At 40.7% G+C, this 144,179-nt stretch overlaps 1 protein-coding gene and 1 long non-coding RNA gene across 3 annotated transcripts; one reads left to right on the top strand and one right to left on the bottom strand.

Annotated features, from left to right (window-relative positions):
* Positions 1-41,894: 41,894 nt before the first annotated feature.
* On the bottom strand, positions 41,895-46,742 carry LOC144579801 (uncharacterized). Its single transcript, XR_013528213.1, has 3 exons — positions 46,502-46,742; positions 42,497-42,604; positions 41,895-42,078 (listed from the first exon to the last, which is right to left on the bottom strand). It is a non-coding gene; the product is annotated as an uncharacterized LOC144579801 (long non-coding RNA).
* Positions 46,743-53,054: 6,312 nt separating this feature from the next.
* Positions 53,055-100,841, top strand: LOC128929904 (uncharacterized). Of its 2 annotated transcripts, XM_078353138.1 has the most exons (3): positions 53,055-53,480; positions 55,303-55,348; positions 56,643-100,841. In XM_078353138.1, the coding sequence occupies exons 1-2, from the start codon at positions 53,056-53,058 to the stop codon at positions 55,310-55,312; spliced, it is 435 nt and encodes a 144-aa protein (XP_078209264.1). In that variant the 5' UTR covers position 53,055; the 3' UTR covers positions 55,313-55,348; positions 56,643-100,841. The 2 variants fall into 2 exon arrangements, with proteins under 2 accessions (XP_078209264.1, XP_078209263.1); XM_078353137.1 differs by having other exon boundaries at positions 55,303-100,841.
* Positions 100,842-144,179: the final 43,338 nt, after the last annotated feature.

A 144,179-nucleotide genomic window follows, 5' to 3' on the forward strand; every position in this document is an offset into this window, starting at 1 on the left:
AGGGGTATTAACCCAGACTGCCTGGTATCCTCAGTGCTAGCCAGCAAAGTACCTGGCACGTGATCAATGCCCCAACACTGTTTGCTGGTTAAAGAACAAGAGAATGAATGGAATCGCCATTCTGATCTCTGACCAGGGCTCTAGCTGTCAGATCTCACTCTCTTGCCATGAGGTTTACACCTGCTGGAATACCTAGCACCAAAATCAAGGGGCTGATGTCCATGGAACAGCAGCATCCCAGCAGACCATGTCCCTACTCTGCCTTCCAGCATCCATGGCTTCTTAATACACCTGGAATAAAACTCTGACTCCGCCTCATGATCTACAGGGCCCTACATGATTATTCAGCCTCCTCTTTTATTTCCTTTCCTACTGCCCTTCCCACCCCCATGCTCCCAACTGCACAGCCTCTGTCTTCAAACACACCCTTCCCATCCTGCTCCTACCTGGGCCTTGGCACATGCAGGTTCCTCTCCCTGGAACACCCTTCCTTCCTATGATCCCTGGGCTGACTCTGCTTCACTATCCAGATCTCAGCTTCATCACTTCTGTGTGAGGCTTTACCTGGTCATTCAACCCAAAATACACACCCATCATCCATGCTCACAGCATCCAATGTTTGTGCTCTGCATAGCATCCACCTGGGTTTTTGTGTGTTGGTTTGCTTATCGTCTGGTGCCCCAGCAAGACGGTAAGATCCAAAAGAGCAGGGATCCAAGAGAACAGGGACCCCTCACTGGCACATCCCCAGTACCCAACACAGAGCCTGGTCTGGAGCGGGCCCAGATTTGCCAAACAAATGCTCCTGGGATGAAGACTTCAGTTTCCTCTCGAACAATGTCTCTGGCTCCCTACCCCATACCCTGCTGCCTCCAGACCTTGCCATTCGACCACAACAAGACAAACCACACAGAAGGGGGGCAAAGTTTCCAAGAAGAAGTGAGGTAGAGGGAAAGAGTGCTGGGCTGATTGAACGGGGATCCGGGATTAAGAGCCAGCAAATGCACCTCTTGGAGCTTTCAGATGTCTCTGCATTTCCAGAGGTCCGCAAGAGACCAACACAACGGCAAAGAGCAGGGGCAAGGAAAGTGTAGGGCCTGCATTTGAATCCCAGCTCCTCTACTTACTAGGGAAGACCTGAGACAAGTTATTTTACTTCCCCATGCCTCAGTATCCTTGTCTGTAAAATGGAGATGGTAATTATAATATCTACTTTGGAAAGTTTTGGTGAATGTAAATTACTTGATGCTTTTACAGATTATGAACAAATTTTGGCTGTTATTATTAACACTTGCCCTATTAGATCAAGAGAGCCATTTGTGCATGTGTGTCCCAAGTAGGACTGTGATTTCTGGTAGGACACGAATGGTGACTGTGCCCTGTTCTTCCCGAGTGCCCAGCACCTTCCACCATGTGTGACACATCCTTTGATTAATGGGTCTCCCTTATCTCAGTTGAAAAACCAAGAGTTCTAGGATGCAGGGGCTGTGAGTCCTCTCGCACCTGGCAGGAGCTCTGTTCTACTTGGACATGCTTCTGTTTCCTCACCTTTTAATTTATCTACCATTAACAAGCCATGGACAAGTTCTCTTTTTCTAAAAGGAGCCACTTTGCAAGAGTGGGCTGGACCCATACTCCGGGAGATGCAGCTCTGCCAAACATTTAAACAGATGCCTTTTCTTTCAGGTGACTTCAACTTCTGCCACTCCCTCTTGAACAGCTCACTCCCTCTCAAGGCCCCACAGAAAATCTCTCTCTGAAAGTAGTATAATGTATGTCCCATGGAGCTGCCAATATTGCAGCCGATTTCCAAGGAAAATTGCCTCTATCCATCAAAGCAGCCCTGAGCCAATGGACATTAGTGAGGAAGACCTGAGCCAGACTCTCCAGAGGGCTGTCTCAAAGGCAGTGGGAAGAAAGCCCATCACTTGAATGAAATAAAATGAGACAAAAAAGAAAGAAAAAGAAGAACCATCCCAAATCAATAAAAGTCTCCCCAGGTAGTCCCTTTGCCACTCAGGACAAAATCAGGGCCAGATAGTGCCCTGCAGTCTAGCCAAGGGGATTTTTCAGCCACTTCCTCCCAAGTGGGAGTCGGGAGTAGGAAGACAGGTCAGATATTTAGGAGGCCGCAGGACCACCGCTGCATGGGTAGCTGCCCCCAAGCAAATAGATTCTGGGTCAGGCTCTTGCAGGGAGACTATCCAGGCTGTTCTTCCCTCCCCTCTCATCCATCAATTCCAAGCCTGCCAGAGAGGGGCAATGCAGACATCCCTCCAGGGAGATCAGTAATGAAGTACACAACCAATAAACATATTCCTCCAGAATCTATTCAGGCGTTTCCTCAGGGATGATAGGATAACCCACTGCTACTCTCGAAACTGAGAGACTCAGCTAAGAGGGGCGCCTGAGCTTCTGTCGCTCACAGGACTCTCTCAGCTATGAGAGCAGTGACTCTGTCCAGCACCAAGCTAACCCCTTGAACACCTGCACTTTCCCATGGAACCTCATAACCACTTACTTACATTTACAAATGACTCAACAGAGGTTCAGAGAGGCTGAGAAAACTGTCCAGACTCTCAGGATTTGTGGCTAAGATTCGAGCCCAGGTCTCCCAGAACCTTTTTACTCCAGTGCTCTGGCTCCTCTCTCTGGGCCTCAGTTTCTTTGTCTGTACAATGGGAAGAACACTGCCCTGTCACAGGGTTTGCTGATGATGATTCAGATCATAAATCATCTGGCAGCCTGCATGAGGCTTCACACAGTGTGAATTCAAAAAAGAAGTGTCTTTCATGCGCATGTTGGGCCACGTAGCCACAGCCTAACACAGACAGCTCTGCTGTGGGCTAACTCTTCCTCTGTTGGGCCAAATATTGTGCCTTCCCTGAGAGAAGATGGCCCCACATTCATTTCCATATCCCTACTCCTGACACAGCACTTGGATACAATGGTGCACGATTACTGTTTCTGGAACTGAACTGCATTCGCTGGCCTTAGTCTGAATGGGGAAGATGACAAGACTGAAATATTCTCTGGTGAAGCTTATAACAAGCAATATATGCTGAGTCTCCTTAAGTCCAGCAGCAAAATGAAAAGATGAAGCCAAAAAAGATCCTGCCCCTCAAAGCAATCAGTGCATTCCAGCACTTGATCTGTTCAGGTAGCCCAGCCACAGTGGAGGACACATTTTCTTTCTTTTCTTTGAGAAAGGGAGCGGCAAGTTGGGGCTTAGGTGGAATCAGGAGGCTCTACATCTACATGGCTGTTTGGATGGAAAACTTGGATCAAAGCTGCAAGGCCCTTGCAGGCTGCCTCCTGAGCAAGTAAGTGATCAAATGATGTCCAGGGGTGGATATCCCCAGTTGGCCAATGATGAAAGCCAACTGCTTCCTGCAATCACCCAGTAAAACTGCCAGAAAACAAAAAGTTGTATTCACTATTGTCATGTGCACAACCTCAGCTTCATTCAGGAAGCACTTACAGAGCTGACTCTTAATACACCCAAGGAACTGAGCTTAGCACTTAAGGGAAACAAGAGGCTGGGATAGTACAGGAGAAAGGGTGTACACTTGGAGCCTCAAGTCTGGGTTTAAATTCTAGCCCTGCCACCTTGCCATAGAATGACCTTAGGAAAGTCACTCCAACCCTGCAGATGTAGTTCCCTCTTCGGCAACGTGAGTCTGGAGGATTCGGGCAGTCAGAGTCCGATATTACGTGTCATATGATTCCACTGGAACAGACCATAGATAAATGATATCTGCTCTCAACTCTGCTCTGCAGATCAATCACAATCTTGGAGGCAGCAGGTGAAACCAAGCAGGTTTGCTGCTGCCAATTTTATGTATTCTCATTTCATCAAGAGTTGCATGTCTGATAAAGAAGAACCTTCACTATATAGGATGTTTGTTTCCTAGTTGGCTTTCTCTGACCATTCGTCAGCTGCCTTCTCTTTGTTCAGGTTAACCAGACCTGGTTCAGGTTAAAAGGCGGCTCTTTTATTCAGAAATATTTAAGAAAATAAGGAAATCATTGAGAATGACAGAAACCAGGCTAGAATAAAGCATATACAATTTGTAAAACAGTTAAAAATACAGCTTGCAGAAGTATATTGGCAACATTTTGCAAACAGTTGAGAATGTTCATGGGATTCACTTCAGTGCCTTCTCCCTAGGAATGGTGAAAGCCTCAACTCTGCAGGAAGATGGGAGATTTTTCTTTTTTTCTTTCTTTTTTTTAATTTGTAGAAAAAGAAGTTTCATTGACTCACTTCCACATGGGAAGGCCTCAGGAAACTTACAATCATGGAAGAAGCAAAGGGGAAGCAAGGCAGGCACATCTTACATGATGGTAGGAGAGAGAGACAGCATGAAGAGGAAGTGCTACACCTTTAAACCATCAGATCTCGTGAGAATTCCCTCACGATCATGAGAATAGCATGAGAGAAACTTCCCCCATGATCCAGTCACCTCCCACCAGGTCTCTCCCTCGAACACATAGGGATTACAATTCAAGATGAGATTTGGGTGGGGACACGGAGACAAACCATATCAACATAACAAACTATAAGTCAGAAAAACTGATGTCAATAAAGCTACCAAGCTACCTTGCATGATGAACGTACTTTCAATCTGTTCCTGAACATTTAAGTTACGATGTCATGCCATGTACTTTAAACAATATAATCAGCCAAGTACACTGGTTTAACATTTTGTCTAAAATTTCTGCACTCCTTGACTTGAACAAATGCTATGTTAAGGCTGAAAAACAGGTTCATTCAGGAAGCATTTACATTAAAAAGTATTTAAAGTTTATCAGAGAAGCTTCATATTCATATTTTGTTGAATATTTAAAAAACCACAAATGTTATTTAAAGTTCTACTCTGGAGAAAAAGCTACCCCCATAATCTTTCAATGACTGTAATTGGGCAAGTTTTCTTTATTCTAACTTGGGTTTTTTCTTCTTGATAATCTTCTGCATGAATGAAAGTTAAAATCAGTGTTTTTGTATTTTTTTAAATCAAAAGAAGACATCAAGTATTCCTTGTGCAGTGTTTTTATTTATCCATATAAATAACCAAATATCATAATTTGAAGGACACTTTTTAGTTATTAATTAGACTATAAGAAAAACTGTACAGAAAGTTTATACTATAAAATCATGTCCATAAGTGATTGGGGTCCTCAGTAACAGAGAAAAATGAAATTCAAAAGAGTCATTGCTCAGCAATCCACATAACTACAGAGTAGAGTGCAAGCTACTGGTCATGATCAGAAAGAGACTTCATAAAACATCTTCAATATTCCCTAGCATTATGTCCTATCACTAAAAGGAAGGCCTAGGACAATGCCATTGTTTATTTCATACAACGCAGCCCTTCTATTCCCCTCAAAAGTTCTTTTCCTGCTATAAGATAAAGAAAAGGTGGTATTCCTAAGGTATATACTTAATGAAGATGATCTCAACAGAAGCTCCAATGTTTTCTATTTTTCACTGTCCTTCCTGAAGTTCACCTGGATGTTCCAGAGCAATTTTCTAACCCTTACATTATTGATCAGCCTTCTAAAAGTAGAATTCTTCAGCAATACACAATACAAAAGACACGGGCTAAAATAATCCTCACAAATACACTTTGAAATAGGTATATTTGGATGTAAATATAACTTCCCAGTCCGTTACTTTTTTCTGATGACTAAACTCTACATTTTTAAAAATGGAGGTTTTCAAACCAATGATGTGTTAAGCCCATTTTCATGACACGTTCGTTTAAACTTCTCATTCAGTATGAGAAAACTTTATTTCTTACCTTTGTCTTGCAGAACAATTTAGGTTTCCACCCTGGGCACGAGTCACCAAATGGAGTAAGACCACAGAAAAAAGGAGATTTTTCTGTCCCACTCCTGCCTGGCTGCTTTTCTTCATGCATCATGCCATGAACGAGGCTAATGGTTCTCCAAGAGACAGAGTCTTCTCAGAGACAGCATGGCAGTGAGGCAGCTAGGGTATTCAAAAGAACGTGAGTGGAGAACCCAGACCAGGGTTTAAATCCACATCACATCACTGTGGTTGTGTGGCTCAACTTGAACCACAATTTCACATTTATAAAATGGGCAAAACCATACCTAATTCATAGGGCTATAAAGAGAATTCTAGGCAACATACTGGTAAAGCACTCAACACATAGATGTTCCCAATATGTGACGGTGATTCTTACAGTCTCCTTGTGGAGAGTATGCTAGACATATGTTAGTCTGTTCAGGATTCTTCTCAGCTCACATCACATCCTCCAACCTCACTCTTCTTCTGCCTCCTTCCTCCTTCTTCCACTTTTAAAGATGCTGTGATTACTTTGAGCCCACCCAGATAATTCAGAATAACCTCCCTAATTTAAAGTTAGCTGACTAGAAACCATAATCCCATTTGCAACCTTAATTTGCCTTTGCCATGTAACACAGAAGATTCAGTTCCCAGGGATGAAGATGTAGGCATCTTTCATTCCACCCACCACACATAAGAACAAGAATACTTGAGTCCATATCACCACTCCATGATTTCCCCATAGGAAGGCTTACCCACAGGCTTGGTGAGCATGCAACTGGAGCCTAGGTGGTGCCAGGCTTACATAGTCAATGGTGACTACCTCCATCATGGACATGACTTGACCAATGGACCCAGAAACCAGTTATGACTCCCACCTTGATGAAAGCTAGGTGAGATCCTGGCAATATCTGTCATCTGTGACTCCCTTTGCCATCCTGCCAAGTCCAACAAACCACCACTAACACCACCAGCACCATCTTCTGAAGGTCCCACTTTCTCTTTAAAGGTTAATCCTAAGTAAGGTGTTAAGTGGCTGTGTGCTAAATGTGTCCCCTGCCCCCCAACAACAAAAATTGATATTTTGAAACCATAATCCCCAATGTGGTGGTATTTCGAGACGGGGTCTTTGGACGGTAATCAGGTCATGATGGTGGAACGGCCATGATGGAATTAGTGTCCTCATAGGAAGAGAGAGGAGTTTGCTTCCCCTCTCTCTGCTCTCCACCATGTGAAGACAGAGCAAGATGGCAGCCATCAGAAAACCACAAAAAGAGCCCCCAACAGAACTCAATCATGCTGACACCCTAATGTAGAACTTCCTAGGCTCCAAAACTGCGAGGAATATTCTCCTTTGTTTAAGCCGGCCAGTCTGTGATAATGTGTTACAGCAGCCCAGGCCAACCAAGACAGGTGACCTGAGTCTTCATGCTAAAATCGCTACATTTCGCACCTCTCTTTTCTAATCCATTACGTGTAGAATTTAAAGTTCAACTCTTCATGTGTAAATGTCCATTTCCCAATTCTTAGGAAACCTCTAAACATGTCCCCCTACGTCCTCACAACACGATTGATTCCATCCTGTGCATACTCACAGGAGCCTTCTTTGTGTCAAGCACAATGATATCCTAGGGGGTGAACCAGATGTGGTCCCATACCTCAAAAAGCTCACCCTGCTTTGAGCCACATAGGCCTGCACAACACTGATGATGCAACACATCCCATACCAAAATCTTCAAGAGGGGAGAGACAACTGTCAGCTAGAGTGAGCAGGGAAGAGCCACTAATGCCATGACGTGACCATTTCAACACTAATTGAGTCATTTGACTGTGGAAGGCTTTGTACTGTGACCCATTTTTATAATGCCCAGACATTGAAAGTGGGCAATTTTCCCTTAATTTTGAATACTAACTAAAGGGAAAAGAACAAGCGGTTTGTTCCTAGGATCACACAATAGGTATGAAACTGTATGCTATATTTTTTCAGTTGCCAAGTTCTTAATTACGTTCTTTATGTTCTGCATAATGATGAGTATCTATTGTGTTTTTTTAGGATCACTAGGCACGTATTATCTTTTATCAGGTACCAACAACAGCTGACACTTACTGAGTGATCACTTCTTGCTGGGCACTGTGCCTAGCATTTTACATGTCTCTCATCACTCAACCTTCACAACAATGCTATGAGATTGGTACTGTTAGATTGACTTTGCATATGAGAAAACCAATGCTTACAGAGATGAAGTAAATTTCCCAAGACCGCATAGCTGATCAAGGACAGAATCCATATTTGAACACAGGGAGTCCAACATCAGAGGCTCTGAACTTATAGACTTTGCAAACTCTATGCATCACTTACCCTTAAATATTGGGTCTTACTAACAAAAGATAAACTGGAATATTAAAAAGAAAAAAAAAAAGGACGTCAGCAAGGAAGGTTACTGAGAGCAAGTAGTTTAAAGAACAGTAAGGCTGGGCACAGTGGCTCACACCTGTAATCCTAGCACTTTGGGAGGCCTAGGTGAGTGGATCACCTGAGGTCAAGAGTTCGAGACCAGCCTGGCCAACATGGTGAAATCCCATCTCTGCTAAAAATACAAAAATCAGCCAGGTGTGGTGGCACATGCCTGTAAATCCAGCTACTCAGGATGCTGAGGCAGGATAATCATTTGAACCTGGGAGGCAGAGGTTGCAGTGAGCTGAGATCACGCCACTGTACTCCAGCTTGGGCAACAAGAGCAAAACCCTCTCTCAAAAAAAATAAAAAGAGGTATGAATAATTGGGGCTACTAATATAATGAATCCATCATACTCTCTAGGCGCCGGGGGTGGGGCCATCCTTTGTTAAGGTAGCACTGCACCATCATGTTTATATCCTCTACTTGGCTTCGCCATTCTCGTTCTTATTTTCCAGCACTCATAAATAACCTGACTATGATAATTGCAGATTCAAAAAAGAAGTGATCTTGGAGTCAGTATACTGCATAGGAGCAAGAACTCTGGAGCCAGATACTATGGTTCAATTCCCAGCTCTCACACTTGTCAGCTGTATGACCCTGGACAAGTTTCTTATTCTCCCAGTGCCTTAATGGTATCAATGAAAAAAAAATGGTATCACTGGTTAAAAAGATTATAACACTATCCACTCTCAGGGTTTTCACGGAAATTACAAAGGTTAATTTAATATATGTAAAGCACTTAGAACAGTGCATGGCACACTGTAAATACCACATTTGCCACACTTTTCTAATTATTTTCAAATGATTAACGAATATAACAATTACAGTCACTTCAACAGAATATTCAAGTAAAGAGAAACCCTATTCCTTGATGCTATGGATGAACATACATATTATTTAGGCACTTCAAAACTCTTATAAATACAAGACATACAGAAAAATACACAACTAAATTACTTGCCCCTAAAGTATACAACCAATAAAATGTCTTATAGAGAAGAACAAAAAATAAACAAGAACCTACATCATTTTCACAGTAAATTTTTTTAGTACTGCAAGCCTCATAGAACATCCTATTTTATTGAGATCTTGGAACTTATCATGAAGACATATTAACAAATTCTATTTCTTATCTTTTCATTTCCAAGGAATATATGATTCGAAGCATAATTTTTTTTTTTTTTAAGACGGAGTTTCTCTCTTGTTACCCAGGCTGGAGTGCAATGGCGCGATCTCAGCTCACCGTAACCTCCGCCTCCTGGGTTCAGGCAATTCTGCCTCAGCCTCCTGAGTAGCTGGGATTACAGGCACGCGCCACCAGGCCCAGCTAATTTTTTGTATTTTTAGTAGAGACGGGGTTTCACCATGTTGACCAGGATAGTCTCGATCTCTTGACCTCGTGATCCACCTGCCTCAGCCTCCCAAAGTTCTGGGATTACAGGCATGAGCCACCACGCCTGGCCCTCAAAGCATAATTTTTATAATGCTTGTAATAACACACACAATAGCCTCGTTTTTTAAGTCAAGGTGGGAGTCCTACATTTTTCCCTTGTAATTAGGACAAGCAGTCAGGCTTTGGAAGGACGGGCAGTGTCCTTGGGGTCAAAGAACCTGGGGTCCTTTAGGCTCCACCACTTGCAACTTGAAGGAACTTCGAAACATGGCCAAAGCTGCCTGAGCCTCAGTTTCCCTGATAACATTAAGATGCCCTGCTTCACAAGATGAGAATAAAGACCAGAGGAGGGAAAAGGATGTTTCCTTGGGCTGGGAAACAGAAGAAATGACTGGCATTATTAGAATTTAGAATCTCTGAGGAGGGAGGCCTGCTGGAGCTTGAACACAGATGCCTAAAGAAGGGGCTCCAGTTGGTAGGTACTGGGGGTGCAATGAGGCTGATCCCAGGAGTGTGGAACACCTGCCACCTGAAACCAAGGAGACTCCAGAGTCCACTATTCCTGCTGGGGTCATTCTTGGACAGAGGATGCAGAAATATCCAAGGTTTTCTTCCTTTCACACCCCATCCAAGAACCTAAACTCAGAGTCAGTGGACAGGGTAGAAACATGGTTTGCAGAGTCCCAGCCCCAGCTTCATAAAGCAGAGAAGCAAAGAGTGGGTTTGGAGCTGACAGTCAGGAACTCAATGCCTAATACAAAACGATCAAGTGTTAAACCTGTAGTCAGAGGCAGGCATGGCGGTGTGCACCTGTATTTCCAACTCCTTGGGAGACTGAGGCACGAGGATTGCTTAACACAATAACCTTATTTTTGCAAGTCAAGGTGGGAATCCTGCATTTTTCCCTTGTAATTAGGACAGGCAGTCAGGCTTTGGAAGGACAGGCAGTACCCTTGGAGTCAGAGAAACTGAGGTCATTCAGGCTCCACCACTTGTAACTTGAGGAAACTTTGAAACACGGCCGAAGAAAGCCCAGGAGTTGGGGATATGATGCGTTATGAGTCCACCTGTAAATAGCCACTGCATGCCAGCCTGGGCAACATGGTGAGACTCCATCTCTAAAAAAAATTTAAAAACATGGTCAGCAATCTCCTGGCTACAGTGGCAAGCCCCTGCTCTCTGGGCCACAATTTTATCTGTAAAATTGGAACTCTGGACTTAGGCACTAGAGGATTCATCTCTAACACTGGAGTTTCAGAAAGTGTGACCCTTATAAAAACTTCAACAGGTGTTCAGTTTCCTCTTCTGGAAGGAAGCCTTTCCCTGGGTTATTTCCCTTTAAAAGAGAAAGAGAATGAGAAAAAGAAAGACACACAGATGGGTTTCCTGGAGACTGAGCTTGGATTGGAAGAGTCCACAGGTTCCTTGGATCTCAAGAATCAAAGACAGATCCCATGGTTTCCAGGTGCGGGGTCACAGGAAGGGACCTGGCCAGCCTGGTTATAATATCTGAGTCCTGTGTGAACTGCCAGGCTTTCTCAGAGGCTGACCTCTGAAGTCCTCACCTGGACCACTGGTGCCCATCTGCTGTGCTCGTCCACACTAGCCTCTGACTCTGCCCCCCACCAAAATCTAGCCATGTGGACCTCCTGCCTCTTCCTCACACTCATGGAGCTCCCACCCACCTCAGCGCCTTTGCACAAACCTCCTTCCTTCTGTCTGAAATCCCCTGTGACAGATCTTTGCAAGCCTGTCTTGTAATTCAGGTCTCAGTTCAAATCACCCTTTCTCTGAGAGATACCTCCCCACCCCCCGCCTCCCACCTCTCTCCCACTCTCTGACATTTGACCTTTCTTCCTCTCCTTCCTAGTAAATCACCGTTTTAAATTTATGTCATTGTTCACTTGTTCATCTATTTTTCCCACGTAGGATTAAGACACTGAGAGTGGCAACCTTATCTGTCTTGTTCACAGTTCAGCATGTATCTTGTTTACCACATCCAGCACTGTGTCTGAGCCATGATAGGTGCTCAAGAAATATTTATGGAATGAATGGATGAACAAGTAACATACTTTAAACTGCTTGAAGGTGGGCTCTCTGAGACCTAACTTTCGAATTCCTGAGAGCACTGAGTATACACGTGGCACTTAATAAATTCCTGATTGAAGTATTCCATCCAGCAGCTCTCTCAGTTCCTTTGGAACAATGTTGATGCCTTCACAACCTCAGACCAGCCACTGCTTTGGCAAGGCGGGAGGAACCATGTGACCGAATCTCCAGGTTAGAGAAGACACCTAACCTGCATCCAGTGGTTCTTACACAGAGTTCACATAGAGTCACCTGATGGGTTGGTTCAAACAGAAATTGCTGGGTCCCACCCTCAGGGTTTCTGATTCAGTAGGTCTGAGGTGGGGCTCAAGAATTTGCATTGTAAACTAGTCCCCAGGGATGCTGACGTTGCTAGTTTAGGGACCACACTTGGAAAATCACTGTTTTACTGCTCACCAGGTAATTACGGGGGCAGCCAGAGTTGAGAAACACTGCTGCAATTTGCACCTCACAAAACTGTTGTAAAGATCAAACGTAATTATTAGACAAAGAAGTAGCACTGTGCCTGGTACCCGTTAGTGTCAAAGGGTGTTCTCGCACTCCCTTACCTCTTGCCTGGAAAATCAAACAGCCTCCTAGCTGTCTCTTTGCCTCTGCTTTCTTTTTTATTTTATTTATTTATTTTATTTTATTTTATTTTTTCCTTTTTTATTTTTATTTTTATTTTTATTTTTGAGACAGAGTCTCGCTCTGTCCCCTAGGCTGGAGTGCAGTGGTGTGATCATGGCTCACCGCAACCTCCACCTGCCAGATTTGAGCAATTCTCATGACTCAGCCTCCCAAGTAGCTGGGATTACAGGCATGTGCCACCATGCTCAGCTAATTTTTGTATTTTTAGTTGAGACAAGGTTTTGCCATGTTGGCCAGGCTGGTCTCGAACTCCTGGATTCAAGTGATCTGCCCACCTCGGCCTCCCAAAGTGCTTGGATTACAGGTGTGAGCCACCGTGCATGCCCACTGCCTCTAATTTCCTCTGTGCAATCAACTCCCTGGCAACACTTCCAGAAACTAGTCCTTAAATGCAAATCTGATATAACTGCTCTCTTTTAAACACTGCAATGCTTCCCTATGCCTATAGATTGAATCCAAATGGAATCCATGGAATAGAAGGCTTTTCACAATTTACACCCACCCATTTATTCTCCTTCTCAATAACTCTTCCCCAACCAACCCTGATTTGTTGGGAGAAACTTGCTGTGGTATTATCTATCAGGTATTCAGACTGCTATAGGGGGAACGAATGGAGGCTGTGTGGTTAGGAGACTGTGATTCATAGTCTGCCTCTGCCCCTGCTTGCTGTGTGACCTGGAGCAGGTTAGTTCACCTCTCAGTTTTCTGTCCTCAGTTTCTTCAGCCATGAAGGAAACAGAAGAGCAATCCTTTCCTAGTGGGTTAAGTGCAATAGTCTATGAAAAGCACTTAGCACAGGACCTGCCATGAGCTAAGTATTCAGTAAAGTGTTACTATCAGAGAGTGCTAGAAATGGAAAAGACAAAAATGATCACTGATCTTGTCGGCAAAGTACAGGAGAACACTAGAGGTGGTGAGGAAAGGGTGGAAAGATACATGCCTCAGGCTGGATTATGGGCCTTCGTCTTTCTTCGCTTGTCTGTTACTTATACCTAATCCCAGGACAGAGTGCGCTTCTACTCTAGACTATGACCTCCTTGTGGCCAGGGACCATGCCTTACTCACCCCGTGAAAGGAAATTTCCCTTAATGAGAACTCTCCTGAATGAGAGAGACCACACTCGTTCTTTATCTCCAGGGATGAAAACAAACAAGATGGTTGTCATGGTCGGGGGAAAGGAGGGTGTAAGAAGAGTCACCCCCCAGAAAGCCTACTCTCCCATCCCACAACTTGGGTGGTTTTCTCCCTATTGGCCGTGCCTCCACGAGACCCCTGAAGATGAGTGCCCGGTGTGGAACCTGAGAAAGTTTTGCCTCTACCCTCAGCCAAAATTTTCCCTCCTCCCTTCCCCTCTCAATCTCTCCATTGCGTTTATTTTTAATTTCAGACAGGGTCTTGCTCTGTTGCCCAAGCTGGCGCGTAGTGGCGCAATTATGGTTCACTGCAGCCTTGACCTCCTGGGCATACACAATCCTCCTTCCTCAGCCTCCCAAGTAGCTGGAACCACAGGTACATGCCGCCAGGCCTGGCTACCTTTTGTATTTGTTGTAGAGATGGGGACTCACTATGCTGCCCAGGCTGGTTTCGGACTCCTGGACTCAAGCAATCCTCCCGCCTTGGCCTCCCGAAGTACTGGAAATACAGGTGTGAGTACCATGCCTGGCCTACATTGCATTTCTAATTCACACATCTCCCTTCCTGGAGTTTAGACTCTCTCTATTAAGTGCTATTAAGATAAGATTACCCATCCCAATCACTAGACATAAACAGAAATAAAACAAAAAGCAGTACAAGGAAACACGAGGAGTGTTCGTATATAATTCAAAATAAGGACGAGCTTGCAAACTGCTAGAGCTGTCAACAGAAACAGGGCTGTGGTGGAGGCACTGAGCCCCCACACTGTGGATCTGCAAGTAGAAGCTGCAGCCGCCGATTCAGAAAGCTCTGCAGTGTTTTCGGCAGCCAAAGTCAGTATGAAGTTGGGCTAAGCACTGGATGGCTTCTCTGGGCTTTTCCCAGCAAAATATTCTGTGTACCAGAACAAAGAGTTCCCTCTCTGAATTTCCAGTTCTTTTGTCTACACAGAAGTGGGGAGAGAAACCTGGGAAGCAGCCATTTCAAGTCAGAGGATCTCCAGCCTGGCCTGCTCCATTGTCCTTGGACATTGCACATCGGTGGGCTCCTTGGGCCTGACTGACCCACACTTAGGACATGTTCCTAAGCTGGCTCCATAGAAATGCCAGGTATGACATCTCTTAATTGGAAACTTGGCAGAGAATAAGGGCAATTCATTGGCTTCACTGCCTACACCTACAGGTAGGCAGACAAAGGGGAAAAGAGTATCTGGCCAGAGCAAGGAATGCCAATGTCTACTTGGCAAGGGGGCAGAAATTTCAGAGAGGACCATGGGACAATTCTAACCAACCGTCACAAAGGCCAGGTATTGTTCTAACCCCTTGCCCCCATGTGAACCCTCTTGTCTAGCCAGGCCAGTCTGACCTGTCCCCTGAACATGATGTGCTTACCTCTGCCTCCGCCCATGCACACGCCGTTCCCTCACCTGCAGTGCTAACAACCCAACCACATCCTACCCATCCTCCAAGGCCCAGCTAAACCCCAGCTCCTTTCCAAAACCTCCTACACTCATCCGACCACAGGGGTCTCTGCAACTCCAGGACCACCTACTGGCTATGGTAATAAGAACAACCACAGCTGTCATTTGTTAAGCTCTTAGTGTGTGACAGGTGACAACAAGGTGGTGGACACTTTACACACATTATGCCCACTTTCAAAACAAACACGCAAGGAACGGAGGGTCAGTGTCCCCACTTTAGAGACTTTGTACTATTTGCTAAGCTAGTACATGGCAAAGCCAGGGCTTCCTGGCCCGAAATCCCATATTCTTTCTATGCCAAAATCAAACGTAATTTTGCTTTTCTTAGGCTCCCTTTGCCCATGGGAAAGAGCACAAGCTTCTTGAGATCTAGGACTGTCCCACAAACCACTTAAAGTCAGTTATGGATAAAACTCTACCTATAAAATTTCCCTTGCACCTGATCTATTTCCGATTAGATTTCTTGCCACCAACATAGTTGTAGAAAGCACAATTTGGAGATTTCTTTCTTACTGTACAGCCATAGAGTCTTGAGCAAGAGTGGGCCTCAAAAGGTCAACTAGAGCACGTAACAGGGCTACAGCCTGGGCACTCTCATAGGAGGGAACAGCTGTGCCCATATCTGTGCAAATGTCCAGCCCAGACGTTTGAAGGACTCAGGGAAATAAATGAAATTTTCTCAAACTCTTTTGGGAAAGGTTTAGGGATGTATATTTAGAAAGCATGTTATTCAAGAACTCTTGGGGCAGCTGGACCGTAAGAGAACATCGTTTCAGGGCTGTTCGGACTGCAAGTCATGCAATTAGCCAGACGATGTTGTTCCTCTCGCTGCTCCGTCCCACTCTGTGCCAGCTCCACCCTGTGATTGCTCCATACCAAGCCTGGCAGCATTTTAATTAAGAATCTTGGAATGTTTTGCCTCTGAGATGCACATAAACTGCCTAGCATTACGCCTGACACGTTAGGGCCCAGTTGGAGGAACATATCGGCATCTGTGTGGAAAGAGACCTAGAGACCTTGGAGAGCATCCAGAACAAGCTGTATAAGCTCCAACATCTCCGGGGGCCTGGTGGGGTTACAAAGATGAGTGAAACCCACCACGTGAGTTCAGTGATGACTGGGAGGGAACTGCAACCTCAGCCTTGGTGAGGTCACACAGAGTAATGCAAGCCTCATGGTGGACGGGATAAGGGCTTTCCCCAACTAAGGACACAGTGGCTCCTCTGCCTGCCTGGTAGCTACCAGATAAAGTCAGGCCCTGAGCTGTTGGCCTGACTTCAGGGAAATTTTCAGGGAAAATCCTCATTTTTTGTGTGAAATCTGCCCATTGTTTTATACAATTTTTTTGTTTGTTTGTTTGTTTGAGACAGGGTCTGACTCTTTCACCCAGGCCAGAGTGCAGTGGCAAGATCTCAGCTCACTGCAACATCTGCCTCCCAGGCTCGAATGATCATTTCACCTCAGCCTCCCAAGTAGCTGGGACTACAGGCATGTACCATCACAGCTGGCTAATTTGTATAATTTTGTAGAGACCATGTTGCCCAGGCTGGTCTCGAACTTGTGAGCTCAAGTGATTCGTCTACCTCTGCCTCCCAAAGTACTAGGATTACAAGCGTGAGCCACTGCCAAAATCTGCCAACTTTTTTTAACATTGGCAATTATTTAAACCATTTTGTAAGTGTTGCCAGGGTCAAACATATCTGATTGTGGGTCGGATCCTGCCTGAAGATGGCCAGTTCATGACCCTTCCACAGAGGCAGGACCTGAGTCCAGAGAGGTGAGAAGCTGCCTCATTTATTTGCCAGGCACACAGTGCATGAGCACCAGAGACAGCACAGGGACTGGAGCTCCTGCTGCCAGGCCAGGACTCTTTCCACTCCAGCCCTTGCTCTGCAGCGTCTCAGCAGGCACAGAGCCCCCACCAGGGTTGCTCCACTAAGACACACATGCAAGGTCACTGGAAACCCACACCTCTGCCAAAGTCTCTGAATGTCACCTCTCTAAGCCACAACTCTTTGCTTCCCAATTACTTCTTGGAATCACATCTAATCTTCTGGGCTGAGCATAGCCTTCTGTCCCTTCCATCATGTTTCCTCCAAGGTCATTCTGGGAGCTTTGGAATTTGACTCATTTATTTGCCAACATGTCAGGAGCAGCCACTCTCTGCCAGGGCACTTGGCTTTGGAGACACAGAACGAATCAGACCCAGGCTCTGCTTTGCAGAGCTGTGATGGTTATTTGTATGGGTCAACTTTGTTAGACTATGGCTCCCAGATGTTTGGTCAAATATTTGTTTAGACATCACTGTGAAGGTAAGGTATTCTTAAGATTAGGTTAATATTCCAATATGCAGACTTTGAAGAAAGCAGCTTATCATTTGTAATTTGGGTGGGCCACATCCAATCAGTTGACAGCCTTAAGAAAAAAAGACTGAGGTCCCTAAGGAAGAGAAAATTCTGCCTTTACACTGTCTTTGAGCTCTAGCTACAATATCACCTCCTCCCTGAGTCTCCAACCTGCTGGTCTGTCCTGCAGATTTCAGACTTGCCACTCCCAAGAACTGCATGAACTAATTGCTGAAAATAAATCTGCACACATACATTTGATTGGTCCTATTCCTCTGGAGAATCCTGACTATTAATAATATAGAAACTCATAATCTAGTGAGCTTCTTTTTACTACTTCTTTTCATCATATTAAATCAGGTTGGATATGAAGGCACAGGAAAATGAAGGGAAGGGTGATTTTTCCCCCAGACTTGTAAACAAGATTTTGTGTATCTGTGCTGTGTGGATTTTTCTAAGAAAAGTGTCAAAGCATTTTGAAACTCCACAAAATTCAAGGAATACAAAATTTCCTAGTCTTGAACAGCCTTTCTATCTCTGGTATTCTGTAATTCTGTGGTACATACAGTATTTCTGTGGTTTGTTTCACTCTTCTTGGCTAAGGACCTAGAAAGTGGTGGTGTTCATTCCAAATAAAACCATTGAGGACGAAGAGAATGAGTCCCACATCCAGAAAGTGCCGTCTGTGGGTCTAAATTCTATCTTGCCCATTTGCCAGCTCAATGATCCAGGGCATGTCACTTAACCTTTCTGAGCTTCAATTTTCTCATCTGTAGAATGGAAATCGTAATACTACTCCAGAGTTGCTGTGAACCTTAAATGAGATGGCAAATGTGACTTTGGAAGGCACAGGGCCTGATCAACAAAGGTGCCAGTAAATGTTAATTTATTCATTTATACGTTCAGATACTTGTGAGTCATAGGGAGCTACCACCCTCAGCTTGCAAGACTTCCGCACAAGTCCTCCAGGGTCCTCTCAGTCATAGGCACCTTTGCACCCTGACTGGGTTTGATCCCAAAACCATAAAGAAAAAGAGTAACCCATCTGTTCTTTTAAATGTAAAACAAATGCTTTCTTCTTGCAGAGGTAGCTTCACTTTTCTTGCCTGTCAATTGGAGATCATCACAGCTCCCCTAAAGAATTGTCACAATGCCAGGATGCCAGGTTCTTACAAACGCCCGTGTCTGCCCTTCCTCAAATCCAGAAGGCAGAAGAGAGAGGCAGCTTGGAGTCTGATGCATAAAGAGATTGGCCTTTGGGTTGTGCCTGACAGCATTCTGGTTCCCAGGGCCTGGTTTGTCCCAATACAGGACAAGGTTGATAAAACTAGCCACTTCAGTAGCTGAGCTCAATGGCTCATGACTGTAACCCCAGCATTTGGGAGACTAAAGCAAAAGGACTGCTTGAGCCCAGGAGTACCCTGGGCAACATAAAAAGATCCTGTCTCTAAAAAAAAAAAATTCGAATAAAAAATGAATTAGATGAATGAGGTGTTGCACATCTGAAGTTCCAGCTACTTGGGAGACTGAGACAGGAGGATCCATTGAGCCCAGGAGTTAAAGGCTGCCGTGAGCTATGGCCGCACTACTGTACTCCGCCCTGGGCAACAGAGTAAGACCCTGTCTCTAAAAATCAAACAAACAAACAAACCTAGGCATCTCAGAGCTTGCAAGGATTTAATGAGAAAAATCTTTCAAGGCTCAGGCCCACCACCTAATGGGGTTATAAGCAGGGATTATCATTATGATGATTTCACTATGTGTTGCAGGGAAAGATGAGTTCTTGCTAGGAATTTCCCTTTTGCCTAATCTCTTATGGATTGACATTCTATCACCTGCCACCAAGAAAGTCCTGGCAAATGCCTTTTGAAAACACAAGTCTCACTTAACACCTTATGTTTTGTGGGGTTTATTTTTGGATTTGTTTTTTGTGGGGGTTTGTTTTGTGTTGAGACAAGGTCTAACTCTGTCACCCAGGCTGGAGTGTAGTGGTGTGATTATAGCTCACTGTAACCTCGAATGCCTGGGCTCAAGAGATCCTCCTACCCCAGCCTCCCAAGTAGGCTGAAACTACAGGTGCATACCAGCACACCCCCACCACCATTCTTTTGTTTTTGTCTTGACATAGAGTCTCGCTCTGTCACCCAGGCTGGAGTACAGTGGTATAATCTTGGCTCACTCACTACAACCTCCCTCTCCCGAGTTCAAGCAATTCTCCTGCCTCAGCCTCCTGAGTATCTGGGATTACAGCCATGTGATACCATGCCTCATTTTTAGTAGAGATGAGATTTCACTATGTTGGCCAGGCTGGTCTTGAAGTCCTGACCTCAAGTGATCCACCCACCTCAACCTCTCAAAGTGCTGGAATTACAGGCTTGAGCCACCACACTCAACATACCCCCTTTAAAACATTTTTTTTCTATAGAGACAGGGTCTCCCTATGTTGCCCAGGCTGGTCTCAAATTCCTAGGCTCAAATGATCTTCCCATCTTGGCCTCTCAAAGTGCTGAGATTACAGGCATGAGCCACTATTCCTGGCTTTCACTTTACACCTTGGATTACGGAGCTGGGCAGGCAATGAGGTCTCATCTCCAATTCCAGATGGAACATTTGTGATCCAAGAGGTGAAGCCTCTGCCAGGTGGGGCATGTCTAGGAGGCAGTGGAAGAGTCAACCCCGCCCAGTTGTTTCTGCTTCCTCTTGCTGACAGCATAAAAGTGAGAAGGTTTATACAGCAGCATAGAAACTTGGCAAGAGCCACTTGGTCAGGGGGTCACAGAGCAGGGAAGGCATGGGAATTCTACCCTTAATAGTACCCTGTTTTACTTGGCTCTCCCTGTAGTGGGCAAAGCCAAACTGCCAGCAGAGCTCATGCCCCTTGGTGGACAGAAGGATATCTGACTAATTCTGACTGCTTACTTTGGATAAGTTGCCCAGCCTTTCTATTCCCATCTTCCCATTAATAAGTCTGGGATAATAATAGCTTCCTCTCTTGGGGGACATTTCAACTGATTTTTTAAAAACAAGGTTACATCATTTGTTCTCCTTAATTTGCTGTGTTTGGATAGGCAAGGAATGGTCTGCAGCCAGCAGCCAATCACTATTAACACCAACAATTTGTAAAAAATGAACAGTTAAATGCATTTCAAGACTAGATCTCTATTTCCTATGGAAACAGTCCCCTGGGAGTGGGTTTAGCCCGTGTTCAGTTAGGATATGGCTGTAGCAGAAGTTCTTGAATAGAAAGAGCCTCTTGGAATGAGAGTTAGAAACCCCCAGGTGAGGCTGGGAGACCTCGGTGAGGTCATTTTACCAATCTGAGTCTCCATTTCTTCAATTATAAATCAAGAAAGTTGTACTGATAGACTTCAGGGTCTTGTCTAGTGATACTGCTCAGACTTTCCTGAAATAATCACTTAACGAAAGGAATTCTCAGTAGCTCTGGCCCCTCTGAACCCACACTCTTTCCAGTTGCCCTCCAGACAGCTACCAGCACAGATCTCATCATGTCACATCCTGGTTGAACTTCTTCTGACAGCAGAGAAAGAGACACGGGGATCATGGTGTATCCATGCAAAGGCATAATATGCAGCTATTTAAAATGATATATGAAATAGAGCTTTCAACAATATGAAATTAAAGAGTTTGTATTTGAATACAAAATCATGCACTATTATCTCAATGGTTAAAAATGCTAAAGAAGAAGGCTAGGAGATATCACAAGACGCTAATAGCGGTTCATTGACTCGACCTACTAAGTGCAAGAGCTGGGACTTGAACCTAGGTCCCCATTTAGAGAGAATGTGGGTGAGTTGTTCGAGAAATTGCATGTGATAATAAATGCCCAAATATTCAGAAAAGTTCAAAGGCAAAGGAGTATTAGAATCTGACATGGGCCTAGGGAACCTATTTAGAGAAATCATCTCTACTTTGTGTCCATGGACTTTACCACGGACTTTCATAAAAGAAAGCATGTTTTGTTCTTCCTTCAGACTCATTTTCCAAGTATCTGTGGAAGTTGAGCAATAAATTTTTGGTAACTTAAGCAGTCAATCTTTTTCCATTAGATCACTAATAGACATCCTAGGTTAAAAAGCTAAATTCTTTGAGAGTTCAGACAAAAATTATGTCTATTTCCTTTGCGCTAGACCACTGCTTTTAAAATTACACTCTATTTAAAATGATAAGCTATGTATTCTGGTCTTAGCATTTCAGAACACCTGAGGTGCTCCAGGGCACCAAACCTAACAGCCTCTCTTCCCCTAATCACCTATGGTTTTCTGGACACAGGAATAATTGTCACACACATCGGTTGCAGTCATGTCTCTCGGGCTGAGATTCACATGCTAGACAACAGAGGCTAATATGATCTAGATACATATAGTCTAGGCAAGAGGTAGGCAAAAATCTGTAAGAGGTAGGCAAAAATCACTGGGTGTATTATTTTCTTAAAATAAAAAGGTCAACTTTAAACAGACAAAACTACCTGTTTCATCAGATGGTGGTTACAAGGCCTTGGCACTAGGAAATCACTTTCACCTAAATGATCAAGGAAGAACCATTCATTCAAGTTAAACAGTACTCTATGGGGTGAATCTCTCAAAACAGAAAAAAAGCAGGACAGGACACCAGGCAGTATTTTCTGGGAAGCAGCACTGTGTGTGGATTAGGAGGCCTATATTTGAATCTCAGCTCTTATGCTTCGTCACTGTGGGGTTTTTGAAAATTTCCAGGCCCCCCTAAGCTTCATTACTGCCATCAAAACAAATGGAGTTAACAGATCTAGCAGATAATTGGCATTCCAGAAATGAGTGGAATATAAAATTAAACATAGAAGGAAAATCAATAGCCCTTCTTACATATAAATTCTAAAATATTAAATATCATATATATTATATATAATGTTGATATATATTATATATACATCCAAAAGCTTTCAAAAATAAGAACACCAGGCTTATCTATCATTGTACATTACTTGCTCTGTCTTATGGTAACAATGGCTTAGTTTTCTCCTGGGAAACCACCTCCATTCTTCTCTCTACTAAGATCAAGTGGAGCCCACCACTCCATGTAATAGTGATAGGCATGGGGCCAGCCAAGCATCCATCCCCCTATTCACAGGGGTGTGTCAGGGCTGAGCCAGACATTTACCAGGACCATCAAAAAAGGTTTTGCTCTTTCTATAGGGGTTGCTAGGCGGGTAGAATACCAGCCTGTGCTGCTGATGGACATATTTGCCATCACCGGGAGAGGCCCTTCATAAAAACAAAGCCAAAAACTCAGCAGAGTCAAGATATAGAGCTAAGTTCCTCTTGGCATCTTTGAGCTCCTGGTTCCAGCATGCCTAGGCCACTTCTGCTCCAGGATTTATGGGGACCATGAACTATTACATTGCTTTTTGGTAGGTGCCAATTTGAGCTGGGTCTCTCACTTGTGAAGAAAAGAATCCTATATAGGAAACTTCATCAATTCCTTGAAATGTATACGAATTTTGCATAAGTATGCTTATTTTCCTGGAGAGAAGGAAAACCCATTCTTAATGGGCTTCTGAACTAGAAAAAGTAAAATTGCCTGTTCTAATCCAAGGCCCTCATTTTATAGATGAAAAAGCCAAGACTCAGAGACAGAGTCATTGCCCCAGGTCACATAACAAGTGTGTGACAAGGACTGGAATCCAGTTCTACTGACCCTCGTCCTCACCAATGGATCCGAACATTGGACCACCCAGTGGAATCACCGAGGTGCTACTGATCATCACCTGCTCAGGCCCTCCCCCAGACCAGGTAAGTCAGAATGTCTGCAGAGCAGATTTGAGCACAAGTATTCTTAAAGGCTCCCTGGAGGACTCACGTGTGAGTTAGGGTGAGAACCCTTTCTTAGGATATAAAAACAAAGATGAAGAAACACAATCCAACTGATCCAATACTCACTAATTAAAATTAAATGAATACCTTACTAACATAATATTAAATATCTTATACCACTTGAACGCTGAGCTGGGGTGGGGTGCAAGACTGAAAAAGACACAATACCTGCCCTGAAAATAACTTCCTCTCTTGTGTAAAAGAAAGTAAAAACCATCCATCAAAGAAAGCGCTGCATTTCATCGGCCGCACAATGGAATTCTTGGCTGCCCTGCCTTCAAATCTTAGCCACCTGCCTTTCTCTTCATCTCTTGAATTAAGTAAACAAGTCCTTTAGAAGACACAGTCAAGTATTTGAGTCTGTTTGAAATAGTCTCCTTTAGGGAATGTAAGGCATTTAAGTATATTTACAAAAATTCCTTTTGAGGAATGCGCTATATAGATAAGTTCATTCCTATATTTTTCTAAGGAGATGCTACTGTCACGAGGCCTTTTTACATCATCTTCCCCGAACTGTCTCATTCTATTTCCCCTCCACTTTCCACCTATTATCAGAACTGTCATGTGTTAAGGCTTCAACCCAGTAAGTATTTACAAATCCCCTCCATGTCGCAAGCTCTTTGCTGAGTGCTTGGGGATAGAAAGGATAAACAAGGATACTAAAACGGAAAAAACAAAGTTACTGCTTTCAAAGAGCTAACAGTCAAATGAGGGTCGACTGGCTAGTAAGCTCGTATTCATTTCTAATCAAAGCAAGCTGTGATTAATGTTTAATTATTGTTATAACTCCACTTATTAAGTATCGGCCATGTGCCAGTCACCTTGCTAAGTACTGTACATACCTGATGGCATTCCGTTCTTATGACCCCACTGTTGAGAGCTGTCATTTATCTGCATTCCACAGGTAAGAAAACAGACTTGGAGCCACGTACTCATCTACCCAGTCTCTGCTAGTTAGCAGCAGCGCCATGTTTGGCAGTTGGGTCTGCTTAATTCCAAGCAGGTCCTGAGTGCCCCCAGCTGAGTGCAGACTACATAAGGCTCCAAGAAAACCAGGTTCGTGATGGAGCCTCACTGCACATTTCTCCACAGGGGAATCCAGACGTGAAGATAAGAAACAAGATTCCTGGCCTTAAGGACCTCACATCTAGAAGGGAGACTCAAACAACAATTTTAGTGAGGGTTAATCACTTTTTTCACTTTTTAAATAAAAGAATTCATGTCATAGAAAGTAACTGGTACTGGGGAAAGCATAAGAAATAGTATCTGGGGAAATTTTTGAAGCCAAGATTGGCAGAAATGGATGAAAGAAATAAGATGAGGGATCTAGAAATGGGGAGGTTGTAGCTAACAATGCTGATGGCTCCCACCTACAGCCCTCTCCAGAGGATGGCCCTTGGACAAATTGGACTCATCTCACCTGGAGATGCACTTTAGTGCACAGACAAAAGACACCCCACCCCTCCACTCATAATAAATACACAACTGAGTCCTATCAAAGTAAAGTAACACAATCAATAGGTGGTGCACCTGGAATTCAAACTCCCAAGCTGGGCCAGCCTGGGACACGTTTTTTCCTCGGCCTGCTTTGTCCCATTGCATGTGATAAAGCTGCACTTGAGAGAGAGTGATATCATCTAAGGCATGGTAGTATTTCTGGAGCCTGTGGGAATGCCCGAATCCTGCCCCACCAACTACCCTTCCTGAGTAAAGAAATCCTGAAAGATAGATCTGGAAAAAAACAAACAAATAAACGAAAAGCCTTTTCGTTACTAGCTGGGCCAGCAGCTGGCACAGGGATTCAATGTTCCCTGGTATAGATGAATGGAAACACACAGATTAGACCAGAGGCCAAGTGCAGCTTCTCCCACGGGCCCCCCTACCCCGCCCCAAAAAATCAAAATTTGACTCTTCCCACTCTCTCCTCCACATTTAAGGAGCAAAAATGTGGGCTGGCACTCTGTTAGAAGCAGCTTACCTAATACTGCTCCCCTAAATGGAAACAATGAAGTGTGAATGAAGTTGCCTGCCAGCCTTTTCTATCTGGCGCAGCTGTGCTGTCCAATACCGGCGCTGTTAGCTACATGAAGTTATTTAATTAATTAGGCTTAAATTAATCAGAATTAGATAAAATTGAAAACTCAAGTCTTCAGTCACATTAGTGACATTTCAAGCCCTCAAAAGCCACATACAACTAGTGACTTCCATAGCAGACAGGGCAGATGTAGGCAATTTCCACCACTGCAGCGAGAGGACATGAGAGCAAGAAAGAGGCAGGAAAAGGGTCTCAGACCCTCTGTCTCAGAGGGCCAGGCAAAGCTCAGTTGACCCACCCAGCTCTAGTTGCAAAAGGGAAGTGGGAGGAGGGACCCGAGAACCAGTCTCTACCTTTTTACACATCAATGAACCCAACCAGTGGCACTCACGAGTGCATCCTCATCTGTACTTCAGGCTCTGACCAAATAAATGCATATTTCCCTCAAGGAGGAACAGACAGAGGTAAGATGGGCAGCAAAGGATCCTCTCTGTTTTCAAGGTGTATATGACACTCCTATTAATGAAAAGTTCAAATTTAAGGAAAAAGAATGATCTGTAGCCTGGAGTAAGTCCATTTGCCATCCAGAATAAATATGAAATTCTGGAGAAGACTGAACTGATTGGCCTCATTAGGGTCAGGTGCCCAGCTTTGGATCAGTCAGGACTGTAGGGTTATAAGAACCTGGCATCCAAGCACGTGGCCATGTGATTGAATTATGGCTCCTACTCACAGATGTCCCTCTACAACAGGCAGACAAAAAGGCAGGGGCTACCACACTGAGACCCTCACTTCTCTTCTTATGTTTATAAGTCAGCCCTGGCTTGTTTGTCCCTGACCTTTGAGATTTTTGAGGACAAAAAGATTTTCTGTTTCCTTCACTGTGCCCAGAATGGCACCTGACTCATGACCCTTCTTGCTTCTCAATAAATGCTTAACTGTATGCCAGGAGATGGCATTTACTCAGCCTACCTTGGGCCAGGGACAATGGCATGTGCTCCTGGTATGGTTTTGTTCCCACCATTCAGTGTTCCCACCTGAATCTCATCTTGAATTATAGTTCCCATAATTCCCAGGTGTTGTGGGAGGGACCCAGTGGGAGATCATTAAATCATGGGTGTGGTTCCCCCATACTATTCTCGTGGTAGTAAATAAGTCCCAGGAAATCCCCTGGTTTTTTTTTAAGGGTTTCTCCTTTGGCTTGGCCCTCATTTTCTCCTGTCTGCCACCATGTAAGATGTGCTTTTCGCTTGCTGCCATGGTTGTGAGGCTTCCCAGCCATGTGAAACTGTGAGTCCATTAAACCGCTTTTTCTTTATAAGTTACCCAGTCTGGGGTATTTCTTTATCAGCATTGTGAAAATGGACTAATACATCTCCATGCACATTGATTAACTTAATGATTATAGCAACCTTATAGGGTGGATCTTATTTACCCTCTTTTCCAGATGAAGAAAGTCTTATCAAGGTAAAATAACTGGTTTAAGGGCACATGACCGGCGAGTGATGAACTTGGAATTCAAACTTGCATCTATATGATTTCTCATGATGCTAAATATTTAAAAATGAATGAATGTACCACAATTGATTAGATGAAATACCAAAAACTACTCACAAAACAATTGTCTAAAATGTTATTAAACTGGGCACAATGACTCAGACCTGTAGCCCCAGCATTTTGAGACTATGAGATGGAGGATTGCTTGAGCCCAGGGGTTCAAGACAAGCCTGGGCAACATGTGAGACCCCACCTATATTTAAAAAAATGTTGGCTGAATCTATAAACCATCATTCTCAGCAAACTGACACAGAACAGAAAACCAAACACTGCATGTTTTCACTCATAGGCAGGTGATGAACAATGAGAACACTTGGGTACAGGGAAGGGAACAATGCTCCCTGGGGTAGATCGGGGAGTGGATGGGAAGGGAGGGACAGTGGGGGGCGAGGAGGATGGGGAGGGATAACACTGAGAGAAAAGCCTGATGTAGATGATGGGGGGATGGAGACAGCAAACCACCATGGCATGTATATATCTATGCAACAATCCTATAGGATGCAGGATGTGAACATGTACCCCAGAGCCCAAAGTACAACTTTTTTTTTAAGTTTTTTAATTAGGCACGGTGGCACATACCTATAGTTGAAGCTACTTGTGAGGCTGAGGTGGGAGGATTGCTTGAGTCTGGGAAGTGAAGGCTGCAGTGAGCCATGATTGCCCACTACACTCCAACCTAGGTGACAAAGAAAGACCCTGTCTAAAAAAAATATGCTATTAAAAAGTGGATACATATGAGGCTACAGTCAGAATAACTTTTCAGTACTGCAATTGATGTCTGTTTTCTGTGAAGACAAAGCCAGAGTCATACAATATTTAAGCAGCAAAAATATGGGCTGGTAGTGCATTAAATACAGCTTAATTAATAATGACATTCTAAATGGAAACAATACAAGTATAAATGAAGCAGCCCACCAGCCTGTGCTATTTGGCACAGCCAGCCCATTCTTAGGCTCTTACCTGTTTTCATTTTGTAGTTGGTCTCGGAATGTCGATGACTTACAGTACAACTGACACATAATTGGCATCCTCGTGGTTTATATTTCTTGCTGGAACCAGTAGCTAAAGAATAAAGCCTATCTCTAACTTCTTCAAATTCTTTATTTCATAACTCAAACCTTATCTCCTACAATATTCTTTGACATGTAACCTATATTTTAGTCTGCTCACTCGTCCTAAAACAGTTGCACAGTCCTTCTTCTATACCTTTCCTCCTGCTGTGCAGTAGTGTTCCTTTCCCACCTCACTTAGGACTCATTTAGCCCTATACTTTCTTCAAGTGTCAATTAAACCCACACAAAGTTGAATGTCAATAAGTTCAAATATTCCTCTGCTACTACTGCCCTAGGGAATATTCAATATTTAACATAGAAAGGGCCAAGTTCTGCAAAATGGGAGCTCTAGTTTCCTTTTGGGCTTTGTATCAGTCAGCTTTCACTGTGTAACAAATAAGAATAAAAATCTTAGTGTCATATGACAAGACATTTACACATCTACATGACAGCTGGAGTTCATCTGATCTAACTGATTTAGATAAATAAACCATATTATTCTCATGGCAGAAAACAAGGGCACGAGAGCAAGCCCAACAATACTAGCATATTTGAATCCTCCGCTCATATCACACCTGCAAACATCCTACTGGCCAAAACTAATCACAAGGCTAAGGCCAAAGTCCGGGGAGTATAGAAAGTACTTTCCTGGCATAGGGTCAGGGGAAGAAAGTGAATATTTACTAAACAATAATCTAATCTTTACAGATACTACCATATATTTTAAATGTCCCCCCCTTTTTTTTGCCACAGCAGGCTAGAGAATGCAACTTAAATGAGAAAAGAAAACCATCCAAAGCACTTGGATCTCAGAGAAATAGAGCAGAGCTGCTGCACACACAGCCACTCATTGGGTAATGAGTAAAGTAGATGAAGCACCTAGAGAGCGAGTTGAAAGGCAGCAAAGGCTTATCAGCAATAATGTGTTATTAGCAGAGACTTAGAGGGAACCCCAAGCTGGTAGTGCCACACACAGATTATGGGAGCATAAATTGATAGAAACATTTTATAGGGGAAGTTGACAACACATATCACAATTTGTAAATGCACGTGCTCTTTGACCCAGCAATCCCACTGCCAAGAATACGCTCTATGGGTAAAATCAAGTAAGAATACACAGATTATACTCATTTGTGTGCTATAGCAAAAAAGTTTGAAAATGGAAATAAGTAAAAGCAGAAAAGAAAAATTCAGTATCCATCTCTAAAGCTCTGTCAAATGAGTGATGGTATATCCATGCAACATATTATAAAGTCATTAAAATAAGTTAAATCTATACATGCCGATTTGTTCATTCAAAAAAATATTTACTACTGGCTCACCATAGGCTAAGTCCTGTTCTTGGCATTGACAATGTAACAGAAAATGAGATATTCAGGATCTTTCTTCTCAAGGAGAGAGAGTAGTGGGAGATGATTAGTAGTCAATACATAAATGTGATAGTCTCAGGAAGTGATAAACATAGCAAAAATATAACAAGATGGTATGCAAAAGGGAGCCTAGGAGAGAGACTGCCTTGAATGGAGGTCTGTAGAAGGTCTCTGAGAGGGAGAGATGTTTGCACTGAATCCTGCATATCAAGAACGGAAGGCCAATCCCTTCTCGAAATACATGAAGACATAGGGGAAGAACATTCTAGAAAGAGGAAACAGCAATGGCCCTGAGGTGAAAATTAGCTTCTTTTATTCAAGGGAAGAATAAAAAGTTAATGTGGTTGGAGCAGAGCAAGTGGGGAAAACAGTGGTACAAGATGAGGTAGGAGAAGAACCATGAGATCCACGTCTCTGTTCCACCGCCAAATTGCCTCCGGTTTCTTCACCTGTAAAATGGAGTCACTAATCATTGACAGCTTTTATCTCTGGGATTTCCACAGGAAGATCTGTGCAATAGGCAGGGCAGGCATTATCATTCCTACTTTACAGATGAGAAAACTGAGATTCCAGAAGTTTTGTAACTTTGCCCCCAGTCACATTTTTGTAGTCGGCAGAATCAAGACTCAAATCTAGATTCCTGATGGCTATCACAGCACTCCTTCTGCTACAGCACAATCTCTCCCACTTTGTTTGTGTATTTCAACACATAAAAGCCCTAAATCCGGCTGTGAACCTTTATCATCTTCAATTCTTTTTTCTCTTTAAGATAGTGACTCACTCTGTTGCCCAGGCTGGAATGCAATGGCTCGATCACAGTTCCCTGCAGCCTCAGCCTCCTGGGCTCAAGCTATCCTCCCACCTCAGCCCCCAAGTAGCTGGGACTCTAGGCACATGCCACCATACCTGTCTAGTGTGTGTGTGTGTGTGTGTGTGTGTGTGTGTGTGTGTTTCATTTTGTTTGTTTGTTTTTGTAGAGATGGAGTTTGACTATGTTACCCAAGCTGGCCTCTAAATCCTGAGCTCAAGTGATCCACCTGCCTCAGCCTCCCAAAGTGGTGGGAGGCCAAGCATGAGCCACCATGCCTGGCCTCCAATTCTTTGTAGGAATGATTTAACCCCAATGTTGTGGCTAAATTGAGTCTCCCAGTCTGCAGTTTAGAGTCACCCATGGGTTTTATTGCCAATATAATTTGTTGTCTATATATTTATCTCTGCTACCAAAATATGAAAAAGCAGCATGCTGGAACTGTCCATGCTGTAGGATGCAGATGGACAAAGAAGACACACAGAGGGACACCAACAGTGCTTGCGCTATACACGAAAGATCAAATAGCTTCTAAATTGTAGCACTAGGGTTTGAACTCCTATCCAGCCAAGTCAAAAGTGTGTGCTGTTTCCAATCCTTGGGAAAAAGGACCATGTGAAGTACCTGATACATGGAACTAGCTTGGTTAACTTTAGCTGTAATTGTGTATTGCACACTGTATTCATAGAAGGGTCTCTCCCTGGTCAGCAGTCATCCAGTATGATGGCAACAAATCCAACTAAAGGATCCATGGGATTAAAAGGTCAGATTGCGTGAATTTCAGATGATTCCCATGCCATCAATCCTCCCGCCATAATTTGCACAAAAGCCTGGCAGTCTCGCTCCATTTCTCAGAGCAGAATCTGCTGGGGACTGGGAGATTAATCAGACTTCATTAATTCTGCAAAATAAGCCATGGCATGTTTACCCGTGCACTTAGAGGCATTATCATAAATCACCAAAATTAAAGCTCACCTGTCTAAGTAGAGGAGCAGCCTGCATTCAGGCCCTGTGAACAGAAGGTCACAGCATCAGTGGCTTCTCAATGACTTCATTTCTTTCTGGGGCCTTCCCGTGACCAGCAGGACCAGCTGTACTGTGCTCCAGTTTGGTCATTAACAGAATCATGAACATTATTAGCCCAATGGTTTTGAAGAGACTTATAGTCTGTGTGTGTTTATTTTTGCATGGAGTTGGTAAAGACTAAGCTACATTCAGAGGAGTTTAGAATTTTGAGAGGCACTGATATGTCTTTTTCAAGCCATAGCTCCTTAAATTAAAGACTGTGTATGCCTTAGAGATCTCTAGAAAAAAACTGAGGCCCAGAAGGGGCTAATAATTTGTCCGAGGTCACGCAAGTCATTCATGGCAGGTCTGGGACTAAGCTAGGGACTTATGAGTCTCAGTCTGGGGCTCTTTCCATTCCAAGGCATCTGCACAGAGACTTGGGGTAGATAAGAACACATTCAGAAATAGTTACTCCCTCTTGGAGGACTGTACAGCCTAGCTTTTGTCTCGACCATGTGACTTTCTTTAATCAAGGGAATGGAAGCAGACTGACTACAAGCAGTAGTGAGATGTGCTTCTCCTGCTTTTGGCATGAGAAGGCTATACCCTGTTAGGCCCAGAAATCTGAGGAAGACGGAGAACCAGGGAGCAGACCCAGGCCCAGCTGTGGCTTGGAGTCCAGTCCAGCCCAGCCTGGAGCAGCTGGTCTCCGGTTGCCCCATAGACATGGTAGTAAAATAAGTATCTAGGTCTCTGAGACTTTTGTGGTTGCATAGCATGCAATAGGAGTTGTTTGATTCAAGGCTCATCCCACAAACAAATGTGAGATTCCTGTGATGTAGTACGATGCATTGGAAGAAATCTAAGCTTTGGCAGAGTTGAGTTTAAATCTTGGTTGGGGCATTTAGTTACTGTGAGATCTCAGGAAAGTCACTGAAACTCCCTGAGACTTAATTTCCTGAACTCTGAAATGAAAGAAATAATACTTACCCATAGAAGGGTGATCAAAATTTGAAATTCAGAATTTTATATGTATTTCCTAGCCCATTGCAGGTTTTAGATAACCAACCTCTAGCTGGAGAGTTGGAGATTTGTTGTAACATGAAAAATCAGTAATGTTAGAGGTGCCTTCTCTTCTGCCTTGGTCATAAAACCTTTTTAGCTGGGCACGTGACCCCCCAAATAAAAACTGTATCTTCCAGATTTCTTTGTAGCTAGTGTGATTTGTGAGGAAGTTTTGGCTAAGAAGATGTAAATAGAGTGTCACATACAACTTCTGAGATATGACCTTAAAAAGAGAGAAGACATCCTTTCCCCCTTCTTATTTCTTACTGGTTTGAATGTGGACATGATGTCTGTATCTCAAGCAAACATTCTGAACCATGAGGAGGAAACCAAATGCCATTTAAGACAGGAAGGAGAGGGAAAAAGCCTATGTTCTGAAACCTGGGTTCTAGGCTGGACTACCTGTCTGTGGACTTCAGCATACAAGGAGAAAAAAACCTATTATACTAATGTGACTGAGCCCCTATTATTTATGACAGCCCTATTCAGCATCACTTGGGAGCTCATTAGAAATGCAAAGTCCTCACGCCAGAGCAGAATCTCAGGTGAGGGACCCACAGATCTGTGCTTTAACAAGCTCTCCAGGTGATTCTTATAGTCACTGAAGTTTGAAAGGAATTGATTTAGAGTTTTCCAGCACATACCGCTCACCTGGTAACTGATAGAGCAGTCTTAAATTGCAGGTTTCGTCAAGGACTTGGTGAAGGCTTAAAAAGCAGATGAAATAAAGCCAGGAAGCTTGGCAAACCAATAACTGACAGTGTCAAGATGGAAAGTGATTCTGACAGGGTGGAACCCTGGACCAAAGCCGCGCAGATGAAATTTAATGGGGATATATACAAAAAGCAAATCAAAGTGTTCTTTTTTTATTGAAGGTAATATAAAATGTCCTATTCTTTGACTTCTTAAATTAAAAAGAGAAAATGTAAAATCACGTATTTTAAAATACAACAAATCAAGCTATCCATCAATCCCAATTATGGGTAATTAAAGGAATGAGAGGAGCAAAGATCAGGAAAGGAAAAGCGAGAAAAACCTAAAGTAATAAAGAGACACAGAGTCAATGACAGAAAGGAAGAGGACTGGGAATCCACTTTGGAATCAATCTGTGGATCCTGAGATGATATTCACACCTAGAGGGAATCATAATTACAAGTCAGATTTTATTGAGGCTTACCATGGGTCAGGCACTACGTCATGTGTTATGCATGTTGATCCTGTCAGGAACTCTATTATTATCATTGTTTTTCAGATGCAGAAACTGAAGTCGTGAGAGGTTGAGTATGTTCCCCAAGGCTACACAGCTAGCACAAGGGAAGCAGGAGATGAACCCAGGTGGCCACATTTCAGGGCTGTGACCTGCAGCTGCCCTGGCATTTTCTACCTTCTAGTGCTGCTTCATGAAGCACGTTTCACACTTGATACTGATCGGTTTCACAGAAGCTGGTTTTCATAAGAATAAAGAAATCCATTGCCTCACATAACCTTAAGTCCGGAGGTAGGGGGGAATCCAGGTGCAGTACAATTATCAGCTCAAAGATGTTATCATAGACACAAGTTCTTTCCATTCCTGTGCTCTGCTGTCCTCAGCATCTGGCTTCATCCTAAGGCTGGTTCCCCTCACAGTGCCAAGACAGCAGCTAAAAATGTCTTGGTCTTAAAGCTTTGTGTTCCATGTTGATGTCAGCAAGGGTGAGAAATCTTTACCTGAAGCATGTAAAATACTGAAGTATATATCATTTAATTTAGTCTTACTGTATAGATTTAGGCAGATGACCACGCTTAAACAATAGGAGACATTAAGAAGAGTGCTACGAACTGATTGGGATAAATGACTCAGGACTTAATGCTTCAGTCAGGGATGGGGTCACCAACTGGGGCTCCCAGAACAGATGGGCTCCACTATTAGTTACAGTGATCCTTTCGCTTTTTTCCTCCAAAACAAATCAAGTTTCCTCGCTTGTTTGAATCCTACAAAAATATCAAACAGAAAAATCATAAAATATTCATTAGAAAGCACTTTGCATTTAAAACAATAAACCCCTCTTTACAACTCTTCAACAGCCTTACTATATTATACCTTCAGAAGCATCATAAGGAAAGATACTCTGGGGCAGCAACCCTTGTGCTTTGCTTTGACAAATAAAATTATAACCTGTAAAAGGGGCCAGCCTGTACTGGTGACAGATGCTGGAGGAGGGAGGCAGCCAGTATTTACTGCAAGTCTATGTGCCAGGAATAATGCTATATTCTTGATTATTTTAATTATTACAAGGAGGTACTATTGACGCAGGATATTTTGGGTGTCACTTCACCAGCTGGAGACCTCTGCGGCCAGCAATGCCCCTTCTCAGGGTTATGCTTGGCTCTGGGCTCACTGCAGGTGGTACCCCACTTGCACTGCAGCCTGTGGCTGGGCCGGGATTGCCTTGAGCTGCTTCCGCCTTGGGCGCCAGCATCGGGATAAGGGGAACATGGTGGCAACCGAAAACTCCAGGATGCCAGCGACCCCAAAGGCCCTAAGTGGGTGTTACAGCATGTTAACAGATCTTCCAGTCCTGCCCCAGTGAACTGGGGCATGTGGCGCCCAGCAGCTCCCTCTCCCGGTGAGCAGAAGGGGAGTGCTATGGGGTTACAGCTCTGTTTGCACTCACTGTTCTGCGAGTCCTGAGTTCTAGTTCTATATCCAGGAAGAATGTGGTTAAGCTAACAGCTGGTGGGTGAGGAAGGCGGAGAGTTTTATTGAGTGATGAAACAGCTCCCAGAGGAGAGGGGGACCTGAGTTGGCTTCCCCCTACCAAAAGTGGGGTAGTCTCCCCCACCTGAAGGCGGGTGGTCCTCCAAGTGTGGTTGAGTCTGGGACTTTTACGGGCTCAGAATGGGGGAGTACGTGCTGATTGGTTTGTGAGTATGCAAAAAATGCTTTAAAAAAGGCACCACTCGGGGCCGGGCGCGGTGTCTCAAGCCTGTAATCCCAGCACTTTGGGAGGCCGAGGCGGGTGGATCACGAGGTCAAGAGACAGAGACCATCCTGGTCAACATGGTGAAACCCCGTCTCTACTAAAAATACAAAAAACTAGCTGGGTGGGCATGGTGGCGCATGCCTGTAATCCCAGCTACTCAGGAGGCTGAGGCAGGAGAATTGCCTGAACCCAGGAAGCAGAGGTTGCGGTGAGCCGAGATCGAGCCATTGCACTCCAGCCTGGGTAACAAGAGCGAAACTCCGTCTCAAAAAAAAAAAAAAAAAAGGCACCGCTCAAAGATGGGCATGACAGTGCAAATAGCCAATTAGGGAAGGGTAGGTATATGTAAAATAGATGAAGAGTGGGGATCAACCAGAGGAAAGCACACCAAATAGGAAGAGAGGTTCTCAATCCAGTCCGTGGATTTATCTGAGACTTGTAGCTTAGCTCTTAGGCTTTAAACTCTCTTTGGTTTGAAGGTATGGTTTCACCAGGGGTCTGACCCTATTTTCCTAGACATTTGATGCCTCCTGCCACTGTCACTATTATCCCCATTTCATAAGATGAGGAAACAAAGGCTCAGAATTGCTTGTAATTTTCTCAGTGTCATTCAAATGATTAAGTGGCAGAGCTGAACTTCAAAGTCGAGTCTGACTCTACAACCCAAGTTCTATCCACCACATTATATTGGCTCCATCCAGGGTCCTTCCCATCTGCTGAAATTATTAGTATTGAACTTTTAAACTGTGAAATCTTGGCCACTTCTTGTTTGCTGTCTGGCCTGTTTGTTACGAGAGCTACTATCAGATCATAACAGACTTTATATTAAAAATTCGATTTATTGAACACTTACTATGTGCCAATAAATGCTTTATGTATACAATCTCAATTTATCCTGCCAGTAACCTCATGATGCAGTTTATTACAGAGAATGTGATTAAATCAGAAATTAAACTAGTTAAAGTCAGAACCAAGAGAGGAAAGAGGAATTTATTTCTCAGAAAACTGGGAAAATGGGGAAACCAAGAATGCAATAACTTCAAGCATGGCTGGATTTGGATTTTCAGTGGAATTATCAGGGCTGTCTCCCTCTGGTCTCTCTGCTCTGCTTGTCTTAATTTATCTATGTTTACATTGGGTCTGGGAACTCCTAGACATCTATCAGGACTGTGACCTTCTTGGTTTTTCTTGGCTTCATTCTCCATATAGGGTCTTACTATGTAGTAGACAAGATGGCTGCCAGAAATCCTAGCATCTCCTCTACGTAGCTGAGCATTCCCAGAACAAGAGCCTAAGCCAGTTTTCAGTATTCTTGGAAGTTTGAAAATGCTGAAATCCTAGGGTGTCGTTGTTGTCATTTTAATATGGTCTACTGGTTTTTAAAATAATTTATGTCTTGAAATCAACTACTCAGCTTATATTAAAAATGTGCAGATTACAACTCTGGACAGGTCAGTGAGTCGTCATAGGCAACCACATTGTATATTATTAAGCTTCCATTGCTTACCCTAGTTCAAAGATTCTCCAAAGAAGGAAAATATGGCTTTGACAGCGTTGAAATTGAGATGTGTCTCTTTACATCAGCATTTCCAAATATCCATGATGAAAAACCTCTGAGAAATGTTTTCTAAAAACAAAACCTAGAGCTTGAAATTAATTTTTTTAATTGATATCTTCCCCTTCTATTAAAAAAAAAAAGTTGTTCAGGAAAAGACCCCTAAAGTTTTCAAACAGGAAATGAAACTGTTTCAGGTTGAAAATGTCAAGAGTTAACTACGGGTACTCAGCTTATGCTTCCCGTTGCCCCAATCTCTCAATGAGTACTGCAAGAAGTAGCTGTCTTAGCTACGTGAATTTTTTTCCCAAGAACGATGCTCACGATTCACAGTTGTCTGAAACCCACCTTGGTTTGTAGAATTCACCTGAAATATTTTTTAGCTGCACCATCTCCCACCCCATTTTTCTAGTTTTTTTTCTTCATATTCCCAAATCTCTAAAGATTCTATAGAACATTTGCTCAGTAGGGTGCATATACCAGGTGCTGTCCCAGGTCTTGGGAATACAGATGTCTTCATCCGTTTTGTGTTGCAACCTAAGCAATTCAATTCTGTTGAATACCTAAGACTGGGTAATTTATAAGAAATAAAAAGAAGTTTACGGAGCTTACAGTTATGCAGGCTGGGAAGTACAAGATTTGGCAGCCCATCTGGTGAGGACCTGGTGCTGCTTTGACTCCTGGTGGGAAGCAAAAGGAAGGGGAGCAGGAACGTACAAAGACACCTAACACAAGAGGCAGCCTCACTTTATAAAAACCGGCTTTCACGAGAACTAATTCATTCCAAGAGACCTAAACTGGTCTCTCCAGAGAAAGACACTAATCATCTTAATGACCTAATTAAAGTTCAGATAAAGGTCCCAGCTCCCAACACCCATTACATTGGCAGTCAAATTGCAACATGAGTTTTGCATGGAAACTCATGCAAAGGAAAAAAAAATGCATTCAAACTATAGCCACAGATGAGGACAAAATACAGTCATGTCCTGCAGTGGTGGGGAAGACAAGCAGTCTAAAGAGTCTAACCACCTGTACCAGTAGAACCTGCAGGATATTGTGGGAGCAAAGAGGAAGGCAGTTCCCAGATCACTCCCCCAGTGCTAGGGCTGATTCCAGTTGTCCTCAGTGGTAAATGCACCATCCTGGAGCTGCTGTCACTCACAGCATCCCACCTCAAGCTGGATTTGCTGTACCTCTGTGTGACAGGGTATTAGTTACCAAGTGGATCTTGTTGTTTCCTCTTTGGGCCCACAGCAGAGAACAACCCAGGCCCTTAGTGCCCCATACTCTGAGTTCAGAGAAAGGCCTGGTTGCTTCCCTTCCTGCCCTTACCCCCTGCCCTCTCACTCCCACAAGCCTCTCTAAACAGAGCTGTGTCATCAAAACCAGCACCCCTACCCTCAAAGACAAAATAAGAGAAGTGTAGGGAGGGAGTAAATCATTACTTCTACCTGGAGCTATGTGAGGGGGTGGTGGGCACTGCTCAATGGATTTCTTCTCCAAAATCAAGGAAACAATTTGTAAGGTTTGGGGATGCACTGGCATCCCCCCTACACTCCTCCACACACATTCTTTACTGACCTGGAGACTGGTCATCAGTGGTCATCTTTTGGGGGATGGAGAATGAGGTGAGGGGACAGCACAGCAAGATGGTGAGGAAGACGACCACCAGGTCAGGACTGTCCCCAAATTGCAATTCTCAAGACCTATGGGAAGGGGATCCCCAGGAGATTTTGAGCCCTGGAGTTGAAGAGCTTGGGAAAGTGAATATTTTTGGAGCCATGGCATCCCTAGGGACCCATACAGCAAAGGGTGAAGGAGGTCCATACAAGGCCCACAGAGGGATACATATGATGTCTCCTGCTGGGGGACCCCAGAGTCTGCTCCTGGTGAGGGAGGCATCCCAGCCCTCATGAAGCCCAGTGGACAGGAACAGCAGTCATGGCCGCCCAAGGGGAGGACAGCAACTGTACCATGGACATCCACGTGAGGGAGCATCTGTATTACTTTATTTCCTCCTCCGGAGAAGGAGAGACAAGTACAGACTGGGCCCCCTCTGCCACTTGAAGTTCCCGTGCCACAAGTTCCACCTGTCCTGACAGAAATTGAGAGAATCAAAATATTAAAATAAACAGAGGAACTAGAGGTAACTGTTTCTTTGACCAAAAACAACAGAAAAGTTACGGGATTGAAACGAAGGTTGATATGGAGAACAGGAGTAGCAGCAACTATTGGAAAAACAAAACCATTTTATGTTTATACTCCTAATTAGTTAATACTCCTCAGTAAACCAGGGAAAGTGTTTTATTGCCTTTGTTAAATTTAAAATAGGCTCTTAGAAGAGTTATTGGTGAAAAGCATTTAGAACTGTACTTGGAATATAGTAAGACCTCAAAAAGATGAGCTAAGATGGAAAGTAGGAGCGGTAGTAATAGGAGTAGGGTATTTTCATCACACAACTGGTGTCTTAGTTCAGGCTACCATAATAAAATCCATTAATTGGGCAGCTAAGAAACAGTGATTTATTTGTCACTAGTTTGGAGGCTGGGAAGTCCGAGATCAAGGTGCCGACGGATTCCATGTCTGGTGAAGACCTGTTTCCTGATTCTTACATGGCTCCTTCTTACCATGTCCTCACATGGTAAAACAGGCAGGCTCTCTCTGGGGTCTCTCTTATGAGTGATTTATGCCAGCTACGAGGGCTCTGCCCTCATGATCCAATCACCTTCTAACAGCCTTACCTCCAAACACCATCACATTGGTGATTAGGTTTCAACATATAAATTTGAAAGTTACAAACATTCGGACGGTAGCAACTGGACAGAATTTTCAAAGCACATATAAGGGACTTTCATAACCTTTCTCCATTTGATCTCCAAAGGAACCCAGTAGAATAGGTAAAGAGGGTGTTGTTATCCCCACTTGAATATGAGGAAACTGAGGCTCCTTGAGAGTATGTGAGTTTGTTAAAAAAAAAGTCACACCTATGAACCTAGAATCAAAGCATTCTGACTTCTGTCCTACGCTTTTTTCCATGGCCAGCTTTGTAAGTCACAGAGAAGAAGAGAAGGAAAAGGAAAGATTGGAGAGGGAAGGCTGAAGAAAGAGAGCCGTTTACTGCATTGACTATGCACCATGTGCCCGGAGTATCCCGGGATTTTCAGATACTTTTTTTTTAAACAAAACAAAACAAAAATCACGTTTATTAAGAAACAATTCACATATCATACAATTCACCCATTTGAAGTTTACAGTGTAATGGCTTTTGGTATATTCACAGATACATGTTGCAATCACCACAGTCGAATGTAGAACATTTTCATTTGCTCAAAAAGGAGTCTTTTGGAGGACGTCTCTTCTCAACCTCCCCATTCCCCCCAGCCCTAATAAACCACTATCAGCTTTCTCAATAGGTATCCTAATGCCCATTGATGATAGACTGGATTGGGAAAATGTGGCACATATACACCATGGAATATTATGCAGCAATCAGAAAGGATGAGTTCGTGTCATTTGTAGGGACATGGATGAATCTGGAGAACATCATTCTCAGCAAACTGACACAAGAACAGAAAATGAAACACTGCATATTCTCACTCATAGGCGGGTGATGAAAAATGAGAACACATGGACACAGAGAGGGGAGTACTAAACACTGGGGTCTATTGGGGGGAAAAGGGGAGGGCCAGCGGGAGGGGGAGGTGGGGAGGGATAGCCTGGGGAGAAACGCCAAATGTGAGTGAAGGGGTGAAAGCAAACAGAACACACTGCCATGTGTTTACCTATGCAACTGTATTGCATGCTCAGCACATGTACCCCAAAACCTAAAATGCAATAAAAAAAAATAAGAAAAAGAAAAAAAAAATAGGTATCCTTATTCTAGACATTTCGTAAGTTGTATAATATGTGGTCTTTTGTGAGTGACTTCATAATGTTTTCAATCTTCATCTGTATTGATTGCAGCATGTGTCAGAACTTCACTTATTTTGCGACTGAATAATATTCCATTGTTTTGACGTACCACATTTGCTTATCCATTCTTCAGTCACATATATTTGGGTTTTTTCACATTTGGGCATTAAGAATAATGGGGCTATAAACATTCATGTACAAATTTCTGTGGACATATGCTTTCGTTTCTCTTGGGTATATACCCAGTCGTGGAACCAATGGGTTATATGGTAACTCTATGTTTAATGTTTTTGAGGAACTATTAATATCACACTGTTTTCCAAAGCAGTTGCACCATTTTACATTCCCACCAGCAGACTATGAGGATTTCAGTTTCCTTATATCCTTCTCAATACTTGTTACTATCTGGCTTTTTTACTCGAGCCCTTCTAGTGGATGTGAAGTGGTGTCTCATGATGGTTTTGATTTGCAATTCCCTGATGACGAATGATGTCAAGCACCCTTTCATTTAGCTTTTCCAGCAGAAGGACATATGCTTGCAGTGAAGCAGAACTGGGTTGGGACCTTGGCTCTGCCATTTTCTTCCTGGTAAGCAGCTTCTATCCAATTGCTTCACACCATGGAGCCTCACTTTTCTCACCTGTAAAATGAAGATGAAAATATTTGCATCATTACCTGTTTTGAGGCTTCAAGAAAATAGTACATGCAGAGCACCTAAGTACCTTGGCAAACAGCAGAGGCTTTGCAAACAGAGGTATTACCATTTTATTATCAATTAAGATAAGAAAACTGAGGCTCCAAAAGGTTGAGAAACTTGTCAGAGATCATAAAGTAACGACATACTTGGGTCAGGACTGTTTGGCTCCAAACCACAGTGTTCTTGAAACTCTACTTTTGAGTCAGAATGCTAGATACCTATTGGGGGGTTACATTTTCCGGTCCTTCACACATCTACGAGCATGTTGAATAGTGAATGCATAAAAGTAATTCGAATCTGTAAATAAACAATGGTACGTATGATAATCAATGGCACAGAGCAAAGAAAACACGTCCCTTTCTTCTGGCACTAACCTTAAGTTCCAGGTGCAGTTTTGTTTATTGGCTTTCAATATAAAAATTATCCATTTAAAACATTAATACTGTAAGAAAACATTTTTATTATGAAATAAAATAATGTTTATTTTAATAAAAATATGCTGTATTCCCACCCTGAATTCATCTTTTTTTAAAAAAAAAAAAAAAACAGACTTCAAACATTTCATCTTTCATGTGATTTTTATTGTCTTTGTATTTTTTTCAGTTAGAACGTAATTTAGTTTTATTATGAAAACCACCTAGAGGCCAGGATCACATATATTTCCATGTATACATAGAAACTTGCTGGGTTAGTCAGTTTGGGCTGAGTTGTGTTGCAATAATATCCACCAAATATTCAGGACTTACAGCAAAAATGGCTCCTCTCCAACTTGTGTTCATGTCCTTTGAAGATCAGCTGCAGCTCTGCTCCATGTTCTCTTTATTCTAGAATCAAGACCAAAGGAACAATCTTGAGCAATGGCACGCCAGCATCGTCATAGAGGTACACGAGAAATGTCAGCATTAGAGGATGGCACTTAAAGTTTTTTTTTTTTTTTGAAGAGGAGTCTCACTCTGCCACCCAGGCTGGAGTGCAATGGCATGATCTCAGCTCACTACAAACTCCGCCTCCTGGGTTCAAGCAATTCTCCTGCCTCAGCCTCCTGAGTAGCTGGGACTACAGACGCCTGCCACTATGCCCAGCTAATTTTTGTAGTTTTAGTGAGATGGGGTTTCACCATGTTGTCCAGGCTGGTCTCGAACTCCTGAACTTGTGATCCACCCACCTTGGCCTCCCAAAGTGCTGGGATTACAGGCATGAGCCACTGCACCCAGCCTGCACTTAAAGTTTTTATCTGGAAGCAGCAAATGTCATTTTCACTAACAAACCAAATCCAGAAACATGGCTAAGCCTGATGTCAGTGGAGCAGGAAGAATACCTCTTCTCACAGGGAGGGACACCAGGCAGGCACTAAAAAAAAGGAGGGAAGCAGCCGGGCCAGTGGCTTATGCCTGTAATCCCAGCACTTTGGGAGGCCTAGGCGGATGGATCACGAGGTCAATAGATCGAGCCCATCCTGGCCAACATGGTGAAACCCCGTCTCTACTAAAAATACAAAAATTAGCTGGGCGTGATGGCAGGCGCCTGTAGTCCCAGCTACTCGGGAGGCTGAGGCAGGAGAATTGCTCGAATCTGGGAGGCGGAGGTTGCAGTAAGCTGAGATAATGCCATTGCTGCACTCCAGCCTGGGGACAGAGCAAGACTCCATCTCAAAAAAAAAAAAAAAAAAAAGAAGTGAAGCAAAGTTTTGGATAAATAGTGCAATCTACCAGAATTCTGGGTTGTGAGTCTTCACTTCTCTCTCTTTGTAAGCAAAATACATCTATCCTTTCCAATAGGGATGCCAGATTAAATACAGGATGCCCAGCTAAATTTAAATTTCAGATCAATAATGGGTAATTTTTTAGGATAAGTATGCCCAAAATATTGCACAGTGGGATATACAAAAAAAATTATTCATTGTTTATCTGAAATTCCATTTTAACTAGGAATCACATATTTTAATTTACAAAATATGGCAGCCCTATTCAAGAAAAATAACCTAAAATTCCATTCAGTTACAGCATCAGGCTTCAATTCCATGATCTCATGGAGTTCTGCCTACATCAGGCCCAGATGTTCACTCTCTTGATCAAAAAGACAAGTTATCTGCCCCTAATATGCCCAATGTATCATGATGAAACAGGATACCTAAAATAATCACTCCAATTCAGAAAGCGAGAGGAGAGGAGGAACACAGAAGTCACTTGTCCATGGCAATTCTCAAAGTCCCTTGGGCAGAAGTGCCAGACTACCTTCCATGGAGACTGGAAATGTTCTTTGATTAGGACTTGATTCTGTACCTAGAACAATAATACTCAATCTACTTGGCACTGTCGTCTGGGAGGTCTTTCCTTTTCAATTATCCTCCTAAAGCATTTTTTGTAAAGGACTATATGTTCCCTTTGGAAGCTGGCCAGACTTCTCTGTCTTCTTCCCCCAGGAAGTTGGAAATCCAAAGGTCATTTCAAGTCTCAACCAGTTATAATCTATTTTAGTATGAGCTGGTAACTCTTTTGGCAATAAAACTTTCTCACATTTTTATCTATTTGATTCCAAACAGCCTCATGTGCCAATAGCCACGTCCATAATTCTTCTCTAGTTGCAACTTTCCCTCTAGACTTAATTGCAGGTAATTTAAAATGATCTGGCTCCAGTGAAAGAACTACACTTGGAATCTCTTTTTCCTAAGCCATTGTCCAACTGGAAGGATTTAATTGGTGCCACTGTAATCAATTCAAAGGTTTTAATAGAGGAACAATACTTTTGATTGGTCCTTGCCACAAGGCTGAATCTTAGTCAGTCTTTGTCACTGAAAGACCTTTCCGTTTTATCTTTTATTGTTTGGAAATCAAAATCAATTACACACTCTAGTCTTCTGAGTTCTCAAGTTTCTGGACCCTTTCTACTCCCTTTGATCTTCCCGAAAGGGACAATTTCTACCTAAGCTCAACTTTCATAGCATTTCACTAAGTGCAGCCCACAGCAACTTAGGCATGAGAGTAACATTCCATTTCACAACTTTGCCTAAAGCCATAAGCTCATTTAGTACATTATCTGTATTCCTAGGGATTAAGGTGAGTTTTACCCAATACAGTGCCACTAGATAGCATGGGTGGCCATTTTTCTGTCTTTCAACAGTGTTATTTTTGCTTCCTACTTTCAAGCTTCAGAATTAATGCAACGTAATTTAGGTTTTCCGCTATGGCAGCAACTCAGTAAATCTCAGTTGCTGAATCAATTAGCTTAGCCTATGTCATGCGGAAGTAACAACAAACACATCCAAAATCTTTACAAAGAAAGATTTATTCCTTGCATATGTCCATGTCCTTTACAGGTTGGCTGTCATTTTGCAATATGTCATCTAATTCATCTTTTTCTAGGACTTAGATCAAAGAAGCAGACGCTATCTGGGACATGATGACTTGGGGCAAAGGAAAAAAAAAAGGGCACATAATCCTCTACCTGGAAATGGCGTATGTACTTCTGGCTATATTCCTTTGACCAAAGCAAGTCACACAGTCAGGATGAACTTTTTTTTTCTTTTTTCCTTCTATACGTTTCATTTCTTAAAAATTTTCCCATAGGTTATTGGGGTACAGGTGGTGTCTGGTTCCATGAGTAAGTTCTTTAGTGGTGATTCGTGAGATTTTGGTGCACCCGTCATCCAAGCGGCATACACTGCACACTATTTGCAGTTGTTTACCCCTCGAAGACGGAATTCTGATGGGGGCAAATATGCTAGTCTCACAGGGAAGAGTAGTGGGGAGTAGACCCACAGTGAAGGACAGCAGATACTTGTGAGCAAATAATACAGTCTACCCGGTAGTGTACTGATAAATATTTAACAACTGCATCTCTGGGGAATAGAAGCCCTGATTTGCACATTTGTGGATTTGCATGGTGTAAATACTCTCGCCGATTTCAAGTCACCAATGTTATGTCACCAAATGCAAAATTCGGAAGAGACATGTACAATTGATTCTTGTGAGCCAGCATGAGTATGCTACAGCACACCACTGAATCAACCTCAGTTTAAATCAATTATTTGCTAAACATAAGTTGGCTTATACCCGTTCCACAAGATGAACAGTGTTCAGTCTGCAGTCTTGCTGTGGCTTATAACGAGAGAGGAGACTATTATGCGACTCAGCATAAACCTGCCTTAAACCTAAACTGAGGATTTGCAGTAGGGATGAGGAGGAATAACCAACTCAAAATTAAGTCTTCATATTATTTGCTATTTCAGCATTAATTGGAAAATTCAAGTGGAGAGTAAGAATGTGAGATTGAATATTTTGCCTCTATAAATAAGATTCAGCCCCAGGCTCCTCTTTTGCAGAAATTCTTATTAAGGACTTGGCTCTCCTCCAGGAAAAATAAGGTAGAAATCATTCAAAACCCTTTACTTCCAAATTATACCTGATAGAATCTTCTTGATGAGTATAGCCCTCTAGTTTTGTATGTTTACAATTTTCCAATAAAAAGCTTGTTTAAAATATCCCTGAGCTAGGAAGTAGCTCTTACATACTTAAGTCGTAAGCCATTCAAAGACTATTCCTTTTTTTTTTTTTTTTTGAGACTGAATCTCTCCATAGCACAGGCTAGAGGGCAGTGGTAAAACACAGCTCACTGCAGCCTCCACCTCCCAGGCTCAAGGGATCTTCCTGCCTCAGCCTCCCAAGTAGTGGGAACTATAGGTGTCCACACCATGCCCACTAATTTTTGTACTTTTTTGTAGAGACAGGATTTTGCCATGCGGCCCAAACCCCTGGGCTTAAGCAATCCTCCCATCTTGGCCTTCCAAAGTGCTGAGATCACAGCCGTGAGCTCCCATGCCCAGCCTGTGCATTCTTTAAGTGCACTGACATCATCTCTGTGGTAACACTGGGCAAGTTGTTTATGTGCTCTGAATTTTTGTTTCTCCAACGATAGGATGGGATAATAACATCTGCCTTACAAAGCTTTTATGAAGCTTAAATACCTTGCATACATAAAGTATCCAGCAAAGCACTTGCACATGGTGGTCACTCAATAAGTAGTTATTAACATTCACTATTGAGGATACTGATTAGAATTATCATGATTATTACTGAGCCATGAAACCGGAGGTTTTAAGTTACTATTTAAAATACTGCAAGGCTTTATTCAATAGCTTCAGAGCATTTGCAGGAGTAATTTGGCTGTTGATTTTGAGTGTATCTGACAGGAGTGACTTTTGCAGCTCCCCTGGAAGCATGGATGTTATTGTAATTTAACAAAACTCACCTCTGTAGTTGCTAGTGCATTTTGTCTATTGGCCTCGAGCTTAGCTCAAATTGTCAGGCCAATGGAAAGACTGAATGCTTTGCCTCCGGGCAAAATTGTGGCCTACAGGGGGTGGACCCTGCATCCCATCCTCAGCGAGAACCGAAAGCTCACTCAGCACGCTGCAGTCTTTCATACTGATTCTGACATAAAACATCAGGCAGACATTCCACTTCTGACTCTGTAGTAATTGTGGGGGAGCCAGAGGGCCAGCCAAACACAGATGTCTGGCATGACACTGCACCCCCCATGAGGCCACAGGACAGACATTGCAGAGAGATAGATGCATGCAGATGATCATGCCTAAAGGAGAGCCCACCATCCTCAGGGGGCAACTCATTCATTCTTCCTCCTTCATTATTCCTGAGTTACTGTGAATAGTCAAGGTTATTGTTTCAGACTCTTTCCAATGACTTGACTTATAATGGCGAGAAAGATGTTGATGCTCATAATGATAAGAGTAAAAATGGTGAAACTTTTTCCAGAGTTTCAAATAATGGAACTCTGTATCCTACTATTCTGTAGCGCATGTGTGTGTGTGTGTGTGTGTGTGATTCTACATATGTATGTGTGTATTGATTCCTCCTGAGTAGCCCCCCGTTTTTTTTAACTAAGTATATCAGCTTCTGGAACTGCACATAACAGTTTTACAGCAGTGGCACTCACGCCTAGCACAGCTATCAAAGACCTGAAGCATATAATACAGTGACTTTTGAAATAGGGGAACAACCTGCCTATGCAGTCCAAAATCCAAGCATAACTTTTGACTCCCCAAAAACAAAACCGTTAATAGCCTACTGTTGACCAGAAGCCTTACTGATAACATACAGTCAATTAACACGTTTTATTTGTTACATGTATTATATACTGTGTTCTTACAATAAAGTAAGCTAGAGAAAATAACGTTATTGAAAAAATTACAAGAAAGGAAAATATATTTACTCTTCATTAAGTAGAAGTGGATCATCATAAAGTTCTCCATCCTCACTGTCTTTACATTGAGTAGGATGAAAACGAGGAGAAAGAGGAGAGGTTGGTCATACTGTCTCAGCGTTGGCAGAGGCAGAAGGAAATCCAAGCATAGCAGACCAGTGAAGTTCAAACCTGGTTATTCAAGAGTCAACTGTAAAGACTACTAGAGGCAGAGGGTCACTTAATTGCGTGTTCAGAAATTAAGAATTTAACATTGGAGTATGCAAAGGCATGCAGATTGATATAATGGACTTTATGTCACTCTATATCATTTATATATAACCAACTCAGAAGCAGGAGGATGGGAGGGGGGCCAGGGCTAAAAAACAACACATTAGGTACAATGTACATTACTTGGGTGGTAGGTGCCCTAAAATCTCAGAATTCACTGCTATATAATTCATCCATGTAGCCAAAAACCACTTATACCCTAAAAGCTACTGGGGGAAAAAAAGTATTTAATATTGTTAGTATGAGCAGCTCCACAAATTTGGGGTGCAAATAGGGTCATATTATTTTTCCAATTAAGTCATTGAGTAAAGCTTGCTGCTATAACAATAACAACAAATAGACAAATTTTCAGTTATTTATTGCTCAAATAACAATCAAAATCAGTTGTTTCTGGTTGGAGGGCAGCTTTCCTCTACAGAATGATCCAGGGCTCAAAGCATAATTATGCTCTCTTTTCTGGCCAGTGGAATGTTGTTCCCACTCTATTAAGGGTAGCTTTCCTTAGGGCTCCCAGGAGACTCCTAAAGAAGACAACTTAATTTTCTATCACCTCTTCTGATAATGCCAGGAGGTGTTATATGTAGAATCTCTCTCTCTCTCTCTCTCTCTCTCTCTCTCTCTCTCTCTCTCTCTCTCTCTCTCTCTCACACACACACACACACACACACACACAATACAAGCTTCACATGCACTAGGGCATCCTACTATATTGAATTGTCTGAAATGAATGAACCAAATATCATCTCCAAATTTTAGTAGATGAGTGTTTATGAAATAAAGAGGATTTAGAGGCCAGACATGGTGGGTGATGCCTTTAATACCACCACTTTGGGAGGCTGAGACAGGCAGATTACTTAGGTCAAGAGTTTGAAACCAGTCTGGCCAACGTGGTGAAACCCCATCTCTACAAAAAATACAAAATACACAGTGGCAGGTACCTGTAATCTCAGCTACTTGGGAGGTGGAGGCAGGAGAACTTCTTGAACCCAGGAGATGAAGGTGGCCATCAACCAAGATAGTGCCACTACACTCCAGCCTGGGTGACAGCCAGACACCATGTCAAAACATAAGAGGATTTAGAGGATATTTTCATATTATAAAATGGCATAAACTGAAAAAAATATAAACATAAGCTTATATTTTGAAGAAAAGAGTTAATGGTATTACTAAGATTTGCAGTTGGTGCTCAACACATTTATCAAACCAGACTATTGAATCATGCCCGGAACTTAGCAGCTCAATTGTTATTTTTTAGAATAAATAAATGAATGGTAGTGATATCAGTCTAATAAGCATTTTCAAACATGCAAAAACCTTTAGATATAAAATTGTATATTAAAATTCATTTAAGTTTTTGAGATGACAATTGGTAGATATTCCACAAATGATTATTTCTATTTAGATTGCCAAAGTAGACAGGGATGTGTCTTGTACATGCCACTCAGGACTGCTACATATGTTCATAGAGGGTGAGCGCTGTGCAGACCCAGAAGATGCCATTCACACAGACTCCCATGCAAATAGCTTCACTGGGTTTGTGCAGTGCATACTGTGCACACAGCTGCCTAATTTGAATACATCAGTCCTAACAGGCTGTAAGGGTAGAGTAGCTGATTCACCTTGTTCATCAGCAGGACTGAGTGAGCTGGTCTGGGTGAGTAGTACGTTCTCACTTCATGTACCCACTGCTTCCTCATTTACCACCTCCTCCTAGAAGCTTGTGTTCTTGTAAAGATATTGACCTTCCCTGATAGAAAAGAGTGCCCTCCTGCCAAGGGCATGCTTATCACCTCACCTGAGCCCACACGAACTCCAGAGGACTCTCAGTAATCCTGGAGCAGGAGAACCCCTGCAATGGGAACTGAATGTTCTTTCTCTCTTAGTAATGAGGTACTTAAACAAACACACACACACAGTGGCTTTTTTTTAAACTCAACTTTTTGAGGATTGCCTATTAAATACCAGGAGACATCTTAGCTCTCTGTTAACTAACGATGTCATTAATTTAAAAATGTTCTCATTGTTTAGCCTCCAAAAAAGCCTTGGATGGGTCCTTCAGATCCCAAAGGCCAATTTTAAACATCTTATCCTTACGTACTCAATATTCATATTCCAAAACTTAAAATGTAAGTTACAGATCTCTCTAGAGTCTGGGGTTTGTTGGAAGTTGGGATAGATGAGCCTAAGATGAGAAATAAATAGCCGTTAAGGCTGGGCATGGTGGCTCACGCCTGTAATCTCAACACTTTGGGAGGCTGAGGCGGGCAGATCACCTGAGGTCAGGAGTTCAAGACCAGCCTGACCAGCATGAAGAAACCCCATCTCTACTAAAAATACAAAATTAATTGGGAGTGGTGGCGCATGTCTGTAATTCCAGCTACTCGGGAGGCTGAGGCAGGAGAATCGCTTAAACCCAGGAGGCAGAGGTTATGGTGAGCCGAGATCATGCCATTGCACTCTAGCTTGGGCAACTCCACCTCAAAAAAAAAAAAAAAAAGACCAGTTAGGGAAGAGGCAGTGACCAAGGGCGTGGAGAACCATTAATGACTCTCACTACCATTTAAGAGGAAGATTTTATGGGACTTGAAGACTGACAAATAAAGATGAGGATGAACTGCAAATAACTTCAGGATTGTGTGGCTGGACATTTGCTGGTACCATAGCATGATGAGAGATAAAAGGACTAGGTGTGGTGAGGACTTACACACGGAGAGAGTTAAACAGCATATCAAGAGGAGAACAACCCTGGATACAAGAATATCAGCAGGCTTTCAATTTTTGTGCCAAATTAGACAAAGGGACAAATACTACAAATTCAAAGCAAGCAAATATTGTTTGATTTCAAAATTTCTCTTTGCATATTTTTTCTTCTCTCCTGGGAACAACATCACTTATATACCTTGGAGTAATCTCTCATTCTTAACAACATGTGAAAATCTCTCATCCTAGATCCATAGTGGCAGCTGTTGAAAACATTATGACTCCTTCCTTACTGCATTTCCTACTTCTGCTGGATGTCTTCTTGTGCCACTGCCAAAGCCTCCTTTCATTGCATGAGTGTGACCATGTGATTTCTGATGCATTTTAGAGTAGTCCAAGATTTATTGGAAATTCTTAACTTCCCAGAAAATCCCTCATTTTGGATATAAATATAGAAAATAAAGTATGCCCCTAATAATTTTATAAGACAGGCAGGGAGCTCACTCAGCCATTCAATAGCTAGTTGTTGAGTGCTGTTGTTACTGTGGAAGAGGCTGGAAATTCGATGTGGAACTAGATATGGTTCCTGCCATTCAAGAGTTTTACAATCCTAGGGGAAAGGAAAAGGAAAATAAATCAAGCCTTAAAGGAATGGGTAATAAGTGAGATACTGATCCATACGAACAGCCAACTCACACGTGAACGTGAACGTTAGAGAAACTTCTGTAGGTGATAATGTGCATAAATAGAACACAAAGTCTACTAGAAACAGTGTCTAAAGTAAGGTAGCTGCCAAATGCTATAGAAAAGATACTAATTTATTCCAACTAAGTAGACCACCAAGATTTTTTTGGAAGAGATTGCATTGAACTTGGGAGGGTCAAGTGAAATTCCTGGGACATGGGAAACTTCAGGGCTTATTTAAGGTACTAGGTGACATTGTTTACCAAGATCAGGTACAGGTTTGGGGCTACGAGACAGGGAGACAGACACATACTTTAAAAAATATTTAACAGCATATCTAAAATTACATAGTAATACAATATTCAATAAATACTGCCTGGCAGTAAGTGATTAAGAGCTAAATTAAGGGCTGGGCGTGGTGGCTCATGCCTGTAATCCCAGCACTTTGGGAGGCCTAGGTGGGTGATCACTTGAGGTCGGGAGTTCGAGACCAGGCTGACCAACATGGAGAAACCCTCTTTTAAAAATACAAAATTAGCCGGGCATGTCGGCGTTTGCCTGTAGTCCCAGCTACTCTGGAGGCTGAGGCAGGAGAATCGCTTGAACCCCCGGAGGGGATGGGGGGGAGGTTTCAGTGAGCCAAGATCGTGCCATTGTACGATCTTGGGCAACAAGAGCAAAACTCTGTCTCAAAAAGAAAAAAGAAAAAGCTAATAAAAGAGCTAAATTAGAAGAAAGGGCTGGAAGCCCAAGTGTGCATGAATCCCAAGATGCCTGCCTGCACAGACCTGAGGTCACAGGCTCCTTTGACGGCTGGGAAAACCTTACTACTTGGTGTATGCTGGGTAAATGCTTAACTGAGTTAATCTTTCCTTTGCTAGTTAGAGACGTGGAGGATCTAGACTCCCTTGCTGTTTAAACTTTAATCAAAACATTAGAAGAAATGTAGGGCCCCGAGGGAATTGAGGAAAGCACCACCTTGTTGCTCGTTCAGATGCAAATACAGAAGCTGATGAACAAATGCCCTCCAAAAGTTGCACCGAGGCTATTCAGCCCTTCCGTCCAGTTCTAAACCTTTGCAGGGATGGGAGGGAGGTGGGGACTGCCAAGTAATTCACAGATCACAAGGGATGCTCTTTAAGGTGGTTTTCCTGAAATGTTTTATTACCCCTGCTTTGGGCAAGACTTTGTAGACAAAGAGTATTGAACTTGAAGCCTGGGTCTCTACCATGACCTGACCTTGAGCGTATCATTTAGTTTTTTTGAGTCTCGTGTTCTCATTTGTAAAATATGGAGATTGTGTGCTCCATAATAACAGCTAGGCATTTAGAATCTATCAGGTGCCAGGTGATGCGTTTTCCGCCTATGTCTTGATCCTCACAACCACCGTAGGAGACTTCACTAATCCCATTTTACTCTAGACGTTCGGTTCAGAGAGCTTTGGTGGCATGCCCAAGGTCACACAGCGAGAGTGGCGGATCCGGATTCCACTCCAAGGCTGGCTGACCACAACAGTACGCAGCCCCAGTTTGATCGCAGGTAACCTCCTCCAAGATTTCCCCCAACGGCCCGCTCGGATCCTTCTCTCCTGTCAACACTGGCGTCTAAAGCGCCCCTGCAGGCACCGGACATGCCCCGTAGCTCAGGAAGACTTTCACTCTGCCTCGGGAAATTTTTCACGCAGCTCCGGGAGCCGAGACAGCCCCGCCCACGGCTTCTCCTCACGGGATTGGTAGAATTTCCAGGAGGCAGTGAGGGAAGGGAGGGAGGCGGAGGCCCAGATTATCTCCTGAACCCATTGCGCTCTGGGAGCGCGCGCCCCTAGAGTGCGTGCGTGCGTGCGTGTGAGTGAGCACGTGAGGGCCCCGGAACGTGCACAGTGGGCGGGGACAGGAAATGGGAAGCGAGGGGCGGGGGTTACCGTTGCCATGGCAGTGACGTCAGGCGTCAGGGAGCGAACCCGGCCCCTTCCCCACGCGCGCGCGCGCGCGCACACTCACACACAGAGACATGCACACGCGCGCGCACAGCCGATCTCCCTCAGACACACTGGAGGGAAAGGTCAAACTAAAGGCGAGAGAGCGGAGAGACCGGAGGGAGCTGCTGCCGCCGCCGCGCGCCATGACGGACGCGGCGGAGGCTGCTTTCCCTTTGCGGACGCCGCCGAGCCTCTGCTCTCGCCGCGCCCCCTGCCCCCCGCGCGCCCCTCTACCCGGCGCTGGCGCGTCCCCGCGCCCCCTCCCCCGGCGGCTCCAGGCGCGCGTCGGGCCTGGGGAGCAGGGTGCCGGGAGCGGGAGGGTGGGGGCCGCGGCGGGCGGGCGGCCTCCTCGCGCGACCCCCGACCCCGGGCCAGGTGAGTGCCTTGGGGCGGGAGAGGGTGTCCGGAGCGGAGAGGACACCCGGCGCTCAGCCCCCCGCCTGACCCCCTTCCGGGGGCGCTGACAGGCTCTCGGGACACGGCCTCTGGGGGGCGTCGTGGGGTCACTTGTGTGTCGGGGGTGCTCTTTTGGCGCTCCTGTCCCTCAGGGTAGGGCGCCCGAGTCGTGGGGGCTCGGGGCGGGGGAGTGGGCGCTGTGGTGCGGCCCCGGAGTGCAGCCGCGGCGACCAGGCGTGGGGCGGGCGGCGGGAGGCAGGTGGGCCCCTCCTCGGGGCTCGTGAAGTGCAGGGACCGGGCGAGGGGGCCGCGGGAAGCTTTCGGGAAATGTTTGTCCGGCAGTTGCAAGAAACTCTGCCCTCGGGACGAGGCGCCTTGCTTTTTGCCCGGGCTGGCGAAAGTGGCAGATTTCACGGCAAAACTCGGGTGAAGCCAGGTAGGACCGGCCGGGAGGGAGAGGGGCAGGGAGCACCCGTCTGGATGGGGACCAGAGATGAACGAATCCGCCTGTGGGTAGCACCAGGGCATGATGTGTGCACGTTGCCATGCCAGTGTTTAATGTTTGTTGCTTATGGTTATTTTAGGACTAAATGATAAAAAAGTTACTTGGGACAGAGGGAACTGCTTGATTTGACATGAGTTCTTCCCTTGTGTCTGCAGGAAATAGGTTAATCTTGTACACACACTACTGAAATTATGTCCAGAGGACTTTGCAAATAATATACACAAAACTCTAAAGCCCTGAAGCAAGGTGACGTGTGTCTGAAGAGTTTCAGGTGTCAGGCTCCGTGTTCCCTGGGAACAAAATCGGAGGACACCGAAGTACTTGATATGCCCAGGCAGTCATCTTTTTGTAATAAGCTTTGGATCCCATCAAAGTGGAGTTTAGTTGTAACGGCCAGGGTTAAGTAATCGCATTGACCCAGTGCCACCCACCAGTTTGAAGCTTTTCTGAAAGTAACTTACCAGACAATCCTGGGCTGATTGTGAGTAACCAATGCTTTTGCTGATTTTTTTTTTCTTTTTAATTTTCCACTGTCATAATGTATATGTGTGCTACCTGTTTATCAAACTTAGAATGAATTATCCATACTTAAACTCTCCACTAAATCACTTTGAAATTATCAGGTAGTAGCTTTGCCATAATATGTCTTTTAAAAAAAAACTAAATATTTGTTGTCTGGGAATGACCGATGTAATGGTTTCACACTGAAAGGGATTTTTTGAGCTTAAGTCTAGCGTAAACGTTATCCCAAGTGGATGTGTTTGAAAATTTAAATCTCATCTAAGAAAACTTACTGGCTTGTGAAAGGCGCAGGATTGTGGTGATAGCTGAGGAAATGCCAGAGAGAATTTTTGGTGGAACGTAAGAGAACAACCTGTGAATTTGGTGTTAACCAGCAGTCCCAGCATATAAACACTTGCTCCTTACCTAAGCATTTCTGATATGTTGGTGCTTTTTCTGTTGATGTTGTATCTTTGGTTATTTGTCATTTTCAAGAAGTTTCCTGGACAGAGGATCCTCACTTTGAAATTGAGTCCTTGTAGCATGTAGCTGGGATACCAAAAGTTTCCAGTACCAGATGTAGGGAAAGATCAGTTCAGCTGGGATCTTGTTAATTTTTTCTGTGCAGCTAGTTTTGTGCTGTGAGGTCTCTTTTACATCTTGCTCCTATTGGCCATAGCTGGCATATGTCTGTATACAATCCTTTAATGGGGTACTTAATTGTTACAACCTGAAAATAATATTTCTTGTAACATATCAATAATTTTTTTTTCTCTCTCTTCTCTCTTTTTCAAGGGAACTGTAGAATTGGACAAATCAACACTTAGCATATCCCCCTACGGTAGGTCCTGTTGACCTTGGTGCCATCATGGAGGTCATACGTTCTTGGAGATAAACCGTTCTTGAGCAGTTTACTCCAGGTGTTAAAAACACATGGGAAAGTGATTTGGGCTATGCATGTCTTGGTTTTTTAAAAATCTTTTTTATTGAGCATTTATTATCATTGCCAAAAATAAAATCATTTACTCTTTCTGGAAATACTATACACACATTGATACATTACAATTTTAAGAATCGCTTGTTCTTCCACTTTCCTGGTATTGCTTGTATATTCTACCACAGAAGAACAGCTCATTTTTTGGGTGACATTTTTGGAGCTTGCCTGAGGGGCACTAGGAAGAACAGCAGTAATGCTGGTGTGAATGTTTTAGCTTATGACAACAGCCATGCTCTACTTTAAGAAATTTGACATTTAAAAGTTTAAGATTACAAAACAAAGTTATTAGTAGTTGTTTATGTTATATGAGAATTTTACAAAAGGGATTCACTGGCCGGGCACGGTGGCCCACGGCTGTAATCCCAGCACTTTGGGGGGCTGAGGCAGGTGGATCACGATGTCAGGAGTTCAAGAACAGCCTGGCCAAGATGGTGAAACCCTATCTCTAATAAAAATACAAAAATTCGCTGGGTGTGGTGTTGGGCACCTGTAATCCAAGCTACTTGGGAGTCTGAGACAGAGAATTGCTTGAACCCAGGAGGTGGAGGTTGCAGTGAGCCGAGATTGTGTGACTGCACTCCAGCCTGGGCAACAGAGCGAGATTCTGTCTCAAAAAAAAAAAAAAAAAAAAATCTCATGATGTTTTTAGAAAGTTTACGAATTTGTGTTGGACTGCATTCAGAGTTGTTCTGGGCTGTGGGTTGGACAAGTCCAATTTAAGGAGTACATTGAAGCCTCATTAAAATGCTTTTCACCATTGAGTAAAATTTTATGATCAGGTTTGTCAGAAACCTCATCCAAGGTGGTTTAGTTAGTGGAGTATCAAAAGCACCTTGTCAGACTCTCTCACTAGGACAGTGGCCCCACAGCAGAGGCCAACAAGTAGTTACACCCAGACTTTAGCAAAATCAAAATAAATAGATTTGGTCTAAAGTCCATGAGCAGTAAAAACCGTTACCTTGAAATTTTCTGTAGGTGCAGATTATTCTTCAGAATTAAAGGCTTGATTTTCCTAAGCTGTAATTCTGTTTGAGTCACTTGTGAAAAATGCTATTTTGGTAAAAGAACAACTATGTACACTTTGAAAGGAGATTTTTTCCTTTTGTGTTAATGCATTTGCGTTTATTTGGAATTGCAGAGATGATGAATGAAGTACTTGGTAAGTTTAATTCAGAAATCATTTTGCTTTGCTTATGTAGGAAAAAAAAGGAATGTGAGTTAATAGGAGAATTTATTTGTGGGTTAGTTCATACTTCATATGGGGAAAGGAGGAAAGGGAGGAAGTAGCCACAAACTTTATTAAGGATAACTAATCAAGTTTCGTTTGATTTATGCCATTCATGCCTGCCTTGTGTAATAGTGACACCATCACCTTTTGTTTTTTTTTTGAGATGGACTCTTGCTCTGTTGCCAGACTGGAGTGCAGTGGCTAGATCTCAGCTCACTGCAACCTCTGCCTCCCAGCTTCAAGTGATTCTCCTGCCTCAGCCTCCTGAGGGGCTGGGACTACATGTGCGTGCCACCACACCCAGCTAATTTTTGTAGTTTTAGTAGAGACAGAGTTTCACCATGTTGGCCAGGATGGTCTCCATCTCTCCATCTCATGATCTGCCCGCCTTGGCCTCCCAAAGTGTTGGAATTACAGGCGTGAGCCACCACACCCAGTCGAGAAATTTTATTCTTAAAGAAGGGGTTTGAAGGATAAGAGCTAAGCATCAGGGCATATATGAAGTAAAAAATATCTTCAGAATGCTTAATAGTGTTTTGTTATGTTATTACATTAGACAGAAAGCAAGAAATTATTTTTAATACTGAATATGGGTCAAAAGCCCAACTTTGGGATACTAGGCACAGTTTCATTCCTCTTAGCATAGTTGAATATTATAAAAATGGAAGGAACAGCTTGAATGGTGCCATTGATTTTTTTAGTACAGGCTTTTAGTTCCTCAATTGAACAAATGAGTAAAAATGAAGATTAAAGAAGAAATATTAAAAGAATTGTTTTCCATTTTTAAAAAAATCCTAAGGGACTGTCTCAAATGATTACTAATTTCAGAACATAGTGAGATTAAAAAGTACATTGGATTTATGATTAATGAGGAGATAATTACAATTTTAAAAAAAGTGAAAAAAGTATACTACTGCAGTTTACAAATATTTGTGCCAAGATACGTGAGGCTAGTGGTAATGATTAGAAATTATAATTGGAAGTTAAACTTGATTTATGTTCTCAATTTCATTATTTAAGCCAATGTCACTTTTAAAATGTCACTTAATTTTTCTGTTCCCAGTGTTCTTTTAATAAAATGCAATCATTAGTACACTGTACTTTATGTAAACTAGGGTTTCAAAATAATGTTTACTAGACTTTTTTTTTTTTGAGAGTCACTCTGTCGCCCAGGCTGGAATGCTGTGGTGTGATCTTGGCTCACTGCAACCTCCACCTCTTGGGTTCAAGCAATTCTCATGCCTCATCCTCCCTAGTAGCTGGGATTACAGGTACCCACTACCACGCCTGGCTAATTTTTGTATTTTTAGTAAGACAGGGTTTTACCATGTTGGCCAGGCTGGTCTCCAACTCCTGACCCCAGGTGTTCTGCCCACATGGACCTCCCAAAGTGCTGGGGTTAGAGGCATGAGCTACCCTGCCAGCCAATTTACCTGACTTATTAAGTATAAAATATTATCTAATAATATGTATGTGTAAGTCCGCTACATGGGATTTTAAAAAAGTTTAGATTTTGTGATCTGCAGAAATGTACACAACAGTTTTTAAAAATAAGAAAGGCTGAGTTCAGGCTGGGTGTGGTGGCTCACGCCTGCAATCCCAGCACTTTGGGAAGCCAACGTGGGCAGATTGCCTGAGCTCAGGAATTCAAGACCACCCTGAGCAGCATGGTGAAACCCTGTCTCTACAAAAAATACAAAACAATTAGCTGGGTGTGGTGGCACACGCCCTTAGTCCCAGCTACTTGGAGGGCTAAGGTGGGAGGATCACTGAGCCCAGGAGGTTGAGGCTGCAGTGAGCCAAGATCACACCACTACAGTCCACTGTGGGTGACAGAGTGAGACCCTGTCTCTCTCCCCCTGCTCTCTCAAAACAGAAAGGAGGCCTAGTTCAGAGTTTTAGTCATGGGTGACCCTGTAAATTGCATTTTCTTTTTCTCCCAAAGGGTTTTCTTTCACTATTACATTGCATTTTCTTTTTCTCCCAAAGGGTTTTCTTTCACTATTACATGTTTATATTTTCCTGATTTCCACTCATGCTACTATTAGGTGTAGGATCATCTTATCTATAGCATTAATACAAAGTTCATTTGTAAAAACTATTCTGTTCATTTTCTCCCTGCTGTTTCATCTGAAAAATTGTTTGAATTTCAGTTACTGATTGCAGTTTAATCAGTTAATCTGAATAGAAAGGTTACTGCAGTTTTCACAGACTAGGGAAATATAAATTTATCTTAAGTTTATGAATATTTTTATATTCCTGTGGGGACAGTTGAGCACAGTATGTATAATTTAATATTTCTATTGGCATTTGTTCTAAGCTTATTTGCTGTATTGTTAAAATAAATATAGTAGGTGTACAGTTTTTAAAAAACAAATTTATTTGTGGAATATTTTTCAAAAGTACCTAAAAAACATGCCCTTAAATAGATGAGATGGAAATTTTGCTATTAAATTGAATATGTAGTTAAATTTGTGATACTGGTATTGCTTTGATTGTTTATATATTACATACGAGGATTTTTTATATGTTTCTGTGAAACTAGTTTTTTTTCTTAATTTTGATTTTTTTATATGTTCCTGTGAAACTACTTTTTTTTTTTTCTTAATTTTGATTTATAAAAAGAAGCTTCTCTAAAAGAAAAAAGTCATTTTGTTCTTAATGATTATATGGTAGTCCTCAGACCCTGGTAGTGGAAAGAAGTAGAAATGAGTGATTTATTAAGCTCTTTATCTAAAATGTCTAGTTGGAGCATGTGATGTAATTTATTTTACTATACTGTGGGGAGATACCTTTATTCCAAACAAATTTATAGCAGAATTATTTGCTATGTTTTGCAAATTTAGGCAATCTGGAGTGTGCCCGGAAATGAACTGTTGATTGACAAGTGTTTGATTGAGTAAATATCATATGGAAATGGTATTTTGCTTGTAATGACATACTGTTTCTTATTAAGGACCATTTCTTAAGTATGTTCGTAAGTAAATATGTTACACATATTGGTCAGATGATGTAGTGACAGCTTTAACTTGTAGCATATGCTTCTCTCACTACTTTCTCCTTTAGTAATTATCAGTAGTTAGTCTTCAGCCATATTCTGTGAGAGAACTTTTAATGCATGATAGAGTGCTGCAGGTTTGTTCTTTTCTAACGTTTTATCTGATGGAGTAAAGAAATGAGAACTATCTGAGATCATTGTGTAACTCTTAATACGTGTTAAGCATTGTTTTGAACATTCTTTTCAGTCTATTTTATTATAAGGCAGATGATTGTTTAAAAATTCTTAAGAGTGAGTGATTATGTTTCCCCAAATGCTAGTAGTGGGAGAGAAGGGGATAAAGGTAAATCGAAAGAGCATAACGATTAGTTTAGATTGTGTAAAGTAAGGGTAACTGTTTCGTTCTAAAACATGTTGAGTTAATCATTGTATGCCTTTTCCCTGGGATTATAACCTTGTTTTTTAATTTGCCCTTTTTACTGTGAAGAGTCAAGAGCAGTGAATTCTAAGAGAGTCATATGGACCTCTTTGACCAGTTTTACATGTTCTTGCTGGGAATATTAGGTGATGGCAGTAAGGAAGATAAACGGTGTCACGCTAATGATCATTTTTAGTAATCACATTTAGATTTCCACGTTATAAGGTGGGAGAATATTGTTAGGAAAATTCAAGTTTACCAATCTTGGAAAAAATTACAGTTATGCCAGTTATATTCTATATCTTACAGCACTGCACTGTACCAGTTTTGAATATTCTGTGGACATAAATACACTAGTTTTGTCCAGCCATGAATTCTGACTTTTAGGTTAGAAAATGTGATCATTTAAACTGTAGTTTTAATGTGAGTGAAAAAGCTGATAATTAATTTTGTCTTCCTTTTTCTGTATTATAATTTTTTGTCATTAATATTGAAGATCTCTTGCTATATGATTAGTTCTGTAGATGACTATTTCATCTATTGGTGAAAAATTACTAGAATGAATTATTGTACTTGAGCAATTAGAATCATGTTAGGAGAGGCATGAAGGAAGTAGAACATATCTGTGTAGAGATAGTAATTTTACTTTCTAAAGCAGTGGTTTTGAAACTTGTGCTGAGAGTGTGCTGGAGGAAGTCAGGCAGTTCATCCTGGTTCCAACCAGTGCAGTTTTATTTTGATTAATTTTAAGCATGGGAGTTTGCATAGGATTTTAGTTGAGTAGGGTTCTGTTTAAAAAAACACAGTAGCCTCTGTTGTTACCATATTTGATCTTATCACTTGCCTGCTTAAATCCTTGCTGTTTTTTTATTGTTATTTTGACTGATAAGACTTTTCTTTACCTAGCTTCTGCTTTATTCTTTATCTCTGATCACTTTCTTTTCCTTTCCATATAAACAGTGCATTCTGGTTCTACTTAAATTGTTTGATGTTCCCTAAGAGGAAAATGTTATTTTTACATCTGCATGCCTTTGCACATGGAACTGCCACCAGTCTCACTTGAGCGAGGCAGAACTCAATTCCCTTGAAACCTTGGTCATCTCTCCATAAGAGCAATTATTACATTGTTTTGTAACTGTAGCCTCCCTTGAGAGCAGAGACCATGTGATGTATCTTATATTCATCAGTATTCAAATGTCTGTTGAATTACTGCATTTAGAATTTGAGAAGTAGTAAAATTACTTTAATAAACACTAATGTGTATAAAATATCCCAGATCTAGTTCTGTGCAAAAGAGTTTTAGTGACAGTGTCAGACAGTATGCTAAATACATAAAAGACACCCAGTTGCACTTACCATGAAGTGTCATAAAGCTAAAAGATATATGAAAAAATTATATTAGGTTCTGGTGGCTTAAGTGATGTCTCAGATTCAGTCATCTGATCTTAAAAGTTGATTGTGAAAGCATTTTAATAATAACTCTATACAGCTTTGGCTGCCTTTGATAAAATGTCTTCATATGTGATTAAAGCTAATGGACTTAAAGGGGCCTTCAAGTGTCAAGATATATAATACAGCAATACCGACTCTAAAGATAGAATGGAACCAGGAGCTATCCTGCCTAAATTCCTGTCACTCTCCTGTTTCTCAGTAGCTGTGTTGTCTGAGGCAAGTTACTTAACCATTCTGTACCTCATCTGTAAAATGAAGACAATGATACTATTACTTTATATGGCTGTGAAGAGGACCCAGGAATTAATGTATCTAAAGCACTTGAAAGAATGCCCGACATACTGAAAACACTCAGTACATGTTAACTATAATTAATTTGAAGTGGCTTCTTATTTAAACAGATCAATATTTATTGTGCAGCATTTTCATCTTTGAAAGATAATTGCTTTAATACATGAGCATCTAATTTTTTTTTAAACTTAAGATTTTTAGTTACTATGTTTTAGACTGGCAACTGTTTTAGTACGGTCAAAAAGTACTGTGTCTACTGAGGTATTGTCCTGTCTCCCAGTGGAATGTAGACCGTTGCTGTTGGATGGGTTGACATGGGAGATTTGAAAGTATGTTCTCCTGAATTCTAAGCTTAGCACTGAGCTCCCATGTCCTTCACAGGTCTTGGTAGTGCCTGCAACAGAGCAGGGAAGGGAGAGAAATAGTGCAGGATTCCAGTGACAAGTTCTTAAGCCTTAACCTGTACTTTATTCTTTAGTATAGAATAGGTGTTCCACTTTTTTCCCCACATTTTACTCTCTTTGGCTTGGGGTAATAGATTTTTTAGAAATCTGAATTTATATTTCAAAAAGGCATGTGCAAATTAATTGTTATAAGTCAGTGACGCTGCTTTTTAAGCTCACTTTGTAACATGCATACCTGCAGTGGGAGAAGTAAGTAGGGCTTTAGTAATCTGTGTCAGGAACCATGTACTGTTAAATCCTATTAAATATGCACACTTAGTACACAAAAATTTAAGGAAAGAAGATTTTTTTTTCCAAGTTATTTATAAAGAGTATATCTCGTGTAATAATCCCCCGTCTGTCCTAGCCCACCTTTACTTTCTCACACTTATGTTCTTCTAATAATTAAAATATAATAAAAGTTAGTTGGGTAACTTAAAAAAAATTTATTATAGGAAGGAAATGTGATTTGAAAAATAGGAAATTTTCAAATTTTAATAAATTTTAGTGTTTATTATGCCAGCTGTGAGAGAGTTGAAAATGAGGGGATGGGATATAAAGCTAAATCAGGTACTTACCTTTGCTACTTATGACCTGCCAGGGAGTTCAGAGTATGCACAGAACATATGGGAATTTGGAAGCTGGGCATGGAGACTGGAAAAGTGCTGGATTTTGAATAGCGCCAGGAAATAAAGGAAGACTTAGCAAGGGATTATTTTTCAATGCCAGTGACATGCTGTGTAATAGTCTACCATGGGGAATTTGAATACTTGTACGATCGGTCGATAGACTAATACTGTCTTGTAATTTGAACACTAACTCTTAATATTAACACATTTTTTCTCAACAGCTGTCATACGAACTTTTAAAATAGTTTTTGCATTTCCCCTGAAAATAGTGCCTTAGGTCATATTAGGAAAAATAAACTCTAGAATAAATAAAATTTTGACCAAACCTGTTTCCTCTCTAAAAACCCAAGACACTGTTTCTATCTTTAATGTTATCTAGTGTTAAAATTTCATTTCCTTCAACAGCATGTGTTTCCATGTTTGTTAGACCAAACAACTTCTTGTTTTACTTCTTACCTTGGTTCTTGTTCCTTGTTGTTATTTAATTAGAAAAGAGAAATAATTGTTTGGACCTTTTTATACGCCTCAAAAATGTTTAGTTACATAGAAGAGTGAGTTAGATTTATGGTACTCACACCCGATTTGATCTCCTCAAGTGCATTTCTAGCCATGTTTTCATCCACTCTTCCTTGTGTTAGGTTTCTCATAGAAATAACTTTTCACTGAGCTCAATGTGTTTCCTTTCTTACTTACTTGTTCTTGGAAATCTAGGACTGTGTATGTGAAACTTGTTGTTCTTGTACACAATAACTCTTAAGTATTTGAAAATTACTATTCTACTTGAGTCTTCTTTTTTGCCAAGCTAAGGAGAAAAATTCTTGATTTTTTTTAAACCACATGCATGTGATATGGTTTAAAGACCTTTCCCCATCCATATCGCTCAACTCATGACAAAGTCTTTGTCAGTATACCTCTTGAAATGAAGTGGCCAGAACTGAACTGACTACTTCCGATGTGGTTTGACCATTGCGGAATACAATGAAGCTATTATCTAGGATACTGTACTTCTATTAATGTAGCCTGAAATTTGCATTGCATTTTTTTGGCAGCCACATTACTCTTTGATCACATTGAGCTTATGATCAACTAAAACCTTGTCTCTTTTTCATGTGAATCGTGTTAAGTCTAATCTTTGTCACTCTTTACTTGCCAGTTGATGCTTTGAAAGTAAATGCAGGATATTATGTATTGCATTACTGTAAAACCTTAGATGAATTTATCTATCTGGAGATATCAACTAACATTTATACAAATGCACTCAGTTTTGGCTTCATTAATTTCAGTAATGTTTGGTAGTTTATAGGATGCAAGTCTTTTATATTTTGGTCTCGCATATGCCTCTGCAAGTTGGGTTCTCCAGAGAAACAGAATCAATAAGGGTGTGGGGTGTGTGTGTGTGTGTGTGTGTGTGTGTGCTTGCAGACAGAAAGATTGATTGTAAGAATTAACTCGTGATTGTGGTGGCTGGCAGATCCAAAATTCATAGAATGGGCAGGCAGGATGGACTCTCAGGCACAATTTAACTTATATTCTTGAGATAGAATTCCCTCTTCCCTGGGCAACCTGTTTTTGCTCTGAAGGCCTCATTTGATTGGGTGAGGCTACTCGTGTTATGGAGGAGCGCTCTTTTACTTGATGGCAACTGATGGTTAGCGTGAATCACATCTACAAAATAGCAGTATCTAGACTAGTATTTGATCAACTAGACAGCATAGCCTGGCCAAGTTTACACATCAAGCTAGTAATATCATTGTAACATCTGAGTATTACATATCTTTAAGTGCTGTTGTAAATGGTATACATTTTTAAGCTCAATTTCTGATTGATGCTACTTTACTGTTACTTTTTTGAAAACTCTGTAGCCTTCTTTTCATTATTCCTAAATACATGAGGATTACCCCCTATTTTTTAGAAAAAATTAATATTTTTTAAATCAAAAGTTCTAATGTTAATTTCTCACCTTTTTTTTTTTTTAACTGGAATCATCTGACAGGAATGGCAATTTCATTTTAACAGTCTTGTCTTATTTTGTTTGGGCCATCTTCTGGTTATTTTTTTTTATCACAGGATTGTGACAGTCCTTAAATATTTTAGAGATTAAAATTCTAAGTCAATTTAGAGCATAATTGACAGAATGGACATGTTACCTAAAAAAGATACAGGAAGTTTGGGAGAAAAGATAAGATTCATATTTTAGATATCACCTTTATGCTGCTCTCTCTCTTTGGTCAAGTCACTTAAATTTTATGAGTCTCAGGTCCTCTTCTATAAAATGGAGTAATACCCACTTGCTATGGAATTGTCCTGAAGTTAAATGAGATGCTTTGTGTGAAGAGCCTGGAATAGTGCTGCTAAACAGATGCAACTCCCTTTACTATTCTTATATTTTTTCAACAAATATTTGACACTCACTGTGTGCCAGGCACTGTTCCAGATTCTGGAATTACTGGAGTGAGAAATATCGGCAAGATTCCTGTTCCTACAGAGCCTCTGTCTTGGCTGTTCTGAAGACGATGATAAACAACGAAAAGAGTACACTGAACAATTTCAGATTATAGTGAGTGTGAAGAAAAGCAAAGAGTGTGTGGCGATGAAGAATTGCTGTGGTAAGAGCCCACTTCAGACTGGTAGTCAGGGAAGACTTCTTTAAGAAGGTGACATTTGAGTAGAAATGCCCTTAGGATTTTGGAGAAACTAGGCATTTGAGTATCTGAGTGAAAACTTTCCCGGCAGAGAGAAGAGATAGTGCAAAGCCTCTAAAGTGGGGAAAATGTGACAAATTGAGAGAATTGAATGAAGCCGAGATGCTGGCTGCAAGTAGTGGAGAAGTCAGAGAGGACCAGCTAATGTAGGATCTTATAAGCCACAATAGGAAGACTGGATTTTATTCCAGGTACAGAGAGAAGCCACTAGAGGGTTTTAAAAAGGAGGTTTTGTGATCATTAGGTAGAAATGTTGCTGTGGACTCTTGGAAATGAGAACCTAGCTGTGAAACATTAGCAAACTAAACACTAGCAACTTGGATTTCTAGTTGCCCAATAAACAGAGTAAACTTATTTTCCCTGATACAAAAATCCCAGCCAGTCTCTAGCAAAGGCAAATCTAGGTTATCTAGAGCAAATACTATTTTATATCTGTTAAATTTTACTAAGACTTATTTATGGACTTATAGATGTTATATGTTATAAATTTTTAAAAAACAATGCTTTGTGGATTGTTTCCCTAAGTTCATGTGGCAGTTGACTAGCATAGCAGTAAAGAGTACAACTCTGGTTTCAGGTATGAGTATGATCACTGATCACATAGGAGCATTAAGTTAATATTAACAAGCATCTATTGCCAGAATATATTTTATTATAGAATTATGAAATTATTTAGCTGAATGTACTTTAAGAGTTAGTCTTTTTTCCTTTACGGAAGAGGGAACTTAGATCCAAAGAGGTTAAGTGGTTCACAGTATATAAACATATAAAAAATAAACCTGGATTTTACTAGTTGTAGGATGAGAGGGTCTTGAGGCAAAATGTGGAATGACAGAAGATAGTGACATCTGTTTGCTTTGTATCTGCTACATTCTTCTCTGTTGCTCATTTGTTTTACATCTATGCTTTTTCACACTTATCCTTGGACTTAGGATATTGGGATATATCAAATAGTTGCTCCCTTAGTGTGGAAACAGACAAGTAAACACACAGTTGCTAACCAAGTTACAGGCATCATGATAAAGGCAAGCTTAGTGTGTTGTGGAGGACATGATGGGTGTGTTTGTTAAGTGTCCCTGTTTAGAGTCTGTTTACTGATAGAGTTGAATGTCCTTGGGTCCTCATTTCAATTTAATATATATTATATTGCCTTGGCTGTTTGACCCTTTTTTGTACTTGTTTGCCTCCCAGCTATAAGCCAGTTTGAAGGCCTTCATGTATCAAGTCTAGTGGGTTAAACTATGTCTGACCAGTAAGACCTACCGTGACAGTCAGCATGGTGACAGCATGTCTTATTTTAAGTAGAAACCTGGTTAGAGACTAATAGAAGAATAGTTGGTTTTGAATAGATGTATTCCTTCTCTTAAGGAATGTAGATTTTATTCTTATATTTTGAAAAATCCTTAAAGGAAATTGAGAAACACCTATCATTTTGCTAATTTTGGCTCCTTTTACTGTTTTTTATTTTGAAGTGTAGCCGTTCCTAAGAACACTAGCAAATGAAGTTCATTGTTGATGTTATAACATATTCTGAATCTTAAGGTACCAAAATACATTCATAGAACAAGTAAAGTAGCACTGCTATAATTAGGGGGGAAATGGTAGTTTTCTTGTAATCCTTTCTCTTTCAAGGGCTTTTAATTTTCTGTAAAAACCAAACATTAACCTTTTGGCAGGTGTGTTTTATTCTTTCTCTCGATTTTGTGTTATAAAGCGATTAAAAAGGAAAGATATTAACTTTTTGTCTCCCACACAAAGAATGTTCATATTTGTAATTTTTAGCTGTGACTCATTGCCATACCCCTGAGTCTCCCTTTGTTTAAAAAGTAATAATATTTTTTTTATCTACAAAGGAGTACCTTTGATGTATATGTGTGTATAAAGTCAAAATGGCATACTTTTTTTTAGAATATTCACTGACTCCTGAAGACTATATTATAGTTGTACAAAGAATTAGATGGCAGGCCATCATGATGGCTCATGCCTGTAATCTCAGCGCTTTGGGAGGCTGAGGCAGGTTGATCAGTTGAGGTTAGGAGTTCAAGATCAGCCTGGCCAAGATGGTGAAACCCTGTCTCTACCAAAATTACAAAAAAATCAGCTGGGCATGGCGGTGCACACCTGTAATCCCAGCTACTTGGGAGGCTGAGACAGGAGAATCACTTGAACAGGGAAGCGTAGGTTGTAGTGAGCTGAGATTGCACCATTGTACTCCAGCCTGGGCAATGAGTGAAACTTTGTCTCAAAAAAAAAAAAAAAAATTAGATGGCAATCAGTTTTAGCAATCTAATTTGTTAGGTAATCTGGCATTATCTATCTCTTTGGTCATATGAGGATAAGGCTGCCCACCACCATTATCCATCTCCTGGGCCTTAGGAAGAAGGGAGCCAAAATCTTAGAAATTTGAACCAAGAAAATTGGACTCAAGTTAGCAGCCTAAAATACAAAACCAAACTGTGTATGAATTATTGTTTTCTCATCTTCATTTTGTGCAGACCAAGAAACTGAACTGTACAAGTATTTTCTATGAAAGGGTGAATAAGCTGTCCAAAGTGAGTGATGTTTAGCCTGTGTAGAAAACATCTCCTGCTGTATTAAATATAAAACTGTCAGCTCTTTGAATGTCTCCTTGCAATAATTAATCATCCTTCTCAGTTAACAGCACAGACAGTACAGCACAGGTAAGAGAGTAGGCTCTGGAGCCAGTCTACCAGGTGCTCTTGTGATTCTGACTACATGGCTTTCTGTCTCATATTCCTCATTTACAAAAAGAGGATAGATAACACTAGTACCTACCTAATAGTGTTACCGGGATTAAATGAGTTAGTATATGTAAAGCACTTAGAACATTATCTCAGACATAGTAAGCACCGTATAAGTATTTACTGTTCGTTGTTGCATATTTATAATATGTTGTATTTGTTTGTTTGTTTGTTTGTTTGTTTTTTGACACAGTCTTGCTCTGTTGGCCCAGGCTGGAGTACAGTGGCATGATCTTGGTTCACTGCAACCTCTGCCTCCCAGGGTTCAAGCGATTTTTGTGCCTCAGTGCGCGAGTGACGGATTACAGGCAGACATCACCACACCTGGCTAATTTTTGTATTTTTAGTAGAGAAAGGGTTTCACCATGTTGGCCAGGCTGGTCTCGAACTCCTGGACCCCAGTGATCCACACACCTCAGCTTCCCAGAGTGCTGGGATTACAGGCATGAGCCACTGCTCCTGGCCCTATAATACATTTTAAATGGCTCATTTTATCAGTGAAGCTCTCACAGAGAATTTGGCATTTGAACTGGTCCTTGAAGGATAAATAGGATTTGTAAAAGTGAAACATAAAGAACTGAAAATGGTAAAAGCTAATGTGAATTAAGTTGTTAAGGGGGAGTAAAGAAACTTTGCTTCCATTTAGTGCAGATTAGCTATGTGCCTGCCTGTGCGCTTAGCATTTGATGATCATTACATTATCTTAATCAGTCCTTATAATGGCCCTTCAAGATAGGTATTTTATTTTATTTTGGAGATGGAGTCATGAACTTGTCGCCCAGGCTGGAGTGCAGTGGTGCAGTCTCTGCTCACTGCAACCTCTGCCTTCCAGGTTCAAGTGATTCTCCTGCCTCAGCTTCCCAAGTAGCTGGGATTACAGGCACCTGCCCCCACGCCTGGCTAATTTTTGTATTTTTGGTAGAGACAGGGTTTCACCATGTTGGCCAGGCTGGTCTTGAACTCCTGACCTCAGGTGATCTGCCTGCCTAGCCTCCCAAAGTGCTAGAATTACAGGCAAGATAGGTATTTTAAATTGTAATTTTACAGATGGCAAAGTAGCCACAGAAAAGTAAAGCTACTTTTTCAAACTCACAAAGTCAAATGTTTGGCCTAGTTCTGTCAGACTGTAAAGCCCATGCTTTTAATTGTTATCTAATACTGCTTTCCTATCGGTAGACTATCAGATTATTCCTAAAGATATTTAAAAGAATGAGCACTCCAGGGTTGGAGTTCAAAATATTAATAGAATTATATTGATAGGATGTATGTGATCACTTTGCTAATGAGAGACACTCTGGATGCTGTGTTTGCTGGTCATTTCAAAGGCTAAAGAGAAAGAGGCATGCCTGTCCTTGCCAAACACATCGTTTCCACTGTGATTCTGTCACTGTGGAAGTACTTGTGTTTTCTGAACTGGGAGCAATGGTATTGTGGTTATTGGCATTTTTTTTATCCTTCTTCCTAGAAATTATGCAGATATCCCCAATGATATCTTGATGCATGCCTTAGGTTCCAAATTTTGTTGCCTCGAATTGACTGAGTGCTCTTTTCAGTTCCCTGCATCAGAGGAGATGTGTGCAGTTGTGCTTCCCAGTCTTCAGCATTTATGGTTTCATGTTTGTGAAGTTTGTTTGAAATATAAGAAGGATAATCTTAATTCTAGTACTGATTATTTCTTTCATTCTGTAGCTACTTGTCACATCATCTTTCTTTTGAAACTTTTAGGGAATTAATAAATTAATAATTATGAAATTCTTTTTCCATTCACATATCTCACTGGCTTTATTCAGAATTAATTTTTTTTTGTCCCTGTGTACTACATCCTTCTATTAATTAACTGACAGTTGTATTTCTCCTCTATGTTTTTGGTGCTTTTTTTTTCTCTTACTGTTTAAAACTTTTTCAGAAGATGTAGCTAGTGACTCAGGTGCTAGCTTTGCTTCAGACTTCATAAAGCTAGAGACAGAGTTAAATGAACTAGGAACTTGATAACCAAGATCTTTCTCTAGAATTTATATATTTCCCTCTGCTTTTAAAGAAGGAGGAAGAACATTATGTGGAAGCAAATAGCAGAGATTTAGCCCAAAATTTAAAAATAGAAAGCAAGCATCTTCAGGATTTCTCAATAAACATTTAACACATAAGAAATTATGAAGATTTTTACCTTTAAATCTCATCTCTGTGTTATTGTAATATCCTTTTCAGACTATCACAGTCTGATCTTTCTTAAACAGATCTAATCTTGTTCTTTTGTGTCTCAAAATTTTCACTGGGTCTTTATTTTCCATAGTGTTACCTAATTCCTGACATGCTTCATCCTCCTTAGACTTGTACACTCCATACACTCCATGAGAACAGGTACCTTTCCTTTTTTTTTTTTTTTTTTTGAGAGACGAAGTTTTGCTCTTGTTGCTCAGGCTGGAGTGCAATGGCACTATCTTGGCTCACCACAACCTCTGCCTCCTGGGTTCAAGCAATTCTCCTGCCTCAGCCTCCTGAGTAGCTGACATTACAGGTGTGTGCCACCATGTCCAGCTGACTTTGTATTTTTAGTAGAGATGGGGATTCTCCATGTTGGTCAGACTGGTCTCAGACTCCCGACCTCAGGTGATCTGGCTGCCTCGACCTCCCAAAGTGGGTACTCTGCCTATTTTATTCACCATTCTCTTTTCCATACCTATATTGCTGCCTCTAACAGCTACTTATTCCGTTAATACCATGGGCCAGGGCTCCCCAAAAGGTGTCCCTCTCGTCAGTTACAAGTATGTTGAGAGTTACTGGTTGGTGCCTTCCAACTTTGGGATGGCAAGTTGGGGCTTGGCTCATGGTCCAGGGCAGCATTGAGAGTAATTGGAGTCAAGATCTCTGCGTGATGATGATGATGTGCTGATCACAGGCAACAGGATGCTCTGCAGCCTGGTATTCTACTTCGTTAGCCTACTTCAGAGTGTACCACTGCCCATGTTGGATGAGGGCCCATGGAACCACTGGAGAGTTTGTGTTCCAGGAAGCTGAGGAACCAGCTACTAGTGCTGGTGCCACTATTAATAATACTAGTCAGAAGTGGGGGCCGGAAACAGCAGAGGCCCAACAGTGGTTTTCAACTATAGATAGAAGTCCCAACTCTGTCTTCACATACGTCAGATACATTTGGTATATATATATGGCTCATGTTCTCATTTAGTGGCATTCAAGTGAGCTATAGGCGAACCATTCTAACATTGTATGTTCATCTGCAGATTATTTTTAAATCATTTAATACTGACCTGAACTTGATATGAAAATGTTCAAATGGCTTTGAAACCTATTCGTGTTTTCCCAAGAACTTTCGTCATTACTTGCCAATGAAAAAAACAAGAGAGTTTAGGTTGAGTTTGGTGGCTCATGCCTGTAATCCCAGCACTTTGGAAGGTCAAGGTGAGAGGATCACCTTAGCCAGTATTTTGAGACCAGCCTGGGCAATATAGTAGACCCCGTCTCAAAAAAAAAAAGAAAAGAGCTTAATTTTAACTAATGTAACTGCTTAACTAAAATAAATGATTCTTTACTTGAGCAAATAAGTTTGGTTATGACTTACTTTACACAAGAAATAGTTTATTTAATTTTTTATTATTTATTTTATTATTTTTTTCTGTGAAGATTTTAATTTTTAATGCCAGTATATTTTAAAATTTATTGAAGGAAATAAATTTAAAATACATTTTAATTTTATTGTTTATAGAAACTCTGGGTTATATTGTAAAATGAAAAACATAATTAAAGGCAGATTTATCTTTTGTAACTTTAGATTTTTAAGATTTTAACTGAAAAGTGAAAACAAAGGTAGTTTTTCTGATTGTCACAGTATTATTACTGTAGTTGGGTCCAGTTAGCCCATTTGCTTTGAATAAAGCTAATGTTACTGATCCCCACCCCAACACGCCATATTAGTTAATGCCATGTTAAATATAACTGAAGAACTCATTTCTACTCACAGAGTATGCCCCTCATGGTCAGCAGGTTATTCAGATACAGACTTTCGGTGGAAGGTTTTCAGAAAAAGTGTGACTACATATCTATAAATGCTTTTAACATCTGCACATTGAATTATTGTTTCAAATGTTTTTATACTCACATAATTTTATTTAATATTCACCACCATTCTGTGAGAGCTTTATTCTTTTATGTTATAGGGTTTTCTTATTTTACAAATTGGGAAACTGGTGTAGAGTAGTTAAATGACTTAAGATTACATAGCTAGTTATAAGTGGAAGGATGAGAATTTGAAGGAACAGGTGTGCCCTCTTCCAGGAAACCGTATAAATAATCAGACTTTATGAAGGATAAATTGGTAAGGAGAGTCATTTATTTCTCTTGTCTGTAAAGAGGATTCTTTTTCTCAAGTAGAGCATGAAGTAGATTATTTACTAGAAAAGCTTGAAAATGCTTTTCTGAAAAGCATTTCAGAAAATTAAAACTGCTTTGAAATTAGGCGCATAATAAGAATTGTTTCAGGGCCTGGCGTCCATTGGGCATTATACACATATTCTTTGTGTCAGTAAGGTTTACAGTTAAGGTCTCTTAAATCCTTATTTGCTGAAATCTCTTTTTGCTTATATATTGAGACTGAAGTTAGCAATTTTCCTCCAGGTGTGGACTTTGAAAATAAAATCTACTTATTGAAATGTAGGTTGCATTATGGTGATGCATTTATATAGTACTGCCCTCCAGGATTCTTGGAAACCTAAGTGTATTATTGTATATATGAATCATGGAATGCACTCTAGAATCTATACTGTTTATCAGTTTTGTTTGGGGTGTAGTTCATGGTATTTACTTAAGTCTCTAAAGCAGAGTTTAGGATCTCTGCATTTCAGTTTCCTGAGTGCTGTGGGGCTACAGACCCACTCAGATTCTCTTGTTCTAAGTGGTCTTAACACTCAGTTAGCTCTGTGTGTTGGTGGTGACAAATTTTACTGTATTTATGACCTAGGTCTTTCAGTGGACACAGTTTCAAGAATCCAAGAAGGTACTGGCTACTATTCAACTTACTCTCAGTTTCAATTATGGTCAGAAAATTTTGAAAACAAAAATTCTAAATGTCCCATAAGTTTGAAGCATTCCTATTCAGAGTGTTTACCTACATGATAAACTAAAGTATCCATCATTCATGCATTCCAGAATTTTAATGTTACCTTCACCCTCCACTCAAAATGCAATATGCCTTTAGTCCATAATAGCACCACTTCATCTTAAGTGAATAGTTGTTTCAGCTTTGATATATAACCACAAGGTAAATTATCCTTGTTTGCGTAGGACTGTCCTGGTTTTTAAATTCGGAATCTCTTGTCCAAGGAACCGTCTCAGTCCTGCATAAACCAGAACAGTTTCTTAAAATACTATTGAGGACAATTGGTCAACCTAATGGCAAGGCTGTGTTGTTAATTAGGCTTTACGCATGTTATTGAGACTATAGATGAAAGCCCGTATCAATGGTTTTGAAGATTCTGCATGTGTCAGGATTACCTGGAGTACGTGTTAAACAGACTGCTGGCTCCCATCCCCCTGGTTTTGATCCAGTAGGTCTGAGGTAGGAGTCTGAGAATTGCTTTAGTAACAGTTGCCTTAGCCATGCTGATGCCTTTGGTTTGGAGTGCATTGAGAACCACTGGCCTAGATCAAGCCGTGCGTGTACTGTGTGAGTATATGGTGATGCTTGGTTCAGGATTATGGAGAAGGGGATCTGTGTTTCTCTGCCTCACAGACCTAAGCACCCACAACACCAAAGGGTATTTTGTGTGTCTGAACTGTGGTCATACAGCAGAAAAAAATATATGTTCCTGTTAGAGGTGACAGAAGTAGGAGAAGGGTTAAAAACAGTCTAGCTGCTACATCCTTTATGGGATGGATATATTTTGATAGGTTATAGTATCTTAGGCACACTTTCACTTGACAATTTATTTGAGTCTTGTAGTCACAATATCTGACGAAATCAGAGAGGACACAAACAGATGGAGAAACATTCCATGTTCATGGTTAGGAAGAATTAATATCGTGAAAATGGCTATACTGCCCAAAGTAATTTACAGAATCAATGCTATCCCCATCAAGCTACCATTGACTTTCTTCACAGAACTGGAAAAAACTACCATGAACTTCATATGGAACCAAAAGAGAGCCCACATAGCCAAATCAATTCTAAGCAAAAAGAACACAGCGGGGGGCATCACACTACCAGATTTCAAACTATACTACAAGGCTACAGTAATCAAAACAGCATGGCACTGGTACCAAAACAGAGATATAGACCAGTGGAACAAAATAGAGGCACCGGAGGAAACACAACATATCTACAACTATACAATCTTTGATAAACCTGACAAAAACAAGCAATGGGGAAAGGATTCCCTGTTTAACAAATGGTGTTGGGAAAACGGGCTAGCCATGTGCAGAAAGCAGAAACTGGACCCCTTCCTGACACCTTACACTAAAATTAACTCCAGATGGATTAAAGACTTAAACATAAGACCTGGCACCATAAAAACCCTAGAAGGAAATCTAGGCAAAACTATCCAGGACATAGGAGTAGGCAAGGACTTCATGAACAAAACACCAAAAGCATTGGCAACAAAAGCGAAAATAGACAAATGGGACCTAATCAAACTCCACAGCTTCTGCACGGCAAAAGAAACAGTCACTAGAGTGAATCGGCAACCAACAGAATGGGAAAAAATTTTGCAGTTTACCCATCTGACAAAGGGCTGATATCCAGAATTTACAAAGAACTCAAACAGATTTACAAGAAAAAAACAAGCCCATTCAAAAGAGGGCAAAGGATATGAACCGACACTTTACGAAAGAAGACATATATGAGGCCAACAATCAAATGAAAAAATGCTCATCGTCACTTGTCATCAGAGAGATGCAAATCAAAACCACATTGAGATACCATCTCACGCCAGTTAGAATGGCGATCATTAAAAAATCTGGACACAATATCTGAAATGGATACTTCAGAGAGCAGATATTCATTCTTACTGCAGAACTGATAATAGCTGTGTTTAGCAGGGATAATGGTACCTACCCATCTTGGCTACTTCTCAGTTATTGTCATAAAAATCCAATTACATAAAAGGTGTGAACATGCTGTACAGGTAAGATGTCACAGTGATGATTAACGTGTACTTTGCTATTGGGCAGTACATTTCACACTGCTTTCGTCTTCATGTTGCATTTCATTGTTTTCAGGTGTCTTCAGAATTCAGGCAAGTAGTTGGGGCTGCAGGTGTTACCATTCTCTGTGACTTCTGTCACGGTCTTACAGACTTCACTTTGCCAGGCTTAGATGTCTTCAGAGGTAGTCACCAGGTACTTGGTTGTTCCTAGACAGTGGCTCGTAGACCTAATGGCTTTCTGTGGTTGAGCCTGCCTGATCAGAATTTGGTATGTTTTCCCTCTGATTTAAAATTGTTTTGCCTAAGCCTCATTTTGTGTGTAAAGAAAACAAAGGCAAAAGAATAAGTGCTGTGCTCATAATCCACAGCCAGCTGGTAGTCACCAGACTGTGGGACTCTGAGTCTGGTCTCCTAGTCTCAACCTTCTAGGCAGTGAGCATTGTTAATCACAGAACAGGCTGTCCTCAGATTCCTCGGCTTGCTCATCTCTGTTTCTCCCAGGGCCTAGTGTTCAAACACACATACATACTACATATGTTTCTGTGTGTGTGTGTGTGTGTGTGTGCATGCATGTGCATGTGCATGATAGGGAAACCAGAATTTGTTCTCAGCTCCTTACCCATGTGAGCTTCGCCAAATCGTTTCTCCAATCTGTACCTTCTTTTTCATGTGTAATATAGAATTATCATCTGCCTAGCTTCTAGCCTTAAAAGTAGTTACTGCATAAGGATGAGAAAATGTATAAAAGCACTTTGAAGCTTTTGTTACAAAGGGCAGTTAATAATACTGAGTAAATAATAAATAAGCCTCATAGAACAGGAAGCATTTTCATCTTTCTGTCCTAATCACCTTTCTTTATAAAGTAAGCTATTTTGTAAATCATTCAAGTGGATTGAGTTGATTAATTTAGATAATGTTTTATTTTTCCTTTTTGTCTCTGTTTATTTAACATTGCATATATAGAGAATGGTAATTATTATTGAATGGATTGAAAACAAGAATAGAGTCTCTTTGGGAGTGCCTGTTTTTTTCCCTTGCAATTGGCGGCGTTTTCTGCTCCATGGTCAGTTTTCAGTGCTTTGTGAGTTCTTGCCTTCTGTCAAGTGTTTTCTCCCTGTCATCACAGTGCTACTGCTCTTTGTATTTACCTTCCCAGCTGCCCTGCCTTATTTCAAAGTTCAGAGTCAAATTGTAGGCAGCCATTTCTGAGCGAGTTCCTAGACACTGCTGAATTTCAACTAATTAATAGATTGCTTTTAAGGGATGCAAAATCTAGGCCAGTTCAGAATTTTACTTCATTTGAGGGTTTTTTTTTTTCCAGAATATTTATCTTAAGTTACAAAATGTTGCTTCCCGTCAATTGTTTTCTTGTGTATTCTGGTAAAATTTTACAAACCCAGTAAAACTCTCTTACAACAATGCTGTTGAGGGATAACAGCTTGTATTCATTATGGATTGTTCACACAGGAAGAGATGTATTTAGGTATGTAACTTGTTTTCAACATTGTACTTGAGACATCTGTGGTAGGATAGAATCTGTGGCAAATGTGGCATGGTTTATGTTGTGCATGGATATTCATAAACTGCCTTTGATGGATGGATTGGCAAACATTGCCAGTCACTGAACCATAGCACTATCGCAGTCAGCGGCTCAGCGATCATTTGTTGTCTGTATAGCAGATTGTATGTATGCATGTGTATTTTGCCTGTTTTTATAAAAATGTGTTAAAGGTAAAATGCTAATGCTAATAATCAGAAAATTGACCTTCAAATATGTAATATATTTTTGACAAAGATGGAAATCATAAAGCATGCCGAAAATGGTAACCCTTAGCTTCAGCTATCCCCTTACTAAATTTGACCTTTTTACTCTGTGTTATTATAGTGAAAGATTGTATCTAGAAGATATTTTGTAATGATAGAAGGTATTTTATAAATAGGGTTTCCTGTGACATGTACTTAATTATTCAACTTCTGTACGTATAATTTTCATGTTTATTCAAGAATATATTATACAAAGTCACAGCATTTGACAGTTCCTTCATAACTCTGAAGGTTCTATGTATTTGCGTGAATTAAATACAGTGGCTCTGATAAAAATGTCTTTAGATTAATCTTAAAAAAATAAACTAAGCACAGGAAGGTAAATTAAAGGGGAAATTTGGAGACTTGTAGTAACTGGTTCATTGCAGCTTAATGTGCAGCATCCTCATTAGTCAAGTATCATGTGCCTACCTGGGCATGAAATAGCTGTTTTTTTTCCTAATTTAAATCTGGAAAGTTTCAATTGTAGAACAGTTTGAATAGTTGTTGTAAATAGCCACTGGACTTTTTAAAAAAGTATTTGTCTTCAAAAACAATGAAGGTCATCTTGTATCCATAGAGACCACATGCACTTTCCTTATTATTTACAACATTATTTATATAATGGGTGGAGTTATTTACGTTAAAAAATTTTTCAGAGATCAACCATTAAGTATTATCACAGGGTAAATATCAGCAACTGAAATCCTTTTCTCCATAGTTTCTCAAAAAATTGGTATTAGGAAATTAGTAGCCTTTCAGAATTTGTATGTTGGTTTTTTTCAGTAGTTATTCTGTAGAGTGTGTGTGTACATATGCATGTTCATGTATGTATGTATGTTCATTTCTTATAAATCACTGTGACTTAATTGTGGACTTTTTAAATAGTTTTTTCTTTCCTAAAAGAAAGTTACTTTACGTGTTTATTTTATTTTTATGTTTTTGAGACAGGGTGTCACTCTGTTACCCAGGCTGCAGTGCAGTGGCACGATCTCAGCTCACTGCAGCCTCTGCCTCCCAGGCTTAGGGATCCTCTTACCTCAGCCTTCCGAATAGCCGAGACCACAGGCTTATACCACCACACCCAGCTAATTTTTTCATATTTTTTTAGAGATGGGGTTTTGCCATGTTGCAGAAGGCTGGTCTTGAACTCCTGGACTCAAGCAATCCCCCATCCACCTGCCTCAGCCTCCCAAAGTGCTGGGATTATGCCACTGTGCCTGGGAATTTTACATATTTTAAATTAAAGCAAATCTTGGTTTTTTATGAAGTGCTGATTTACTTATATTTCACTTAGTCTTCCTTTCTTTCAGAAAAGTTGTGTGGAAACAAAATGGTTTTAGTATATTGCTTTATAAACAAATTCAGGGTCATGAGCTCTTTTTATTATCCTCTTTGCTTTGCTCATTTCCATGAACTGTACATCTCTAACCTAAATCAGCTGGGGATAGGGGAAGAAAGTGTTAGATTCTTACTCAGTTTAGATCTGCTGCCAGGAAAACCCACTGTGTCCATTGTCATCTAAATTAACACTTTTTTAAATAAAAGGAGTCACTTTTAGCAGTAATGTCAGGGCAACAGGCATACATTAGATGTATGGTCATTCTTACCATTAGGGTTATCATTCTATTGTGTTGTTTATTATTTTGAAACTCTAGGGAGAGAAAAACTCATTTTTTCATATGTTAGAAAAATGTATCCTCATGTAGAATATCAAGGTAATATCTTTAATGTTTCTTATTTACCAATATAAATTTGTAATGCATATTTTCTTTTTAAATTAGATTATTTAGGAGAAATTACACTTGATGAATCACTTACTCTCTTTTTAATTAGTAACGTTAACTTTATCATTTTTGTTTCAAGATATCACAGCTGTTGTTCAGCACTAGAAATTATATAAATTATTAGCCAAAGATTTGGCTACATTTATGTGTGTTCCTTCTGTTAATTTCTTGTTCAGAAAGTCTGTTGTTGTAAACATCCCCGACTGGAAGCTGTAAGATTCAACTAAGCTTTCAGTCAGATGTTTGCTGCTACCGGCTATTCACAGACATCCTCTTGATATAATTCTATCCCGGAGTGGAGTTGAGGGGGCTATAAAACGTGTGGGAAAACCTCAGAAATCTTTAGCTGTCTTCTTTTACAGCACTGACAGTGCACGTATTATGAAAGTTGAATGTAGGGTGCTCTCCTAATAACAGGATACACCATCTCAGCTTCCCAGACTTATCGTGCTGCTGCTGGGCCTTAGAGAATTTAGTTAAATAAAAATTGTCCCCACTTATTCCTGTTTCTTCCCTGTCAATGAAACTGTATTCTTTATAACCTTTCCAAGTAGGCTGGAGTTTAACTTCCCAAGAGTTCGGGAGACTGATTTTCTCCATTATGAATTCCGTAGAAGTTCGGGAGAATAATTTAATCACTACCACCCAGCAGTATGCAATCTAGAAATTTCACCTTTCCCTGTACTTAAGAGATGTGTGTGCAACATTTTTCTTGCTCCTCTTAGCCCCCCACTTCCTGTTCTCCTCACCCTGAGTGATGTCACAATTCCTAATCAGAACTCTCCTCTAAGAAAAACTGCAAGACGTCAAGCCACTAAGCCTGTTTACATTTGCTGATGGTTATGCATGTTTTTTAGATTAATGTATTTTCCTAAGTGTTTTCAGATTGTTGCTTTCAGATTTATTGCTTCCTCCTTAAAATATAGCTGCCCTGTAATCAGCTGCATTGTGTCTCCTTTTTGTGTTTCCCCACAGATCGAAATACTCCAGGGCTTTTCTCATAGATGGCATTCAGGGTGGACTAATTGATAAAGTATAATTTTATGACAGCTGTTTTCTGAGTTTTAAAGATTTGTTTTTTTATTTCTGTTTGTCTTTTAGATGCTGGAAGACATTTCTATTTTATTGACATTTTTCTTACTGGCATTTTTCTTTTCAATAAAGCATTTTTTAAAAATCACTTATTATTATTAAACTGTTAGACATCATACTAAGGTTCAGTACATAATTAACCCAAAAGATAAAGGTCTTGCCGATCTAATTTTTTGCATGCTTATTTTCTTTGATTAGATTATAAGCTTTCCGAGGACAGACACATTAACTCTTGGTAATTCTATATTTTTCTGTCATAAACATCAGGTAAAGCACCTTGCATGTATAGTACTTTAGTAATGATATTTGTATTATCTTATTGCAGCAGTGTTCACTGTTTCCTTTTATCTTTTATCCAGATGACCAAATGACAGTTTTGGTCATAATGTGGTTACCCCAGATGTATTTGTGGTACAATATTTGTTCTTTAAATGCTCCTTTGTTAGAGTGGTAGTATACAAGACTTATTTGGGGATGGGGGATAGTTGCTTCAGACTCAGGTAGCTTTCCAACTTGTAAATATAATTTTCAGACTTGATGATTAGCATGCATCAAGCATCCATTCCTATGAACCCTTAATAAAGTAGATTTGTTGTGTATTCTGTGGCCCTCGGTTTTAGCACATTGGAAACCTTAGACTCAAATAGCAGTGAATGGATGGAGTTTTTACTAAGAGCTCAGAAGTGTTCCCTGCCAAAGGTAGAATGTAATGTGTTTTCTAATAATAGGATTATTTTGTTTGACCAGGTGACACTGTTTATTTCTTATGAAAAATTTTGATATATAGCTTTAAAATTTAGTAAGACGGATAGAAACTGCATAATTTAATAATTTTATACAGTGAAATTTGAAAGGTTTTTCAAAATGGTAAGGCCAAACCTAAGCTAAAAGAGGGGGTAGACATTCTTTTTAATAAAGCTGTTATATTCTGCCCAGCTAGGCCAGTTATCCCTAGATGCTGCAGGATTAATGGGGCAATCTGTGTTATGTAACATTTGTTCTATATTATTCTGCCCTAATGAGGTGAATCAAAGACCATGTCAGCTTTAATTCTGGATGCCCTTGCTTCAGTGTAGTAAAATACGTAAGTACAACCTTTTTAAATAGTTTTCAAATGACTTCTTTATGTTTTTAAGTTGAAAAACCACTAACTTCCCATTGGCCTATCAGGTTAGCAATTGATTATTTATAGCAAATGCCTTGAAATGTTAGATCGATCAGTATTTGTCAGTAAACCTGTAATAACTTGTTTCCTTAGCCTTTAGTATTTAGGAAAAAATTGTGATATTCATTGATAGGGCTTAGAAAGCTCAGAAATTATTTATTATTTGAGATTTGTTGAACCTATTGGTAAAACGTTTTCAGTTACTGAACACCATGCTGCAAATGACAGTATTTTATCCTTAGTATATGGTCTGAAATCACTTAGGGAGAACTTCTTTTTAAGCAAATAACTAACTACAAAATTAGGTCTTCAAATTTATTATAAATTAAATGCTTTTGTACAAATATTCTTGGTTAGAAAATAGTCATATAAATACACAGTTGGACATGTTCTCATTGGTCTCCACGCCTCGGTTCCTTCTACATGAGTCATGGGCTTGACATTACCCAGAAGTGGACTGTGAACCTATAAACCCTAGCATGCATAGAGCATGTTCTGACTTTGATCCTTTCTACTCTTGTTAGAGCTTTATTCATTGGATGAATGTGCATTATTTGCTATGTGTGCTTAGGAAATATTTTTTGTTTCTTTTGTAAGTTTGCCTATCAGGTTGGGCTTGGTTACTTTTTAAAATTGCGCTGTTTGAGATAGTCTCTGCCAAACTCTACCTGACCTGGTTAATTGTGGTTGGAACCATGCTACATATTTTGACATTGCCTTTTGCTTATCCATAGCATATTACAAACGTTCTAATAATTTGACATTCCCTGCTGTATTTGCTTTGGCTTTTCAACAAATTTGATGAAACAGTCCATTGCTTTTCAATATCAGCTTGCACCGAATTACTTGGAGGGCTTATTGTTTAAAACACAGATTGCTGGGCCCTACAAAAAAAAAAGTTTCTGATTTAGTAGGTCTGGGGTGGAACTTGAGAATGTGCTTTTTTCCCCACAGTTCCCAAGTACTGCTGATGGTGCTCCTCTAGGCCCATGCTTTCAGAATCACAGAGCTCATCTTACATTCTTTTCCTGTTAGATATTATGCTCAATTAATACATGAAGTAAAACAGAGGAAAATCCTTAACTTAAAAACATGTCATAATCCAGAAGTTGGATTATAAAAAAAGTTTGTTGGAAACGTCAGACCATTTTTTATCCCAAAGAAAAAATATATTAACTTTGTAGCTAGGAGGGGCCTATTTGAGTGTGTTTTCAGAGAAAAGCAGAAGAAAAAAATATGGTTGTAGTAGTAGTTAAAACAGAAAAGAAATATGCTTGTAGATGGGGGGGATGGTATATGTGTATTTAATTTTGAGAACCAAAGCTTCTGGAAAACACCCCGAAGGGGACAAGAGGCCAGGTAGAGACATAGGAGGTTCCTGAAAGTCCTGGGATGCCTCTGAAATTCCAAAGATTTTTAAAGTTTGCTGTCAGTGGTTATTATATGTAATTTTACTTACAGATTTGAAGATTTCCTCTTCTTTGACGTAAGTGTATTGGTAGGACCACTGGTAATAGTTAGTAGAGATGTTTGTGGTAATGTATTTTTAATCAGAAAGAATGCAGAAAGAGGGGGAGATGTTTCTTTGAGACACCTTAATGACAATGGGAGCAGTAGAAGGTGGGAAGAGCTCAAAGTGTGGGAAAGATGTGCTTGAGATGAAATGATCTGAATTCTGAATGTGGGGGAAAAGATGAGGGAGAGGACTGAGGGGGAGGAGAGATGACTAAGCTCCTCACAGTGTTTCATTAACTGTCTTTTACCTAAAGCAGGAATCTTAATGAAGATGGGTGGATGCATCATACTGGTCATCAAGTAAGTTCTTATAAATGCAAGTTCGATTGTTTTGAAGGGAAGGATATAGGAAGGGTGGACAATTGCTGCATTTAGATATGGAATGCTACAGGATGTCTGCATTTATTGTTGTAAATTCCTTTGGTGAAAAGAGTATTACTTCTTTGTGATTAGCGTGGGCAATATCTTGAGATCCTGTCTCCAAAAAAATTTTTTTTAATAAGAAAAATTAGCCAGCCATAGTAGCGTGCCTGTAGTGCCCCCCCACACCCCAGACAGTCCCCCTCAACCAAAAAAAACACCCAGTTTACTTCTGTCTTTTCCTTGGATTATACACTTTCTCTCAGGGTATCTTTCTGGTTGACTCTTGCCTCATTTATGTGAATGCTGTACCTGTTCTTTTTTTCAACAGTCTTTGGTAAAGGACCATGTAAACTTGGTAAAGAGTTTAAGTCCTGCTTTAAACCGAGTTTCAGTTCATGTAAACATCCTACACTCAGCTGTAATACATGGATTGGCTGAGAGGTGGATGTTTACTTCAGCTGACTTGGAATATCAACCAATTAACATTGATAAAATATTTGGCAAGAATAGTGTACAGAGGCCTAAATTTTTAATGTAATTAAAGGTTTGTTGGAAATGTGAGACCATTTTTTCTTCCAGAGAAAAAGTGAATTAATAGTCTAGCTGGCAAGGATCTACTTGAAAATGTTTTCAGAGAAAAGCAGAAGAAAGTATGGTTGCACTGAGAGTAGTTAAAACAGAAAAACAGTATGTTTGTAGAGGAAAAATTTAACCTAAATTTATTTAAAATGTATTAAAATCACTTTAAATTTGTTAATTTAAATTTTTATTGTATCTTTTCAGTTTTGTTATTATACCACTAACATGACAAGCTCTGGATATTGGGACAAAAGGCCCTTCTTTGGTAGTTGGGGTCAGATTTGTAGGTATTGCAGTGTGTTTTAACAAGCATGGGCTTTGACATCAGACATGTGTTGCTGTCTGGACTCCACAAATGAATTTGCTGTGGGATTTGGAGGAGTGACAGGCAGTGTTTCCATACCTCGGTGGTTTTCTCATCTGCAAAATAGGTATGGTGGTTGCATGGATTGACTTATATGGTGAATATAAAGTAGGGTTCATTTGTATAGTATTTGTCATATTAAGAACTCAATAAATGCTATTATTAATGCTAACTATGTTTTAAGTGTTCAATAAATAGTTTCTGTAATACTTAAAGCAGACATAACTTGTGTTTATTTTAGCAGTAAAGATGATGCCAACTTTTTGGTTTAATGGAAATGCTTTGAATCTTTGATATTATTGTAACATAGTGGCAAAGAAATATGAAGCCTAGCTTCTGGAGCTCATGTGCTGATTCTGCCAGTTACTTAGCTGTGTTACTTTGGGTGAAATTATTAATCTCTCTGTGCCTCATTGTCCTCAGTCCACTAAATTGGATATATAATGATACCTACCTGATAGGATTGTTGAGACTAAAGGAGTTAATTTAAAAATAAGCTAATACCTGATATAAGTATTGTTTGGTCTAAATGTTATTTCCATTTTCATGCCTTTATTTAAAATACTGAAAATTAATTTTTTATAGCTTTGTTTTTCAGTTCCATGAAATGAATCTGCCTTTTCATTTTTTGGTGATGTATCCACATTCTGTATAGGTAAAAAGCAAAACAAACAAGCATAAAAGGAAAATTATGTAAGAAGTACACATCCCAGCAGCTTGGCAAGTGTCTGTATGCTCTTGCCTGTGCTTAAATCCAGAATTAGAATTCATGTTTGGTGCTCCAATGGAAGATGTCTAAATATTATGAGAAATGCGTGATTAAATAAAAATGTGAAATGAAAACATGGAGCATTATTGTTGAAGGTGAGTGCTGTTTTTCTAAATATGTACTTTATTTGTTTAATAAATAATTTGTTATTTTCCTTGTTACTAAGAGGGAGCTATTTTATTCTGTACTTAGGTGCAAAGCATGCTACATTTCAGTGAGCTCCACATGTTAGTTTGAAACTTGCCAAATGCTTACATTATTTTATAATTTATAGTACTTGAAGAAACATGTTGCAATGCAGTACAGAGCATATAATCTAAAGGCAGTTTCATGAAGTGTTTTTCTCCCAATTTAAGCATATTTGGAAATTGCCCATCAATTTGTTTTTGAACCTCAGTGTGTAAAACAGGGAATTTTTCTTTTATATGCTCAGATGTGAAAAATAGCATATGCATGTGGTTTAGGCTACAAAATGGCCTGTAGGTTAAATTTCTAATTCTATTATTTAATGCATTGCCTTTTTCCTTCTGGTTTAGTGGCCATATGTTTATATCTTTAGGTTACATACATTCCTGATTATATAATAAGGTCTTTGATCATGTGGGCTATCAGCTTTGCCTCACTTTGTCTCAGAAGAAGGTATACATGAAACTATAGTTGTACTTAAGTAAAACTTTGAATATTTTTCTGGTTTGAATTAATGCAATGAAACATTCTAGTTGCAGTTAGCTGTCTCCCACCCTTACAGGAAGGTACATGCCTCCATTTTTTAAAACACTGTATATTAGAATTGTTACAGAATTCTAGTAAACATTCTGGTCACATATTTTCTGATTAATATGTGCTTAGTGTTAAATATTATGAAATCTGGATATATGTTAAAATATCTCAGTTTCCCCCCTTGTTTACCATATTGCCGTTTATTATTAATGGAGAACATAATGTAAAATTGAATGTCTTTGATAATTTGGAGATGTGTTCTGAAATTAAACTTGAACTATTTTCTGTGAATTTAAGATTTGGTATCTTATAATTATTTGGTGAGCCTTTGGCATGAATATTTAGCTTATCCCCTGTTTCACGATTTCTTTCTCTTCTCATTAGTTTCCAATAGGAGAATGTTACCGTTTAGACTTCAGTAATTGAAAAATGTCAGTTAAGATATGGGGGTAATTTGTGATAAGTAATAGAGTTTATCTTTTAGTTATATTCATTTCAGGTTTTTTAAATGATTTTTTAAGGTAAATGTCAAAGTATTAGTGCAAAATATTATGCAATATTATAATAAGCAACTAACCTCTTCTATGATAATGCCTTAATATTGAGAGGGTTTTTATTCTTGTTTTAAATTCCGGGTTAAAATGTAAAGGTCTTTTTATTTTTTTAATTTTAATTATTCACAAAGTTACCAGTGCATTATAAAACCAACAACAATTTCACATTTAGAATGTTTACGTGTATATAAATTAGGATTTTTTTTTTTTTTTTTTTGAGACGGAGTTTCGCTCTTGTTACCCAGGCTGGAGTGCAATGGCGCGATCTCGGCTCACCGCCCCCTCCGCCCCCTGGGTTCAGGCAATTCTCCTGCCTCAGCCTCCTGAGTAGCTGGGATTACAGGCACCCGCCACCATGCCCAGCTAATTTTTTGTAATTTTTAGTAGAGACGGGGTTTCACCATGTTGACCAGGATGGTCTCGATCTGCCGACCTCGTGATCCACCCGCCTCGGCCTCCCAAAGTGCTGGGATTACAGGCTTAAACCACCGCGCCCGGCCAGGATTTTTTTTTTTTTTTTTTTTATTTGCCTGAACTTCCTTTAACTTTTATGGAAAAGAACTAGTCCCAAGGGTATTTTTACTATTTAATACACATTATTCCTGTGATTCAAAATAGCAGTAGAACCTGTTGAGCTACTTGGGACTATCCAGGTGCAGTTATAACTGGTTTTAAAGTTGTGACCTTTTCCTTGATTGTTTCAAAATCATTCCTTAAAATATGTTTAGTATTTTTTCTTTTGTCTAAAAATATTTAAAAACAGGATTTGTGGGTTGTTTTGTTTTTTAGAATTAGTTTGAGAAAGTTCCTTTGCCACTTGTTTTCTGTGCAAATGTTGTAAGAACTCAAATTCCCTGGGGATAGGGAGGACTTTTATAAGGTTTTTTTTGGTTGAAAGGTATAAAAGGTACTTAAAAGTGTTTAGTTGCCTTTATTTAGGTAACCCAACCATTTTGACATTATGATAAGCTTTCCCCACTTTATAGGTTATCTGAAAATTTAGTGGGGCGCAAGTATCTTATTTATATTTAATATCACTTAAAATTATTTCCTATGTATGTTATAAAGTCTTCAAATCAGTATCTCTATTAAATGCAGTGACCAAACTATGTCTTCAAAACTGATACAACGTCATGGTTAGATGTGCAGAAGACTATGTTACATAATAAATGAACCTTAAACATACAGAAATTAATATCAGATTAAGCTAAAACATTAAGCAAAGTTAATACAAGGTTGCATACATATATATATTTATTAATGATATGTGGAGAATCTTTGTGTTTCATAGTCACTAGATTAGAAGCAGTTGTCAAGAATGTCTGACTGCTATTCATCTTTGTTGCCAAAGTAAATTTCAAATGTTTTTTCATAATGGTTTTCTTTAGTCTCTCTATTAACCCATTATCATTACAAGTCTGTGAAGCGACACATGTCCTTTCTCATTCCTGGTGCTTCCTGAGGAGGCAGTTCAGTGCAGGGGAAGGAATATTATTAGAGATAAAGGAAAAACCAGAAGTGCTTTCTTCTACTCTCACATTCCACTCAACACAACACTTCTCTCACCAGATATGTGTGGTGATTTCTCTCCACCAACAACCAGCAGTTCTTTACTGCAGATTTTCCAGTGGATACCAGCCAGGTGTCCTCTAATTCAGTTCAATTCTGACATCATCTACTGGAAGATAGTGTCAGATCCCACACATGGAGGGCTCAGTCCTACAACACTATCCCTTACTTTGGATCTCTGTCACAAGCAGTTAGTAGTTTGTGATTCTGACCAACCGGCTAGAAATCGGGGGTCCCATGATCACCTCCTCAGGTGTGATTAATTCGCTAGAGCAGCTCCCAGAGTTCAGGGAAACACTTTATTGACATTTACCCGTTTATTATAAAGGATATTACAGAGGATGCAGATGAACTGCCAGAAAGACGAGAGTAGCACAGGACAAGATACTGAGAAGGGTCACGGAGCTTCTGTGCTTTCTCCAGGTGCACCACCCTCCAGGAATAGTCAGTTCATGTGTTCAGCTGTCTCGAAGCTCATTCAAACCCTGTCCTTCTGAGTTTCTGTGGAGGCTTCATTATGTTAGGGCTCAGAAACCAGTACCCCAAAACGTGGGACTTTGACATGCTGAATTAAAGAAGCAGCCTCAAGGCCTCTTGACCTTCTTCAACTCCCTTCACCCAAATTGTGTGTCTCCGAAAGCACTGTATGAGACTGTTTACCAAAGTTCCCTTATTTACCTAGAAACTGGACTCACAAAGAGGAACACAGTTGCCTGCGATTCCATCCCTGAAATTTCATTAACTAGAGAAGATTAAAACTCATATCACAGAGGAAGAGACTGAAAATTAAACACCATACCTGGAGCCCAGATGACCTATCCCAGTCTATTATCTGTTCCCAGTCTCATTTACAAATCATTGTCTGATCTTCAGGCCCATTTATTTATAGCTCCCCCACTTTCCCCAATGAAAGGATATTTAAGAGTCAGCCGTCTATCTGGCCCTTTCTTTGAGTTTTGAGTTTTCACATTTTGTATGACTCCTGTGCATACACATTCATGCAATCACTTTGTTAGACTTTTCCTTGTTAACTTTTTTTTCATTATAGGGGTATCTGCTATGGTTATATATGATGGGGAGTTTCTGCTCCTACAGTCTGTAGGCATAATTAATACACCATTGATCGCTGGTGATTAGCTCAATCTTCAAGCCCTATCCTGTCGCTGGAAGTTGGAGGATGGCACTGAAAGCTCCAACCTTATCATGCTTTGATCTTTCCAGTGACCAGACCCCACCCTACCCTGAAGCTATCCAGGGGTCCTCAGCAACATTCATTTCATTAACATGCAAATGACATTCTTACAATTTTAGAGATTACAAGGGCTTTAGGAAATCGACATGAAGAGCAAATATATATTTCACAGTATCACAAACATACCCTCAGAAATTAGACCTCTGATCTAATCTGGGCTCCCTCACTTGCCATCTTTGTGACGTTGAACAAGTTGTTCATCTTTTCTGGATAGTTCTCTGTTAAAAAAAAGATTTTTTTTTAATGGCTGCATAATGTTGTTATGAGGACTAGATAGCTATGTGATGGACCCTGCACATTGCTAGCAACAAAAGGTAAGTACTATTTCTATTTCTTTTGCTCCCAAACTTACGTGAGCTCCCTCAGTGTCTACCACCAAATCATATGATGTGTATCCTAGTCAATCTTAAAAGTTGTCCACCTTGAATCTTTAATTAACGTGTTTTTAAAACTGCATTATAAGAACGTTAGTGTTTTTATTTTGATCCTATGGAAGTTAGACTTTTTCATGCAAGCATTCAAACCTTTAGCTTCAAACAGAACAGATAAATAGTCTGTATGATTTCATTATAAAAAAATGATTAAGCATGTCTCAAGCAGCTCAGACAAGGCAGATAAAAGATTATCAAGGAGTAACATTAGAAAACACTAATCAAAGTGCCTAAAAAGCTTTATGCGATCCAGGTATTATGGGGATGTTGCAACAGTAAAACAAAATTTTGCAAGGTGTGAAGGGCTAGAGATAGGTAGGACAGAGCAGATTATGTTAGAGAAGTCTCTTCTAAAATTGTGTTGGATAGCCTGGGATTTGAACTTACGCCTTGTATGTGTGTCTATGTGTCACAGGCTGAACATGCAAGAAGCAGAGTTCAAAAAGGTGGTAAACTTCTTTTACTTGTTTCTCAGTCTTTTCAGATCATTGCTTAGAAAACAGTGATATATATGTACAGTAAATATCTTATTTTAAATATTAGCTAACCCTATTAAATTGTGTGTCCTTGTGCTGCAGTCATTTAATGACCTCATTCTCTTGTAAGTTGGCATATGATTTGAGATAGCTCTAAGTGCTAATGGATTGTTTGAAGGAGTTAAAGGCAAAACCAGGAAAAGAAAACTATTTTTAGGAAAAAGTGATGATACAACAGACAGGCCTTAAATAGAGGAATTGAGATATCTCTCTCTGTCTTTACTATGTAACCTTTAGCTAATTCCTTATGCATTCTGACCTCATGTTTCTTGTATGTAAATGAGAATGTTACATGCTTATAAATTCCTTTTCCTCTGTGACTACATCCAGTTTTATTTATATTATTGTGTGTTTGTGCACATCAGTAGAGCACAGTATTTAGTAGAATGAGTTCTTGGTTAAACCACCTGGATTCATTTGTAAAATGGGGCCACCTATCTCTTAAATTGTAATGAGGATTTGATTAGATAATCTAGATAATTCACTTAGCACAAGCGTCTCCAGCCCCTGGACTACTGACCAGTACTGGTCTGTGGCCTGTTGGGAGCTGGGCTGCACAGCAGGAGGTGAGCAAGGGAGCAAGCTAGCATTATGGCCCGAGCTCCACCTCCTGTCAGATCAATGGCAGCATCAGATACTCCGGAGCATGAACCCTGCTGTGAACTGTCCTCCTGAGGGATCTAGGTTTCACACTTCTTAGGAAAATCTAATTAATGCCTGATGAGCTGAGGTGGAACAGCTTCTTGTCAAAACCATCTCATGAAACTGATCCCTGCTGCCAAAATGGTTGGGGACCTCTGACTTAACACATTACCTGGCATATACTAAGCACTCAGAAAATACCCATTTCTCAAAACTCAGTGCCAGTGTCAAGTTTTAATAGTATGTTGATCTTAGACCTCCAAGGTAAACTTGGTCCTGTCTTTGTGCCATAAATGTGCCTTGTACTCAGTAGTGCTAAATTGCTGTCACTAGTGCTAAATGTACCACTAATTTATCTGCGTGTCTGCTTCCCTTCTTAGATTGTGAAACTGTTGAGGACAGAGATGGAGAGAGCCCCTTACTCATATTTATAAATTTTCTGGCATGATGAATATTTGCCGAAGGAATAAACTTGTATTCTTATTTTTAAGCAGGGTTTTCTCCCCATCTGAGTAGATGATAGTCCAGGAGCAAAGAAAGTAGAAGTCTTTGAGCAAGTAGAAGTCGTCTCAAAAATCTGGCCACATTCTCAACCCACCCCACCCCTGCTTTTTTAAACAGCTATTTAATTGCCATTGTAATCCTAAGGATTGGATCAATTCTTCACCTTCCTTCATACATTTTTCCTTTTAGTAAGAAAATAAAGTAATAAAGAGCCAAATGGAGAAAGCTGTCCATTAAATATGAATTAATAGGCGCTATGATCAGAAATTGTGTAAAAGCAACATAATGGGGCTATTAAACAGTATTATCTTTGAATCAGACACCTTGGGTATATTTTATAGCCCTGCTACTTTCTAGTCATACAACAGCGATCAAGCTGTATTACTACTTTGGCTCAACAAAATAGGGATAATCTCCATTTAATGGCTTATGATTCATGTGAAATATTCACACAAACTACCACTGTGCCTGGTAAGTAAAAGACACTCAGATATTTCTTGGAGTTACAGTTAATACTGTATCCTTTAAATCTGAGAAAAAACAACTTTTAAAAATAACATATATACAGTTGTTTACTGCTAGAAATGGTATTTAATTAGTTGATAACCTTGGTTAGATAATGAAAAACAATGGTTTTTATCTCAGTTATCCTAATGTGATAGGGAAGAGTTACAGAGCTCAAATGGCAAAAGAATACCTGACCATTAAGATGCCTAGTTAGTTCCTGAACCCAAGAAGACAAGACTCTACTTTATACTACTCTCCACAGTTAAATCATTGATATTTGCACCCTGCAGTGAAAACAGAACCATTTAGATGTTCACTGATTGTATTTTTCCTTATGAAAGGTAGAAGGTTAGAGAAAATTGTTCTCAATACAATTAATACAAATAAAGTTGGTTGATGATTAGGTGCTTTTTAATTAAGCAATAGGGGCATATGAAGCTTCATTACCTATGAGAATTTTGTCAGAATTATTTCCCAGTTAACCATGTTTTGAAGCAACCTCTCAGAATTCCCCACTTCCAATTTCTCCTCTTTCCATTCTTACTGATTTGACTCCATACCTTTTTGCTAAATAAACATTTCTTCCAACTCTCAGTTTTGTGTTTTTTTTTTTTTCATTTGATCTGCTCTTGAAAGTGTATCAGCTAGTGATTGAATTAGACTGTGGTGTAACAGAATCCTGAGACAGTAGCTCAAACAAGATGGGTTGGTGTTTCTTTGATTTGTTTTGTTTTTTAACCCAAAGTCTTGCTGCCTTTTTCACAAAGACCAAGCTTTTTCAGAAACTCCCAGCTTACGTCTCATTTGCCACAACTGCATCACATGGCTATCTTCTAGCTGTAAGAGATGCTGAGAAACATTTTTTGTTTTTGTTTTTCTGGACACATTGTCACTCTGAGCAAATACAAAGTTTTATTTGGATCATTGTACTAACAATCCACCTTTTATGGCAATTTAAGTAGTCATTTTTCATAATTGGAGGATTTCCTGGAAGGGTAAAGAACTGTATTGATTACTTATTGTGACTAACATAAATTATCCTACCACCACCATCCCATAACTCTAAACTGTACAGAGATGTCATAGAAAACACAAGTGTGCACACAGCTAACCACAAAAGAAAGAGGAAATCTCAGCTGCCAGAAGTGAAGAGGAAATAAAGCCAGAATAGTAAACTCAGCAGCTGAGGTAAACTGGCCTAGGGGGATGATGGTGTTGGCTGTGGCTCTCACCTATGGACCCTAAGACTTTAACAGCCAGAGATATGGCCTGATTATAAAGGGAAGCTGGGACAAACCTCTGCACAAAGCCAAGACCCTAGAAGGTACTGCAGCCTCAGGAAAGAGGACGAGCAGAATTCCATACAGCAACCCACGGAAGCTACAAAGTGGTCTGAACCCAAGACTTTAGGGAAGAAAGAGAGGAAGGTTTCTGTGAGGAAGAGTTGAAGTTTACATTTCAGTTTTGCTCTCAGAGTATCATTGCTTAGCTTTAAAATGTCAGGCATATCAAGGTAGTGGCTTTAATAAAACAATGAATAAGATGTACAGAAGTATGTGTTCTCTTGGGTCCTCTTTAAAGTCATTAGGGAAAAGAATTGACTGGCATATATTCAGACACATTTGAAGAAATTACGTATTTTTGGAGATGGAGTCTTGATTGCATGGCTCACTGCAGCCTCAATTTCCTGAGCTCAAGTGATCCTCCCACCTAAGCCTCCCAAGTAGCTGGGATCACAGGCATGTATCATCATGCCCAGCTAATGTTTAAATTTTTGTACAAATGGAGTGTCACTATGTTGCCGAAGCTGGTCTCAAACTCCTGGGCTCAAGTGATCCTCCCATCTTGGCCTCCAAAGTGTTATGATTACAGGCATGAGCCACCATGCCTGGCTTGATGAAAAATTTTAGAACAGAAGGAATAAGCTAGGATGCAGCACAGAAGAGATAGAAAAATGAAAGTAATTCATGGAAGATCCAATATACATACATATTTTAGGAGTTTAGGGGAAAATAGAAGGTGTAAGGCAATTGTGAACTGACCTAAAAATGTGTAGTATACAACTCTTGGTAGATAAATGGTACCCACTGAAGTTTTTGAGGATTGGGGAACAGGTGGCTTCCTTCTCTTAGACTCTTGCCACCAAATTGCCCACTAACAGCTATGTTAAAATGAAAACAGTTTCACACCAACTTCTTAATATACGTGTATCTATATGAACTGAGTAAGAAAACTGATCTTACAGCGTGTTCTGCAGACTAAAGGAAATTGCTGTCTGCCCATTGAAGTGCTCTAACCACCATCTTGCCTGAAAGATTAAGAAGCAGGATCCTATTACCTTATCAAAAGGTGTGTTCATGGCTGGACAGAAACCTTTTACAGGGTTAGACTAGGACATTATTCCAAAATATAAGGGCTATGGGTCATGCTGGATTCTTAAGGCCTCTTCTTGCAATGCTGGGATGTTACTCTGCTATTAGTCAATCTGAAAACCTTTAATTTCACCATTGGAGGCGCATTTAAACAGCAGGCCGCTAATATCTCTAATAATTTCTACCATTTAGTATGAAAATTAAAACATTGTATGTTGATCAAGATGCAGTCAACAGTACCTAGAATAGCTTCCACAAGAGTATGTGTTCTCTGATTAAAACACTAGTTTATCCTCCTGGACTGTTCTTTGTATCAGAATGGTAGCAAGATTTAAGCAATGACTACATAAGTTACGTGTACCAGACAGTATATACTGGACTATGTCCATGTAAATTACAGACAACAGTTACACTAGAAGCAATAAATAGCTAAGAAATTGCCATAGTTGACCAAAGACATATCAGGAATAATATTTGTTTCTGGAAACAGAACCAATGTTGCAGTGGCTTAAACTGTTGCACTTTTCCTTTCCTTTCAGATGTAGGCTGTCCAGGTGTCCAGTACTGTGACTCCACAACATCAGTAGAGCCCCAGGCTTTGTCTGTCCTCTATGATCCACTCTCGACTATGTAGAATGTGTCTTCAAGATCAAAAAATGGTGGCTGTAGTGCTCACATTCCAGATAAGGAAGAGTGGGCAAGAAACAAAAGATCCACTCCAAATGTGATGGCAAAATTAAGACTTGTGAGTGAAAACTGGAAATTTGTCTTTGGTACATACACACTGAAAGAAATGTCGAAGAGAGTTCTTCAGGCAGAAGCAGGTGATTCAAGTGAAATCCTAGAATGCAGGAATAAATGAAGAGCAATGGAAATGGTAAATATGTGGCTAAATTTGAAGGAATATTGGATATATTAAATTCTGAGGTTTAAAATACCTGTGGAATTAAAACGCACCTGCAATAACAAGAGGCAGGAGAAGTCTGTACTAGAGTTTGTCCTCAGGTTCTAGCATTAGGTAGGTAATCGGTAAAATTACTTTCTTTAGACTATGAAGACAAGCGTGCATGTTGTAATCTGTTAAAAGGCTAATAGAATGTATACCTAACAATTTAACGGAGGCAAAAAGTATTTAAAAGAAGGCAAGAACAGAAAAGGGAACATAAAACAGATGGGTCAAATTTAAAGTTGCAAAATGTAAACCCAAACACTTTAGATGAGTCATTACTTGAATTAAGGTTGAAAATTTATCAGGCTAAAAATTTCCTACTACATACTGCTTATAAGAGGCATATTTAAATATAAGACCATAGAAAAAGGTTGAATGTAAATGCATGGGGGAAAAATACAGTAAGCAAACCAAATAAAAACAGTTTGTGGTATTATCAGGCAACGAGATTTAAGGCAAAAAGCATTCTTTTATAATGTTGAAGGAATTAATTCACCAAAACACATAATGATCCTAAATCTGTATGTGTCGAAAACATTTCAAATCATAAAGCAAGAATGACAAATAAGATGAGAAATAGGTAAGTCTCGAACCATAGTTGAAGGGTTACACAGCTTTTTCAATAGCTGATAGAATATCCAGAACCTCCCCCCCAAAAAACCAGATGTAAAAATATCAACATTTACATATATTGAATACTTGGTTTAAGAAACATAATTCACATTTTCTTCAAGTAAATAATTTATCCAAATTTACTCTATGCTGAGTCGTAAAGCAGACCAATCTCAAAAGTTCAAAAGCATTCATCTTACATTCTCTAACACAGTGGGATTAAACTAGAAAACAACAGAGATGATTAGAGGAACCCCCTACTACTTTGAAATTATGTCATAGATTTCTTGATAGTCCCTGGGTCAAAGAATAAAACAAATTTCAAAACAATTTCAAGTGAATAATGTGACATACCAAAACATGTGAGTTGCAGCTAAGCAGTGCATGAAGGAAAATTTATAGACTTACTTGCATCCATTAGAAAAGAAGCAAGGCTGAAAATCAGTGACCTGAACTGTTTTCAAGAAGCTAGAAAAATAAAAGCAAGGAAATAATAAAACACTAAAAATAACACATAATAGAGAAAGCCAAAATATTGTTTCTTTGAAGTCTAAAAACAATAATCTCTACTGTTTAACATATTTGAGATATTAGCCAATAAAATAAGGCCTGAAGTAAAAAGATACAATGTTTAGAAAGCAGAAATTAATAGCATTTATAGACAACTGGTTGGGTGCATAGAAATTTCAAAAGACTCAACAAACAAAATACTGAACTTATCAAGGTCACCGAATACAAACTAGACAGAAATTGTATTTCTATATATCAGAAACAAATAGAAATTGATAAAAATTATACCATTCACACTAGCATAATGTAAGTACCTACAATTTTTTTAAATCATTTAAGAAATTTTAAAAATTCTAAATGTATGGATATACTACATTCATTACTTGGTAGTTTTGTAAATTAATCTGTAACTTCAGTATGTGATATTATCAAAATCCCAACAGTATGCTGGAGAAATTGACAAACTGAAGAAATGCAAAGGACAGAGAATCTCCAGGGTAAACTTGAACCACAAACCTGAAAAAGTTCACCAACAGACATAAGACCTGTGATTATAAAAGTATAGTTTTAATTAATACTGATGTTGCCTGGCATAAGACAGGCAAATAGACTAAAGTAACAGAATAGATAGAATTCTGTGTATATGGTGATCCACACATTTAGGTCATCTGTGATTTATGAGAAAGGGAAACTATTGCAGTGGTACAGTCAATTAGATAGCTGTGTTGGGGGGAAAACTAGACCCCTTTCTTGACACCATATATACAGAAAAATCAGTTCCACATGGAATATGGTTTAAATGAGAAAGGAAATAATAAAACAGATATCTTCATACTTTGGGGTAGGCAACTATTTAAAGACACAAAGCATAAAGGAACATTTTAAAGTAATTTGTGGTGATAGAATCAGGGTAGAGGTTATCACTTGCCTGGCAAAATTGATCAATAAGAAAAAACAACTTAGCGGAACACAGTGGCTCATGCCTGTAATCGTAGCACTGGGAGGCTGAGGCATGAGGATAACTTAAGGCCGGGAGTTCAAGACTAGCCTGGACAACATAGCGAGACCTTGTCTTTACAAAAATTTTAAAAATTAACTGGGTGCAGTGGCATGCACTTGTCATCCCAGTCACTTGGCAGGCTGGGGCAGGAGGAATTTGAGCCCAGGAGTTCAAGGCTGCCGTGAGCTATAATTGTGTCAGCACACTCCAGCCTGGGCAACAGAGCGAGACCCTGCCTGTGTAAATGTTTTTTTAAAAAAGACGACTTGGTATCAGGAAATAAATAAGACATGAAAGCAGATGAAATTATTTGATTCAGAATGTTGTTTGTGTGGGTAAATCTGAAATTTTAGATATTTTTTGATATGTGTCACCAAATATATATTAATAAATAAGTCTGAATCTCTTTTTTTAAATTTACTCTGAATAATCCACAAGTTCTGGATGGTTTGTTAAATACATTCATTGTGACCAAGTAAGGATTATTTCCATATGGGAGAATGATTTAACATTGGAAAATCTTTTCACATACTATATACTATGTTAATAGAGTAAAGAGAAAAGGCATGTTGCTATCGCAGTGAATGCAGGGGGTTGGAGGAGAGAACCAGCAAAATGTAAGTTATATTCACTTAAGATTTTAAAAATAAAACATCCTCTTTATAGATGCAAAAACGTTAATAGTACGACAAATGATAGTGTACCAAAACTCATGGTTAATGTTACAAGTTAATGGTACAGCTTTAGAGATGTTCTTTCATGCGGCAATAGTACAGAAATGGGCTGTTGTATTAATACATTCGTTCCATGTTGCACTGGTCATCTTGGCCAGTGCAGTGAGACTAGAAGAAGAAATAATAGGTGTAAGGATTGGAAAGGAAGAAACAGTTATTGTCAGTGGGCAAGATCATTGTTTATTTGAAAGTCCAAGGAACACTACAAAGTAGTATAACTAATGTGAAAGTGGAGAGGTTTTGGATATAAGACCAATCTGCAATAATTAGTGGTGTTCTTTTCCACTTCAAACAGTATGTTTCAAAGTGTATTATTTGAAAAAATTTCATTCACAATTAAAACTCTAAGGGACCTAATAATACATCCAATAAAAATATGCAAGCATTTTGTAAAAGTAGACTGAAATCAGTGGAGCAATATTATATGTTTGTGGATGGGAAAAATCAGTACATTACAGCATCAATTCTCTCCAAATCTATAAATTCACTGAAGTTCCAATCAAATTCTTAACAAAACTTTGTATGGAATTTAATCAACCTAACCTAAATGTAGAAAGACAAAGCTGAGATTTTTTTTTTTTTAAAGGGAAAATAAGGTTAGGGGAGTTCCTATCATAAAGGACAGTGGGGAATATAAAACTATAGTGATAACACAGCCCTTGTGATGCAAGGATAGACATGTAAATCTACAGTACAGAAACAGATACATGAGAACTTGATATGTGACAGAGTGGAGAAATGAGTAACTTTTCATTAAATGGCATTAAGACAATTGCATGTCCATATGTGAAAAATACTATATACCCTTCTCACACCATATTTTAAAAAACTGGTAGATTAAAGACCTAAATGTGAGTGGGGGAAATACCATTTTAAATATTTTAGAAGGAAACACAGGAAAATTTAAACCAACGTAAGGTTGATTTGACTCAAAGTGGGAACCATGAAGAAAACGATTCCCACATCTGACTATATTAAAACAATGACAAAAGACTAAATATTAGAAGGCCAGCCACAGACTCGCAAAAGGTACTTACCTTTCAATTACCTAGAGACCAGTAACTAACAAAGGAAGTGTCCAAATTACATAAAGGACTTCTTAAGGGGGTGGCAATAAATGAGCAATATATGAGAGAGAACCAAAAGGTAAATTAACAGGAAAACGTTTTCGCTCACTAGTAGTCAAGGAAATGCCAGTCAGCACAGCCAGATGCCATTTCACATGCAGTCAGATAATAGCAATGATTGGCAAACACGTTGATAAAACAATTCATACTTTAGTAAAGTTGAAATTATACATTGCTTATAACAGCAGTTCAACATCTGTCTTTTTCAAAACTAAAGTTTGCATCATATTTAGGTATAGAAATTGTCAGAACCCTTAAAGCTTATTGTAGGCATTTGTTGGAGGGAGACAGAAGACTGAATTGCTTTTTTCCAAAACTAGAAATCACATTAATGTAAAACAGAGCCTTAGCTTTAGAGACGGAAAAGAAAAAAAAAAAAACCCTACAGTATTTTCTTAAATTTATCTACATTTAAAGATATTAACAAATGCACTTTGCGAACTACCAGTCTCCTATATTGGTCATATTTTGACAAGGCTTTTTTTTTTTTATAACATTGACATTCATACAGAGGTTACAATTCAGATTAGGAGAACATATGTGTAATAGAACAATTTAACCAAAAAAGTTTCTTTCTCTTTATGTGAAATAGCAGAAAAGCAACAGCAGTTTATTGTGTATGATAAAATATGTATGATACTCAAATTGAATATTTCTTGAGACCTTTGCTTCAATCTATTAGTATCTAATACAGAATTTTTATATTTAGTTCAATAAATCATAAATTCAGTTTTCTTAGACTGAAAATTCTTATCTAAATAATTTTGGGGTTCTAGTGATTAGTTTTAGAGACTGATTTCCTTTTAATGAGAATTACCTATTTTATATATGTCCAATTTTACATATTTCTAAAAGAAGATACCTCTGTCTTTGTTAATATGTGGTGTATGTATACAATGAAAAATGTACAAGGATGTTTCGTACAACAGTTATTGAAATAGCAGGAAGAAAAAGATAACTTAGAAGACATTTGGCACTAGAGTCTTCAGTCAGATCTACTCCCTGGCCCATGAGCTAAGAATATTTTTGACATGTGTATAAAAGGAGTGACTTAATAGATTTGGCATGTTGCAACCCTGCATCTTTAAAAGAAAAGTCTAGCCCTCCAGATCACCTGAGGTCAGGAGTTCAAGACCAGCCTGACCAACATGGAGAAACCCTGTCTCTACTAAGAGTGCAAAATTAGCCAGGCTTGGTGGCACATGCCTGTAACCTCGGCTACTCAGGAGACTGAGGCAGGAGAATCGCTTGAACCCAGGAGGCAGAGATTGCAGTGAGCCAAAATCATGCCATTGCACTCTAGCCTGGGCAACAAGAGTGAAACTCCATCTCAAAAAAAAAAAAAAAAAATGAAAGGTCTAGCCCTCAACTTACTCCTTACTCCTGGGAGATCACAGCTACGCCCTTGGAATACCCTATATGACAGAAGGCCTTTGTTTACCTGGGGCCTTGGATCACACCAGATAGTTGGTGCTACAGATTTATGGTGGGGGCATTGCACCTTGAAGTATCAATTTAATCTCTGGGGGAGATGGAAACTGAATAACAGCTGCCATTTCCATTTTCCATGCCTTTGTGATTAATACCCAATAAAAACCTTGGACACCAAGTCTCAGCTTCCCTTGTTGATATTTCATAAATGACCGACATTCAATCAGACAGGATTAAATGTTGTGAATGCATCTCCTGTCAGATGGGACAACTGGAAGCTTGCCTCTGCTCTGGAACTCTTTTCTATCTGCCTTTTAAAATCTTAGCTGGTTTTAAACTGTACTTTTGTTCTAATAAACTGCAATTGTCAACATAACCACTTTTCTGAGTTCTGTGAGTCATTGAACTGGACAGTGGTTTTGGGGACCCTGCCACAACTGCTTAAACAACTATTTTTTTAAAATAATATTTGACAGAGACTGTATGTTCTGCAAATTGTAAAATATTTGCTCTTTGGTCACTTATAGCAACAGTCCCCAACCCTTTTGGCACCAGGGACCACTTTTGTGGAAGACAATTTTTCCATGGACGAGGTAAGGGGGGAGGTTTCGGGATGAAACTGTTTCACCTCAGATCATCAGGCATTAGTTACATTCTCATGAGGAGTGTGCAACCTAGATCCCTTGCATGTGCAATTCACAGACCACTGTTGATCTGACAGGAGGTGGAGCTCAGGTGGTGATGCTTACTTGGCCATCACTCACCTCCTCCTGTGCGGCTGGGTTCCTAACAGGCATGACCAGTACTGCTCCTCGGCCCAGGGGTTGGGGACCCCTAACTTACAGAGTACTTTTGCCAACCCCTGCAGAAATATAATGAAAGAATAACTTTGTTTTATACATTGAGAACAGCTAAAATGGATGAATATTGAGATGAATAAATCTCAATCTGTTTTAATTGGGGGAAAAAAGGAACAGAAGGCTGAAACAGTGTATCATTTATGTAATTTATGAAAAATGTGTATGCATTGAGAAAATCACTAAGTTATTTTCGACATATAGATGTGTGTGTGTGTGTGTGTGTATATATATATAATATATTTGTTTACAAAAATAAAGCATTGCTTTTGCAGGGGTTAGTTTTCTTTAGGCTGGGGACAAGACATCAAATCCACCCCTGGTTTACAGTGGAGGCAGTATACAGTTGACCTTTGAACACTGCTGGAGTTAGGGGTACCGATCCTAACCCCCACTCTGCCACTACCTGACAATCTTGAGTATAACTTTTGACTCCCCTCAAATTTAACTACTTCATTGATTGGAAGCCTTACTGATAACAAATAGTCCATTAACACATATTTGGTACACTACAGGCATTACATACTGTATTCTTTAAGCTAGGGAAAAGAATGTAACTAAGAAAATTGTAAGGAAGAGAAAATATATTTACTCTTCTTTAAGTGGAAATGGGTCATCATAAAGGTCTTCATCCTCATGTTCATGTTAAGTAGGCTGAGGAGGAGGAGGAAGGTGGGCTTGATCTAGCCCTTTCAGTTGTGGTAGAGATGGAAGCGGTAGGAAAGGAGGCAGGAGAAGCAAGGCACAGTTGGTGTGGCTTTCATTTTTTAAAATCCACATACAAGAGGACCTGTGCATTTCAAACCCATGTTGTTGAAGCATGCACTAATTGAAATTTTCTTAAAAAAAAATCTTGGTTACTTGTAGCAGTCACAAAAAACAGAACACCCTAAGTTTAGTGTCCACTGATACCTAAAAGACTTTAAGGGTATTACATTTTAAGTGCTATTATGATCTTAAGTAATCATCAAACAAGAAAATGGATATTAAAATGCTTTGTTAAGGTAAAAATGGTATTCCTGATGTTAACCATCTAAACTGAACTTAGATTTCTAGTATATACCAGCTGGGGTGACATAGTGAGACCTGGTCTCTACAAAAACTTAAAAAATTAGCCAGGCATGGTGGCACATCCCTATAGTCCCAGCTGCTGTGGAGGCTGAGGCGGGAAGATTGCTTGAGCACAGGAGATTGAGGCTGCAGTCAGCCACAGTCACACCACTGCACTGTAGCCTGGGCAACAGAACAAGACTGTGTCTCAAAAATAAATAAGAAATAGATTTCTAGTTTATCGTGTTTAATGATACCTTCCCTACCTGCATTCCAAGAGTTACTAGAAAAATCAAATGAGACAATGTCCCAAAAACCCCACAAAACCTTACCTTTAAAAATGATAAAATACTATGCAAATTAGTCATAAAAATATTACTAGTGCCCTGACTGTGATGACACTCATGCAGCGTAATTATACTTGTGAAGGGAAAAAAACAATATTCACTTTGGTTTCCTGAGACAAGAGGTGAGCTGTGTGAGCAATAAAGGAAAAATAACAGTCATACAGGTCTTTTCTTGTAGCTCATGCCAGGTTAATTAAGGGATAAGAGAAGAATAAGATGTGGGTCCTGCCTTTTTTTTTTCAATTCAGCATTTACTGAACATCTGCTATTTGTCAGGTGGAGGAAAACTAAGTACTTAGCTATATTAACTATTGTCCTCATATGCCTGAAAAAGGATTATCCTTGTTTCTCATGTGAAAAATCGAGATTCAGAGAAGTTAAGTAGCTTGAAACCTAATAGGTTCTGAACTAGCATTTGAACCCATATTTCTGGCCGCTAAACGTGTTTTACGGAACCAACAAGACGAAAACTAGGATCCAAGTGTTAAATAGTAAAGAGAAACACTTATTGTAGGAGACAAGGGAAGAAAACATTCATGTTGACAAGGAGCAGTGAGGGGAGGCTTCCTGCGACAGGTGGAGCTTGAAAGAGGCCCTGAGGATAGGAATTTGGTAGGTATAGGAAAATAGCCATTGCCAGCAAAGGACAGTGATATAGCTCCAGTTACCATTTACTGAGTTACCTGCCTGGGTGAGCCAGTGCGCCCATCTTGGAAGATGAGAACATTCACACTGGCTGCCTCTGGTAACTTTTTCATCCCGGGACAAGAAATAGGGGCGAGTGAATGGGAGAGTCATTAAGACAGCATGGAGAATTGAAGAAACCTGGAAATGATGGAAGATTCTAGTCATTTTCAGAACTCAAGAACAGGCCCAAGGTCTGGGTAAAGCCTGTAACATAACATACATAATTTTGTAAACGCACCATATCAGATAACTACTTAAAGATGTTTTGGATGGTAACTGATTTTTGTAAACTCATTTTAGAGAACTAGGTATTGGAGATGGGGGTTGGAGAAACAGTGGAGGTAGAATTCAGAGGACCGGGATTCTATACCATTTCCCTTGAGGCAATTTCTGATTATGTGTATTATAAGAATGTATTGAGCCTCAGTCACATTTACCCTACCTTCAGGGTTGCGGGTAAAAAATGATCAATATAAAAATACTTGGAAGATAAAAAAAATTGATATAGATGACAGGTTTTATGTTCAAGCAGCATTGACGGTGCTACTGTGAGCGAATGTAATAGTTTATTATAACATGCTCTAATATGGTTTTAATGGCTTTTTTCTAAGTTTGAAAGATTTTTAAGACAGATACTTATAACTTTTCTTCTTTTGGTAATGATTTTTAAGAGGAACTAAATCATTCCTGTAGCCAGACTTTGCAAATGAAAGAGGAAACAAGCCAAGGGAACCTCACTTAGGATATAAGACACTCATAAGCATGGGTGTTGCAACTGCCCAGTTGTCATGTTCTTACTAACACATTCAAAAAGTATAGTTGGTGAATTCCCACTAAATATGTATTCTTTGCTGTTTACCAGGGTTAGGAAAGTATACGAGCCGCCAGAGCCGCCAAATAAGTACGTTTCTGCATCTTCAGTGTGTCTCTCCCACACTGTGGTTACCTGTTTGGCAGTTTTGCAGTATTTTAACCCATAATCTACCAACCAGTTTTATAGGATTTTGTATTGTGTAGTTTGTATTGTTAAAACAGTATACAGTTTTTTTATGATCTAGATTGTTAATTATATTAATTTTCAAACTCATTCCCTCCTCCTGTTGAGACTCACTGTCCTATGGGGAATGAGGAAAAAAACAAGACACTTTCTCTGTGACTCAATCTGTCTAACATTATTCTGAGAATTAGGTTCAGGCTCCTTGGCTTAAAGCACAGACATTTAATTATCTAAGCCAGTAGTTTTCAAATGTTTTTAGAGTGAAATCTACTCTTTAAAAAAAAAAATCATTCACTAAAGCCCAACATATAAAGAACATGAATATGAACCCACCTGCTAAGCTGATTCCCTAGTTACCCCTTTTAACATTAGCACCTGAGGCACCCAATTCCAAGCCCACTGACCTAAGCCCACCTTCGTTGTTATCCTCATCTCTGGCCATTAGCCTAGACAGGCTCTCCAATATAGCCACGTTTAGTTCCCCACGTGTCCTGTTTTGTAATCTTGTGCCTTCACACATGCAGTTCTTCCACTGTGAATGCTTCATCCTCCTGCCACTTTTTTGATGACATTTAATTGTCCTTGATGTAATCTTTTCCTAGAAATCTGCCCTGATGTCCTTGTCTGTGCTTCCTCCGCATTCATGTCATTCATGATCACAGACTTTACTACACTGTAATAGGTAATTTACTTGTCTGACTCTCCCACACTGCAATAGTGTTCTTTTTGGAACGTGTTCTTATTTGATATTCTGCCTCCAGCGCCAGGCCATAGTTGGTGATCAGTTACGTTGGTAAATGGATGAATGGATAGACTGACGAGCAGATGGACGGATGAAGGAATCTGCCAGCAGACCAAGTGAGTGAAGCGTCCCAGTGCCTTGAACTGAGAAAGGAAATAGAAGGAACTGAAAAAAGAGAATTCTCTTCATATGGCCAGCTGGTTTGGGATTTGTCTGTGGGCTAAGAGTAGACCGGACATACTTCCCAGAATGCAGTCATCACTGAGTTAGCCCTAGGGAACAGTCCAGCATGAGTCATATGCCTTCTCTCCATATCTGGTGCCATATATTTATAGCTAATGCTGGTGGGTTTTCACTTGTTAAACAGCAAAAGAAAAATGATTGCATGAAGGCCAAACAAAAGACTAATGGAAGTGAGTTTAATAATTAATTTTTAAAAGGCTTACAAATGACAATTCAGCTGGGAAGTTATAGAAGCATTTAAGCTGAAATTTCAGCTACAGGATGCAGCTCTCTGGATTGTTCTTCTGGGGTTAAACGGGTAATTTGAAAGCTGGCAGGAAGAAGGGCAGTGATACTTGTTTGTCTACATTTTTTGTCTTTTAAACGGCAAAATAGCTCTTTGGAAAGAAGAGTGTTTTTCATTTGTGTGATATGAGATGGCTAGAGTCAACGAAATGTGGAATGGAATGAACTGGAAGCTGCATTACTTAATATATACTGATTGTATAGCACAGGTTTCAAAATCATTTGGATAATATTTAAGTTTCCTTTTCCTTATAACTTAATTGGACATTACTGGAGGATTACGGACAATTACCACAGAAGCAAAACATTCTATGGAGATTTTCTACCTAAATTTTCCTTTCTATATTTACTTTTATTGAAGGGTCTAAATGAATTCTCAGTAAATGGTTGACAAAATTAAATTTATAAGTACAGGAATTCCCCTATATGAGACAGAGAATAAAAATTGCATTTATTGAGCATCTACCATTTCCAGAACACCATTAGGCCTTTATTTCATGAGGTATCTCAGGAAACCTTCACAATTACCCTAAAATGCTAGCCCCATTTTTAGACAAAGAAACAGTCTTTAAGAGGTTAGACAATTTCCCATCCACACAGTCTGGACCAGATACATGTGACTTAGTTATCTATCCTTTCCACTTCATTACTGTGTTGTCTTCCAATGGGCATGCAGTAAGAAACCTTGTTTACGGAGTCAAGTATGTTACAGGAACCAAGAAGAAGTGCCCTGAGATGTTAATCTCCTCCCCTCTAATTCTCTCATTTCTCTTAGGAGAAGATGAGAAGATCTGCATCCTCTGTTTCCCTCTTCACTAATCTCTATTCAGTGCCCAGCTTGATGTTATTTTATACAAGATAATTTTCATTTCAATAGCAATGTAAGAGCTAACAAAAAAAAATTGCAAAATCTTATTTCATCCTCATTTTACAATGGAGAAACTAAAATCACAATAAGTTTGTGATTTACCCAAGGTTAATTAATAGCATAATGTTTTTTCCCTACCCCCAGAATTTCTGATTTCACATACTCTTTCTTCTGCATCCTCAAGTGACAATATGTGCGGTTTATCTGTAAGGATGGAAGAGAATTTCACTCTCTAGAGTTCCATGTGTTGCTTCTTATATCCTGAGAAAAGTCTATCCTTCTAAGGCATGAAATTTATGAAGTACACAAAAACCTCTCCATATTCCACTTTAATTATCTGAATGTGCAGATACCACTCTGCATCTTGGAAGATTCCACAAATGAGTGTGGGAAAACACATGCAAATAGTTGACCACAGTTATTCATTCCAAATGATATGAAGGTGGTCCTCAGCACAGCAGAGAAAGAAGGCTTAGAAATCTTCCCACTAAAAAGAAGCTTCTGGCCTACTTTTCTTCCCGTGGCTTCTTACCTAACTGCTACAAAAGCCCATCAGATAGGCAGGCCTAGCTATTTTCCAGATGTAAGAGCAGGAGGGGGAACTGTAGAGTTTTGTTGTCTCATCTCATTTTACTTAAAAAAGAAAAAAAAAAAAAACCACGAAGCTTCCACAACAAGGTAAAACTCCCATCTCTACTAAAAATACAAAAATCAGCTGGGTGTGGTGGCATGTGCCTGTAGTCCCAGCTACTCAGGAGGCTGAGGCAGGAGAATCACTTGAACCCGGGAGGCAGAGGTTGTGGTGAGCCAAGAATGTGCCACTGCACTCCAGCCTGGTGATATGAGCACGACTCTGTCTCAAAATAAATAAATAAATAAAGACAAACATAAGACCTAATACCATAAAAACCCTAGAATAAAACATAGGCAAAAACCATCCAGGACACAGGCATAGGCGTGGACTTCATGACTAAAACACCAAAAGCATTGGCAACAAAGCCAAAAGCCAAAATAGATAAATAGGATCTAATTAAACTCCATAGCTTCTGTACAGCAAAAGAAACAGTCATTAGACCTTTGGACTGTGAACTTTTGAGTTAATACTGGAGTAAGTTAGGACTTTGTGGGGGCTGTTGGGAAGGCATGATTGGTTTTGAAATGTGAGGACATGAGATCTTGAATGATATGGTTTGCCTGTGTCCCCACCCAAATCTCATCTTGAATTCCCACATGTTGTAGAAGGGACCTGGTGGGAGGTAATTAAATCATGGAGGCAGGTCTTTTCTGTGCTCTTTTTGTGATAGTGAATAAGTCTTATGAGGCCTGATGGTTTTAAAAAAGGGAGTTTCCCTGCACAAGCTCTCTCTTTGCCTGCTTGCCATTCATGTAAGACATGACTTGCTCCTCCTTGCCTTCCACCATGTTTGTGAGGCCTCCCTAGCCATGTGGAACTGTAAGTCCATTAAACCTCTTTCTTTTGTAAATTGAACAGTCTCAAATATGTCTTCATCAGCAGCATGAAAATGGACTTATACAGGGAGGCCTGAGAAAAGGGCAAGAGGTTGGGGAACAATTCGTCAGGGGAGCGGACAGAACACACACAACATTTATTAAGTAAATCGTCTTATAAGAGTGTTTTCTAATGCCTCGAAACAATTGTAGGAATATCAGAAATCACTGATCACAAGTTGCCATCATAGACTTAATAATAGTAAAAATGAAAACGATGTGAGAATTTTCAAAATATGACACAGATGCATGAAGGGAGAACATGCTGTTGGAAAAATGGAGCTTACAGACTTGTTCAGCAGAGTGTTGCCTGGCCAGTTACATGCTACTTAATAGGTACACCTAAAGCCTGTGTACCAAGAGGTTGAAAGTAAAATGATGGAATTAAGTTACACCATGATATTATTATCATGTAACATGGTTTAAGGCAAAAGGCATTAGTAAGAATAAAGAAGCTCAGTTTATAATGATTTAAAAGTCCAGATGACCAGCAGAGTATACTAAGTCTAGATTTACATCTGCAAACACAGACTTCAAAACCCATGAAGCAAAAATTGACACATCTACTAGGTGAAATATGTAAATCCACAACATGATGAGAAATTTTAACATTCTGTATAGGCAAAAAGGAAGTATGTACACACGATAAACAATCTAGTGGATGTGTATAGAACCCAACAATACAGAATATACATTCTTTTCAAGCCCACTTTGGATATTTATAAAAACTGAACAAATACTGAGCTGTAAGTTTCATCTCAGCAAATTCCAAAGTTTTGATGTCATGAACGAAATGAAACCTGACATTTCAAAATTACAGATAGAATATGCTCTGGAGTAACTTATGACATCACTCGGGGATGAGGAGAGCCATCCGAATAGTGCTTTAAGGAAAGTATCCATTCATTGATCCAGGGTAATGGGGCAGGAATCACTCTAATGCAGAAGCTCTGGATAAGCAGTTGAGTGTTCAGTTGTGTATGTAAATTCCTATGTGAAGGCTACGGTGTCATGGCTAAAGGCATAGTCTCTGGAACCAGATTGTCTGGGTTCAAATCTCAGTTCTGCTGCCTAACTCAATGTGTGATGGTGAGCAAGTTGCTTAACCTCTGTTTCAGTTCCTTCCTGTTTAACGTGGTAGTACTCTACCTCAAGGTATTGTTGGTATATTAAATGGTTTAATTTATAAATGTGTGGTGACAAGCTCTATAAAAGTAGTTGTGCAGCACCACAAATGTCTGCTTGCTCTTGTGAAACCCAGTGTGTAGAATATAGTAGATGAATGTATGCACTTGGGATATAGATGTAAATAATCAATTGAATTAGTGAAATGTCCTGGCATTGCTGGGATTGGAAAGGCAGATGGGTTTGGATGGAGATATGCACGAAACAAGCTGAGCCTGACAGATGATTGGCCATGAGTTAATGATGGCTGAAGTTGGCAATAGCTACATGGAGATTTGTTGCACTGTTTTCTCTACTTTTGTAAGCATTTGAAATTTTCCTTATTAAAAATACTTATTAAAAACATGTTGGCCCACAAAATCCAATTAGTTGCTCATTTCAGTTCACCTCTGCATCTGACCGTTTAGTCATCCTGGAGGTTGAGAACTGATAACATGATGTAAAGTAATGTTTGCCTCATATTCACATTTTAGAGAGCATTTGATCCATGAAATCTTTTCATTCAGTCACATTAGAAAGACTTTGCCCGACTCTTTTGGTCTCAAGTTGTGTTCATCACTTTGAATGTTTATTGATGACTAATTGAATGACTGAAGAGTAAGAAAGTAGATAACTGAGAATGAGAAGAAAATGTGACTAAATTTCAAGTCAAATGTAGGAACCAGTGTAACTTCTATACAAACACAAAAGTTTGTGACTCCGGTAGAGACAGGGTCAAGGCCTCAGTGTGCAAATAGTATTATTTTTTAACAAAGCTTTTGAAGTTAAACAGTAGCTAAAATATCTTAGCTGTCATGTTTAATGATTAGTTTATGTAACCTCACAGCACTAACCTGGAAGCTGAACTCATTTATTTTTCTTATGCACCGTAAGCAAAAGCACCTGTGGTTCAGGACAGGGCTCTCACATGAGGAGTTAATGAAGCTCAGTCAGTAAGCAGATGTTTCTAAAAACTGTGCCGCTTCTTGATTTCATACTGTACTCAGGCGCAGGCAGCCAATAGATTTTTTTTTAAACAAAAACATAAGTGCAATGATGGTGGTAAAGTATTGGGAATTTTATAGTCTAAACGTTATAACTCACTTCTAATTTTTGTCAAAGTAAAGTACAAAGTCTGAGACGAGCTTGGGTCTGAATCCAATTTGCACCAGTCACAAGTTGTGTGGTTCTTGGCAAGTTTTATAAGCCATCTGAGCCGCATTCTTCTCATTTGTAAAGGGGAGTAATACCAGTCTCCAGTGAACTAGTAAATGTTTAACAATTAGCTCTCAGGGTTAGCCAAAATAGGGTTTGCTGATTTCCACAGTGCAATTATTTCCACCATGGCCTCTTTCAAGCCGCCAACGGGACATCCCCGCACACAGAATCGGGTGAGACGGGCAGCAGCAGCGCACCACTACGTGGGATTTCCACTAGGGAGATGCAGCAGCCTCTGTGACCTCAGGAGCCAAGATAATGGTTCAGTCCAGTGAAAGCACTAAGAAGCAGTGTGTCTTAAGTACTTATTACTTTTAAAAATATATGCTTTTTAGTTGTAAGCTTATATAATTTGATTTTAAATAATATTAGGGTATAAAAACCAGCTCTCCAAATCCCTGAAAATTTGTCAGTTGGCCCATGTGAGCTATATACAGTCTACCTAGTTCCAGCACATTGGTTTCCATCTCCAGCTCCTGGATTTCCTAAAAATTACTGGAATGAAGATTTCACCATGACGCATACCCAAATCACAGGCTGTGCGACTGGAGTGTCACCAAGTATACTGCCAGGTTCTTCTCCAGAATCGCCAGGCCAGCTCGCCTTCCTACTAGCAGCACCTGAGGGTTCCCATGCTTCTCCTGACGAGGTGCATAGATATGCAATGAAGTATAGATGGACACTGCAGATGGGTGCCGCCATACCATGTAGCACTTGAAGCAACAGTAAGGCCTCGGACTTGAAAGATCCACTGATAAGCATAGTGCCTGCTGATAAAAAGTAAAAGCAGAATTAGATGTGTAGTACAACACTGTACATTTAAATGCATGCAAAACAATAGACTTATTCAAGAATATTCAAATTAAAAGATGCACATCAGATGTATTTGAATGGTGGCTCGTGGAGGGAAGGGATTTCTTGTGTCAATGAGCCACATTCAAGCTTGTATTCCTATTGTCTCTTAATGAATCTGTGAAAGTTTACATGTTTATCTAATTTATTTTCCAGAAAAACCACATGGAACCTATATTTACTGTATTTGTATAGTTAAGCAATATTTCCAGGGTAGGAGCTATGTACAGCCATCATTAAACTTAAAACCACTCAAGCCAATTTATCTGTTTATTGGTAGGATTTATTATAACACTTGCAGAGCCACAAGCAATTTAATTTCTGTCTTATGCATATTATCCCACTTAACCTTCAAAACAAAGATTTGAAGCCTAGAGGAGCTAAATGTTTTACCCAGGAAGAGAGAACTAGCAAGGACAAGGGCAGCAGCTACTTAGCAAATACAGAAATTACCTGGCAAGGAAAAGAAAGATTGACGGGGACTCTGCTGGGTAAAGTGAGACCACTGGGCTGTACATCTTCATTATTTTCTTAGGTATTCTTTGCCCCAAGGCAGAATTCAAATATTATAATAATGATTATCTCGTAAGTGTGAATTATTTTATATTTATTTAAATAATGAAGCTGGCAAGGGCCTTGGAGATTTTAGAAAACCCTTTGTTGTCACTTACACGATCAGTGTAACAAGGCTTAGAAAATGCAGGTTTTCTAATTTGTCCATGTTTACACAGAACATTTTCTAAATAGCCAGGATAGGAAACTTGATTTTCTAACTCGTAGGCCAGGTGTGGTTTAATAGAATCAGATAGACTGTTTAGATTCTGGAAAGACAGGACCATCATCTACCTCTAGAGCTTAGACAAGCTGCGGGATATTCCTGTCACTTCTCAGTCACACAACAGGGATAATACCTGACTTATATGGTTGTGGCAAAGAGCATTCATGAATGCATTTAAAAGGGAGGCAACGTCTGTGGGCCAGGCACTGCTCTAGGCACAAGGATATAATAGCGAGTATATAAAAACGTCTGTGCTTGAGGAGCCTGCGTTCTAGCAAACTTATATTCAAATGGATGAACAAATAAATATGTAAATAAATCAATCAATGAGTGCTATAGGTAATAAGGCATGTAAGGAAGTAGAGATGAAGAAGGCTGAATTTTTAGTCAGGGAAGTCAAGTTTATATTTTTAAGAAGGTAAGATTGGAGCTGAGACCTAAATAAATGAGGGAACAAGCCATTCTAAAGACTGGAGGAAGAAGGATTATGAGACGAAACAAGAAAAAAGTCCCAAGGTAGTAAGAAACTTGTCTTATTCCAAGAAGAACATTGTAGGGGAACAGAGTGAAACAGACTAAGTGTAACAGGAGGTGAATTCAGTGAGGTAAGTAGATTACGTTAAGGCCTTACAGTTGATGGTAAATAGAAAACCGTTCGGACTTTTGAACAGATAACTGACATCATTATATCTGATACGCTTTTTTTATTTGTTTACTTTATGATGATGTACGTTTTACTTCTATCTCATTTCTTCTTTCTAATGCAGAAGACTTTTCCGTCTGATTTACATTTTTTAAAGATGACTGATGAGATTGTGGGGGACCAGAGGTGGTAATAGGGAGACTGGTTAAGAGGCTGCTGCTGTAGTCTATATAAAGAGATGGTGGTGGCTGAGACAGGGGAAGTGGTGGTGGAAGCACTGGGGAGCAGCTGCATTCAGGATCTACATTGGCCTGAGCAATGGGTAATTCATTACCTATTTATCCAACTGGCTAAATTATGCTGCCATTTACCAGAGGAGGACTGGGAAACAGCAGGTTTTTCAAGGGTAAAGAGATATGAGTACAGGAGCAAGTATTCTGTTTTAGACATGTTAGGTTCAAAAAGGTTATTAGACATCCAAGAATAAAGATGCCAGGTAAGCAATTGAATGCACTTCTCCGTTGCATGGAAGAGGATGAATCTGAAGATATAAATTTGAACATAACCCATGTTTACATGTTGTGAGTGAAGATACAGATGGAAAGAGATCCAAAGACCAAATCCCAAAGAACTTCAATGTTTAGAGGTCAGAAAAAGAAAGAGAAAATAGCAAACAATACTGAGAAGGGGCCAATGGAATCAGGAAAATCAGGAGATGATGGTGTCTGAAAGCCAAGCAAAGAAAGCCTTCAAAAAGAGATAAAGAGGTCAACTGTGTCAAATTCTTCTGAAAGGTAGGCTAAGGTGGTGTTTGACCATCGGTAAGATAGAAGCCACTGGCAACCTTGACAAGGATAGTTTCAGTTGGAGGCTGGGAAAGAAAGATTGCTTAGAGTGTGCTGAATGAATGACACTATGGATACAAATAATTCTGTCACAACAGAGATTTTGTTTTAAAGAGGTGCAAAGAAGTGGTTGATGACTAAGGGGTTTGTAGAGACCAGGAACAGTGTGGTAGCTTGGATATCGTTCCCGGTTACTTACCACCCTTCTGATTTGTGTCTTTGCTGCAGTGAGAGAGGTTGTAGTGTATGTCTCAATCTACTTGGTGTTAGCCTTAGCTAATGACTTAACTTTGGCCAATGGCCTCTTATAAGATGGGCCACAAGCAAAGGCCTTAAACTCATTTGAGAAGTTTTGGCTTGGCCTCTGGCCTCTTGTGGTCCTATGGAAAGCACACATATGCACGCACACACACACACACACACACACAGAGAGAGAGAGAGAGAGAGAGAGAGAGAGAGAGAGAGAATAGCTGCTGGTTTAGAGAAAATGTGAAGACATGTGGAAGGGATCTGGCCCTAATATGAACCTTGGAGCAAGTTTAGCCAACCTGCAACCTAAGTGGAGCCCCCCCAGAAGACCATGGGCTGACAAATGAGAAAAATAAGTGCTTATTGTTGTGACTTACTGATTTATTACACAGAAAATCCTGATTGGGCTAAGCTCCCCTACTATGTGCTTCCATAAGCCTCATTCTTCCACTGTCGTAACTCTAGATGCATGTATCACAAATGCTTGCTCCGTCTTCCCTCCCTTCATACCCTCAGCCCTTTGAAGGGCTTGGTTGGGCCAGTATCATTCATAGTTCCATCCTCAGTGCCTTGTGCAGTGCTTGGCACATAGTAGGGAGTCAACAGGATATTTGTTGAATGGAAAGGAGCAAGTATTCTGTTTTAGGCATGTTAGGTTCAAAAAGGTTATTAGGGGCTGGGTGCAGTGGCTCACGCCTGTAATCCCAGCACTTTGGGAGGCCAAGGCGGGTGGATTACAAGGTCAAGAGATTGAGACCATCCTGGTCAAAATGGTGAAACCCCGTCTCTACTAAAAATACAAAAAATTAGCTGGGCATGGTGGCGCGTGCCTGTAATCCCAGCTACTCAGGAGGCTGAGGCAGAAGAATTGCCTGAACCCAGGAGGTGGAGGTTGCGGTGAGCCGAGATTGCGCCATTTCACTCCAGCCTGGGTAACAAGAGCGAAACTCCGTCTCAAAAAAAAAAAAAAAAAGTTATTAGACATCCAAGAATAAAGATGTCAGGTAAGATCAATGATTTGAGCTTGAGAAACAGCAGTCAGCAGGTGCCCATGATAAAATATTGTATGAGTGTGAGGAGTTCTGATTAATGGGACCTGATTTCAAAGAAGTGTGCAATGGGGACGTTGGGGTTAAGAGCAGAGCTCCCTGAGGCTTGTTTCAGAGTCTTAGCTGGCAGAGTTTTACAAGGAGGAAGAGAAAGCTGCTTATTTTTGTGCCTGCAGGAAAAGAGGACTTGTAGGGTTAGAGCCCTAAAGGAAGGAGGAAACTTGGTGAAGAAAGAAGAAGTGAAGAAAAAAAGAGATAGAATTCTAGTGAGGAAGACAGAGAAGAAAGTGAAGTCAGCATTTGTTAAACAACTGCCATGTGCCAGGTGCTAGGCTTGGCACTTGTACCTGCATTCTCTGTCTAGAAGGGAGGAGATGCTCAGAGACTTTTGGTTGCACGTGAAAGGAAATACAATTTTTTTTTTTTTTTTTTTTTTGAGATTGAGTCTTGCTCTTGCTCTGTCACCCAGGCTGGAGTGCAATGGTGTGATCTTGGCTCACCACAACCTCCGCCTCCTGGGTTCAAGTGATTATTCTGCCTCAGCCTCCCAAGTAGCTCAGATTACGTGCCAGTGCCACCACACCCAGCTAATTTTTGTGTTTTTTATAGAGACAGGGTTTCACCATGTTAGCCAGGTGGTCTCAAACTCCTGACCTCAGGTGATCTGCCCTCCCTCAGCCTCCCAGAATGCTGGGATTACAAGCATGAGCCATCACACCCAGCTGGAAATCTACCTATCTTAAGCAAAAAAGAGCTCAGTAAAATCCTAGAATTCACCACTATGTAACTCATCCATGTAACCAAAAACCACTTATACTCCAAAAGCTGTTGAAAGAAAAAAACCCTCAAACTAGCTTAGGGAAAACAAACACCAACAGAAAAAAGGAATGTATTGGCTCAACAACCAGAAAGGTAAGGCTGGCTTCCGGAATAACTTGTGCTATCTCTGAGACCCACGTTCTTCATCTCTCATCTCTTGGCTCTGTTCTTTGTCTGTGTGTGTTGGCCAAGATGGAGGTCATAGGAGCTCAAGCCTTTCCCTCTATTCAGCTTCAGATCCAGTGGGGAAGAGGATTTGCTGCATCCTCCATCGTTGCCCAGATCTCACCACTCAGCACCTCTCATCAGGTCCCACATCCTTCCTGAACCAGCACCCAAGTCCCTGAGAATATGATGTGCTCATGGGCTCAGGACCTGTTGAGAGTCCATGGGCTGAGAGTTGGTGACAGATGGCTCTTCTGGGTGTTTTGAAGAAGGATGAGGTGGGCGGACAGCCACAGGGGAGCACAGCAGAGGTCTCGTACTATTGTACAGGTGAGAAAATTGGTGCCAGGCAAGACCGAGTGACTTGTTTGAGACACACATTGTCTTAGTAACTGTCTGAGGGAATGCTTGATTTAGACGTAGCTTGGAAGGGGCAGCTCTGGAGTTTGACATGCAGTCTGTGTGACCAGCAGCCCATGTATGTATTGCCACACAGTATATATACTTGACTATATGACCTTGGCTTAATCACCTATCCCTTTAAACTTTAGTCCCCTTATCCAGCTCTGAAATTTGAAAACTCTACTTTGAGGAAACAATTACTAGATGAGCTATAACTCCAATAATGTCATAACTGTTGCGAAATACCACTTCTCTTTCTCTTCAGTATTTGTTCTAAGCGAGGGTAAGCACAGTTCCCCTCAGGAGTCCTCTGATGGTTTAGGATCCCTTTCGTTTATTTACAAACAAGGACTCTTTCTTATCTTGCATATGGGCGATAATGGATGCTTTGGCCTGAAGCGTGTAGTTCATTTAGCAGTTCAAATCCTCTTCCTCCTTCACCCTGCTTCCCCAGTTACCATTGTTCTGTGCTTCATTATAAAGCAAATACTTCTTTCCACTGTATTGACTCCAAATATTTCATCAATTCACTTGTGTTGCTGAAAGCCAAGTGTTGGTTCAGGCCGGGACAAACAAAGGCTACTTTGTGAGACGGTGCCGCTGACAGGCCAGCCAGATTACCTTGTGTAGGACTGGTTGTTTTTTTGTTTTTTTATTTTCAAAAAGGCAGTGTCTTTTTAAGCATAATGTCTTAGTGGCACATAATTATGCCACTCTAACAAATAGTCTGCTGTCATTTTAATTTATATTTACTTCTAGCATTGCCTGTTTTTTCACTGTATTTATATAGTTGTAGTGTTATGTAGCTATGATTTTATATTTTGTTTATATTACTTCATAGATTTTTTCCATTCCGTGAACCTGGACTTCACTGTTTTCATTGTCACTTTATCCTCAACAAGCATTTATTGGTTCATTCAGCAACTCTTTAGTTAGTAAGTACTTAAGTCTTCCAAAATGAGTTACGTCCAGTTTTTATCATCATAAGTAATGTGAGAAATATCTTTGGACACATACCTCTACTAATCTTTTGGATTATTTTCTTAGGATAAATTCCCAAAAGTAAGATCATTAGGGGGAGAATTGAAATAGCTCTTAGAGCTAACAGCCAATCACATGAAAGTGTGTCAGTGAAACTGTTTTCTCATGATCTTATTCATTCACGAGTTATAATTCACTTTTTTTTTTTTTTTTTTTTGTAAATACAGAACCCCTCCTTGAACTGGCTTTTTCGTCTCTCTCCCTCCCAATTCCCAACAATCCCCAACTTTCTTCTCTACTCCAACCACCCTCCTGAACACCGCAAAAATAGATAGGTTTTTGTTGTTGTTGTTCAGTTGGTTGTTTTGTGTTGTTTTTTAGAGACAGGGTCTCACTCGGTAGCCCAGGCTGGAGTGCAATGGTGCGAACACAGCTCACTGTAACCTCGATCACCTGGGCTCAGGCGATCCTCATGCCTCAGCCTCCTGAAAAAGTAGATAGTTGTTTACACACAGAATACCTTGTTTTGAGCATGAACCTCCTGATGCCATAGATGTTTTACTGGAGCCGATATCAACCAAAAGCCTATATCAACCATCATCCCTTTGCTCAGTGTTATGGGCTGAATTATATCTTACCCCACCCCCAAATTCATCTGCTAAAGCCCTAACCTCCCATGTGATGGTGTTTGGAGATGGGGCCTTGTGGAAGTAATTAGGTTTAGATGAAGTCATGAGGGTGGGACCCTTATGGTGGGACTATAAGAAGAAACACCGGAAGACATGTATGTTGGTGCAGGTGCATGCTCTCCCTCTCTGCTATGTGAGAGCACCACATAGAGGTGGCTGTGAGTTCTCACCAGACATCAAATCTGCCAGTATCTTGATCTTGGACTTTCCAGCAACCAGAACTATGGGAAATAAATGTCTTTTGTTCAGGGCACCTAGGCTGTGGTATTTTGTTGTAGCAGCCCAAGCTGACTTACACACTTAGGATCCATCAGTCTAAACATTTGAAACGTTAATAGATAATTAGTTATCTAAATAGATCATTTAGAATTTGTTTCCACATTTCTTATTTGTTTTTCAATGACAGCCTTATAAATATGCCCATTTTATAGAATAATAAAGGTCAACAGAGACATCTGGAGAACTCTAAGTTGTTCAAGGTGGCTCAAAGGTGAAGGGTGCCATGGGAGGTAAGTCACTGGACAGAAGAGAGGACTCCGGAGGTTGGTACATGCAAGGCCTAATGTGGCAGGTTCAGGAGTTTGGTTTTTGGCCCACAGAGGCTGGTGTTTGGAAGGTTTCAGGAAAGAAGTAACATAGATCAAGATGTTAGAGAGAGCTCAGACAGCAGTAGGACAGGCAAGGCAGAAAGCAGGGATCCCAGCTAGATCTGCAAAAGTCAGCAGTGATGAAGGCCTGGAAGAATGCGGAGCACTAGGAATGAAGGAAGATAAAGTTAAGGCAGATCTTAGAGTTAATCTAGCCTAACCCCCTCCTTTGGTAGAGGAAGAAATTGAGGAACGAAAAGAAAAAACAGAGTGTGTCCAGAAAGCAAAGAGAAAAAAAGAAATGTATCCAGAACACTTCAGCTAGTTCAAGAACATACTCAACAGACATGCATTGAGTCTGCCATGGACACTTCAGCTAGTTCAAGAACATACTCAACAGACATGCATTGAGTCTACCATGGACACTTCAGCTAGTTCAAGAACATACTCAACAGACATGCATTGAGTCTGCCATGGACACTTCAGCTAGTTCAAGAACATACTCAACAGACATGCATTGAGTCTACCATGGACACTTCAGCTAGTTCAAGAACATACTCAACAGACATGCATTGAGTCTACCATGGACACTTCAGCTAGTTCAAGAACATACTCAACAGACATGCGTTGAGTCTGCCATGGGCCAGGTGGATTCCCTGGTGTGCAAGGTACATGTTCTCAATTCACAGTTTATTGAGGGAAATGGTCTTCTGTAGCACTGGGCTTTGAATGAATCAGCTTCCACTGGAAAGAGTTGGGTTAGGCTAATGGGACCAAACTCAAGCTACTTCTCTCTCTCTTATGTTTTCCAGGTCTGAGGTTCAGACCATGTCCAGGCCTACTTTTCTAGGGGTTTGAAGTTTTTCAGGCAGCCCATTCTATCTCAAGGCCCCCACTGCTTTCACATTCCTCCACCTGGCACTACTTGATCTGTCCTTGCAAGTATGGGCCTACTTCCAGCTCCTAAAATCATTCCTCATGAGATCAGAGATTTAAGTAGCTCCAATTACATCTCTCTTGGTCATTTTTACTATTTTTCAGATTCTGAGAAAGTGTTCCGTTCTAGTAACTCACATTTTACTATGATTTCAATGTTGGTCACAAGTTTGTGCTGCTGTCCCAGTTTTGGGCTGGGTCTCTGCCTTGTTCTTGTCAGTTCCCTTCCTCCTGCCCTAACCCACATATCCCAACTGGTGTCCTGATCTGGCACTTTTAAGGGTTCTGATCCTGCTGAAGACCTTTGTCCTTGATGTTATCTGTCCATTAGGATTCCTCAGTACTTGCTTGGAGCCCCCGAACCCACTGAAGAGTGCTTCCAGAATGGGAACCTGTTTTCAGACCACTCAACTACAGCCTCCTTTCAGCACTTAGAGGGGGAGGGAAATTTCAAAACCTTTTTTGGTCATTTGAGTAGGTACATTTCAGGTCCCAGTCACCCATGTTCTGCTCTTTACTAATGTAGTTAATTGCTTAAGTCTGGAACCTGAAAAAAAAATGTAGTTAGCAAGTGTTGAATAAAAATATATTTACCGAAAATAAATTAATATGATTCACCACATTTACATGCTAAAGAAGAAAATTAAATGACCATCTTGGTTGATGCAGAAAAAGCATTAGGTGAAAATCAATATATATTTCCTTTGCAGCTAGAAATAGAAACTCCTTTAATTTGATAAAATGTATCAACCTAAAATTCTCAGCAAGTCTTATACTACCTGATAAAATATTAAAACGTTCCTTTGGTGCATATTTTAATTAGCTTGATTTAGCCATTCCACAGTGCATATATATGCTTCTTTTTGTTTATTTTTGAGACAGGGTCTCTCTCTGTTATCCAGGTTTCAGTGCAGTGATGCAATCACAGCTCACTGAAACTTCAACATCCCAGGCTCAAGCAATCCTCTCACCTTAGCCTCCTGAGTGGACTACAGGCATGTACCAACATGCCCAGCCTTACATATTTCAAAACAACATATTTTAGATGATAAATATATATATATATAGTTTATCATTTGCCAATTAAAATATATAAATAATTATTTTTCAAAAAGGATTTTTCTTTGAGATTAGGAGCAAGTCTACACTTCTAGTCAATACTGTACTGGAGGGTCTATCCAGTGAAATAAGGAAGGCAGGTAAATATCAGACACAAGAGTTATAAGGAAAAAAACTATTATTTTTCTCAGATACTACTATATATATATATCAAAAAATCCAAAAAAACACGGCTAAACTATTACTGATAACAAAATTACCAGTATACAAAAAACATTGTGTTTCTCTATTCCAGTAAAAACACAGTTAAAAGTAGAAATTACAAAGAGATACCAATCATAGTATCATTTGAAAAGCATTAATTACTTAGGAATACATCTACAAAAAGATGCAGAAGTCTTCTAAAGGTGAAAAATGAAAACTTACTGAGAGATATTTAAAAATATCCAAATAAAGGACAGTTATACCATGTTCATGGATTATAAAAATGAATATTTTTAAAATGTTTGTTTCTCCCAAACTGATCTGTAGATTTGATGCAACCCTAATAAAAATTCCAATTAATTTTATTTTGTAGAATTTGAGAAGCTACTTTTTGAAGAAAAAGAAAAATGTGGGATTATTTGTTTTATCAGATATCAAGATACATTACAGTATTTTAGTTATCAAGATGATGTGGTATTTATGCAAAGATTTTAAAAATAGGCTGCAAGTAGTTCTTCTGGAGTATAGAAAATGAAGGGAAAAATAAAATAAAATAAAAATTGACCAATGAAACAGAATAGAGAACTTAGATCTCAAATACATGGGCTTGATTTATGACAGAAATGGCTGTAGGTAAAGGACAACATTTAAATAAATAATAATGAAGCAACTGGAAATTGTTCATACTGGAAACATTGAGATTGTACTCTTTCCCCATGCTATATGTCAAATCAGTTCTAGGTGGATTAAACACCACTTTGGTCTGAATGTTAGCATCCCCCTGAAATTCATGTTGGAGCCTGATACCCAATGTGATTACGTTGGAAGGTGGGACCTTTGGGAGGTGATTGATGAGGGCTCCACCCTCATGAGTGGTATTAATGTCCTTATAAAAAGAGGCTTGAGCTCCCTTGCCCCTTCTACCATGTGAATACATAGAAGGCACTGTCCATGAGGAACAGGCCCTCACCATACACCAAACTTTTTGGCAACTTGATCTTGGACTTCCCAACCTTCAGAACTGTGAGCAATACATTTCTGTTGTTTATAAATTGACCAGTCTAAGATGTATTGTTACAGTAGCTGAATGCATCAAGACAAAGATCTACTGTGAGACGCTAAATACTAAGCTTTTGAAGATAGTATAAGAGAATATCTTAATAATTTTGGAGAAGATATCTTATGTAGATAGAAAAAATACTAAATGCAATGGAAAAGTTATAAATTGGTTATAGTAAAAATTAAAATTTTTGTTCTTCAAAGGATGCTACAAAAAGAGTTAAAATACAGGCCACAGAATGGGAGGACATATTCGTAACATATAATTTTTTAACCCATTTCCCATTTGCCCTGAGAAATGAGCACTGGCAGCAAGCTGCACTTTTTTTTTTTTTTTTTTTGACTAAACAAGAAATGAGTTAAAAGGGCTAGCATGCAGAATATACAAGGAATATTAAAAATAAATAAGGCAGAAAACCTGATTTTAAAAATATACACAAAGACTTGAACATGTACAAGAGATATTTGAATGGCTGAAGAACATGTGCTCAACCTCAATGTTAATCAGGAGAATACAAGTTAAAATCATAATGAAATACAACTACATACCTGTGATTGGTAAAAATTAAAAAGACTAACAATACTGCATGTTGGCTAGGATGCGAAGATGTAGAAACTCATAATCCTGACGATAAGAATGTGAATCAGTAAACCTGTGTGGAAAACAGTGTTGCGTTGTGTAGTGAAGTTGAATATTCCATGTTTTTTAGAGCTATGCATACGTATATTCACTAAGATAAATGTAAAAGGATGTCTAAAACAACATTTTTTTTGTAATTACCAAAACCCAGAAACAAACAAAACGCCTGCTATATGGTGTATTCATACAGTAGATTTAGCAGGAAAATAAATGATTCAATTTTAATGCAACAATGTGGTGAATCTTAAATGTTGAGGTAAAAATTAAGTTTCAAAGGATAATACAATACAGTTCCATTTTTAAACAGTTTAGAACCAAGTAAAACCAATACATACAGTTTAGGAATGCATCCTCAGGCAATAAACCTACGATGAAAAAGAAGGAAATTATTACTAGAAAAGGGAAGTGGTTACTTCTGGAGGGTGGAAGACGGGGTTGTCATTAGCAAGGAATAGCGAGAGGACTTCTGTGCTGCTCTGACTGTTCTATTTCTTGGCCTGGGGGATGATTGCTTGGGTCTTCACTCCACACCGTATGTTAAACTGTACATATACATTGTATGCACTTGTCTAAGTAATATATGTTAAATTAAAAAATACTTAAAAACTACTAAAACCCCAGATATTTCTGAAACTCCAGATATTTCTGATATTATGGACAGATCTAACTAGCTGAACAAATGGTGCACATTTATGATCAGACATAAGCTTTGATTCTTGTTATCCACGTTTCATTAATTTTGTGCTTCATCAAGACGAAAGCCCAGGTGGCTGTCTGCCAGCACCAGAGACCAGAGAAACTTCAGATTAATTTACATCTCCTTTGGTCTACGCAGACTGTAATATGACGATGATGCCTTCACTATAATAAAAAAGGAATTAGGCACACAAAATTACAGTGCTATTTAAAAAAAGTGAGGACCAGATTATCTCAAAATAAGAACAAACAAGTGGCCTAGATTCCATCACAGCTGACCTGCTGGTCATGATTTCACAGCTACAAGTTCTATAAATGTATTTCACAAACTTCGTATGTGTATTCAGCTATATTTTGGAGAAATGTGAGTTATAAATAATAGTAGAGACATAGTTAGGACTTTGTTGATTCAGTATTTTGAATTAAAAGAATAGTGTTAAATGTTTTTTGAAAAAAATCTATTAGAAAAAATATTCATATAAGCCAATTATTAATCTAAGATTTCAGAAAAGATGCTTAAAGAAGATATTCAAACACTCCAAAGATTTTTAGAAGCCAATTGCCTCTAAAGACTCATACCTATAAACCCAGCTCTTTGGATTAGAGGCTCACACCTATAATCCCAGTACTTTGGGAAGCCAAGGTGGGAGGATCATGAGAGTCCAGGAGTTTGTGACTAGCCTGGGCAGCATAGTAAGACCTCATCTCTACAAAATTTTTAAAAAATAATTGGCTGGGTGTGGTGGCATGTGCCTGTGATTCTAGCTACTTGGGAGGCTGAGGTGGGAGGATCACTTGAACCCGAGAGGTCAAAACTGCCATGAGCTGTGATCATGCCACTGCACACCAACCTGGGCAACAGAGCAAAACCCTATCTAAAAAAATAAAGATTTTTTTTTTTTTTTTGAGACGGAGTTTCACTCTTGTTACCCAGGCTGGAGTGCAATGGCACGATCTCAGCTCACCGCAACCTCCGCCTCCTGGGTTCAGGCAATTCTCCTGCCTCAGCCTCCTGAGTAGCTGGGATTACAGGCACGTGCCACCATGCCAGGCTAATTTTTTGTATTTTTAGTAGAGACGGGGTTTCACCATGTTGACCAGGATGGTCTCAATCTCTTGACCTTGTGATCCACCTGTCTCAGCCTCCCAAAGTGCTGGGATTACAGGCGTGAGCCACCACGCCCAGCCAGATCTAGATCTTTAGAAAGAACATATACTTCAGGAACAAATTATAATGGGATCAAGCCCTGATAAAACATTAGGCCATGATTTTTAGCAGATAGTTTATCATCGTTAGAAGTGACTAAGAATCAGCATGGCTTTTCTAGGGAAAAGTTATCATTAATCTCATTTCCATTTTAAGGGAATTACTAGGTTCATGAATAAAGGGAATGTCGCGGACATATCATAGCTCAATTTTCACAAAGCATTGATGCTGGTTCAATTAAAGGATTAATAATTTTTAATTGTTCAGTTATTTAACTCATATCAATCTCAAATAACTCTATACTTCAGCTTGTCCATTGTAACACTTGATTGATATCTGGCTGAAGAGCCAGAAAACTTACTTATAAGCTGTACAGATGACTCAGCACTGAAGGAAGAACTAAGACATTGCATTGCAGACTCAGACTTACAAGGATTTGAATGCGTTCCAAAAGAGGGCAGAAAGGAAATGAAAAATAGGCTGAAAAAAAGTTCAACAATACAAGGTCAGTATTGAGAGGCTGTGGCTTGACGTTAGTTTAGTGGAGAAAGACCCAAGGTTTTAGCCAAGTGCAATTTAATATGGGCCAAAAATGTAATTTGACTGTTTAAAAAGCTAATGTGATTGTAGGGAACATTAACACAGGCATAGTACCCATATCGCGTGGGCGATGGTCTTCCAGTGTTCTATGTGTTAACCATAGCACAAACAGTCTTCAATTTGGGGTACCTTGTTTTCAGCAGAAAATGATAAATTAAAGATTAACCAGAGGGCAAAAAGAGTTACAGATGATCAGGAAATCAAGACATGTGAAGAATGATGAGAAAACCTAGCAAGACTTAGTCCCAGAGGGAGTATGAGAGCTGTCGTTAAACATTTGAATGTCTCACAGGAGAACGTTCTTTCCATTGATTGGCTGGTTGGTTGCTTTTCCAATGTGCTGCAAAGAGCAGAATTGAGAGGAAATCAATAAAATGGTAGATTCCAAATGAAATAGTTTTACGCTCAGGGCCAATGAAACCTGGATGGGGATTTCTTGTAAAGTATTAGGCAGAGTCCCAGAGAGAAGGAAGAGCACAGGCAAAGGGGCTGATGTGAAAAAGTAAGAAACTGCCTCATAACTAGTAACCAGCAAAGCCTTTAGAGCCAGACAGATGGCAACCAACCCCACCTTTCTATGCTGAACAGCTGTGTGACTGAGCAGGTTATTTAAACTCTCTGAGCCTCCGTTTCCTTACCTATAAAATGGGAATAATAATAGTAATACACTCATCTCACAGGATGTTTTGGATGAGTAAATAATGCTATATTTGGTAGCCTTCGAGGAAATCCCTTCAGTGGGGCCTTAGATCCCAAACTTGCAAGGCACCAAGCAGAATCCTGAACCATGGCTTTTTATGATCTGATAGAAGCTCCTCTGCCTAGAAATCGCATTTGCCTATGTTGAACATCACTGTGAAAATGGGGAGTCCATGGACTTTTTGCTAGCAAAAATAGGCCAAAGAAGACGTGATTTCATGTCCTCACTAACAGCCCTTTTCTGTTCCTCTGTCATAGGGAACGTTATAAAGTCCTAACCCAGCTTTCACCATTACTTCACTGCCCCTCCCATTGGAACATTCACCCAGCTGTAGACTCAGGGCAGAACCTTCCTGCATTCCAAGCAAGCTAGACCAGTTTTAGGGTCCAGGACTGTCTTAACCATTGCAGAATCCCACCTAGCAGATGGCAAGAGCAGTGCAAGGATAGCTCAATCCTGTTTGGCGTTGTACGTCACAAGAAGTTAGACAAGGGAAACGTGGTAGGCAGAACTCCACCCCTTGTGAACATGCCATATACTTTCCTTCCCTCAAGCATGAGCAGGGCTGTAAATGTGGTAAATTTCATCCCCACAATTAGGTAAAGGGGTGAAGGGACTTTGCAGATATCATTGACATGCCAAATCAGTTCACATAGGGTTAACCAAAAAAAGATTATCCTGAGCAAATTAGATGAGCCCTTACAAGGGAGTAAGCCCTTTCTGAAGGAAGAGATTTAAAGTACAAAAGATTTTCCTACTGACTTTGAAGAAGTAAACTGCTTTGTTCTGAGGGGACTTATGCACAACGTGACAAAGAACTCTCAGACTTTAGGCTGGGTATGGTGACTCACGCTTGTAATCCTAGCACTTTGGGAGGCTGAGGCAGGTGGATCTCTTGAGGTCAGAAGCTCCAGACAGGCCTGGCCAATGTGATAAAGCCCCATCTCTACTAAAAATACAAAAATTAGCTGGGCGTGGTGGTGGGCACCTGTAATCCCAGCTCCTAGGGAGGCTGAGACAGGAGAATCCCTTGAACCTGGGAGGCAGAGGTTGCAGTGAGCTGAGATTGCACCACTGCACTCCAGCCTGGACAACAAAGCAAGACTCCATCTCAAAAAAGAAAAAGAAGAAAAAAAAAAGCTCTTAGCCTCTAGGAGTTGAGAGTTGCTTCCGCCAACAGCCAGCAAGACGATGGGGGCCTCAGTCATAGGGTCATAAGGAAATGAATTCTGCTAACCACCAGCAAACTTAGAAGACCTTGAGCCTCAGAAGGGAATGCAGCCCAACTACCCCCATTAAATGGTAAGACCCTGACTAGAAAATTCAGTTAACTCATGCCCAGACTTCTGACCCATGGAGAGTGTGAGATAATAAATTTGTGTTGCTTTTAGTCACTCAGTTGGCGGTGGTGTGTTATGTAGCAATAGAAAACAAATAGAAGGGCAAGAAACCTGTTTGGCCTGTCCCTGTCACCATCTCTTGATAGGCACATTTTTCTCTCCCATTGCAATAAGAAACCAGTGTGCCCTTTTGCCCAGAAAGGAAAGGCAGTCTTAATTCTGGCAGCCCTGAGTGGAGATTTGCCTCCCCAGGGCAAATCTCCCCAGGCGCCTGGCAAGTAGGAAGAGGTGGATAAGTGGGTTCTCTTCTCATGATTGTGACTGGTCAGGCAGGTGCCCAGGCCGAGGGGAGACAGACGCTTCTGCTACAAGGCAGTCTCCAAAGCCCCTTCTTAACTCCCTCACAGAGTAAAATTCTGTGAAGCTCTGAAAAGCATCATTTTACCAACAGTCTGATTTTAGCAATAACCAACAGGCTGATTAGAAAGACTTCTTAGCTGTTCCCTAAAGTGATTGAATCACTTTGCTGCAATTGGGTATGTTCACTGACCACAATAAGCTGTATGTATTTTTAAAGAATAATCACATTTTCCTTTATTTATTTATTTTTTATTTTTTTGTTTGAGATGGAGTCTTGCTCTGTTGCCTAGGCTGGAGTGCAGTGGTGCGATCTCGGCTCACTAAAACCTCCGCCTCTTGGGTTCAAGTGATTCTCCTGCCTCAGCCTCCTGAGTAGCTGGAATTATAGGCATGCACACCAGGCCGGGCTAATTTTTGTATTTTCAGGAGAGACAGGGTTTTCACCATGTTTGCCATCCTGGTCTTGAACTCCTGACCTCAAATGATCCACCCACCTCTGCCTCCCAGAGCGCTGGGATTACAGGCATGCGTCACCGTGCTCAGCCCATTTTTCTTCATTTAGATTGGCCTTTGCCACAATTAACCCAAACCAGTGAGGCTTCACAGTGAATCGTGATGAGACCTGCAAGGACATAGTAGAGATGGTTTCACTATGTGTTTGAACCATGATCAGCCACTTTCTGTGTAGCCTTGATTATGTGTCACCCTTCACACCTGTCAACTTGGGTGAGGCATTTGTGATAGTCCAATGGGACTTTGCCAATGGGCAAGTCTAATGTGTTCTTGGGGCATGCATGAGTGGGTGTCGAGCTGCTGGACCTCTGGGTGAGGCAGTAGCAGGAGGGCCCTCCCCTTAGAGCTTGCTGGAGGGGAGCTTAGCTTCTTAACTGCAATCACCACCCAGGGCCAGAAGCAGAGAGCCTGAGTGCTATGTGATACCCTAGCCCAGCCCCAGAAGGTCTGAGATACGGCTTTGCAGCTGAGGCCTGAAGGACTAGAGCAGGAATTAGCTCTGGGAAGAGAGGGGAGGAAGGAGCACAGGGATCCAGAGCTACTAGATTGCGGTGAGAGAATGAGGAGCTCAGGAATGAAATGAGTGCCTGGTAGCAAAGAGCGGGGGAGCTGGGCAGATGCGAGTCTGGAGAGAGGCGGGAGCCTGGCAGCAAAGAGCGGGGAGCTGGGCAGATGCGAGTCTGGAGAGAGGCGGGAGCCTGGCAGCAAAGAGCGGGGAGCTGGGCAGATGCGAGTCTGGAGAGAGGCGGGAGCCCTGTCCTGGAAAGTCTTGCCACCATGCTCAGGAATCTGATCAGAGGATATGGGTGACTTGAAGCATTTTAAAAAGGAGGTCAATGTGACCAGATTGAACCCCAAGGACTGCGATTTTCAAACAGCTCCCCAGAGCCCAAAGTTTTCTCTGGGGTAGGAGAGAGGAGGGGAAGAGGGCTTCATGCTGGCACCTGCGCTGCATCTGCAAAGCATTGCTGCTTTCACCTGGTTGATCCCGGGGTTCTGGGAAGCCTTAATTTGGTAAGACAGGTCTTTAAAAACAAAGCTTGATAAAACCTAGTTTATGGGTTAATAGGTTCAGCAAACCACTATAGCACATATATACTTTGGTTACAAACCTGCATATTCTGCACATGTATCCCAGAACTTAAATTTAAAAAAAAAAAGATCTGACACAGCAATCAATCAATCAATCAATCTTGAAAGACCCTTTTAAGAAAAATTTTTCTGGTTGCAGAGAGGAGACTGGATTGGAAGCAGCAAGGCAGATGTGAGCAGAGAGCCCAGTGAGGAGGCTGTTCCTGTGGTCCCAGAGGACACTGAAGGAGGCATAGTTTTTGGGAGAGGGGCTGGGGAGAAGTCTGCAGATGGAGAGTTGTTTAGGAGGGGAACTCTGAAGGAGTTCAGGGAGATCAGGGAGAGGGGATTGGGGAGGCAGAGAAATAGTGAAGATGTATCCTTGTTTCCTTTTTGAGTGGTTGGTGGAAAGATACTGCCATTCTACAGGCATGAAGGCTGAAGCATGAGCAATAAGACTGGCACAGATGCTGAGTTAGATTTAGGTGTCCCTTTCTGGGTGTTGATGGCACAACCAAGTAGGCACAGCATATGGGTCTGGAGCTAAGAAGGAAGGTCTGGACTGGGTGTGGCTTTTGGAAGCCTCAGCATATAAATGGTAATTGAATCTATGGTACATGTCTCCGTTACCCAGGATGACTGTGTATGGTGAGAACAGTGGCATGGGAGAAAGTCCTGGGAAGCATTCACATTTAATAAACAGCCAGAAAAGAGGTTGGCAAAGCCAACTGAGGGAGACAGTCCAGGATGTGGAAAGAAAATGTGAAAATGGTGATATCACGAGAGGCAAGGGAAAGGGTAAAGAATAAAAGAGTATTGGTAGGAACCCAACCCTGCAGAGAAGGCAAGTATCATCCAGACTCCAAGAAGCGTTTAAGGACAAGAACGTCGTCAGAGACCCTGGCAGGAGCAGTTTCAGAGGCATACAGGAGCAGAAGCCAGAGGAAAGGATTTAAGAGGTCAGTGTCAGCTGAGGTGAAGATAAAAGGTCATTTTTTCAAGAACCTTGTCTATGAGGGGTGGAGGCAAGATGGGGAACAGGACAAGCGGGGTTGTGTTTTCTGAGAGGTGAGAACTTGGGAATGTTTGGATTCTGATGGGAAAGACTCAATACAGGTGGAGGGGCTCTGAGTTTAAAACACAAACCATAATATGTTTTATTTATTCACTTGAGAACTTTCTGGAGCACCTACCCTTTGCAGGGCTTGGGCTCTGTTGGTTATGGGAGAGGGAGAAGGGAGGGAGAAAGAGTGCACATCAAGTTTAACGACTTTGCTACCTGTTCTCAGAAACGTATTTAAAGTAGTATTGACGAGTTGGATCTGGTAGATGAAACGCCGTAGCCGCTTTCCTCCGATGTTACGGCACTTAGTCTCCTCAACATTGTCTTATTGATTGGCTTCTTGAGCTTGTTGGTTGGCCGTACCAAGGTAATACATAGGCCTGCTGAGGGGCAAGCACATGAGCTCTGAGTCTTTGGCAAGCTGGAGGCCAGAGGTCCTTCCAAAGTCCAGACATTCCATGGTTCTGGAGGCCCGAGGCTAAATGCCATGTGAGCGGCCCTTATGCTTTGTTTTTTCTCTAGGTTGACCTATCTTGGAAAGGACTTGGGACAAAGCACTGCTTATTTTGCTTGTGGATGTGACAACAGAAAAAAATGGGTAAGAAAAGGACTAGGTGCTCTAAACTAGTGCTCAAACTATCTGTCATAAAGCTTCGCTTGTTTTATTTAATTTCTAATCTGTTGCAGACCAATGCTTACTCAAACTTTCTGTCATTAAACCAGGAATGTATTATTTAGGGACCAGCATTTGTGCAGGACCACGCCGTGGGTAGCGCAGGTTCATTCCCCTTTCATTGACAATGCTAATTCTGGCTCCTTACCCAGCTCTAGCACGTAGGATGGTCAGGCGCGTTTGGCTTCAGGCTCTCATGAGCTCGGTTCAGGTGCCACTCCTCCTGCAGATTCTACTTCACTCACTCTTCCTAGGAGGAATTGGGCGCGTGCCATCTGACAGTGGGTGTCCCTGAGACAAGGGTTTGAGTGCTAGGAGTTTCTTGGGAAAGAATCCCAGAGAGTATTGGTAAAGGAATGGGGAGGTGAAATGAGAAGGGGAAAAGTCAGCAAAGGGATCAGCTGAGCAGGTCATCTTGTAGACAACTGACACTTGGTTCTGCTGGGGGATTCTGAGAAATAGGGTGGACACTGACCTTGGAGTTAGCTTCCCCAAGCCATGAGGAAGCTGGGTATTGATACACCATGGTCATTCATAGGCAGACAGCGGCTTAGGGGGACATTAATTCCTCCTCACTACCAGCCTGCAGGACAAAGCCTCTCCAGAGGCCAGAGAAAGCCCCCAGGCGAGAAACTGCTAGTACCTTCCATTGGAACGGTGGGGAGTCCTCAGCCTCTGCTACACTCTCCCTCCAGCTGTAATCCCATCAGATCTATGTTTTCTTTTTTTCCATGCCCATTGCACTGCTCTGTAATGATCTATTTCTTGTTTATTGGTTTTTTGTTTCTTTTTATTTCAGGTGTCTTGCATTGGATCCTTGTTTATTGTCTATCTCTCTTCCTAGAGTCTAGGTCCTAGACTGGGAGCTCCTTAAGGGCAGAGGCTGTATCCTGTATCTCAGCATCTCATTGTAGAGTGTGGTATTGGGTACCCAGAAGATGAAAGAATGCATGAATCTGAGCCTTCCAACACCCCAGCATGGGCTTGCTTTTGTCCTTGTTTTAAAAGTTAACAAAATAAGACTCAGAGAGAGTCTATGACCTGCCCTAGGTTATGAAGCTAACTAGTAGAAGAATCCGATCTCCCAGTTCCAAATCCTGGTTCTTCTCATTGATTATAGCTGCTTTCCATTTTCTCCTCTGTTTCTTACTCCCGTCTCCTGGTTCAAGAGCTTACACAAGGACATGCATGTGTTCATGCGTGTGTGCACACACATACACACACACACACACACACACACACACACATCTACCCACACCATTGAGTGCTTATCTGTAGATACTTGATGCTTTGATTTTTCTTTTGAGCTGGTGGCAAGGTGGAATGAAAAAGTTAGAGTGGTCTCCTAATAGATATTTACAAATTGCAAACCCAGCTGGGGTCTATGGAGTCATCCATTCTGAGGTGATATAGAATGGCCACAGATGGATTTACAAGATAAATAGAAGGGAAGGAGGGTGGCTTCAGCTCTGTCCTCTCAAGCAGACCATAAACTCTGTCACCTGGAGTCCTACAGCATCCTGTATCTCCTGAAGGTGTTGCGATTTGGGGTGATTCTCAGCAGCCTCAGCTGTTGACTGGTTTCCTGAAAGGACCAGGGAAGCTTGCTTCTGAGTTCAGGTCCTGTGTCTTGTCTTACCTTTTCCCCTTTGTTCTCTGTTCTATGGCCAAATTGGGCTTCCGTAATTTCCTTACCTGTGCTTGGCTCTCCCCTGGGCCTTTGCACATGCTGTTCCCTCTGCCTGGAATTCAGCCCCTCTGCTTCCTCCTAGTTACCTTCCCCTCCTTGTTCGTTAGCTCTGCTGTCCTTTCCTGAGTGTGCTTCCCCTCTCTGCACTCCTATCTTCCTCCACCCCCCACACCTAAGATCCATTTGCATGGAGAATTCCACCTCCTTCATGGCACTGATTCCAGTTTGCAAGTGTACACATTTATTGAAGTCATATCTTTTCAGGATAACCTCCCCTTTTAGAGTCTACATTTCTGGGAAGAAAGCTGTGTCTGGTTTTGTCTAGTACATCGCTGTTGTATGTAGTTGCTACTCAAGTATTTTGAATGATGAATGGATTAATAATCAAATGAAGAGCTAAACCTCACAAGCTCCTCCCCAGATAACTTTTGCTCATCTTCTTTTAGAGAGAATGAGATGGAAACTCAGAAGATTTGGGCTTGCCAAAGGCCCAAGAGCTCATGAGTTGGACAGCCTCAGAATTCCACCCAGGGCTGCCTGATTTCAACCCCCAAGCTTGGTAATATTGGGAGAGGAGGCTAGGTGGGGCCATTCAAGGGAAACTTGAGTTCTATGATGTTTGTTTTCGTTGTTGATGCACACAAAATAATTTAGGTCTTGAAGTCATTTTATGTGCATCAACACAAAAAGTAACACTAGACTACAGGAACTGAGCTAATGACAAGGTGATTTCAGCCTTGGTATGTCAGTCCTCAAAGGGTGGTAACATGAGGTGAGATGCCCCATGTTTACAATTAAGAGACCTTAATAGCAGCACAACGCAGGGCAATCTCCAGACACAAAAAAGATCTCCTGGTATTTTTCTCTCTTGAGGAAACTTAACTTCATTGCTCAAGTAATTGACGGGATATAAATTAAGCTGGATTGAAAAACCCACCAATCTCATAGACAGTTACTTGGGCGGAGTTGAGAGATAGAGGTTCTGGTTGTAGCTGTGTTAAACCTGCCTTATATAACCACCCACGATGCCAGGTTCATCAGCTGACTGACTCCCAGATCCATCCTGACTTGAGGTTAAATTAATTCATTAGCCTTAGCTCCTCACTTTCCCATGCATGGTACTCCCCACTGCAATCCCCGACCCAGCTAGGCAGTCCTGACTTTTGTCTGCAATAAGGTCCTAAAGACGTGTCCTGAAAGTCACTTGTTAGAAAGGGTGCCATGAACCTGATTACTCCTTGCTTTGTAGACACAAGCTTTGACCTTCCCCACTTTTCGTATCCCTTAAACTTTGTCCTTCCGGCCTCTGTGACTAAACACACAGAGCCCTGGCTTAAGTTTGAAGAGTACCAGCATTTGGGTTTAGGAAGCTGCTGCTTTTGACCAGCCAGCATCTTACTGTTCATGCCAGTATTTTCATTCCCTCACTCCATTTATTTTCATAAAATAATAACTGTGGAGAGTATAACAGAACTACATTTTAAAACTTTAAACAAAAGTTGGTCTAACAGCAGAACCTTTTCTTCAAATGAAAGCCTGCACAGAAGCTTGATATACAAGCCAATGAGAGAAGAATGGCTCAGGCCTGGCATGGTGCCTCACACCTGGAATCCCAGGACTTTGGGAGGCTGAGGTGGGAGAACTGATTGAGCCCAGGAGTTTGAGACCAACCTGGGCAACATAGCGAGACTTCGTATCTACAAATTAAAAAAAATTAGCTGGATGTGGTGGGAGGTGGAGGTGGGAGGATCACTCGAGACTGAGAGATTAAGGCTGCAGTGAGTTGTGATGGCACCACTGCACTCCAGACTCCAGCCTGGGTGAAAGAGCAAGACCCAATCGAGAGAGAGAAACAGAGAAACAAACAGACAGATAGACAGACAGAGCCAGAGAATGGCGCGTGTTGAAAGGCTTTGGGGGACCGAGAGCCCAGTCTATGCAAAGCCGGCTGTGTGGAAGCTATTACTATCAAATAATACTTAATTTTGCATTCTATAATGTTCGTATAACAATATGACAACTGTGTTGAAACGGAGCTGTCAGATGGCAGGCAGGGCCATGTCACACCCTGATATGTTTGGTTGCAGTCCCTGAAACCTCTGATATGTGAACGTATCTACTTTTGCACACAAAAGATCATCCTGAGGGTCACTTATAACTCAAAGAAAGGGCCAGTCAGCAGAGAGGAGAATAAGCAAGGCCACCTGGAGTAGATTGCTGGGGTGTGGTCATTTTTATTTAATCTTCATCCCATCCTTCTTTTCACCCTACATATGTGCTTCCATTTCAGTAACTGTGGTCCATGGCTGGCTCTTCTCTCCCCATATCTCCCTGTTGTGGGACTTCAGTTCTAACATTTGGGATCCCCCGAGCCTTGATCCCTACTCCTTGGCCATCTGTTAGGGCTGCCAAACCTCCAGCTTCCCTCTAGGACAGGTGGCTGGGCCTTAACCTTCCTACTCGCCTCTTCGGAGTCAATGTCCTGCCATAAGAAATGATTATAAAGTGCATAATGTCCATGACAGATTTACAGGTAATATCCAATAATGTCAGACATTTAAGAATCCCTGCTTGTGCTTTATTTTGTATAACACTAGCATTAGTGAGAAATATATCTTAACCTGTTGGGCTCATGGGGTCAGCTTTACTTGGGCGGAAATGGCATAATAATGTCATAGTGAAGTATAAGCCCATCATATGAGTGATTTAATTTCATTTTATAACAAAAACAGAAAAATAAAACACAATCTCACTCACTCAGGTCGCACTGGTTCCTCAGCATTTCACTTCTAGATTCAGGTATCAGAAGAAACCCACTGGTCAGTCAAAAATGGAATAAAACGGAAAACACACACACACACTTACGCGCCAGTTGGAACTGCTGTCATAATGGAAACACCAAATAGTCCAGTACTGTCAAAGATGACCATTTTTTCTTTTCATTTGAAGTTTTGCAATTTGTGTTTTTTAAAAGGAAATCGTCATCTATTGGACGTAGGATCAGCTATAGCTTGCCGTCTAGGCCCAGCGCTAACCTCAATGCTGCTACTTCCCGTATGTAAGCTTTTGGGGAAAAGACTTCATGACTCTTGGGAGGATTTGGCCATGGCCCAGTGTAAAGGCTCACACAACCCTTCTAGGCTTAGAGGAAAGCTTGGGAGTTTTGCTAGGAAAAATGCCCAGATCAATAACATTTTGTATATAATTTTGGGGTGTTTATATACCCCCCAAATCCATGAACCCAGATTTTTAAAACCCTGCTGTAAAATCTTTCCAACATTGACACAAAAAGATTATTAAGGCCCAGCTCACAGTGACGTTGGTCTGTGAAGGCGCACAGACTGGAGAGCCTATCCTAATAAATCATAGAGTAGGAACAGGTGACAAGCGGACACTTGCTCCCATGTGACCCCACCTCTTCCAGCACACCCTGAGCACAGAACAAATGGTAAGTGTGGTTGGTGGCCCTGGATGCTGAGCTCCTGACACACTGGAGAGGCACAGAGCAGAAAGTGGTGGCGGCAGGACAGGGCTATGCAGATCTGATAAGAGGCTTAGGTCACACTGCCCTTCCACCATCCCTAATGCCCTCAGACTGAGCAGCTGCACGGCTCACTCTTTCTCAGTTAGAAACGTCTCTGTGGAAGTAGTAGCTGTGGGCCAGCACTCCCTACTCCGGAGCCTGCCTTTCCCGGAACTCACGGTGTCTGCTCAAGTACCTGCATGCTCTGCAAGACGGCTCTCCTTTCATCTCATAGGAGCCACCAGCCTAATTCTGGAGGTGGGTTTAGCTGCCTCTCCAGTGCTCCCCTGGCACCCCGCCCATCCCTCTGTTACTGCACTCACCACACTGTGCCACAGGGGTTTGTTCTCGCAGCTTCACCAAGATAGCAAAGACTGGTCTGTGCACAGTGTCAGGCACACAATGATTACTTTTAAATGCCTGTGAAATGCTCACAACGCTGTGATATACAGCCAACCCACTGAAAGAATGGGACCTATGTGATGCAGGATGCATACACGCCAGGGAGCCTTAACATTCATGAAAGCATCTTTCCTAAAAATAAAGACTGGTCACCAGGGTACAGGAACAGCCTCAAGTAGGGAGAGCAGCCTGAAGCGACAGGAGCTGCCGGAAGTGGCAGAAGTGGCAGGAGTATCCTGAGGTTGTGAGAGCAGCCTAAAGTCACCAGAGTCCCCTGAAGTGGGGAGAGCAGCCCTCAGCAGAGTACAGACAGTGCTCCTAGTAGGCTAGACTGAGCTGAGCATGGAGGCCCAGCACCAAGTGCAGCATCAGGGCAAAACCCCTGAGTAGGGGCATCCTGAAGTGGGAAGACAACCACACTCTCTAACCAGGTGAGCATTCTGAAAGTTTAAGGGTTTATCCAGGGGTCTCATTTTCAAAATGCATCCCACAGACTTCATGTTTGTTAGGCCTCTGTGCTTTTATTTTCTTTGAATTAAACTTTTTGGCCTTTACCCTGAATGAGAGGGCCTTTGAGGAGCTGGGGTGACCGCAGGACAAAGCTTGTCCAGTAAACAGGGCAGTCTCGAACGACGGGAAAGGAATATTCCATACACAAAACGGCCCTCAAGCCATCAAGTCATGTCAGGACAGGTGATGCCACGGTGACCTACCAAGGATGAGACACAGATGGAAAACTGGGGTTTCTTAAAGAGGGAACTTCAGAGGGACAATCAAGAGACACAGCACTGCCTCCACCTGCAAGCAACCACCTTTAGCAAGTCACCATCCTTCTCAGCCTCAGTTTCCCTATCTGTTAAAGGAAGGCATTAGAAGTTGCACATGTATTATACTCACAGGCCAGTGTGTTGGAGGTGAATCTTATATGATAAGTCAATAGGTCCAGCAGATAAAGAAGAAGGATCAGGAGTGGGGCCCAGGGCCCTGCCCATGCATCACCATGCCCCTTTCTGGCCTCAACACCCCGGGAGTAGGAAAGTTTCTCAGGAACCCAAAAAACCATTGCATAAACTGCTCATTTTACCCCAGGAAGTCCCAAACTCCTATGACCCCAAAGGCCAGTTGGTCACATAGAGGGCAATGTTGGCTCATTTTGGCCTTGGTGGACTTGGGGAGCCCCAGAGGAGGAAAAGCTGTGCGTCCTCCCCAGGAGCGCTTGTTGCTGGACTCTGGCAGCTGTAGGAACATTGGCCCTATGTTCCCAGACCAGAGCTTTGCATGAGGACAGAAATCTAGCTTTGTCCTTGAATTCACTTAATTTTTATAACATTAGAAGATGATATTTTTGGAGCAGTTTTATGATTAAAGAAAAATTGAGTGTAAAGAAATATAGAGAATTTCCATATATGCGCTCTTCTTGGCCTCAGTTTCCCCTATAATTAAGACCTTATTGGACTAGTGTGGCACATTTGTTACAATGGATGAACCAATATTGATACATTACTACTGACTAAAGCCTATAGTTCACATTTGGGTTCACTCTTTGTGGGGTATCTTCTGTAGATTGTGACGGGGTACACTGATGTGAACCCACCGTTATGGGATCCTACAGAATAGTCCCACTGCCCTAACAAGCCTGTGCCCATTCCTCTCGACCCCTCGCACCAGCCCCTGGCAGTGCCTGATCTTTTCACTGTCGCTATAGTTGTGCATGATGCAGGATGGATGTCACTGGAAACATAAAAGTATGTGGCCTTTTCAGACCGGCATCTTTCACTGAGTATACTCATTCCTTCCCGAAACCCTCCTGATTTTTAACTGTTGAGAACTAATGGACATTGTCACAAAACACTCAAAAGCAGAACTTCACCCTACCCCATTCTCTGAGTTGGATGAGGAGGTACCTTTCTCTTTCTTTGTACAACTGATATGGGGAGCAGGGATTATTGGGGGCAAGGGAGGAAATCTCAGAAGTAGAGTTGGACATGAGAGACAAGTGGCTTCTGATAGGGGATGGTCTTGGTTTCCCCTCTGGACTGGCCCCTTGTGACAAGCCCCTCGACAGTGTGCCTGCCTTCTGGCCTCCCCTGGCTGCAGAGCTTACATCACCCAGCATCTTGCCCGTCCATGCTTCTCCCTGTCCCCTCATCCCTCTATGTTTGCTTCAGCAAGAAAAGCCACAGTAAAAAGCCTGCAGAGTGAGCCTAGGTCCCAGCTGTGCCCATGGCCAGGGCTTGCCCAGAAGCAGTGGGCACAGCCTAATAAGATTCAGCAGCCCTGGCTGTCAGCAGCAGAAGCCAGTGATAACTGGATAATATTTCATAGTGTGGGGCTCACGGTTTATTTTTATACACATGCAATGCTCATGTAAGAAATGCCATGTTTGCATTTAAAGGCTGTGGAGGAAGCTTAAGAGCCTGGGGTCAGGATCAGACAGACCTGGGCTCAGATGGCATTGCTGCTGCTGACAAGATGTATGATCCTGGCTAAGTTTGTACCCTCTCTGGGCCCCTGTTTTCTAATCTACAAAAATGAGCATAGAATGCCTTCTCCAACAGTTATTATGAGGAATGCCTGTGACGAGTGCCTTTCATACGGAAAACACTTATAGGTATGAATTCCCTTTCCTTTCTGGGAGTTGGAGGCCTGAGTTTCAGTTCCAGTTTTGCTACTATCTAAATGTTTTATCTGGAACTAGCCACTGAATAATAGACACACAGGCCAGTAACTGCCCTCCCCCTATTTGTTTTTAATCTTGTTATTGAAAATCCTTTTTAAAAAAATTGAAAACCTTTTTATATGCATTAAGAAAGTACACATACCATAGCTGTGCACCTTAATGAATTTTCAAAAACTGAACACACCATCTGCTTTTATAAATTGAGGTTTTTTGAAACACAGCCATGCCCATTTATTTCTGTATATGTCTCTATGTCTATGGCTGCTTTTGCACTACAATGACAGAATCGAGTCATTGAGATGGAGGCCATATGGCCTGCAGAGCTGAAAATACTATCTGGCCCTTTACAGAAAAAGCCTCCTGACTTCTGTATAATATTCCATTGTGTGAATATACTCGCTTTATTTATTCATTCTACTATTGATGAGCAGTAGATTGGGTAGTTTCCAATTTGGGGCTCTTATGAGTAACCTGCTATGAAGATCTCATATATGTGTTTGGTGAAAAATGCCTGTGCATTTCGGTTGAGTCTATTCCTAGGAGTGAAATTGTTGGAACATAAGGAAGATGTAAGTTTAACCTTATTAAAAACTGCTAGTTTTCCAAAGTGGTTGCACCATTACTTCTCCCACATGCAGTGTCTGAGAATTCCACTTGCTCCATATCCTTCCAACACTTGCTATTTTCTTTATCACTTTAGACATTTTCTCTGCCCCTCACTTTGATGCTCCTCTTCCTGCTAAGCTCTTTCTGTTTGTGCTCGGACACCACTGGCAATAGAGCACTCACGGTGTCAAGGGGCAACTGTTTCATTTTTAGATATTTCTGATCTCTTAGGAGCCTTTCCTCATATAGCAGCCATTCAGAGGTTCAAAAAAACCCGTGCTCATATTCCCACGAAATGCTATGTTCTCCGGGAAAAGAAACCAGAATATTTCTAGCGTCTTTAAAGTTGCTCAAAAGACATGGATTTGCATGCCTTCGTCATCCTGGCTGCCTGATGAATATGTTTAGTTTCTCTGGGCTTCAGGTTCCCCTTCTGTAAACTGAGGGAGTTCAATGAAAAGATCTTTAGTCATTTGAATTCCAACACTTTGTGTTAAGCATTGTCATGGGGACCCTTGAAGAGATGGCCACACACATCTTTAAATGGGATTACACCAAAATGCTCCTGTTAACATCTACTGGCCACCTGCTGACAGTAGAGAATGGAGATGTTTATTTATTCATCTTCTCCTCTGACAAATTGTTCCGAACACAGAGCACGTTCCACGTATTGCCCTAGGAGTTCAGAATGATGGGACTGAGAAAGGTCTCTCTTGTGACAAATACATCTCGGGTAGGAAGGGGGAGTGGCCAGTGGACTGTATGCCTGGGAGACTCTGCATCATCCCAGGGAGGCTGTAACTGTGCCACATTCATCTTTAAGAGGCGAGAGTCATGGGAAAAGTCCAGGCTGATGCGGATCACCGCAAGCTGCAGGGGGAAGGAGGAGTAGGTTGGGCCTTTGCCTGGTCACTGGGGGCTTTTGGCCTGGGGCATTGCTTCCTCTGGAGTTGGGAAGAGTGCAGCCTTCATCCTCAGTATTCCCAGAACTTCCTTTGTAGCAAGAAATTCCCGGGTCAGACTTCTCTTTTGCTTTCTCCTTGACACAAGTGGGAGTAATGTATAATAACCCAAGGCCAGGTCACCAAATCCAGAGGACAGGCAGAGACCAGCCTAATCTGACTGATCCTAATCTAACTGTCACAATGCAAAGGCAGGGAGGAAAAAATGAAAATACTGATTAGGTATGTGTGATGCCAGATTCCACCTAGTCTAACTGGAACACATCTTTGAATATATATATTTTTTGAGACCAAGTCTTGCTCCGTTGCCAGGCTGAAGTGCAGTGGCACAATCTCAGCTCACTTCAACCTCTGCCTCCCGGGTTCAAGTGATTCTTTCACTTCAGCCTCTTGAGTAGCTGAAATTACAGGTATGCACCACTACGTCTGGCTAATTTTAGTATTTTTAGTAGAGACAAGGTTTCACCATGTTAGCCAGGATGGTCTCAATCTCTTGACTTCATGATCTGCCTGCCTTGGCCTCCCAAAGTCCTGGGATTACAGGTGTGAGCCACTGTGCCCAGCCTGCTTTGAGTATTTTAAAAGAAAAATCTAGCTATCATGTATTAATTCATGTAAGAGTCATGACAAGCACATGTCTTGACTCTAAATTTTGTTTTACAAATGGATACTCTAAATTTTGTTTTACAAATGGAGAAACCAAGGATACTCTAAATTTTGTTTTACAAATGGAGAAACCAAGACATACAATGTTTTAGAATGTGCCCATGGCCCCAGCTTGTAAGGGTAACCAGCCTGTCAGGATTATACACTCAAGCCGTCAAGCTTCAGAGGCACTGTTCTTCAGGACCATGCTATTCAGGTGTAGTAACAGGGAGCTTCATTTGGGAAGAAAGCCCTCCCTGGCAGTTGGAACCAGGGCCTGATGGCTTGGGCAGTCCTGGTGTTGGAAGGACGAGGTGGATGAAATCCCAGGGGAAGCCCAAATCCAGCCATCTCCCAATTTTGCAGAGGGACCCAAGAGTGAATGTCCCAGGGTCACAGAGCTTACTAAAGTCAACTGAAGTGTCAATAAGAGTGATGTAAAAAATCATCGCATGAGGGCAGGGATGACCCCTGAAAGCAGGATGCTCTCACTAGGAGAAGGCAGGGATGCTAGGCAGGCCAGAAGAATGGACATTCACTGTGGAGTGAGTGTCACTTCCCTAAAGTCACACAGTCAACAAACAGCAGAGTCACGTTTGAATTCAAATCTATCTTTCAATGAAGGCTGTGATTCACTGGATAGCTTCTGCTTATACCAAACCTTGAATGAGTCTTTCTTCTTGTCTATTTAACCAAGTGCGGAGTGAGTCGGTCAGAAGGCAAACGATGGCATATATGGTAGATGGCATTGATGTCAATTCTTCATCTCACCCTGCAGGCACACCTGTTGCCATGTGACATTTCTCCCACCAAAAAGCAGAGAGTCTATTTCCCCACCCCTTGATTCTGAGTTTGGGCATATAAATTGCCTTAGCCAATGGGATGCTAGGAGAGACTCAAAAAGCACTGGACATTTCTACCAGTCCTTTTTTGCTTCTGCCATCACTCTGAGAAGGATACACCTAAGCTAACTTGCTATCCCAGGGAAAAGATGAAAGACGGAAGCTACCTGAAGCAGGGTTGCCCCAGCTAAGGTCCTCCAGTCAAGCCCATTCTCAAACAGAGTCCCCATTCAGCCTGCACATGCGTGAGCAAGCCTGGCTGGGCCCAGCCCAGATCAGCCAACCCCAGCCTAATGCCAGGCACAGAAACTGAAATAGTAAATGGTTGTCGTTTTAAGCCATTGAGTGTTGGGTGGGTTATACGCAGCAAATGCTAACTAAATCAGTTGTTCTTTCGTACCTCTCTTTCAAAGTGCTATAAACATACATCCAGCTAAATAAGTTGTTATTATCCTGACCACTACATTTGGTAAAAATAAGTTGTCCCTCTACTACTTCATGACCTGATTCATATAAATCCTTCACTAAAACTGTCAAATGTACATTGCATGTTTGTGCAAACAGGTTTCAAAACATGACACAATTTTCTTTTCTTTTTTCCTGATTTTTCATGTGCTCTACATTTTGATTAAGCCCATATCTGGAATCTGCTGCTATAGAAAGATTATATGAGATCAACTCATCTCATGAATTTGTTTGGACATGTCTATAAGTTATGGGCCACTGTTCTTTACAAAGGTATTCGTTTGAGATGAAACTATTAATTGGAAAAGATATGCTTTCTTTCCTTATAGTATAATTCTCCTAAGAATATTTAAGGATTACTTAAACTTTTGAATGTGACATTTAGTATATTATAATTAGTACATTATAGTATATTCCCACAACTTCAAAATTGAAAATAAAAAGTCATATATTTTCTTTCACCTTCCATTTAAAAAAATCCAGAATGAGTGACTGGAATAAAAGGAATGAATTGTTCAAAGCATCAAAATTTACAATAAGAGGAGAGAGAGATATGTTATGTAACCTACAGTTTACTTTAAAATGTTTTAGCATCAACATTCTGATATATGTGTGTGCAGGTCGATTTTAAGATAGACTCTGCAATTTTAACATTTAGAAGCCTTACTCGAAATGCAAACTTCAGGAGTGCTGCTACAAGCCATCAAAACCTACTATTAGATCCTTGGCTAATTTTTCACCAGTGGTAAATGTGGTTCAGGATCTGGGCTGGTGTACATCTTTGCAGGCACACTTCTTGGCATGGACGGCATGCAGGAGCCCACTGAGCCCAGCATGCTCACACCCTGCAGAGTGGTGCCCTGGACTTGCAGCTGGGGATTTTCCAGCCATTCCTTCTAGAAGATTAGTTAAACCCTGCTGCTAAATTATTGGTGCATCTGCTTCGCGTGAGCATTTCATGATTTACTAGAGAGTTTAAAGGGCACAAAGCAGGACCTCATAGACTTTTAGGAAGAGCTTTCATGCCTATTTTTACATCTGCTTGCTTATACACATTTTGTACAATTTCATTTGAGGCTTGTCTTCCCTGCATGTGCTACCTGGCAGAGATTGTCAGTGGGGCCTTTCAGACACTCACCGTCTTCCCTGTGACCTTGGAAGGCTGACAATAGCCACTGAGACCAGTCAGCTGTGAAGGGCCAGCTGGCTTAGGCTTGGCCTTAGAAAAAGTATTTCATAAACTTAAAACATTTAATATTGGAATCTCGATTTTTAAGAAATAGAATTGCACCACTGGTGGTATATCCAGGTGAGGTATTATACATTTCAGGTACTCCTCTGCCCATTACTCACATTGAACCTGGTACAGCATGTCTGCTCAGGACCAGGAGACAGGAGCACCCAAAAGTGAATTCATTCAGTCAGTGACAGAATTAATGAATGAATTGAATGGATTAATGAACAGTTAACCTCCACAAGGTAATTACTGAGTCATGGGTCTCTGCTGCTACTCCCCCTGCCCCACTGCCCAGCCTGGTCTCACAATGGTGAGCTGAAGGCAGAACTTTCTTGTCTGCTTGGCCTATAGTTAGTGCTAAAATAACAAGAAATGTATTTTTGATCATGATATTTATCATTATGATAAGTAGATTGGGGGTTGGCAAAGCATAACCTAGGGGGCAAAGCTCACTTCCTAGCTGGTTCTGTAAATAATCTTACTGGCACTAAGCCACAGACTTTTATTTACAT

The sequence above is a fragment of the Callithrix jacchus genome, chromosome 16 (assembly GCF_049354715.1).
Source record: "Callithrix jacchus isolate 240 chromosome 16, calJac240_pri, whole genome shotgun sequence".
Lineage (NCBI taxonomy): Eukaryota > Metazoa > Chordata > Mammalia > Primates > Cebidae > Callithrix > Callithrix jacchus.

Excerpts from the sequence above, each read along its gene's own strand:
- LOC128929904 (XM_078353137.1), top strand. The coding sequence starts at position 53,056 with ATGGCAGTGACGTCAGGCGTCAGGGAGCGAACCCGGCCCCTTCCCCAC.